The sequence below is a fragment of the Astatotilapia calliptera genome, chromosome 11 (genome assembly GCF_900246225.1).
Source record: "Astatotilapia calliptera chromosome 11, fAstCal1.2, whole genome shotgun sequence".
Lineage (NCBI taxonomy): Eukaryota > Metazoa > Chordata > Actinopteri > Cichliformes > Cichlidae > Astatotilapia > Astatotilapia calliptera.
This window is the reverse complement of record NC_039312.1, coordinates 13,669,229-13,804,028: the sequence shown is the minus strand read 5'-3', so window position 1 is coordinate 13,804,028 and position 134,800 is coordinate 13,669,229. Positions and strand designations below refer to the sequence as shown.

Genomic DNA, 134,800 nt, shown 5'->3' with positions numbered 1-134,800 from the left:
TACTTCTATATTGGCCAACTTCCAAAGTATGCAAACCCACTGCATAGGATTATAAAGAAGAGGGGGAAATAAATGAGCGTGAAACTGCTAAATTATCCAATTTTTTGAGCTGTTTATGAGCATTACAAGTCTCTCTACACTAATCCCTTGAAATACATAAAAAGCTCATCAAAGTGTCGCTACTTTGATATGCTCCATTCATTCAAGTGTAACTGAGAAGCCTCTTGCTCACTTGAACAGCAGATAAATTTTCAAAGAACAAAAAAAAAAGAAGAAAAAAAAGGAAAAGCAGAGATGCCAGCTAATCCTTGGCCTTAAGCTGTTAAAATATCCTCAAAAGCATTGCTGTAATGTCTGTATTTACATATTTACAAGACTCCCGCCATCTCTTTTAATACAAAGACGTGAAACAGAGATATCACAAACCCAATCTGTCGGTTCAAGGACAGCTTTTGTGGTTTTTATTTGAATACCATTATAATCTGCACTCAGTGACGGGAGTGTTTTATTACAAGTAAAATGAAGAGGGGCTCAATAAAAGTAATTAAATGTAAATGTTTCTGCTTTACACTGTTGTAGGACCTGACTCCAGTTACAGAAAATCCCGATGACCTCATGGCCCATAATAAATCTATCTGATCACATTCAATAGTGAAACTTGCGAAGCATTCACGGGCGCTGTAATGTACTCGGCGAACAAAATGAGAGGGCTTTGGGTGCCAGAGATATGACTGCAGAACAGGAAACTCTAGCTTGCTTTGCTTGCCTTTGGCCTGGGCTGTCATTAAACGACTCGCTGAAATTTTAATTCTCTGATCACATTAAGTGCTTGGGGAAGACAACAAACTCTGCGACACAGATCTTGGTGGTGTCATCTGTTCGCAAAGTGGAATATAAAGGTCCTTTGGTATAAGGGCAGTCATTCTGGGTTTTTTTCTTTTCTTTTTTTAGTGCTGGTGTACTATGAAGGTTTTGGTTACACCTTTGCATAAGATGACAGCTTATTTCACCACCCAGACATCCTCACTGTCCTTGCCATCTTTCAGCAGCATGAAATCAAACAGACGACAGGTTGCACACACACACACACACACACACACACACACACACACACACACACACACACACACACACACACACACACACACACACACACACACCCTTTTAGACACACGTTATATATAATAAATGTAAGTAATCTGTAGACTAATTCAAAGACATCTTCATGTTTGCATTGTAATTATAGGCTCTATTGTGCCACGTCATAAAACTTTGATGCTAACTCAGCTCTCAAGATGCAGCAATTTGTGATTGTAATAAACATATAAGCACAAAAAATATGAAGATCTTTCCCAAATGTAAGATTTATGAAGCACTTCGGTGATTTCTTTTTTGTTTGTTTGTTTGTTTTTGCTTAGTGTTTTAGTTTTACAACCCTCAACCGTCTCACCTTTCCCATCAAATCAGCTTGCAGCTGCTTCAGGTACCAACAAGTGCTTTTAAACCCACTTCAGTGAACTAGAAAAAACTGGATCCACACTCACCAGGTGGCTAGAAACCAGAAGCTGTTAGTGAGCGGCAGTGTTGTTGTAACTGGCTTTTATTTGCTTACATATTTGGCATACAACTTTAGGAAATTATGTTAAGAGGTGTTGTTTTTTTTAATAGCTTGTCCGAGTGTCCCCAAAAAGTCAAACACATTAGTTCACATTGTTGTTATTCTTTGCGATACACTGAATTACTGGTCAGGCCACACTTTCCTTTTGCCATCTGCACTGACCTCATCAGTAATTACAGGTCAAGCATTATTGAAACTGGCTTTGTGTGTTTTAAAAAAGGTCAATTTATCTGTCCATATTTTCTACGTTTTATCATTCAAGGTCTTTCAGTAGCTCTCCATCCTCATTCCAGCAAACTAGTTTAATAAATAGGGAAGATAACTCGTCATTGTCCCCATATTCTCCTCACAACAAATGATGCTTGGCAACTGCTGCCAATTCAAACATAAACAAAGCAGAGACCTCTGCACCCTCTGGCAACCTGATGAAAGCGAGACCCACTGAGGTCTCAAGGTTTTTGGATACATTGCTTGTAGGGGGAGTTTTTTTTTCTTGACCTAATTGATACTAGTTTTATCCTGTTTCAACCCACTGGGAAGCCAAAGGTGATGTTTCCATAAGAAGATCATGTAAATAAAGCCTACACAAGGAGAGGACCCCTACCAGCAGAGCATCATGGGAAGGGGCTACAAGCAGAGCCCACACAAGATGCTGATCGTGCCACTAAAAGGTTAAATATGGACATTGTGTTTCTGCTTGACTTCCCCCTGACCATCTTACTAATTGTTAATTATGGAAAGCATGGTGCTCTAATCTCTTCTGACAAGCAATCAAATGAGTTTGATATTACAGTATAAATGTTCTATATGCAATATTTTTGAATTTTCTTTGGTTACTCTTGTATAGTGAGATAAAGATGATTACGTATCTTCAAAGCAGATGGAGAAAGGCAGTCAGATGCAGGAATGGCATCGAGAATCCAATCAGTTTCCAATAAAAGACCTATTTCTGAAATAATCCAATTGTGATCTGAAGCTGTGTAATGGACAAAACAAAACTGCATCAGAGACACATGTGCAGTATTCCTGGGGTTACACACAACAGTGATTTAGGCTATAGGTTGTGTTCACCAAATTGAGTTTGCCAGTAGGTAACGTATTACAAATTAATAGATAAATAAATAAAAACAGGCTGATGGGAGTGTGAAATCGGTGAAATACAAATGATATCCATTCATCCTTTCCAGCTGTCGTGATTCCTTAGAGAAGTCAACATCACGAGCAAACTAACTGAGAAAAACAGCCTTTCTGTCCAATCATCAATGCTTGTATTTAGAAGAAGAGATAATAATAAGAAAAAGCATCTTCCAAGATTATAACACTCTATAAATATGTGACTATGCGCAATTTAAAACAAACGTTCTATTTTCAAAGTTGGAAAAGAAAATTTCAAAGTACACTTATGACTCTTGTGGTTGTTTTTTTGTAAAAGGTGACAGAAATCTGAAGCTAAAGCTTGCAGTGCTTTTGACCTCTCAGTGGTATTATCTGATTACATTGCTGGCAGCCGAACAATACTACACCACAGAGGAGCCAGGACAGAAGCTAGACATACTGTACACACATTCACTAAGTTCAGCTGGCGAATGCCTCTCAGCTCAGTGGAAAACAGTATGGGTGGTAGAATACAAACTGGAAAACCCTGTGTGCAGAAACTGGTATAGAAGTACTGTATGAAGAAACAATATGTGCTCTTAATTTATAATTACTTTCAAGGAGTGCAGTACATGACACTCTAAATACATTTGCATGTTTACTTTGCTAGTTATTTCATCAGTTCTTGGCAAGTCTGGCAGGTCTCATTGATTTGGAATGCAATGGCCCTCAGCACCTGGCTTCTGTTGTTTGAACTGTGACAAAATAGATTTGTTCATATATGAGGACATAATTAGCTTTTTTTTTTTTTACAATTAATTTATTTCCTTCCAGGTCAAGTTTACTTTCAAGTTTATTCATTTATGTAGCACTTTTAAAAACAACAGTTGTTGACCAAAGTACTTTACAATAACACAGTCAAAGCAGAGGACATACCAATTCAAATAGAATATAGATTAAGAGAAAATAGAATCATGGAAAGAACAATCGAAACAGACTCATCTCGATTTAAAAGCTGAGTCAGAGCTGAGTCATCTTCAAATGGGACTCGGTTAATGAGCAACATAGAAAACTGAGCTTTAATCTCTTAGGCTGTAGTCGTTTGACTTCTACCACATTATTGCCTCTTGATGTAGACCGTGTTGGTCTTTCAAAGTGAAAGCATTACAATTTGTGTCCATATAACTAAGCAAAAATATAAAGTTTTGTAACCGTTTCATGACCTGCTGTCAGATGCTTACTGCTTCTTTTGTATGGCTGTACTAACCAATAGTACAAAAATGAATGTCCATGAACTGAGACATGGACATTCAACTACATAAAAGCGGTGGCTTTGGTTAACTTGACAAATATATAAACTACTATCAGATGTTTTCTGAAATAACAAATTTCTGATGACTAAACGATGCACTCATAAATTTGATATGTGGGATTAGCTCAGCTTTTTTTCTAATTTATTTGCACACTGGACTGTACACACACGTAACTTTGTAGAAACAACTGAGTAATAGTTTTGAACTTTTTAACATGCAGTTACATTTGTGCAGTCACATGACTGATTCTCTTTTCAGTCATTAATAATTTAAATATACCTTATAGGACAAAAAAAAAATGTATTTCCCTCCATGTATTTCACTTTTTTTCCCAAATCCCCCTTCATTCAAACATATAGTTTGGCTGGAATATTTGGTCACTTGAAAATAAGTAAATTTACATGCAAAACGCATATTCTTCTTCAGTCTTAACAACTCTGTATTACATTATTCTTAGAGATTTTAGCACAGTCCCTGAACTGTGCTTGTTCAGTATTACCAAAGCAACATATGATATTTAATGAACAATAAAAAACTGTTTTTGGAAATATAATTACTCATGTCTCCTAGATTATTTTTGATTTATAGTTGTTGTTGAGCGTCAACCTCAGTATGATATGTGCCTGCATCACCTGTCATAACTGCAATAATGACATGCCCCTGAAAAGAATACTGCTTTTGTCTCTCCTTTTCATCTTGCGAATAAGCTAATTATCTCTGTTGGCAGCTGAATAACATTGCTGAGTTCAATCGGACCACAGCGAGATGTTAGATTTGTCAGAACTCCGCTGGGTGGGGGATAGCCTTCTCTTGTGGCATTGGAGAACAAACATAAATCTTCTTCAACAATCTATTTTCCATCATACTTATTCACAGGGGACATCTCAAAGTGGTCTTTACCCTTTCTGTCAATTGCTGCCCTCATCCATCAATTTCATAGAGAATTATACCTCAGATCGATGTAGTTCATGACCGCTGAGCATTTGTCGAGGGGTAGTGGGGGCGGCTGGGGCGGGGGGTGGCCGTGTGCAGAGGGCCGGGCGTTTGCGCTGCAGCTTGCTCTCAGAGCTCTGATGGCTACTTCATGTCGGACGCACGCTCATGCCCAGATAATTCACACGGCGGAGTGCGAACAAAACAGTGTTTAAGCGCCTATTTTTCTCACAATTGAGAATTAGAAGTGATGCAAAGAGACTAAGCAAACACAGAAACACTCTCAAATAAATGGAAATGACTGACTGAATGAATAGAGCCATTCTAGCAAAAATGTTTTAATTTTCGTCACAAGGAATTATGTGCAGGAGTTTATTTTTAATTAGATTAAAAACACTTTGGCTGCCATTATTCCATTATGTGCAAATTAAAACTCTATGTGAAATGGATGCATTCGCACTACAGCTCATACACCAGCAAACAGAAGCCACATCAAACAAGGCTTTTAGTTTGGCAAATGGCTTTTTTTTTCTTAATATGAAACAACAGATCAGAAAAAAATACAAATTCAAGCTTTAAAAAAAAACACCCCAGCTTTGGAGTGGAGACTAACCCCTGAAACTTTAGTCGTGTCCATGTTATCTGCTATTGTCACAAGCTATTATTCAAAAAAGCAGTTAAATTTAGGGAGAAGGACACACTAATAATAGGTGTGAGGGACAAGGCCCCGTCTAGCCACTATGGAATATTTAGCAATACCATTACACACCCTCTGACAAAGATATTGAGGCTGGATAATGGAGCTATGAAGAGCTGTAGCACAATGCATAATTGCTCCTTCTGAAACATTGATGAATGAAATTAGAGGGTGGGTGGGATCAAATTCATAAATCAAATTACAGTACCTTTGCTTCTGCATGCTTAAACAGTTGAGGACTCTTCAGAACTCACTTTCAAATTTCAGGGGGGGGGGGGCTAAAGTAAATCAAGTAGATGTAATTATGTCCATCTTCTCACTCCGGCATTGTCTTCAATTAATTTTTTACAAAGGCAACCATTAGCTACAAACTAATACCAGTTAAGCCTGAACAAAGCTGAATTATTAAATCTGTCAGCCTATATCCTGTTACGGCCTACTTATGAATAGTTGATTTAATTGACAAGGCTTATCGTACAGTGAGGCCTTCTGTGGCAGCTTGGGTTTTGAGATGCAGCGATATGTATAGTCCTGCGGTACAAAAGACCTGCTCACATCAGGTTCATTTAATGCGGGTCGCTGATTTGCTTAAATGAGGGATCTTATGACTGTCATAACTGCTTTATGGAACAGTAGAATATCAGCCATCATGGGGGCATACTCTGCTGCTGACCACGATTGAATGCCCAAAAGAAGAAATTAATCAAAATTCTTATGTGGAAAATATAAAATCAAAGAGAACACAAATGTAGCAGAGCTGGAATATCAAAAACATTTAACTTCAGTTGTTTATGCAGTTTTGGCAGATACAAACTACAAGCTTAGCTAAACGCAATAAAGTAAATAAGTTCACACAAATATGTAGCTCTATTTTAATTCCTTACATTCCTTTCCATTATGCAAATTCCTCTCTCTCTTACACACACACGCACACACACACGCACACACACACTTAAGACATTAAGTCCTCAACCTGGACCAGGCTTGTGAAGGATATTGGCATGTACACGAGATTGATGAAAATTACTTCCAGAGCATTTATTTCTTCTAATACCACTGAAAGAAGAGTGTGCACTCAGGAGATATTTGATCTGAATTAGGGAAACTGATGAAGCAATTGATTAATTGGAATTTAAGCCATCAGTCACTGGAGCCATCAGCAGCATCATTTACATTCCAAACAATCAGCTGATGGCCCAATAGGACACTAAGTATTAATACACAGCAGTCAATGTGATACTGCCACGCTGCCACCGGCCCTTATTGACAAGCACAATGACACTTTTAATCCCCACTTGATCAAGTTGCATACATTTTGGGATTTTCGCTCCAATTCAATATATTGTATAAATTTTTAATCTGGTAGGAGGAGAAGGGGTTTTAGGCAATCTTATCCATTCTCTGTGGCCAAAACCACTGAGACAGGGGAAGAGAGGAAGCATCTGTCTTCCTTTTACTTGATGTCAGATATTTTGCATCATTAACTGTTTTGACTTGCTTATGAAATGCAGCCAGGCCACATGAAGCACAAGTACAGCTTCAGACATTCTGACTTGAACTGAGCTGAAATGCACTAAAGCGACAATATTTAGTCAGTTTGTACATGGCAGTTAAATTCTTTTTCACTACAATACATACAATATATCTGTAATGGCAGAAACTGGACATTTGAACCACATACTGTGTCTTTAGCTACGTGAAATCACTACCATTTTCCATCACCTCTCTAACGGTTCACCTAAACAATTTTACTGTTTTGTGTGTTTCTATTTCAAATATTATCTGTTACTTTTGGTCACAACTCCAACTGGTTAGTATGGCTGGCTATTTATGCTATTGCTAATCTCAAGAGTTTCACTTCCTGGTTAAATAAATGCTGTACCCCTGAGAGGTCAAACGCACTGCAAAACACCAGCAAATAGGAAAATACTCCAAAAGCAGGTGAAACAATAAGGTGACGGAGCAGCTGCAAAAGTGACAAGCTAACAGTAAACAGCTATAACAAGCATGTATCTACAGTATTATGTGGACCATGTGATTTAAAGCGCACACCTGCATCTTTCTCTGCCTTATAACACTGATGAATCCTCCGCTTCCTTTAAGCGTGCAATCCTTTGCATGTTTTTGTTTCTGTCACTTCCGCAGCTGTTCTGTCAGATTAGCATCTCATTAAAATGCTTCCGTTGTGTTTTGTGATATTTGTGTTTTATTCAGTTTCCCTTGTGTTTTGCATTCCTTTGCAGCATTTTCCTATTTGCTGGCGTTTTCTTAAGTTGCATTGCAATTGACCTCTCAGGGCGACCATAAAGAAAGGATTAAAAGAAATAAATCAATCAATAAACACCTACAATCTACCAACAGCTGAAGCAGCTTTGTTGTTTATTTCCAAAATATGAACTTTTACCACAGAAAGAGTAAGATTAACACTTCTATTGTTAGATCAGCACTGACCTATCATTATTTCCAGGCAAGCCTACAGGTAGTGGTTATTTTTAATAGCCACCAGGACAGGCTCATAATGTTCCCAATATAATATATTACATTACTGTAAATACACATGAAGTGCTTCCCAGGGTGGGCCTGCAACAACATATTTGACAGTAAAACAACAAAGTCATGTAACAGGAAATTCTTTGCATAAAAATAGAGAGTCTGAAAGGAAGCCAAAAAAAATGAAACATTAGTACCACAATACATGGAGATCTGCCGTGAGTCATGCTATGAGCCACGATGCTGCGGCTCATAAAAGGACGTGCATAACCTTTAGCTTAGTTTCCTCAGACTACAAATAGTTTTTGTTCTCATGCTTTGGCACAAATTCACAGACGCAAACATGAATTACATGCCGGGCTATATGATTCACAGAAGGCACTGATTGTTCTTTCAAAGTGCCCATTACAGAGGCCTATCATTGCAACATCAAGCCCTCCTTCCCATTGACAGTGCTGACGTTTTCCCACTTGGCCTGAGCCCCCTACTGACAGCAACACCAGCAATGCTCCCTCCCTCCCTCCCTCCCTCCCTCACTTCTTTCTCCTTCCCTCTCTCCTTCCCTCTCTCTGCTGCTTCCACATCGTTAGATTTTGCTGAAGAAGTTAGTCATTAGTTGAAACAGCAGAGTGTTGTAATGAAATCTGCCGGCCACATCAATAGTGTTTACTGTTGCCAGTTTGCTTTGCTCCATGCTTTTTTTTTAAATTAATGTATTTGTTTGCTGTGCAGCAGTACAGCATCACTGTAATGACATCTACCCCCGTGGACGTGTGGAGCTGAGCGCGCTGCAATATCTGGCTGCACGTGGATCACATGTAGGTAATATTTAATAAGGTACTTATCATCTACCCTTTTGGTTAATCATTTATCATCACTTCATCAGATCTCACTGATAGATTGTTTTCAATAAAAGCACCTCTCTGTGGTTGGTTAGCCACATGGCTGACTGACTAGCTGAAACACTCTTCTCTGACTGGATACTCTTTTTTTTTTCTCCCCCTAACCTAAAGCGCTAATTAAGTAGCCAGGGTGCTAAGTTACAGGGAAACAGCCAGCGGGAACCACAGTAGACAGACTGCACTGCTACAGCAGCGGCAGCAGCAGGCCCACTCACTGCAATCGTTTCCTCAGACGGGTGTCAAAACACCCCCAGTCTGCCTCCCGTCAAGTCCCCTGCGCAGAAATAGGAAGTGAGCTTCTGAAAGGAGAGATTAAAGTTTTCTGGAAGCACTGCTGGCAGCTGCACATGCCCTAAAGATAAACTTTATCCGACCACATGTGCAAAACTTTGCCGGAGCCATTTGTCATCTTCCAAAGTAATACATTTCCAAGTGGCTTGGATTTTAGACAAGAACATGAGACTGGCCACCGCAAAGTGGTCTGCTAGTGGTCCACTGTTTTGATGCGGAGGGGAGAAATCTAAATTCTACCACATGTTTTCAAGAAATGAAATTGCCCTCGTGCACCTTGTTATGCTTTTCTGATTTTTAAGCTTTCTATCCCATCATTTCATTTTTAAATCGTAAACACGTCTTTTAATAAGAATCTTGTCAATAAGAGTGCTCCACGATGGATTTATGAAACACGTTTTCACTCAGTAAACACCACAGGCACATAAGTTGGTGTGTGTTATAGCAAGTAGCTATTTAATGTTTCTCAATGTAAAAAAAAAAAGAGTAAAAAGACTTTAACTGCCATTTTGGTCAGTGTATGTAGTTGTATTAGTGAAGCTGAAATAACTGCCTTAATAAATATTAAGGCAATGAAAATAATGACTGTAAGAGAGCATCAGTATTCAGCATGTCCATAACAACTTTAATGAAAATGTAAAAAAAATATACTGATGACAATTTTTTAATTTTTTTAAGTAAATAAAAAGTAAACTTTACATAACAATCTATCTAGAACTGATAGCTTGATTTGAGAACATAAATTGGGCCTGTTGTACCACTGCATAGCAGAGATCTATGGTTGTTCTCCGAAATGACAACTGCCATTTGAAAATGCTTAGGAGACAGAGAAATAAAAAACTCACAAAAGTTCACTAATTCACTAATGAAATGCAGACTTACAGTTTGAAGTTTGCAAAAGAAATAGCTTATTTTATTGAACTATAATAAAGTTTTATTTTCAAGTATTTTCTGTACACGAATGACAGATGCTGGTCCTGATTTTGGTTCCAGTAAATCTGCATTAGCAGAGAAATAAGCCTTGTTGATCCACCAGCTGTGGAAATCTGTCCAGTTTTAAAAGAGTGGCAGTGCCTACATTAGAGGCTGGATGGGTGACACTAGCATCACTCACAAGTTTTCAGCCAGGACATCGTGACAGTGTCCTCTTTAGAAGCTTTGTGTTTGTATATTCACTTGATTCTTTTTTTCATTTCAATTATTTTCCTTTTTCGCTCCCTTTTTATTTTTACTTGCCAGATGGGCTTGGGCACCAAAAACTACTTGGTTAAGAGAAAGAAAAATTGTGGCTTGGGATAAAATGTACTGCTGCAAACATTAAACCCGCATGTTAAAAAATGATGCCTACAGCACCCTACTGTGTTTACTTATACACCAAGAGGTCCTTAAGAAGTGCCCATATGTGTTGAGTTGGAGGTTTTACTAATTTCATAAACTGGTACTCTACAGCATTAATGCCAAAGGACAGTCTGTCAGATTTCTTGCGTCAAATACTGACAGCGTGGCAGCTTTTGACGCAAAAACAGGCCGGTTCAGACTGAAAACTAAATTCTAGCTCAGAAAAACTGATGTAGTCGCCAGAAACTAAGAATCTGTTTGTAGGTGTTGCTTAAAAAAAAAAAAAAAATCTTCATCCGACCTACTCTTGTGAGGCCTTGTGTGTGTGGCTTTATATAAGTAAAATTTAAAGATATGTATCAAAATGAGCAAATGCAATGATTTGCTGTTTTCACCCACTAAACCTTCCCTGGCACACACACACAAATGAACGTACATATACACATCCTTCCAGTCTAAGCCCTTGTGCCAGCTAGCCATCTGGTCAGAACATGATCATCATATGCAATCTGCCCACCCAGGCTGGCACTGATTCACCAGACCAACACTCCAATTACCCTCATCATGCCAACAGTACAGCAGAAAACCAAACAGCACACACATGCCACAATGGGACCCACCTGTGCAGGGGTGGAGCGGTTGCCAGATAGACTTGTAAAGGAAGGTCAGTGTCAGAGAAATCGAAACGCTAAACTCTACAATTATATAGTGTAATATATTATATGGTACATGGCGCAATTAGCATTTGTATTGTGAAACTGAAAACTCAAATTATACTGTATGTCTTAAAGATGGATTCACCTTGCTTTAAATCATTTGTCTGTATCATCACAATGAATTAGGGCTGTAAGGTCATGACCTTTGAGCGATCAATAGCAAAACATAGCCTGTGCCCACCCATGATGCATATGTGGTTGCTGATGCAAACATAAATGAAGAGAAAGCTCATTCATGCATCCAAGCATAAGAAGCTGAGGAAGCTTTTAGTGCGAAATTGAGAGCAGAAGTTTCTAAACGATGGATTTTGCCTCATCGGTGAAGCCTGACCATTACCTCTGTGGCCGACATCAGCTGATAAGCCCAGTGGCTCAACAGTGATCCATCTCTCGGAGCGTCTCCCTTTTCTTAATTTTAATTTTCCCATTTCTAACCAATGCTAATTCACCCCCTCTGCTGTATGATCCATAGACCAGGGGCCTCAGCAGTGCAGAGTGCCAGGAAGGGTCACTGTCAATTATATCCATTTAATACCCACTTATGTCTCCAACGACGTCTTCTTCCCGAGGTCATGCAGACTTCGCCCTGCACTTTATCCAATAATCTCACAGAATATAGGCTTGGATATTCCAAAAGATCAATGTCATTAACAAGGAGCCACAGCACGCATTTGATTATGGATGTAATTAGTACAGGCTTGAGGGGGCTTGCTCCCATGCACAAAGAGGCAAAATCCATTTAGTATCAAAATTGCCTTAAAAATGGACACCACTCTGAGATCATTTTTGCAACTGATGACCACTATGATGCAATTAGTATCACTAATGACAGGGAATTAGGGCTCATATACATAATACTGAAATCTAACTTTGACAGATAGAAAAGAGTATTAAGAGTGGCTGGGCGCAAGTCGTGTTCCTAGTTGCAGTGAGAGGCTTCAGTTTACAATCACTAGTCTCTGCCGGTAATGCTGAATTGGGTGCTTGTTTATTCAGTGCCATTTTACATGTGGGGAAAAAAAGGGCAGTCCTGTTGTGCAAGTGTCTCAGACCTGTGAAAGGTGACACTGTGGATGCTGCATTAAGAGGATGAGCTTTTAATAATTCTGTCACAGGGCCGGGAAATATCAGACCTGGATCACTTTACAGCCCTGCTGAAGAGAACATGTAGCCTTTTCTCCATTGAGAGGCAGGCTTCATTAAAACTCTGTGCCCTGCTGACTTTATCTCTGCACATCAGATCACTCTCCACTCCTTTTCTTTTTTTCTTTCTTTTTTTTTGGCTCCAGCACGATCTCAGTCAGCTTTTTGACATCACAGACACACCTAGAGGTGTTGCTGTCCATCGGTAATGCACTGGTGTCAAGCAACTAGGTCAGCTGCAAACAAACCATCACTTATTGGTACCATGTCACTTATAAAACATCCTTATTCTGTTTTTGAATTAACTGCAATACACGGGTTTCCCTTTAAAATACATGTCAAGTTTACTATTTGAGTTCCTTTCAGTAACAATAATGGCTGCAGCTTTCTGCTAATGTAGGTAAAGCAGCAACACATACCTCTTTACTGAGAGCAATCTTGGCCTTCGGTGGAAACCTGTTGCAAGGGATGTGAAAGGGAACAGACAAAATGACAGCACTGAGGAGAGTTACCGTGGCATGTATAGGATTGCATTGCCCTGAAACTCAAGCCTGTGTGGTAACAGGGTCAGCCACTTAAGATGGCAAGATAACCATGATGATGGACAGTTTAATTTTTTATATAATATCATCAACGGGTCATACTTCTCAGAGGCAGAGAGGGGAGCGAGAGGAGAGACAGAGTTTGCGCTCTTATGTGTCAAACAGTCTATAAAATGGAAAATAAATATACTCGCGGAACGATGTATTTTCTTTTTCTAGTTGAATTTAATGTCAGTCGCTAGGTAACTAACGATCTCTCCAGCACGCCGGGTATAAATGATGTAGTAACACACTGTAAAATGTTAATTATAGGCATTAACAACCGATAACATGTGTAAATGCCATGCACACGTGTGCTTTGTATGTTAACAAAACCTCCCATACTTCATCAAACATTTCATGATGCTCAATTATAGGTCTGTATATTTCTTTCTGGATTAGAGGAGCTCTTCAAACAATGGTAAAAGCAGGAGGAAGACAGCTGTATAATGTCTAGCTGAATTTTCTTTATAGCCGACTACCGAACCACCGTAAACGCACACATGCTAAAACCCTTCTCTGTTTTCCATCAAGTTACTGTGTAGTGGTTATGTTAAATGTAGGTGGTAAGCTCATATATCTAATTATACAATAGCCAAACATTTTTTGTTAATGAAATGGAAGGAGTGTAATTGAAAACTTCAGCATAATTATTGCTTGGCAAGTGGCTGGCTTCGGAAAATTGCACGTGTAGGAAGAGGTCTCAGCAGGGGTACTTATGAATCAAGCCATTTCAAAAATCCTTACAGAAGGCCACATGCACACTCGCATGCACACAGCCTCACACTTTATTATCATTATTATAACTGTAAAAATTGCAGCCAAAAACAGCAACGTTACTTACAGAGTACAAGAAAGAAAGAGACTATACAAACATTCATGCTTTCTGTTCTTTATAATATGTTAGTTGCACCTTACTTCCTTAAAAAGACAAAGCAAATTCTCACAATTATATTTAAATGGTCCTTAAAACTGTAACTATTGCGGGTTAAAGAGTGTAAGGATGTGAGCAGCTCAGGACATCACCTCATAGGTCCAGAGGAGCCAAGACATATATAGCCAGGTCTGGATGGTTTGGCAGTCGTGCTAACAATGTTTGTCACAACTGCCCTCTTTCCAGCTCAACCTCAAATGAGAGAAGTCAGAGAAATATGGGATTACCATGAGTTATTTATGATGCTGAAACCCAAGAGCCCTCTTTATGAAATCATCTCCGTTGATTGGGCTGCTCTGTCGGAGGGCAGCATCTGATATGATTTCAAATGGTTTAACATCAAAGTGGCTTGTGTAAAGTATGAGTAGTTTTGCACACGTTCAATCAAAATACAGATCTTTATCGGCATCACGCTGATTGACACGAGCGGACTGTTGTGAAACAGATACCGCGGCTGTCATAGTCATTATGGATTTTTCTGTCTAAAGATACAGCTAGTGGGGAAAAAAAGCATGCGGCCTCCAAACTAAAACGCTCGTCAGCCAGCCAACATGCGCTGGACTCAGAAACCTCAAACTTTTGTGAAGTCGTATCCTAGATCAAGGTCTAACTGCTGCAGTTTAATTTCAAGAAGGTATTTTAAATTTACATGTTATAGTAAAGTTAAAATTTGACATTATATATATATATATATATATATATATATATATATATATATATATATATGTGTGTGTGTGTGTGTGTGTGTGTGTGTGTGTGTGTGTGTGTGTTAGAAGTAACCCATATGGAAAAGAAATAGTAAAAACTTATATGTGATTACTCATGAAAGTGGCCACTTTCTCATTACTTTCATACATTGTTTTAGTAAGTATCCAAAACATACAAGTTTCATTATATAATTTTTCAAGGGATCTTATATCTGTTTTCACTCTTATATGCTTTTCCTACAAGTTTCACACAAGACAGATACAAACTTTATAAGATTTATATTTATCTTTTCCATATGGGAACAGGCTATAGATGAGGAGAGTGGAAGTCTGTCCTTAAGTTGTGCCTACTCAATGAAGGGGATAGAAAACCAAGAAGAGAAACACACAATGATACAATCAATGGCAGTCCATAGTTAATGAACTTTGTGACCTTTAGGAAAATGTACACTGCTCAACCAGATTCTGAGTATTTAATAATTCAGTTAGAGAGTAAGAGAGCCAAACAGAGGAGCATCTCTCACCCCATATAGTCAAGAATATCACTTTGTCCTGAGACAAAGCTTGACGTTTTATTGCTCTGACCAAGAAAACAAAAAGAAAAAAAAATCATTATGGAGACATTTGTGGTGGTTTTAATAAAAAGGCAGAATGAATGGACTAATGGGATAATCTATGCTAAAAACTAAACCCCCAAATGAGAGTCTATGACATTTGAAGCCATTAGTGTGGAGATTGTGGTCAGCGGCATGAATTTACATGTATGGGCATTAAAGAAAGTATGTGCTAGAAGTGGAGAGTGAGGAGGAGGAGATACAAGAGTAGCTTGATCTGCCATTGAGATCTTCTGAATGGGAGATCATAGGTGCATTATTGATGAGTCTCAGTTTGAGTTTCAGCTCCAGAGGAAATGATAAGATGTAATGCAATGGTCTACTGTGATCATGGACGCCATTGTCCTGCAGACTCCATTGCAGGCTGCTAAGTTTCCAACCTGCTGCCAAAGCATATCTCGTTTTACTCAACACAGCCTAGCTTTATTTATATAGCTTTTATCATGCACATGCGCTGCTCAAAGTGCTCCACGGGGGAAAAAAAAGAAGATATTCATGCATGTAATTTTGCAAAACATACCTCTTTTAAATTACTTTTAAAGTACTTGCTTAGGCCGCTATATCTTTTACTACCTGGGTCTCGGCTGTGTGGATCTTTCACAAAAAGAGAAGAGTTGTCTCTTCACTTAATTTGAGATACAGTAAACTAAAGGGGAACGTAAAGGATTAAAATTGCTATTTAGTCTACTAATCCTCTTCTCCAGGAGTTAAAAGTTTCTAAATAACTCTAGTCAATGGTTTACATTCAACACATAGGCTAACTTTTAGAATTAAATTGTCAGAACTACATGATTTTTGGAGACAATGAACTCATGTTAATTTGACATCAAATTTTCATTTAGTTTTAGTCACAGTCTTTTGACTAAAAAGTCATTTAGTTATCATTTAGGCATCTAAATTCTTTTATTTTAAGTTGACTAACTATCAAAAGGTTTTACTAGACTAAATCTATAGGTTGACTAAAATATAAAGTGTATAAGTTTGATGTGATTTTATTGATGAGAGTTGCTCCACATGGTTTACTAAGAGTCTTATTTTTGTTGACATCAAATGTGAAATGTGTCCATATGTCTGCTCCACTCTTCCTCCCAAGCGTTGACATTTTGTTGTGTTTTCATGAGTAACACGGAGCTAGTTGTACCGTTTCCTGGTGCAGATCAAAAGTGTGTGTCTAATGTTACAGCACAAGGAGATTACTTCTAATTGGATAATCTGTTGGAAAATCAAGTTTCATCATACTTTTTGTCCGTGGGTGTTAGTTTTTATTTAGTTATTGTCATGTTTTTGTCAGAAAAAAATGTTGTTGACAAAAACTATGATAAAAAAATTATTGGTCAACTAATTTAACACTGCATTGAACACCATCTGTAAACATGACCACGGTAACACATAAGTACTTATTTAAAATAATCTTGGATGCAAGCAAAAAGCTATGAAAATATTATAGCCTGAACCTGATTTATTGAAAACATGAAGGGCATCTATGTAACACAGATTTTTTTTAATGATAACACATGGTTAGCACTGTCACCTCACACCAAGTATGTCCTGAGTTCGTATCCACTGGCCACCTGGGGTCTTTCTGTGTGGTGTTTGCAAGTTTTCCCATGCATGCATGGAAAAACATGCAACCTATGCATGCAAGGGCTTTCACCAAGTGTTTCGGCTTCCTCCCACAATCCAAAGACAGGTATGCTGGCCACTTGCAGATTGCTACAGTTTGCATAGTAAACACTGACTTGCCTGCAAACACCCTCCAACTACTCTGGTTTTTCACTTACAAGTTTTGCATCTTCCATTAAAGAGTACAACCTGCTAGCAACCAAAATAATCTCACCAATGTTACCGAGCCACTGTCAGCAATCTCCTGGAATACTACCAATAATAATACCAACTGGTTGCCGCACACATTTTTTCCTTCATCACCTGTGGCTGTGTGACGGAGAACTAAAATAGTGTGAATGTGAGGGTGAATAGGTATCTCTTTCTATTCTTTAGCCCTTTGATAGACCTACAACCTGTGAGAGCTGAGACTGTGTTCAACCTCCCATTGACCTTGAAATGGATAAGTGTGAGAAAAGTGTGAGAAAATAGATGGACGGATTGCTATAAAAATAGAAAATGAACTATGTTTTTGAGCAGAGCTTAGGTTTTTCTTATACTTCTTAGTGCACCATCGATTTCTTTTGCAACTGTCCTTACAATAACGCTAGATTACATTTTTTTCAAATTCCACTACAACTTACTGCTATGGTTTCATAAGGTTGGAAAGTTCTTCAAATTTAAAAGCATTCTGGATTCTAAAGTGGTACCAATTTGGTCAAGTGACTAACTAACTATGGAGTGTAAATGCAATGGAAATTTAAAACAAATACCAAAGACAAAAACAAGGGGAAGAAATCTGACCCCTCAGCTAACTTGATTATTATTGCAGTGCTTACAGTGTTTTCTGTGCCTGCACATATAATCAATACCACTAGGCAATTTTAAGCGTGATCAGTTTGGATGGATTATTGCTTGGCAGGAAGGCTTTAACATTGATCCTCTCATCATGTCAATCACCAACAGAGACAACTCTGAAATCTTCAAGTTCCATACATCAGCAAGAACTGTTCACGATCAGGACACATCAAAAACATTCTGAGTCATGACAGTTTTAAAGGATCTGCTGAGGCCGGGGTTTTTATTACCCATATTGTAAGGTTTTTTTAGGGACTTGTGCAGTTTCTATGCTCTGCATCTATTTGTTTTCAGTATAGATCCGCTATCACTCTTTTAGGAGACAATTTCCAGCAACAGTGTGAAAAGACAGACTATGCAGCAATGTACTACCAAGAGAAAATACAGTTAAATTGTAATAATAATAATAATAATAATAAATTTTATTTATGAGCGCCTTTCAAGTCACCCAAGGACACTTTACAATAGGATAAAACACTTAGTAAAACAATGGCAGAATAAGAACAATAAAATAAAGCACAAGATAAAATGAACAAACAGTGGATTCACAGTGAATATGCAGATTTGAACAGATGAGTTTTGAGTTGGGATTTAAACTGGGGGAGAGAACCAATATTTCTTATTTCAGGGGGCAGAGAGTTCCACAGCCTGGGAGCAGAGCAGCTGAAAGCTCTGCTTCCCATGGTGGTGAGGCGGAAGGAAGGTACAGTAAGCTGGACAGAAGAAGAAGAACGAAGTGAACGGGCAGAACAAGTGGTGGTTAACAGGTCAGAAAGGTAAGAAGGAGCGAGGTTATGAATGGCCTTGAAGGTGAGCAGAAGAAGTTTGAAAATTATCCGGAATTTCACATATGTAAATGGTCGAGAAACCTGTAAAGAGAATGTTCTGTAATTCTGTGAAGTCAGAATTTGTTTATTGTATTCTTAAAGGGTTAACAGTGTCATGAGCTGTTAAACTAACATGCATGTCCCCCTTTTGGTAGTGAGAGTAATTACACAAAGGATGTTGACTGGTACTTAGTATAGCCTTGCAATGAAAACAAGTGCTATCATTTATTTATTTTTATCTCTATTCTCAATATGTCCCAGAAACATGTTTTGGCTACATTGTTGTTGCTGTTGCTTCCTTAGTCTGAGCAGATTTAGCTTTCGGTTGCTCTCTTTAGCTCTAGCCAACCAATTGAGCCTGGTTGACCTAGAACACATCACTACAGGTGGGCCGGCCTGGAAATGTTGGAACAGACATCAGATTTATAACAGAGATTTACCCAGCGCTGATAGTTGTAAGGGCTAGAATGTGATTGTTGTTTGATTTCAGTTGGAATCAAACAAGTGCCCTCTCTGCTATATTTGTCCAACTGCTGGAGCTAGTTCCTTCATTCATTCCTGCTGCTACGGGGGCTGAAATCCCATCTAATGAACAGCAGATAGCAGAGACTGGCTCAAATCAGTGTTGGGAAACTGGGACTGGCTGGTGAAACGCAGAGTGAGTTGTAATATCCTACTTTTCTCCCAGCTGGAGCAGGCTTGAAGCATGTAACTGATAGTGTCCGCATGCATATTTTACACTACAGCTCAGGTGTAGTGTTTCAGCACTTGCAAAGAACTGAACAGATTTGATAAATATAGACTACACGACCCATAAGAAAATAAACATATATGGACCAAGCTTGCTACTGTTTTTGCTTCATCATTTAAGGAAACAGTATGATCGCATTACACTGTACTTGCTAGTTATTCTTTCAATGGATCATACTTTTACCATTCATAACCCTAATGCTACATGTCCTGCAGGTATCACAGGTCGCCCTATAAAAGCCCTTATTTCCACAAATTTACTTTTTCTTACTTTCTGTTTGATTCCCTTTTACATCTTTAGTGGGTTTTTTGCAGGTAAAACGCTGAAACACTCAGTACTACACTTTTGCAAGTGGGATTGTCAGCTGTGTATATACTGCATAACAGGCAATAAACATAAGATGTCAACTCTATATACACACTACATCAAAATCTTACCCAACATTTTCTGTCTTAAAAAGCAATAATTCATAAGTCAAACATTACATCAGAGTATGTGTATGCCTCATTTGGCTTCACAAAAGAATGAGAGATTAGGTCGGAGGAGTGGATCACGATGCACATACTAACAACACTACTGTGGCGGGGTGTGGCTTGTGGCTCAGCTGCGGGGGAGGTGAGAAGCAGTGGGTTCAGGATGTGGTGTCAGGGGAGGCTGACCCACTCAGCTGTTCTCCATCACCTGGTCATGCCTTCCCTGTTTCAGCAGGATGAGCGGGAGAGCGGTGTTCTGTAAGGGGACAAGGCAACTGGAAAGCTGCACAAGAAAAGAAAATATTGTAAATGGAAGCATCCACATGCCTACAGCGCTGTGGGTCCTTCATACCACAACTACAATTACTGGCAACTCTACAGGCCCCATACACCAATAACACAGTTAAACCAGCCGATTAAAACCGAAATAAGTCAATATTTATCATTGCATAACTCAATTGCAAAACTCCATTTTCTCATAATGGCCTCTGATAATGAGGAAGCTCTTCTTTGTCATGTGACTGAAATGGAGCCGAATCATTGGATTGTTACAGTAAGTCATGACAGTTTATTGGCATGGAATTCCATAATGGCACAAATCAATAGGAACCCTGGAGGCTTTCCCCTCAGCCGGATTTGACACATTTGAATAAGTGCCGCTGAGGGGGCGCAGGCTTGTATTGAGAGGATTCAATCGCTCAGCAAACAGTGTCATGTTAACCAGAGTGATCTTCATCTTCCAAGGAATAATCCCCAGATGAGGCAAACTGCGGCAGCAGGTACAAAAACAAAAACCATCAAAACTTTCCTGCTGGAGGACAAAGCTGGTCATCAAAAGCCATGAAAATCGTTTGAACAAATAATGCTTATGCGTTCTGAGAATAAAAGATACAATCAGGCCCGTGCCCTTCTCACCCCTCCTCCTCCTTTGAGATCTCTGTGTTGGGAATAATATAAGGCTTGAGGGAGCGGGTTGTGAGATAAAAGGCCACATCACGATGATGATCTCTATCGATCGGCAACCTTGGGCACACAGAGGAGCTCCGGCATTTGTCACGTCGAAGCTGAACCCAATAGCTGATCCACACCGCTCTCTGATGAATTGACCCTGTTCACCAAGTTTGTTTAATTGATGACGTGTTCACTTTCAGGTGCACCACCACTATGTTCCACGCACTCATTGATTTTCCAAAAAACACCCCCACCGTTCCTCGTACTTCTTTTCCTTGTTTTCTGTAGGCACCTTACTGCACACTATAATCGCACCTTGGCTAGCCCTCAGTAGCATTACAAGGGGGATATCCTTTAGCCTGCATTTCACCGCTCACGTAGTTTTTAAGAAATGGATATGTAAAAGTGAAGGCGAGTTTGCCCACTCTGGAGGCGTTTTGCAAAATTACACCCACACAAAAATCCACAAAACCGTTTTTTTTTTTGTTTGTTTTTTTTTTGTTTGTTTTTTTTTGTTAACACACTTGACCGTGAATGTCGAGCCTATTAGTGCAATAATTCCCATTAAAAGTCATTTTTTAAAACTGAAATTAATTGTGATGTTTCTCACTTTTCTGAAACTTTCTGTTGCACTCTGTGGTAGGTGGTGCTAAATGGAGGGTATAATAACCACTGACTACAGTCAGTAGAGTGCATTAAAAATAATTCTGATGTTAATTTAGGACTACAAGCATCTATGTTGGTGAAATAGCCAATTCTTCATTGCAGCAAACTGTTAATGCCCACCAGGCTAAAGTGCACCATGCTTCATCAGCTCTTAACAATCCATACAGGAAAGAATTTGAGGTAACCACACAGTCCTATTCCAGGGGATCTGGGCTGCGTAACTTTGTCATCTTGAGAGCCTGCATGAAAACTAACACTTGCTGGAGCAGCCAAGCAACCAGTCAAGCGCTAGGTAGGCAGCTTTTGGCCATCACAGGGAAATTCCAGCCTAATGGGGGTTTCTGAGTTTCCAGTGTGTCCCTCTGCCATCCACAGAAAACACTGATTACCTGAGGTGTGCTATCACACACACACACACACTCACACAGGCGCGCACACACACACACACACACAGCTTTCACACTCTCTTAACTTTGGAGTTTTTACTTCAGGTGGATGCACATGCTTTAGACGAGCAAAAACAGGAGAAGTGTGGGCGTGAATTTGACACTGAAATGAGCACAAAGCTAAATTTGTGGCATCATTATAGGACTTGGAATTTAAGCAAATATAAAGGATAGGAGATGAAGCACCTCAGCAGGCCACCGACCGACTCTCGAGCTGAGATATGGAAGTTTTAAAAAAACCCCACAAAAGACACAGCATCAACACAGGCAGAGAAATTGTGCAAAAAGGCACACTTTTGGATTTAAAGCACCTATCTCAGATCCCAGAGCCTTGAGAATGGGATTGGATTACTGTCGGCTAGATTTACTCCTGTGGCTCTTCGCCACTACATCATCGTAGGGCCCCCTGCCTCTGGATCAATGGGGATATTTACTGCGCCTGTTTCAGGGAGACTTTCACAGTAGGCAGGGCATTAAACAAACAGCCGACAGCCCCGTCCCAATGATGGCCTGTCTGTTCACACTGTGCCATGCCCAAATGTCACACATTTTCACTTCAAACAGGTAGCACACAAACATGAGTCAAGTGTAGATGAAACAAAAGGGGGCAGGCAATTTGCTCTGTGTGCTGAACAAAGAGGGGAAAGTGCCACATTTCACAAAAAGAAAACAAACTAAAGAAACAGAAAGGCAAGTCATGTTTACTTAGATAATTAGCCTTGTAACCCGCTCTAAGATTATACTTGTTAAAAATCTCTTAAATGGACACACCTCAAATAATGCCTTGTCTGCATTCCCCTGGTTTCTCATAAATGTTCTCTTTTTAACAGTAAAATAAAATTGCACTTCACATGTTGAGCATTCCATTGTATTGTATTGCTTAATGGAAAAAAAAAAAGGACAGAACTGCAACAAAATATCTAATTCTCAGAGGGGGTGGGAAAGCAACCCTACAGTGTGGTAATTTATAACCTCATATAACCCTCTAACTGCCCTCCTTTACAGCGCATCACTGTGAGCAGCAGCAGCCTGTTGAGCTATACACTTGAGAAGAAGAATCCCCGTTCAGGGCCTGAAACAAGCGTCTTTACATGCATCTATTCTGGTTCTTTGCAAAACGCGAGCGCATGATTGCAGGCACGAGCGGAATGTCATTCGTTTTCCTTCAAATATGGGCGAAATGAGCGCGTTCACAGAGGGAAACAGTCAGTATGAAATTTCTTCATTACTCCACAATTCCACTGACTAAGCCTGTGCGATCAGCTGACAGTGAAATGTCAAACAATGGGCTCGCAAACGGCAGTACGCATTACTGAAACGAAGAGAGAGAGCCCCCGAGGTCAGCCTCGGCTCACGTCCGTCAACGTGAAAAGTAATATGCGTGTAAAAGTCAAGGAGGAAAAAATAACAGAAAAATAAACATCTATGGCTCAGCGGTGAAAGCTCACCAGATGAGTTGTCACTTAGATGCATTGGATAACGTGTTGGCTCCCTTACTGATTTCGCTAAAGAACCAAAATAATACATTTCTCCGCATATCTATTATTAAATATTAACTGTTTTGAGTTTCCAGGCATAATAATTATATCTATGAGATCTATGGTTGTAACTTAAATGTATTTGCTGCTCATTTGGTAGAAACTTTTCATGTAGCCTTTTAGTCTAAATGAATGTGTCCACACAGCAAATTGTAAAGTTACATCTTTAGATTTGCTGATTTTGAGTGACTTCATTTGTTTTTTGTTTTGTTTTTTTCCCTTAGAGAATGATTTATTGTCCAGCTCTCCAAACCGATATGAGAGTGCCTTTAAAGCTATGGTTATCTTACTTTATATAGGGAGGAATTCAAGATCAAGGTTATAGTCACATCTGCCAGCCAAGTTGCCAAAGATAAGCATTAAGAAAAAAGTCTTTTGTTCCAAGTGATTAAAGTTAGCCTTAACTTTCATCTTGCACCTGATGCGGCTTAATGTTGTTCACAGCAGGAATATTTTCTTTTCTCCCCCATCGCTAAGAATATTTGGTGTAATTCAGTCTTGTCTTTTTTATGTTGGAGAAAGTGAGAACACAGGTTTTTATGTGGGAGTGTGAAGCTGTGTGAAGCGTATGTGTGTGTGTGTTCGCACACATGTGGACCATGTGTCAAATGTCCTGCAGCAAGAAGGCTGCCATCGTTTTACGGCTCTCACACAAACACACACGCACGCACACACACACATAATAAGTTCGCTGATTCCCTCTCAGATGCAGCGCTGTCTCCTGGCAGACTGCAGCAGGAAGAGAAGAGGCTTTTAGGTATAAAGTGAACATTGTTTTACACATTAACACGTGATTCTTTCATTTAAATTACACAACAGTTATGGTTTGTTTATTTCTGTTATGTTATTATGTTATGGTTCATCATGGGTTTTGCATGTGCTTAGCTAAAGTCTTGACCCGCAGTCACAAATTATTTGTAGTGTTCTGATATAACAATTCAAACTGAGATGATCTAAAATATACAAATACAAGGACATTTGCTTAACTGTGTGTGCGTGTGTGTGTGCGTGTGTGTGTGTGTGTGTGTGTACGTGTGCATGTTTACCTTCAAATGACAAAGGAAAACAAGGATTGCAGCTTTAACAACCTTCTCTTTGCATTACAGACAATGAGATCATTTTAAAATTGTGTGCATTATTACAAATTGCTGCATCTTTTTTCCTTTTTTTATTTATAAATAATTATAAATGTGCCTTTTTCTGCACGTGCAGAATAGTGGATCTCCAGCAGCCGCATGCGTGTGTGTGGACAGAAGAGCACACACATACACACACATAAGTAAAATAAGTAAAATTATGCAGACAATTCAGTAATATTTTTTCTTGTAAATTGAAAAGCTCATTGCTAAGTAAAAACATAAACAAAATATTAATGAATGAATTTTTTTCTTGAAGAGCCTCTTTGAAGAAAACGCTTCCCAGACCATTATAAAGCATCTGGAAATGATTCCTTGTTTCCACCCATTTTTTATGACCCAAAAGAGGAAACATATCTTTGCTGAAAATCATTTTAGGCTCATCCAAAAAGCACCAGTTTGTTTTGGCAGATAAGATAATAAGCAATTTCTTACTAACATATCTGCTATATGTGTGGTGGAATTTCAAAAGCAAAGTTGTTGTTTTTGCAGATGTTTAAATAGCAATGGATTTAAAAGCTGTTTTCCACACTCACATGGTGGCTCACACTGCAAGACCAAATTTCAATGGTAATAATTAGGATGACTAAAAAACAAAAAAAAAAACAAAGAGAAGGAGAAAGCGTATTAAAGATAAGGAGACCACTGCAACACACACACCTGTTTTCGTTTTATTTTATTTAAGAAGGTTGATTGAGTGATGAGTTTGTACTCTGACGAGTAGCACAGATGCAATGACAGAGAACTGACTCTGCCAATTGTAGGAGTGGTATGCTGAAAACAATGAAAACAGCACGTGATAGATAGCTCAGTCAAAAGGTTAACGGTAACTCACAGACAAAACGTCTTGTTTTTAAAAAGTGCATTCACAAACATGACAAATACTCTCAACTCATGATGTCTATTTTTTTAAGTGATACAAAATATGCATACCTGTTTCAGATTTGTCTTTATTTCTATACATAGATATTTATTCAAAAGGGTCACTTTTTTTTCTTTTTTACAAAGGTTAAAAGCAGGGTTGTGGTCATAGCAGCTTCGGATATCTCTAGCTTCTTCACTGTGTAATGAGATAATCATAGTCTCAACCGATATCCAAATAAAACCTACTGTTTTTCTCTGTTGTTCAACTCAAATGACATATTGTCTTCATTGAAAGAGATTTTCATGAGTGAAGCCTGCAGTTTAGAAAAAAAGATCAATAAAATGCTTGGGCCATTAAATATATTTTTGTATACCCGCTTTTTTTTGTCAATATCATAAATACTAAAGACACACGACAATAATATAAGACAATGCTGGGAGACTAAATGTAAAGATTAAAATAGTTCAAACATTATTTTTTTCAAGTTTTCTAGATCATGAAAAAAAAAAATCAGGCGAACACAGAACGTTATACTTCAGTCTTTTCTTCAGTCTATCCATGGCCCTTTATATTTAAAATAGCAACCATAAACGAGGTTGGCAGACATTGTTCAGACTGACTTTGAGCTAAAACTCTGTCCTTTTTGTGTTTTAGTCCTGTCCAGATAAGATGCTTGCTAATCATAACTGAGGCAGGATCCTGGTTTTCAAAGGAATTCATAAAAGCAGTCAAACGTACTGATAAAAACCAATAAGTACCATGCAAATCTTGCAAGACGACATATTCTCAAACAAGAGACAAAGTATTCTTCGTATAGGCGAAATATCAAGTGAGCAGGGAATGGGTGAAAGGCAAAAACCTCTAATCAATACTAAATACTATGTTTCCAAAAACAAACAAAAAATATTTAATCTGTACATAATATAGTACGCATGAGTTCAGACTGGATCAGCAGTTTCTTTCCTCATAAACAGCCTTGTAGTCTTTGCCTACCTGGAATTATACAGAAAAGTCTCTTTAATTGATCCCAATTTCTTTGTTCTCCTCCATAAATCTGGAGAAGGGACGGTTAGCTGTGACATCCAGACCAGTCTTTTCCATACCCGTCATGGGAGGGCTGCTGCCTGTGTGAACGCGGTCCATCCCTCCAGGCATTGCTCCCAATGAAGTGATTCCTGCGCCACCAAGGCTGACGGGCAGCTGGGGGATGCCTCCATTCTGGATCACAGAGATTTCATTGTTCTTCATGGCCAGGCCATTGGTGATGGCGGCTGCGTACTGGTTCCAAAAGCCCGGGTCAACGTTCATGGCCCGAGCAGCAAGATCTTTCTGAAACATCTCGCTGAACTTCATGGCGTCCCCACCCAGCAGGGCCATGGGATTCTCCACAGACAGTCGTCGACCCCTTCGGGCTGGGGCATTGTTCCACATGTGCGTTCCCATGTGAACCTAAAATTATCGACAAAATGACAAACAAATGAAAAAAATAATGACTCTGTAATTGTAAATGGAAAATACTTGAAATAGAAATTGTGTGGGATGTGCTGGAAAGGAAAACTAAATGTAAAAACATATAAGGCCACATTTTTGGAAGGCTCTCTGTTTTGTGCTTCTTTTTTCTTTTTTTTAATTGATACATAATTTTAAGCAAATAAAATGTATTAATGTAGTACTTTTCAAGAGCAAAAAACTGTTTGTTGGCAAAATCTGTAAATATTACAGAGCTTTGAACCTATGTAAAACTCAACTGATGCAATGTACTTTAAGCTGGGTCATACCTTGAGATTGCCCTTTGTGGTGAAAGCCCTTCCACAAATAGAGCAGGCGAAAGGTTTCTCCCCAGTGTGTGTACGCTCATGGATTTGCAGAGCACTGGCTGAGGAAAAATTTTTCCCACACGACTGGCAGTTGTGCTGCTTAGGAGTGCGTCGTGGAGGCGGGGGAGCCAACATGGGGTTGATGCTAGGGCTCATGGTGGTTGGGGGCGCTGCAGCTGGAACCTGAATGCCCACGGGCAGGTGAGGGTTGTCGCTCAGAGACATTGACTTCCCATGGCCGTTCATTTCCATTTTAATCATGTTTGATGCAGTGCTGGCCAAATTGGGAGTGCTCAGCCCTGAACAAACAAAAGTAAAAAAACAGAACAATTCGATTTATATTCTATTAGTAAAACACCAAAAGCTTTTGAACGGTCAGAATTTGACTTGAAAATCTAAAAAGTCCCTGCTGAAATCTTATAGTTATTTGGTCAAGGTCCTTATTATTCATAAACAACTCTTTTCTATTTTTTCATTCTCTTACTGTCAACAATTTTTCATCTTTAAATTATTATGCTATTGAGATGTTGTTATTAATTCATTATTATGAACTCCCAAATGTGCCCAGATAATGAATTCACTTTAGATTTGTGTTTTTGCACATACACACCTCGATCTCTGTTTAGAAACAGCACGTTGAAGTGGCTCTCCTCTTTGATAAAGTGCCTGCCTGGCTGAGTGGCAGTCAGGTCAAGGGCCCCAGTGCCTTCAGTTGCAGGAAGCGGAGATGGCGTCTCGGATTTTTCCGACTTTACTGTTGCCAGGCCAGCTGTATTGTTGTCTTGGACCTCCTCTGCTGTCATGGCACTGCTGATGTTATTATTGTTGAGTGCAGCAGGGGATTTGGATCGCTGGCTCTCAGAATGACTGTGGGCTGGGGACAAATGCTGGATAGAGCCAGAGGACTCAGACAAAGCGGGGCTCCCCAAGCTTTGACCCTCAGCATCCCCAACTGCAGACAGAGAATCAGTGGTAAAGCAGTCAGTCTCCCCTCCAAAGCTACTGCCATTCTGCAAAGGCTTCAGACCAAATGTACGAGTCATGTTGACGGTAGAGTCAATCATCTTCATCTGGTTCTCCATTGCAGCAATGCTGGAGATTACAGAAGTTGGTGGAGAGCTCCCAGGTGAAAAAGGTTTGGATGAGTCCATATCTCCCTCTTTTAAATCAGCTTCATCATCTATGGCCTGCTCCATTTCATCCAGAAGGTCATCATCATAATTGCTCATGGCATCTAAGCTCTTCTCATCAAAGGAGGGGTCAGTATCCATTTCTTGCAGGCTTTCGGGGATGGGTGTGTTGGGAATTTGCCCGCCCATGTGCATACGGATGTGCTGCTGTAGTACAACTGCATTGGTGAATTTCTTTTGACATATAGGACAAGAGTGCTGAACCCGAAGTGGAGGTTTGGACCTGTGGACACCAAAGTGTGTTTTCAGATTTCCCTTGGTTGTAAATGCCCGCCCACATATCTTACATTTAAAAGGCCTTTCACCAGTGTGGATGCGATAGTGCATCTTCAGAGCACTCTGGCAACTCAGAACACGGTGACAGATAACACACTGGTTGGGGTCAGTCATCTTCTTGTCAATATTCTCAACAAGCTGCTGCAACTTGGATGTCTCTGATGTTTGCATAGAGTCTAAGAGGCCTCCAAAGGGAAACTTGGCCTTAAAATGGTCTGAGAGCATGGGAAGGACAGGATGGGAGACAGAATTAGAGGCCGAGTTGGGGCTACAGATGGGTTCAGAGACCTGTCCACTGCTGGACGATGATGTGGAGGTGACAGTAGTGGAAAGAAGCACTTGAGTTATGGTCGTTGTGCTAGTCGTGTTCTCTCCCGGTCTAGTAGAGCAGCTTGCGGGCAAAAGAATGCCTTCGGGTTTCAGTAAAGGAGGTGCCTCACACCCTAGGCTTGGTTTTGGGGATGGTGAAGTAGTGGTCATGCATGAGTCAGTGATGATATTTGGGGACAAAGATGCACAGTCACTTGAGGGTGGGGATGGCCTCTGAGGAGACCTGTTGAGCGGAGTGAGGCTTGGAGACTCACCAAATCCTCCCATCATACTCGGTAATGTTGGAGGCAGCTGGAGTCCGACAGAGGTGGGAACTGTGGGAAGAACTGGCTTACTGTCTAGCCATGTGGTAACAGGTTTTTCTGGGGGCAATGACATGCCATATGGGATGCCTGAGCTTGTGGGAACATTGTCCAGGTACTCTGGCACAGGGTAGGGGTTCATCTGTATATGTGGGTATTTCTCTTTGTGCCTCTGGAAGTGGACTTTCAGATTCCCCTTGGTGGAGAAGCGGTTGCCACATATGTTGCATTTGTAGGGCCTTTCTCCAGTGTGGGAACGCAGGTGGATCTGTAGGGCACTGTCACTGCCAAACACCTTGGCACAGAACCGACACTTATGCTTGAAGAAGGGGTCCTCAGAGCTGGGCTTAGTGTCAAATACAGACACATTTGGGGGCTTCCCCTTGCGGTGCTTCATTAGAGCAGAGAGAGGATCGAGTGCATTGGCTGTGGCTGCTATACTGGCCAGTGGATTAGGGAAGATAACACTGCTCGAAGAGCTGTGAGGTATCAGCGGTAGACTGGAAGAAGAGCTCAGGAGGGTGCTGTGAGTGAGGGAAGGAGGGGTGCTAGAGTTCCTGGAAAGAGTTGAGCTGCTGCTAATGCCACTGCCTCCTGTTATACTACTACTAGTGCTAATGCTGTTGTTTGTGACAGAGGATGAGCAGGGGGGAAGTAGAGATGACAATCCAGTACCACTTGGTGGAGGAAAAGCTGAGTTAGTTGAGGATGTGATCGGAGCTGAAGAGTTAGATTGCTGACTGCTGCTTTGTGGTGTTTGAGAGAGAGGCCCTTCTATTGTTGAGGTCAGAGGTGAAGGTCCTTGACCATTGAGAGTGGCCGGCAGTCTAACAGGCAGCTGATGGACTGGGGGAGTGATAAAATTATGTAGCTGAAGCTGACTTGCAACAGGAGGGACACAGGAGGAGACGGGCCCCTGGCTTCCAGTAGCGTTGCTGTGATGGTGGTTAAGAGCAGGCTGTGGGGCAGACTGTCTGTTCATGAGAGCCACTTGACTGCGAATTTGTTCTATTAGCTGCAGCTGATGAATTTGCTGCTGTTGGAGGGCCATCAGCTGGTCCAAGATCATGGGAATAGCCATGGTGGAAACCCCACTGCCCGCTGCTGCCCTTACACTCTGTGAAAACTGGGCAACTGCAACACGGGTGCCATGAAGAGTCTCTAAGGTAACATTGGTGCTTGGCATGGCGTAACTGGTAACAGCAGAGGGAACGACATCATTGAGCTGAGGTAGGGAGCCATCTGGCTCAGGGGATGTCACATCTCTTTCTTCAGGATCCACATTTTTTTCGGGAGAAAGCTCCAGCTCCATCTGCTCGTCCTCCTTTTCCAGGACACTGACCCCATTTAAGGTTGCTGTCTCTGGGATGTCATCCCCCTCACCAGCAGGGCTGTGGCTCCCCTCCCTGGGGTCCTCACTGTCAGCCTGCTCACTAGGGCAGCTGGGTACAGGGGAGGGCTCTGTAGGGTACTCCTGTGAGGGGTTAGGTGTGTCCTCATTGTCATTCACTATAAGCACCAGGGGGTTCTTAGTGCAGCTCTTTAAATGTTCACAGAAGTCTGACCATTTGAAGAACTCAGCACAACACTTCTCACATACATGGGTCTCCTCACTGCCACTGCGGCTCTCATTCCCGCTGTCGGCATCATCCAGCACATCACCTCGGGCTACAAAAAGCAATGGGAGGGGGGTCAGAGGAGTGAAAAGGGACAAAAAGAAACCAAAGGGAGGAGGGAGGGAAGAAAGAAGAATTAATGAATAAATAATCAATAAAGAATCCACACATATTTTCCAGTGCAGTGCTGCAAAGATTTAACCTTTGATTTTTTTTCTCTCTTTTAACATAACCAAAATCAATATTCTTTTTTTTCACTCTGAACAAATTGCCCTAGTTCACCAATTCTCAAGACCCAGATTTGTGCATTCACACACTCTCCATAGGGCCAGGTAATAATTTTCTTTGTGCAATCCATCAAATTATGAGGGCCTATCAGTTGTGGATACTGCCACTTAATGAAATTCCATAGAACATATTGATTTCCAATATTTCATACAATTCACAGCTGCCTCATCTGTTGGGTACAAATCAGGACCTTTGATGGCCCTATTAGGATTCCCCTCTGCTATCAAGCTCAGTCATTTCCACTTGAATTTCAAATGCCTGGCTTTCCATTTAGCATCGCAAAGGTAATGCTAGAGCCCTGAATCTAAGCAAATAACTATACTGAACTTTTGCCACATTGTCACAAAAATGCATTATCATATGTAAGTAATGATATCTGTTGACTTTCAACTTTTTTTTGTACACTATCTACAAATAGAAAAAACCCATAAATCTTGACCTTTTAAAATGTGCGCTTTAAATCACTATAATTTAAAAGTTTTCACAATTTCATTCTTTTTCAAAATGTTCCAAATAGAAAACATTCCCTTTAAGTTAAGCAAACACTCAGTGTGTTACTCCTCTCTCTCCACTGGCCATGCTCTCTGACATAAGACTCAACAAATTACATGCTAGTGCCATGGCAGCAAAGTCACTGATTAGTTACACATGTTTAATCACAGTTGTAGGAAGCCACTTCCTCTTTGACATGCAACCATCAAGAGTCAAACAGACCCGTGCGAGCTCCGAGCGTGGACCAAATTCACACCTGATATAAACCATGTAAAAATGGCCTCCTCTTATTAACCCCCCCCCCCCCCCCCCCCCCTTAGTTATAGCGTGCGGGTCTCTCTGTCGGGGATGTCTGCATAAATAAAAATGTCTGAGTAGGAAGCACACTCAGTCACCACAAGACATCTAGCACGTACTTTATTTCGTAGTCGTCTCCTGTTCAGTTTACATTTGACGACCAGCGAATACCTGGTAAACTATTTATCCACAAATTAAACCACTGTGTATACACATTTAAAATGTTAAGACAATTTCATGGGCAATTGCTGGAAATAGAAAAAGATTTACTTCATGCAAAGGCTGCTATAAAACAAGGTTATGTTCTTCAGTGATCCTATATTGTTTAAAAGTAGTTAATAACTAAGAAAAAAGTTAAATTCGGGTTAATTATTACTGTATGTGTATGACAAAAAAATCCCAAAGCATAAAAGTTGCATGTCTGAATTTAGCTGCTTTCACTTGTGTATATTTTCCTTTTTCCTCTAAGCAGCTCACCCAGTGGGCTAAACCTGCTTGTTCACTAAATTTTAAAAAAAGAAATCAGAATCAGAAAATTCCTTGGAACATATAGTGCACATTTCCTTATCATTAAAAGACCCGTTATGCTTTTCAAGTGAGCAATCGAGATTCATACATTGCTTGTGCTAACTTCAAAGGTTAAAGTGGAGTAAACCATAGCAAAGCAGAAATGAAGCATTTTTGCCAATTACAGTGACTCATTAGGAAAGAAATTCATCACTCCTCCTGTAATTTGTGGCCAAAGGGGCCATGCGCCATCGTGGTCTGGTGTCTGTGACTTAATTAATTATCAGCAGAACAGTTTTGGACAGACTCCGTGCTCTCATCCTCATTGGGGTTAGAGCTGACAAAGTAAGATATTATTTTACTAAATCGTGGGTGCTGCCAGTTAAAAAGAAAATCAATTAAGGAATTAAAGGAAAAGAAAATGTAAAATTCTTATGGTTTTATCCCAAGACATACATTGTACGTTGAGACCTCGGTATTAAAAAAAAATCCATTGAAAAACAAATTAGTCATTTAAGCTCAAATACAAAACAGAAATTGACAAGTGAAAAGGAGCAAGTGACTGGAAACGTCAGCGACACGTGACGGCAGGCTAAAAAGCTCCTTAGCCCAGCAGCGGACAGCAGAACTCATTTCCATAATTGAGGGTTGAAAGGTCAACACAAATGAGTAGGCATTGTGTTGAGCTGATTAGTTATTAGAATGGTATTACTGTCAATCTCTTTTATTCATTCATACAATTACAAGTGGGGGTCTTTGTATGCCTCTGACCTCTCGCTCTCGCGCACACACACAAACACACACACACACACACACACTGACACGTTTCCTAAGACGGACAAAGAGAATTCACAGATTATGTGCATATGTACGAGGACAAACACCTAAAAAATTACGACACGTAGACCTGCAAAAGCATGCTTTTTTTGCCATTAGTAGAGTGTACCAGTCACCTCTACACATACACAGGCCTCTGCTCCTAAATTGACTTATTTTCAAAAAAACAAAAACAAAAAAGGAAAGAAAAGAAAAGACTCTTATAAATTACATTTTGTCCATTAAAAAAAATCCTTCCTGTCTGATAACTTTAGTAACTTTAGAGCGCTAATTATTATTATAAAATAAAAAAAATCTTATGTCCGATGCTTTTTTTAAAATTCAAATCTGAACGCTGTGTAGTTGTATAAAATACACTGCCTCTTTAAAAATGTGCACGCCGCTAAAAAACAAGGAAAACACACGAAATTGCCGTTTTCAGGTTTACTTTGACTAATGCTACAGTTAGTCAGCATTAATCATAGAAACACAAATTACAGCTGCGTGCATTGCAGATTATTGTCATACTTCCCGAGGAAAAAACAAACAAACAAACAAACAAACGAGCATTAGGAAAGCTCATAATCTTAAAACAACTGTGTTGCTTTAACCTGTACAGTGCTTTTGTGCTGTGGAGCTAAGAGGCGACATTTTGTGGTTGCTTTGGGTTTGCAATGCAACACAGTGGAAAGGGATGCATGCATACGTGTGTGTGTTTCTATATGATTTTATATGTGTTTGTGTTGGGGAAGGGGCTAATATTGATTTTCCTATAGTATGAAAAAGAAGGGGACGGAAAAAAAATCCCATCCATTTTTCATTGCTTTAAGAGTCTTCATTTACGAATATTAAGTTGAAGGTAGTCAATAGGGGGATTGTAGACATTGAATCTGTGTGTCCGCTATCTTGCTCAGCAATCTCTGGCATGCCAACTGAAACTGCTAATCTGACATATTATATCAGATGAGGTATTCATGCTTACCACAGATTCTGTGAAAGTCACAGAGCCGGGCATTGAGAGAAGCACCGAAGCCTTGGCCAATTACAAATTTTCCCATTCTTAACAATTTCCAGATTCACATAATGAAAACAAACAGCAATGACAGTGGGAGCATTTACCCTACGTCGAGGTATTTCAATCGCAGTAAGTGCAGGGTATTGTAATTTAAATGCGCAATTAAAAAGTCTTCATCATACCCCGAGAACTTACATGTCATTTACACCAACAGCAGTCTGTGAGAGCAGTATATCGTGACCAGCCTCTGTGATTGCGCTCTTCCTAAAAAAAGGCCCCTCCTTCTGCCCCCTTAAAATGCATTCTTCTCAAGAATGTGAGGATAGCTTAGGACCCTTAAAGAGAGATGCATCCCTGTTGGTCCTGCTCAAGCTGGAAGTTGAGGGGGGAAAAAAAGAAAAAAAAGAGGCCTGCTGCGTCCAACAATGTTGGAATTTGTGGCCTGATTAAATTTTTCCATTACACTTTTTGACACACTTCCGCAACTCTAATCGTGAGTACAAAAAAATAAATAAATAAATAAAAAATAAAGACGTTTCAAGTTATTTTAAGTTGTTTGATGAGACATTTTAACTGAGACACAGCGTGCACTCTGCTTCGTTCTAACTGGGACATAATCTGCACCGGAAGAAGACAAATGTCACTTAAATTCTGAACATTTGTAGTTAGTTCATTTTTGTTTAAAAGAATGACTCTTTAGCATACTGGTTAAGCGTCCTAGCAAAGTTAAGATTAACTGCATGTTTGCATGATTTAAAAAATAATAATAATCAAGATTCAATAAAAAAAGGAAATCTAAATAATTATGCTGTCCTGCTGTACCCATGAAGCATATCCACGAATGACCCAGTGCATCCTCGGACTTGCAGAGGCTCAGTCGTCCTCAGCACAGCGCTGTGAGTGTGTGTCATCGGCCTGGTCAGCCCTACTGCAGAGTGGTACAGTCATATCTGTCCCAACAGAGAGGCCTTTGTCATGGCCTGCAGATGTGGAGCAGCCAAAACATTAACGATTTGTTTGTGTAAGCATTTGCAATACAGTATTCAATGACGACACTCTGTCCAGATGACACTCGCCAAGATGCCTCTCTGCCTCCGGATTTACAAAAAGAGTCCGAGACGAGGCGCTCTCGTTCTCTAACGTCAAAGGAGATTTTTTATTAATCTTTGCTTGGGGTTTGTTTAAATCAAATTGAACTCAAAGCTATATGTTTCCTGTTTTACACAGAAGGCAGAGCTGCACATCTTCGCTCACACGTTGCTCCTCCGCGTCCCCACTTTCTGGACAAACTGGTGTTTAAAATCATCTGAATAAGCCAAAACCAAACCATCGAAACCAAACCATTTAAAGGAGAAATTTACCCCTTCTGCTGACTACATGTTAGCTTTTTACCTAAATCCTCCAAATCTGCTGTCTTGTCTAACATTAAATAGTTCTTCCCTTCCCCGTCTAGTCCTTCCTCTCAATCAGGATCTCACTTGTTCGTGTGCTGAGTGGTAATTAAGACACAGCCATATTTGAGTGCCTTCTTGAAGACATCTTTGGCACAACTATGTGGGTGGTCCACAGGCCTGCACCCAATGGTGAGAGTGGATTAAAACAAAAGGCAAACAAAGCCCCGCTGCAGGGGAAGTGGTAACAACCATGTTGTCACTACCAGCAGGGATTTTCTCACTTTATTACATTTTTTTGGATTCATAACCATACACGCCCGTGCCTCTGCTGCTATGACGAAAAGAAAGGAAAAGGGCTCAGCCCAGAATGAACTCTGAGAAGATTTCGACTTCAAACAATTGCGACTGTGACCTGAGCCTTGTTGTTACCTGTTCCTCAAGTGTCTCATGTTTTTCCAGAGTAATAATTTTAGAAAAAGAAATCTGCCTTTCTTGCTTGAACGATGCTGTGCATGTCCACTGACAACTGAGGAAATTTACCTTTGAAAATTCTTCTAAATCTTCGTGTGACAGCGCAGAGTTTGGCCACCATTGCTCCCCTGCACATTCACACCTTGAACGACACTGGATGCCGAGAAAGCGGTGGCGTGGTGAAAAGCCTGCTGCTGCTAACGCTTTCTAGGACACGAGGAAACTGCGCTGCCAAGGTCAACGGCACACATGTTCTAATTGTACAAGGAGCTTGACATCTAGCGGCAGGATCTGGCTGCCCGGGGCTACACAAAGGTTAAGACAGCAAGCTTTATAAAAGCACTTCCAAGCAGACCACCCCCTCCTCTTCCCTTTCCCCATCCTAGCACACACACACACACAAACACACACACACTCACGCACACACACAAAAACCCTCCCATGCCCCCAGGAGGAAAGTGTCCGGAAAGCCTGAGGGGACATGATATGCCAGACAAGGGCTTGTTGGCACTTGATTTTAGTTTTTCATGTTTTCATGGATGCGGCACATTAAAGAGTACTCAGTAAGCTGCAGAGGGACAGCAGTCATAAATGCCACATACAAAGGAGACAAAATAATATTGGGAATATTTAGGGAAAATGAAGGTGTAAGCTGAAGCTTTGCAGGCACAGGGTTCGATTTGGCTGATTCTTTCCTTGTTTTCTTATTTGTAAGAAATGGTGAAGATCCCTGAGCACAATTTGAACACCACATTCTTCTTGACGTTCTCTTCAGCACTAAACTGAGCAAAAATGGATTTTAAGTCTCAGTCGAGCAGCGGCTGACGACTGGAACTTTTGAATCCCATCGACGTTAATACGCGGTGGTTATGTCAAGGCCAACAATCGATAGTGTTCGTCGCAAGCTGCACCACACAGCAACAGAGAGCGGAGAATCCGATCATGCTGCAACGACACACTGACAGGGTGACATTCGTAGCTCATCATGTAAGGTAGTGTTGGTTGAGGCATGGTATTATTAGGTTTATTTAAGTATGTATGGGCTCACTGTGCTCTGCCAAAGGCTTGAGATTGTTTCACTGCTACGTCTTTCCTGAAAACAAGCGAGCCAGTATAGTTGCTTCAGCAAGGAAAGAACATTCCACGGACACTTCCAGTCTCGAGCACAATGGCACTGACAGCATACAGTATGTTACCGATAACGCTGTCTGAGTCTGTGTGTATTTTAATTATGCCAGGAGGTGTGTGTTAATCTGTGGAATAAAATTCAGAATAAGTGTGTAGAGATTTTTTTCTTTTTAAATTCCTCTCTTCTTTTTTCCCTCTCTCTGTGGATCTGACTGTTTTCTGTTTTATAAATTGCAATCAACATTTCAAATCAAATATTTGTAACCTAAACTCGAAATCATCCAAACGTGAGATTTGACAGGAGCAAAAACAAGTTTGATTTTCAATCCACAATCCTACAGGAGTGCAACCTGATGGATGATTATCTCTGTACAGAATCTGAGCAGGGTCATCTGAAACACCGAATCAGGAAAAGTGTCTGTGTTTGTCAATTAGTCAGAAATTATATTTAAAAAAAAAGGAGAGATCCAAAGAGTAAACTGAACAAAAGAGTCGGGAATCATCAGTGTGATCCCCCACCCACCCACCCCTCACACCAGCATTTCCCCATGCAAAGAGAGCTTCTCCCCAGAGATTACATCACACATTTCTATTCTAAAGAAACCCTGGAAAATGTGTGTGTGCGTGTTCGCGTGTAAGTGTGTGTGTGCATGTGTGGGTGTCTGCGTCTGGGTGTGAGTGTTGACCAACATGGGCCAAGATAGAAAGGTATAAATAATAGCAGTGATTTGTTGAGAGCTCTGAGCTTCACTGATACCCAAAACACACACAAACATAAACACGCACACACACAGCTTTCTAAGTTTAAATAAGAGAAATGAAATTGACAAATTGTGATTTTTTTTTTAAGTTTTCAAGTAAATTACAGTATTGTTGTTAAGATATGCTGCAGTAAATTGACATATTTTGTCTTATCCTCATATTTCCAATACATAAAATGATTTTTTTAAATGTTAGATTTGCCACAATTTCAATAATAATCTGCCAAATAATGTGGGACTTGTGCTCTGTACGTTTTTTTGTTTTATAGAAATCCAGTCATATTATTCCTGCAGCACTTCATCTGCCTTCGGACCTGACTTTAGCCCTATAATGATAGTGTTGCTGCGCAAAAGCGCAGTATAAAGGACAAATAATCCTTTTCCCCCCCACATGGCGAAGACGAGCTTTGTCAACCGATCTTGTCGATACTGTGCGCAAAAAGGAACAAATCAAGTGTGCTAAATTTATGTGGGGTGGGGAGGTGGGGGTAAACAAAAAGCATTTCCATAACAAAACAAGTCTTCGACCTGCAACAGATTCCGCAGGCGCTCAGGGACAAGAGACACACATGCAAAAAAAAAAAAAAACTAAACAAAAAAAAAAAAAAACAAGATAAAAAATAAAAAATAGAAACGTATAAATTAAACGGCTTTTTAAATGAAGTGTTTTTTTAAAAAAAAAAAAAAACTATTACGACCCATTGCTTTCACATCTGCGGAATAAATAATTCTAAACCTCTGGGAGAAAAAAAAGCCAAATAATTTTCCAACTTCTTTCGTGTGTTTGTTACAGTTGTGCTTGCATTTCGGCGCGTGCGCGTGCACGTCCGAAACCAACTGCAAAAGTGTTGAAATACACTATTTTGCAGTGTACAGAGCTCCGAGATTTTTGTTTTTTAGACAGGCCTTTAAAATGGGCCTCCGGCACCTAATGTAGACGCTGTAACCAAAATGTAAACTCTTAACTATTATTAAAATTAACCTGCCTGACAAAAGACGATCATATGATGCAGGTTTAACAGTTTTTTGGGGGAGGGAGGGAGAGGGGACAAAACAGACACAAAACTTCTAAATCGTCAGACTTCTTCTTCGACTAAGGTGACACTTTTGACTTAATATTCGCATCGTTTTTTGATTTATTGCAAATGATTCCGCCTATGCCTATGAAATAAATCCAGTATCCCCACTACAAAAAAACAAAATAATAATAATAATGATGATAATAATCCAAATGAATGTGTTAAAACGTTTGTCAAACAAAGTAAAGAAACAAACGTAAATTGAAGAGCAGAGCTGCGAGGGGAAGCTCTGAAAGCAGATCAGGCTAAAGGAACTTCAGCTGATCAAATCCACTCACCGTGCTCGGAAATCACCCCGGCTAGTGCGGGATCCTCGTCCGACTTGAGGTGCTGCGGTTTGGCTTGCTTGCGTCGGGACATGCTGCTGGCTTTAGTGGTGGCGATGCTGCTGCGTTTGCGCTCCGAGATGTGTCTGCGTTTTGCAGATACATCAGCGAAGAGCGAATCAACACACAAAAAGTTCGCAAACAGTCTGGTGGCGGAGAGAGAGAGGAGGAGAGAAAAAATATAAATCTGAAATTAGCCGGTGTTGCTGCTGCCGCTGCTGTTGCTGTGCGTTGGATTGCGCATGTCGGTATAATAATTATGATAGTGAATAATGCCTCGCGATTAATGGCAGTGTGTGAAGGTGGGGAGGATTGGCTGGAGGCCAATGGACGCGCATTGGATATGGTAATGAGGGACGGACTAAGCAATTAGCCGCTTCACTCTCAGACTTTATCCGTCTCTTTTGTCTTTACTATCCAACCTCCACCTCCCCAACAACACAAAACAACACAACACACCAAAATCTCTTGTTATACCCAGTTCACATGGGGTCTCCAACGAGGGGAACGCCGGGCTCCTTTGCCCCCTACTCCTTTGAGTAAGCGCACTGACTCACAAGTGCTAAGGATTCACCAGCGCTTTCTTCTTTTTTCTTTCTTTTCTTTGACGAAGTGTCTCTCCCTGGCCTCAACGATCCATCGTTTACCGCAAAACTTCAGAAAACGTTTTCTCGTTAAGTCAGTCCCGAGATACTGGCTCAGTTCTCGCAGCGCCTCTCTCTCTAACTTCTTTTATTTATTTATTTTTCTTGTTCTGTGCGTGTGGCGAGGTGAACACGCAACTCCTTGAATCGGACTCAAAGGAAGCGACGTCTAAAGTCGAGATGTGTCAGATTTCTGTCGGTGGACATCTTCCCAGTGAAGCAGCCGCTGTTTGAGTTGCTACACGGGCACCGGCAGCAAGGAGAAGTGGACGGGACGAGTTAAGTTCTTTGCAATAGAGCGATAAACTGCCACCAGCTTTTGCTTTTCTAAAGGCGCAGCTCCGCTCTCCAAACTTTGACGCGCGTCTTCCGAGAGAGCGGCGCCAAGATTAGCAACAGTGCTCCTCTCAGTAACAACAAGAACGTCTGTGTGATCAAACACTCGTGTGTCCGACAAAGAGAAGTCGCTTCGGTGCGTGTCTGACCGCGACGAAGTTCCTCCCGTGTACCTCCTCTCGCCGTGTATGCGCCCTCGGCTCGGTGCGCTCTCCAAAAGCGTCTTTTCTGGATATTTGCTGATCAAAAAAGCCCTAAGCACCACTTGATTTCCGAAAAAATCCAAACCAAAACAAACAAACAAAAAGAAAAAAAACTAAAGCTTTACTCGATGTCTTTCCTTCGCTCGGCTCTCGGGCTCATATCGAAACCAACTTTGAAGTTATCTTCTGGCAGCCCTCTAGCAGCGTCGGTCGGTCTGTCGCTGTTGGGCATGGCTCTGTGTGTGGGGGACTGCGCTGTGTGTGAGAGTCAACCCCCAAGCAGGGGTTCAGCCCATTGCTTTCAGCCACCACTAGGATGTACCACCACGTTACTGTTCAATGGATCGTCCTCAGACTTCTGTGTGAACACCCAGATTTGACCTCCCATCATATAATATCTCACCCGTCACCGCCCGTATCCGCCAGAAGGCTGGGTCATCATATTAATGCGGCAGAGTATTTTTATTTCGTGACATCGGCGATTTTCTGATTACACGGTAGGCTTTCAATCACAACACCCCGGCTTTATTCTAACTTTGATTCTGGAATGTGGACATTTTACGCACGGTGGCGGTTTTTGAACATGTGGGCTGCTTTTTGATTTATGTACCGACACTAATATTGGGGAATTATTGCAAAACAACACAATAATAATAATAATAATATGAATAAGTAAAGTGTGTCAGAGTACACATCATACAGCATATAATTAAAACCTCTTTCCCTCAACACACAGTTAAAATAAATACAGAAATTAATTATAATTTTGCACTAAAATGTACGCATGCACGGTGGGGAGAAAGGAACCAAATAAGCTCGTGCTTGAGTGCCATGCGAACACTGCGTTTTATTTATTTAACAGAAGTAACGGTTTCATGTTTATTTCCGTATTGCTAACTTAAGGAAAATGCATTTTCATATTGCATCGTTAAAAGTGGATGTGGAAAATGGGCACATCATAATCGCGCTTGTTTCCGACTTCAGGCGCACAAATGCTGCCAATTCCTGACTAAATTAGAAACCTTTTTACTGTAATGATAGATCTTCAGCTTTTTTCAGTTCATGGGTGAGCTCAGTTAGAGCTTCCCCGCTCTCCCCCCTCCCTCGCCCTCCCTCTTGTCTGTTTGACTTGTCTATTCCCCCGCGTCCACCTCATATGAGAGACAAATCTGTTGACAACAAGGTCGTCCTGTGAGCAAACTTTCGGTGCCCCCCCCTTTTCTTCTTCCTCTCCATCTCTTTCCATCATCCCCTTTGAAGTTATGTCCAAAAGGCTGTTATTATCTGGTATTAATAGATGCAGCCCCAGGAAGACAAAATCAGCTATTGATAATTGCAAGGAGTATACGGCAGCTACTGTATCGATCGGCGTGTCCTCCACTCCCCTGGTACTGAGAGATAAGGAGACACACTCTTTAGAGCAATATAATTTCTTTTGACCTATCTGCTTGCTACAGACTTATGATGAATAGCCAGAGTGGCTGAAGTCCTTTATCACCAAAGTTACCCCCTTGATATAATATTGATTCTTTATAACTAGCTCGCCACACAAAAATCAAACTGTCCACTTGGCCATCATCATCATCAATATCATCACAAAGGCGGAGGAATGAAGATCCCCCGCGCGTCTAAAGGCGAGCCGTTACAATCTCCTCTGTAGGCCTAATCTTTATTTTGCTGATGATGAAAGGAGAGGGGAAACGAGGCAAGGTGCCATTTAAGACGCGGTGCCATTTAATCCGGTATAGACTACACATACACACACGGCACACACTTATAGAGAGAGAGGGAAAGAGAGGGGGTGTCCAGACCGGGCTGCCGAACAGCTTTGGAATTCACGTCGCTTGAAAAGTTTGATTTCCACTAAGCTTTACGTAACCCTAAGAGCCCCTGTGATTTTATATAGTTTGATCTGACTTCAAAAATAAATAAATTACCAAGTCAAATATTACTGTTCTCCAATTTACTGCGTTGGACGAGCAAATAAATACATAAATACGTTTTTTTTTTTAAAAAAAAAAAGCACTTTTTTGTTTCATGGCACTGCGGATGCCAGAGGTATCCTTTAACCTTAGAGGCTGCTTCGCTGCAGAGCTGGAGCCCCACCGAGGCTATTACAACGGGGGCCACTCTCTCTATTCTCCGAGAGAGGAGTGAGAGTGCTGCTGGTGCTGCTGGTGGAAGAGGAGGAGGAGGAGGAGGAGGGGGGCATGGTGGCGGAGGAGGGTGGGAGAGGAGGGAGAGCAGAAACGTGTAATCACCCAAACAACCGTTTTTACCCGTTTCACCCCCTCTGGATCTGTGTCGCAAGGTGAGAAAAGGGCTGCTTGGGCTTCCACGCTGGCCCTCGCTGCATCACAAAGTGCACAGGCAGACTTCGGTAACAACTCCTCTCCTCTATTCTTACACCCCGCAGTCCGCTGTGAGCCTGTCTGCCTTTCACTGCGGATATCGTGGAGGGAGGCCGGAGCGTGAAGAAGACACCAGAGAGGTAAAAAAAAAAAAAAAAAAAAAGACTCCCAGAGTTTGAATTTACTGCTTCGCTTTGGCCGCTGTGCATCACTGTATAATAATAGCTTTACAGTTATCCGTTACATATCTTTAAATAGAAGGATCTAAGAAATTGAATTTTTATATGTGTGGCTCAGGTTGTAAAGCATGTGATTAGACCGCTAAAGTGGCGCAGTATGAAAAAAAAAAATATGCGTGCGTTGCGTCGGTGTCCAATCAGACGTCTTTGCGCCGCCGCAACTGGTGCCAAGACGCATTTACACACACCGCAGGCTACTGTAGCAGCCTATAGCAGCCTATGGCATAATCCCAGGGCTTCATCTGCACCAATCAGAGATGAGATGGAACTTTTTCTGCCACTGAATGAGCCCAATTACAGCGTCTCTGAAGGCAAACCCAAACAATATTTATGTTGTTTCATTGTCTGCGTACGCTTTTGAAGCAATCTATACTTACATTCTGTCTGTTGCTAAACATGTACTTTATTCCTTGTAATTAGTCCACGAATAATTTACAATTTAGCAATGATTTTTTTCCCAGTCTTAGAGCTAATAAATACAATTATTACGTTTTGGCAAATGCATTATTAATAGTAGAATTTAGCGTATTTGAAGTATAATAATACTACACATATACAGAATCATTATGATGATTGTAATTATTGGAGCATGGTCACTATAGAGGTTTTAATAATCTTGTGTCCTAGAGCTAATTTCTGCATATATACTTGTAAATGTATAAAGTAAACACATTGTTATCCCCCACCAGCCTTTATCCTTATACTACTGTGTGTCTTAATACTTCGAAATTTGCATTTAAAATTTAATTATTTTAAAATGAAAAAAATAGGAGCACAAGTTGTGTTCTAAAGTTTATTGCGGCATGCAGAACTGTTTGTATGTTCTTTTTTAATTAAGTTTTGTTGAGGGGGGGTTCAGAGAAAGTCACTTCATGTGCAGCTTTAGCAGACACTGCATAGTTTTTGCTATGTGCTACACATCTTTTAGTTGGATATCTAAACGCACACATACTTGCACACGATTTGATACATAATTGTGGACATCATGCATAAGTAATGGCTGTTGTAGCTGGGACTCTAACTAAGTGGTAACTGTCTGTGATCCTGCTCTGAAAATTGAGTGTTGTGCTCTCACACTGATCGCACAATCAGAGATCAGGCGGCACATGAGTCTGCTTGATAGAACCCAACCATATATTTCCAGTTATCATCAGGACCTGCTCATCGTGCTTCATTTGAGCCAAGCTGAGATCAAATGTGACAGGCAGCTTGTACCTGAGATGAGTAAAATTTGATTTGACTGGTCCCATCAGGTTTAATTGAAATGAATTGAATCAGCCCATTTCTTCTGCTACTGTAATTAAATTAGTAGCTGGGCCGCAATTGGACGTCGAGTTGGCACTTGAGAGGAGATGACAAAATGCTCATTGCTGCCGCCAAAGGACTATGTGTCAAATTTGATGTGAAAATGCTGTTTGACACACTGGCATAAGCTGTCGCTTTGCTCGAAGTGTGTACAAACAAACACGCTGGGATTATCTCCTGGACTGAGCCACTTCCTCATGTGAATGAAAAAGTGTGGAGATATGCATGCAAGTCATCAGAACAAATTAAGTGTGAAAGCACATTTGCTGCATATAGAGTGCAGCAACATTTCTGTTATTGCTTTATAGCCCCCAAAACACCTAAATGAATGCCAAAAACACTGACGCTGGCTTGCCACTGCAGCTCTTACAAGGTCTGAAATAAAAAGGAGTCACAGACTCAGAGTCTGTAACCTATGGATCTTTTGAAAATTCAAAATTAAGAATTAACATGAGAAAAAGTTGAATAAAATTCTGCAGCATGCAGAAATAATAACACTGTCGACGTGTGATAAAACTGCAGTGCTCGTAGATTGGTTTATATTGGTGTAAGCTTCCTCGATAAAGATACACGTGAGAACATTATTGCACTTTGATGTTTGAATTGGAGGCCTTGTGTCAAATATCTCCTGTATCAACCAGGCCCACCACTCAGGAAGGGAAGAGGTTTTACTGCTCCAAGGCCTTGGTCATCTGTGGCTCTAATGCCATTTCCAAGAACGATGAGCAGAAAAGGGCTAAAGCCGCACTGATGACACTTAATCTCATTGGAATTCCTTGTCAGGTTTGACCTTGGAAAGATATTAGCCACTCGACAAGTGACTGTGGGCGAGGGGAGGGGCTGTGTGTCTGTCTGCAGTTACTGTGCAATTGTAAGTTTCTATTTAAGTATACAAATATGCTTCCCTGTGCTTTATCGCATATCATAGTGGCAAAATGATTTCCACTGAACTTGAAAGCCATTTCAGGTTTACAAGTGCAGCGTGAGCTTTTCTACCGAGTGTGTCTGCGCAGCGGTGTAGCAGTCGTGATGCGACTGTGGGGTTGTTTAGAAAGAGATTATCCATATGCATGTGAGCAGCCAGAAACCAGACCATTGGGCTGCAGGGATCTGTGGTCCAGTGATGTGTGTGCCACATTGTCTGTTCAATACAGGCATCTAAATTTTTAAACAGCATCAGTTACTTCATACTGCCATTGTTTTGGCACCATTTGCCTTGCTTAATCCTGTCACATATCTGTGCTATCTTACAGTGCAGAGGTATGTGTCTGTGAGTGTGTGTGTGTCGGTGTGGGACGCTGAGAGATTTTGTGTCATTATGAGTAGTTTGCGATTAGAAGTTTGTGTGTGTGTGTGTCAATATCTTTACAAATTTGTGGAGAGAGATAAAACTTAAACGCACTCATTTTTACACTGTGCCTCTGATTTTCGACATTCTCACAAGTGTGTTTCTGTATTTTACTCCCAAAGTGACTGCCTTCATTCAGTCCACAGTGTTGCATCAGTTTGTTTCAGCTGTTCCCACTACAAAAATGCATACAAGGTGACATTGCTTGCAAACAGCCTGCAAGCATTAAAAGCAGCATTTAGAATCAAAACGATATCCATCCAAGTAAAGCTGAAGAGATCCCGTGTTGCCACTTTTTGCAAAAAAAACCAACAATTCCTGACTTTTTCCTTTTAAGTACTGGTATCTAAATAGATGCGCATTTGTGCACGAATGTGTTTCACAGACTGTTTTCAACTTAAGAAGTAGAATAAATTGGAAGTAAATATGACGCAGCGTTTGTCTCAGTGATATCAGACTTCAACACCCGCACGTCCCAGAGACATAAAAAAAAAGCAAAGTGCTGTTAGAACATTACTGCTGTAAAGGAGTTGCATCTTGTGGGGAAGATTCCTCAGTTTACCATTCTGGATGCACCGTTATGTCAACAAACCCTCAGTCTTTCTCTTTCTGTCTCCAGGGAGAAATATTTGCACAGGGAACCCTTCTCTGTATAGTTTCTATAGTATTCACTTATTTGTCCCCAACGCTGACTTATTTATGGCAACCCGCTAATGAGCTATACGGTCTTTTGTAGTGACAGACAGCATGTGTAAACATTTAGATTTTTTTTCTCCCTCTTCAAGTACAAGGCGAGATCCACCAAATTAAAAGGCACAAAGTGAAATGAAATCGCGCAGCAACCTAACACCTGATCAAATACAAGGTTACCCATGCAGTGTTTTGTGTTTTGCCATGTTAATGCCCTATGTTGCTATCAGTCTGGCGTGTGTTTTGGAGGACTGCCAGCCAGAGGAGGAAGAGCACCTATTTTGTGGAGAGGTAATTGCTACACAGTAGCCTCTGATTGCCAGGAACTTTCACTGGGAACGGCCCCGGCTCCCTTTTCACTCGCACCGACAGCCTGATTACAAATCATCTTATTGATTTGATGAGTGCAAGATGTTTGCTAATAACTGTTCTCATACCATCTGTTAATCTTTGTTGTGATTAAAGAGGTAATCCCAATACCCATTATTCCCAATGACAAGAGCGGGGGGATCGTTCTCTTACACAAGCTTTAGTCTCTCGCAGGCCAGGCTGGGCTGAAAGGGAAGCTCGGGAGAGGGGGATGGGGGTGCAGTACCTAGGATATCAGCGATCTCCGAATGCAACTGAGAAGTCTGCGCCACCTTCCACATAACAAACGCGATACGAAAATAAAAGGGGGGGAGAATTACATCCTTGCTAAAAATCCATTACCTCGTGTAATCACGCAAAATGATTTTTCTTAAATATGATAATAAATCACAGGCTGGATCAATAGCCTGCGGACCAACTGCTATGCCCTGATAACGTATCAATCAATATTTAGTATTTAGTATTTAGATTTTAATTAATACCTTGGCGGGGCTCGGAGCCCGTTAGCACACGAAAGAAATATAATCTGTGATAAAAATAGACCAGAATAAATACATTTTTAAAAGCAAATGAGCTCCTGTTAGCATTTGCACAGTAGCCCCTCGTATCTGTCATTGATCAGTCAGTTTCTCGGTTGTGATTAAGGACCCTTCAAAATCAAGCTTTGTGTGTGTGGAGGTGTGCGTGTGTGCATGCATTGCATAGAGGAGGGATGGACGTGTGCGTCGGTTCACGTGGAAACATTTTCATCGATCATTCTCGGTAAGGCTGAGCTTCTGAAGCACCTGATCCAAACTGTTCATACACAGAAGATCAAGTGTGAAGGATGTGTTGTATTTCAAGTGAAAACATAAGCAAAAATATGAATATGAATATGCTACCAGAAGATTTCTGGTTTATCAGTAGTCTGAGATATATTATATATTGACAAATCATGTTTCTGTATGCTATGTTTACATTGTTTGGATTTGCTAACATGCATATCTCAAAGAGTTTGGTATTGCTTGATGATTCAAAAATATATATATTTGTTTGCTTTCTCCTCTTTTAAAAAAAAATCACAAAAAATGACTAGCAGACAGAGAAGTAGGTATACAGCTAATTGGTTAAGGCCAAATACTTGCGTTAAAAAAAAAGTTATCGTTGTTGGAAAAGACTCCAAAGATAATTGCAATTTCATTGGGAGCCTGAGCTGTTAAAACGTGTCTGTGTGGGAACGAAGTCTGCAAAGTTCCTCAAAAACTTCTGCTAGAAAAACAGCGGTTAGTATGTGTAACTCACAATCTATTAGTATGTGTGAAGTTCCCGTTAGAGTTCACGAGTGTTGTTGTGGGGTGCAGTGATGAACAAACTTTCGTTTGTGATGGCTATGGGTTTGCTTACCCATACCCTGGCTCTGTCCATTCCCAAACTGTGATCTTTTCCTGAACTCTACAAAGGAATTTTGTTGCATAAAGCTAACACAACAGCCAATGATTAGGAAAGAAGTTAACAATAAGAAAGAAACACTGATTTAAAACAAAGCAGCGCTAAGAGAGACAGAAAAAAACTCACATTTCCCACAGAACATGAGACACAAACTAATTTATTCTACTTCCACTCATCCGGCCTCCTTGTGTGGCCTTTGGCACTCTTTAGGGAGATCTTTGTTTCTCTTTTAGCAGAGTTTGCACTGGATGTTTAGTGTCGCCATGCTAGTGAATCACAGCACCTAAAGACACTTTGGTGTGTACAGCACTGACACACCAGCAGCTTCAGCAGAATGGCAGAATTTAAATAGGAATAAGAACAGGTGGAAATACCATGCAGACTATTTGTTTTCCCAGCACTAAAACTAGTAATCCTAATCTTAATACTCCTGCATGCTTACAGATATCCTGCATGCAGTAGCTTTAAACAATTTAAGTGATGCTTCCTTGAATTACTCTGGAGCATACAGTAAGGAAGTGCAATTAATCAAACGATGTCCTGTTCTTACAGAAACACTTAAGCAAATAGTTTCAAACTGATGCATTTAAGTCATTGCTTCTTGAATTTACACGCAGGGGCCCTTTTATAATCTTTCCTTAAGGTTTTAAGTGTTGAACACAGGACTGCCAACCGCTTTTCAATTGGATTGAGTCCTGTGGCATTTGTAATTGGAATCCTTTTGCTTTATAAAGAGATTAAAATAGTTAAATATAGAAGCAGAAGGGCAGAGTTTGACCATCAGGATGTGCATGGCTAACACAAGATTAATAAGACATAGTTAAACAGGATTCAGCGCTAATCCTCCTTCGAACTAGTGCATCTGACTTGACTGGTTTGACTTGTAATCTGATGACACGTGTCTTTCCTTACTATGTATTTTCTTAGTTAAAAATGCACGAATTATGATTCATGTATCAGGTATGTATTTACAACTAACTAACTATATGATGTCAAGTTGAGTTTATCAACACGACATTTTGTCTTATTCTGTTTGAAGATCAGCATTTAGTTGTACCTTACAGAGCATATGAAGAGGAGACTGAAGGGCTCTACAGATTTTTGGCTGGAGGCTGTGGTAGTTCTAAGGTTCCTGGAAAGTCAGTCGGTGAGCTAACAGGACATGTGCATGTTGCTCTGGGCTACGGCTGGATTTAAGTGTCTCACGGCTGTCTGATGTCTAACCCAGGTTAACAGGATATTAGGCCACAGCAAGTGGCTGGTCTCTCATTTAAGCTGATCCCTGACACACACGTCCAGTGTCACTTTGGCACATACTGTAGGACACGCGCATAAGTCAAGGTCACACCTTTGCCTGAATCTTTTTCATGTTTTAATATCTATTCAATGATCATTTCTTATCAAAGTGATGAACCCTCAGACACAGACAAGTTCCTCTGACGTGATAAGTCTGATTCAATATTTTCCCACATCCACAGCCATCAAACTGCAGTTATCACTGTTGAGCTTGAATATCAGATTAGCTCCGTGTTAAAGCTCACACACCATGAGACTGGACTGCATGGGCCAATCCCCATTAATCCCGTCTTACTGTTAGGTGGACAAGGTGCCAAGGAGGCCCTGTGTGGGCTGGCAGTGGGTGTATGTTAGCAGAGTGAGTCAGCTGCTGCCGGAATTACTGTAATTGAATTAGTGTATGTGTGGTAGTACACAGCAGTTAAAGTGATATCATGTAAAAACAATGTAAAATTCACAAGTTACACACTGTGTATCATCAAACTATATATTTAAGACTTTCTCAGCATCACCAGCATGAGGATTTACACGGACCAATCATTAGTAATACTGTGAGAGTTTGTTGACTCATTATGACGACTGTAAGGATATAGTTTCCCTTCTTTACATGCAGCCTGATTAAAGATGAGGTTATTAATGTTTACTTAAAAATAAATGAAGAAGTATTAGTATAAATATTTTTACCCTTATACATAAAAAATCGTAGGTTTACCATAAACTCTGCATAGTGATATTATTTTTTTTTTCTTTTTGAATTTTAAGCTGGCTGTGACTTTACAGTTTACTGAAGGGTCACTGCTATCATCAGCCCCATTTTCAACCATTTAAACAAATAAATATATGCTTAATCACCCAGTAAAGTAAGTTAGAGTCTAGTCCTAAAAAATAAGATTTAGCTGTTCACGAACTTCATATCCGTGTTGTTGCAGACCAAAGAAAAATATACTGAATTTATACAAAGTGGAAAATAAAATGTGTCGTAACTTTTTGTTTGTGTGGAAACCTGTATATCATTAGGATGTATTTGTGCGAATGTAAATACACAGATTCACTGCTACACAAATGAAAGTTTAGAGTCCTGGTCTGCAGGATTTGTCTTGATCAGGTGCCTCTGGCATCACATTTCGGCACTGGATATGCTTATGGGTTTGCTTTTTCAGCATGCAGGATTAATGTTGGGAAAAAAATATATTTCAACTCAAACCCAAAAGGAAAAGCGACTCCCAGAGTAGCTTTGTTTAAGTCTTGTGTATGGGAATCTAGGATAGCATTAGCGCACGTTAGCAGATGCCTTCAGCTGATGGGAAAAAAAATTGTTTAAGGAGAGTTTTGCTTGAGCTTAGTACTTTTGCAAAGACATCATGGCAATAGAAAATATATACAGAAAATTGCGAGAACAGTATTTTGCTTCTGATTGTTGAGTCGGTGTTTTGTTCGAGAATAGCTCACAAGCCTAAGCAGAAAGGTCCTAGTTTAATTCAAACTCATTTCTCTCTTCCCCATTTGCTTTTTTTTTTTTTTTTTTACATATTTATTAGAAAACAAGAATAAAAAATTATGTTTCATTGATTCACATGTGGAATTTCTGAAAAAAAAAAGGTCTACAGCTGAAAACTAAATTAAGAGAAAAGAAAAGCAGAGCAAACCAGAGAAACTGAAAAATTGAAATAATGCTGAAGCAGAGGATGAAGATGGTGGAGGGGGATGACGGACAGTTGTGGAGACAGGGTTGTTAGTTTATGTAGGCTGCGGGCTGACTCGACTGGAAAATTTTGATCACTTTAATTTACTATATCCAGGGTTGCCTCTCTCCCTGTCCAGCACTTTTATCAAGCCCTGTGAGCCCGTATTGATTTTTTTATTTTCTGCCCAGGATAAGAAGACAGAGAGTTAGGGAGCTCTGGTGAATGGAGAACTTTCCTCAGATTGCTGCTATTCTCCAGCTTATTGCATCCTGTCGTTTGTAGTTTCAGATGATGTCCAGTACGCCACGGCTGCTCCAGCCAATAAACAAGGTGACTAACAATGGAAGAGGGCCAGGAATGAAGAGAGGGAGACAAGCTAACCACCACACCACACACAGCTAGAATGCAAGGGCGGAAGAGGACATTTTATAGCTAGAATTTGCCTTTTTTTTCTTTGTTTTTACGGCTATGTTGAGAGGCTGTTTTTAAAACGTATCATTATGACTATACTGCAGTATAGAAAGCTCATGTCATGTGTTTTATTTTTATTTCAGTCTTTTTAAAATCATTTTTTTGGGCATAAAATTTTGTCATCATATTAAGCGAAGCTCTGTGAGGCAGGGGCATGATTTCTTAGGGATTTCTTTGCTAGGACTACAGCTGTAAAACATTCAGCTTAAATGTAGTTTCTCTAAATCGTGGTCATTTAGGATCTAAAATAGCAAACCTTTTTTTCCTTGGACAGCAGAGTATTATAATCCTCCCCGACCCCTGAAGACAAGATACAATTTAACATTTTTTAATATATTTGTATATATCTGTATTCTTGTTACTGTGTTTCTCCCAGAGCCAAATTAATTATCACCTTTGCCCCAAAGAAAAGGCAATTAAACAGGAGAGCTAATGGTTTTTCCTCTAAAAATGAAACGGGACAAAGGTTTTGTTCCCATTTTATTTTTTTAATAACGTGTGTATCAGACAAATTGTTGCATAAAATCTTCTGATTTTCTTTTACATTTTTTTGCTTCTTTCTTTCTAGTGGCTCTATTTTTGCATTTTCATATGTTAGCCTGTGTGTGTGTGTGTGTGTGTGTGTGTGTGTGTGTGTGTGTGTGTGTGTGTGTGTGTGTGTGTGTGTGTGTGTGAGTGTGTCTGAGAGAAGAGAAAGTGGGTGGGAGAGAGAGTAAGAGAGAGAGAGAGATTAGTGACAGTCTGATAAAAGATGTCTCCAAAACCCTAATTAAAATTGAATACCCCTGCGAATGCAAAGCAACATGCAATCTGCAGGTATTTCATTTAGAGCAACTATCTCAGCGTAAAGCTGCTTTTTTATGTCTTTCTTCATTGCACACAAATAGCTATACCCAGTTCATTTTATTTTTCACACTTCCACATCTGCCGCCGTCTTTGTCAGACCACACAAGCTTGCCCTTCTGTCCCTCTCTTGATGTAAGACAACACTGATAAAACAAAATCAAGCTGAGGAACCTGCAGTTTGTCCCCCCCCCCCCCCCCCCCTCCCCCGAAAAGGCTTTCAAGGTTCAGCTCATTAAGATACTTAAAAAACAGAGAGCTCTCTAATGAAACTGTGAGCAGTGATATTTTGATAACGCAGGCAGCCCTTATAAAAAGGATCTTCCTCGCCTTTATTTCTTAACAAATAGCTACGCTGATAATACTTTGATAGCTATGGCGCATCTATTTGTCAGCAGCAGTTTTTAGAAACGGATTGGAAAGAAAGTCAAAGCAGTAACTCATTAAACTTTGATCCGACTCGTTTTGGAAATAAAAAATATGTAGACAGTTACAGTGAGTTTGATTGGTTGGTGGAGATGTGCACTTATGGTAACCGTGTGAAATAACGAGCGAGACTGATTTAATTTACAGATCATATCTGGTCATTTCTCCTGTTCTGTCTTCAATAAAAAGTGCGTGTTCACAGTTCCTAAATCTTCACATTGCCTGCTTGTTGCATCATTTAAACTGAGCCTCTTGCTCTGTCTTTTTTGTGTAAGTTTTGTGTGTAAAACGAGAAGACCTATTGCACTGTACAACTGAAAACCGTCTTTGAGATATGACCTGTGTTGTGGCTGCAGTAGCACTTTCACTTCCTACTGTCTGGACTCAGACTGCCGGCCATGTGATCTCAGTTTAGAGGAATCCACACACACTTGCCAGTGTCATCAGCAACTGGTGGCATATGGTTTACCCAGCGGTCAGACTCTTCAACTAGTTATTAGCTAGTTATTCATATTATTATTATTATTATCCGTTAGCTATTTCATTTGTTTGTTTTGGTTTTTTGACAGGACATTTTTTATTTTGGGGTTTATTTGTATGTTTTCTCCAGGTTCTTGGGAAACCACCTTCACATATGAAATAATTCTAATGTTATAGTAGCAAAAAAGAAAGAACTAATCAAAAAGAGAGTTCAGTCTCAATAACTAGAAGCAACGCAAATATAGGTTATAAAAAAGTAAATATTTGCCTGAAAATAGGGGAAAACGTTGAATGGGAAATGAAAAATGATCTTTAAAGAGTAAAGGAGAGGCTGACTGAATATTAACCAGGCCACATTTTGTATGTTTTGTCGTGAAAAAGCATGAGCTGCACAAACAAACTAGGCTGCAACAGCCTTAGTGCAAAAATATACCAGTATCCAGGACCTCTGGTTTTGAAAAACCAGGAGTGCTTAAACATTGCTCAAAGCTCGCACCTATAATCATTTTTACTTGGCCGTCTGCCCATAATGCAGAGGAAATTGCTCTGGCTTGAGCCGCCGTTTAGTCACAAGGATATGGTCAATTTGGTACTCTGCCAAAGCCATACCCCTGAGTCATTTTACTGTATGTATTTTTTGTTATCCATTCCCAGAACAGCAGTTGAATCATACAGCACATAAATAATCCCCAGCACAGAGCTGAAAGTGGTGAACAATAAATGTGTCTTCAACAAGTGCTTGTTTTCCCCTAACCCCACAGAGCAGGCTTTTTTAACCTCCTCATTTTCCATGTAGACAGTTATTAACTTCTCAGATGATATCTTGTCATTGTTAACTATCGATTCCCTTCATCATTAGAGCGTCTAATAACGAGGCTCTTGCCTTGACAATTTTTGTATATCTGCCAGGAGTGACAGTCCCGCGTGTTAAAGACATGTTTACTTCACTCCGGGATCAATAAATGCTGTGAGCCAGCATGAGACAGTATAGGCCCTTACCAGTGTTATCGATGCACAGTGTATCACATTATGAAATATACGTAGGTGGAAGCTGCCCACAAGATTAAGGAGTCCTCATAGATCAATGAAGAGTATGAGCATTAATATGTGCTGCTACTTCCATCCCCTGGACACCATAGGTTATTTTTGCTCTCAGGCTGAACACCGATGCACGTGCTTTTGCGTGAACTGGGAGAATTAGATTTGCTTACCGGTGTTACAATCCAATATCTATCATTGAAAGGATTCTTTTCACACACGGCCAAAGGTCTCTCATTTTAGGCCCGGGCAGCGGCGCTGCAACTGAGTTCTTATGTAAGATTTTAAACTTATTAAGATGGGAGAAAATCTACTTTTGCAATGTGTTTGCATGACCGTGTGTGCGTGTCTGTGTGCGTGTGAGACAGCAGTGCTGAACTTGAGAATGAGGGTGGGAAAGCTTCACGATGTCAGGAAATGCTCTTTCTTCAAGCGATTTCACTGTTTAATTCCATGCTGAAATTTCGTCACCTTATATTAACCCTTTCATGATCTCGCTTTATTTTTTTCCCTTTAATCTGTGAAAGAAACCTCTTTGTTATTTGCATGTACCCTGAAAATGACTATATTACCCAGCACCATAAATATGACGTTTTCCCCTAGTAATCATCTTGACCACAACCAGTGGTCCTCATATAGAAAATGAACTCATAAAACTCACTTCCTATGATGCACGTCAGCCCTAAGAGCTTCTCATCTGAATATATCCCCACTGTGGAGGACAACAGAGGCGTGTTGTCATCCAGCTGACCCTTGAAGTGGCTAGATGAAGGGCATTGAGGAGGAGGGGTGAAGGGTGGAAGGGAAACTTGGGCCAAGGTCAAGAAAGCTAATTTGTTTCCTGTGTCCCCCTGCCGTCCCTGAGAGGCAGACCACACACTGCCCATTCAAAGGGGGGGGCTTTAATGTGGTCAAGGGTGCATAACATGGGGTTGAGCTCATCAGCTGCTGGGTCCTGTATCATGTAAGAAAGAAATCATTTGTATTTTTTTTCTTATTAAGAAAACTATTGTATAAAAGATATAATATTAGTGCTGTACAAGACTATATTTTGGGGCATTGGATAGAATGACAACTTGTGCACAAAAAAGTACACAGACACGGTTAACATGGTTATTCTATGTTGGGGTTGAATGAGATTTCACTAAATGTGGCCAAATATTTTACTAATTATCTTCAAATGACACTAATTAATGATTATATCACCTTTCTCTAACTGTGTCAGCTGGTCAGGGGAGCATAAGGAATGTGAAATAACAGAAACTACAATTGACAATCACTACAGTCATCAGCTGTGTCACCACGAAAATATATTTCACACACACACACACACACACACACACACACACACACACACACACACACACACACACACACACACACACATGATTATCATTAATTTATCATTATCTGCTTCTCAAGTAAAGTTTTGTGTTAGTTATTACTCTTTGTTAAAGAAAAAAAGTATCAAACAAAGAATTTACAAGTACTTTAGGAACTAGTGACTCCTCTGGCATCATTAATATGTTATTAACAGTAGAATCCTGAGTTGCCTTATAAGTAGCTGCTATTTGCACCACCTTAAAAACTGTGATATCCATCAGTAAGCACTGTAAACTGCAGTGGAAGTACAGGTTAACAGCACTGCTCGTTATAGGAATTTGAAAACAAACTTTTCTTTTTAACTGATAAAGCTGCGGTGGGATTTGGTGAGTGTAGTCATGTATGAAGCTTCTCCTTTATAAACTGAAAGGTAGCTGTGGTGTGTGTAGACTCACAGAGAGCTTTGATGTAAAGCTGTAAATATTAATTATAATTTTTACGTTTGCTCTTGCTATTTTAGTTATAATAAAGCTGGCACCCTCCGAGTGGTCCGTTGAACACAAACGGGTTGTCTAAGCGGAGCAGCCCAGCGTTGTGTTATTTTAACAGACAAAGTCAAAGAGGAAGCGAATACATTTGCCACCTCGGGGGCACACATGGTACCTCTGTCGATCCTGTAAAGCAGTATTTAATCAGTGCCTGCATAAGGATGCAGCCTTCAGTAGGGGGAAAGCCGTCAGCCATACAGAGAAAAGGCTTCAATTACTCAGCTACCGCATTTGACAAAGGCCAGACCCTGTAATTCACGGCGCATAGGTGTGTATATGTTTGAGGAACAAACGCTGATTCATTTACTGCACTCAAAAAACAGATTCAGGTCCTTCTTTCAAAGAACACATACAAATTTTGTTAGTTGTTCATAAATGTAATTAAAAACTACCAAATTAATTTGATTTTCTTTGTATAAACCTAAAATTATTCTAAACCAGCAGAGGCTGATTCTGAACACAAAATGAATGAGTTTGTTGGGGCACTGGGGGTAGGAGGAGTACATTTTTGCACTTAAGTATTTGTAAACTCAAAGAAATAAATTCAAGCCCCGCTTTAAGCTTAAACATTTTTTTTAATCTCACTCAACGCAAATGTAGCACTCCAGCGTTACTGCAATTATTATTCGTGTGGTGAACCTAAATTATTTTCTCTCAAAGCAGTCTTTGTTACAAGAACACAAAGTTATTGAGTTACACAACGGTCCGCCTTCTTTGAAAAATTTGCGCTCTTTCAGGATCACCTAAATGAATGCAGCTGCTCTTGGCCTCTCTGTACTTTTTGGATAAAACTACACCTTCAGGTAAGGTAACATATTATTTTTTCATATATCCAATTGTGTATTTCTTTATCAGCTAAATCTATGGCAATGCTATTTATCATAGAAGCTTGTAACAGTTGTTTTTTGAACTTTTGGTGGTGCTACCATTCTCTTCTCTGCTTGAATACTATTTTTTTTGACAATATAGCCAGGTCTTTTCAAAAGTGCCTTGTTTTAGAGGAGAAATTGTGTAGCTGCCAACTTTTAAGTACTCGGAGCGTGTGCTAGCTTATTAGCAGCTAGCCAGCCATTGTGCTCAATGAAAGATGATGTCCTATAGCTAACTTCTTTCTTACTGTTTTCTTTTTTATAATCTAATAATGTGGTATTCTGTGTTTATTATTATATAATGCCATTTTCTAGTAGAAAGTATCATTTTGAGGTGTCTTTAAAAGCACTACATAGTTTACTGAGGGTGCTACCAAAAGCGAACCATGTGGCCGGAAGAGTAACTGCAGGCAGCACAATGCGCACTCCTGTGACGTTCAAACCTATTTATTATTATAAAAGATTTCGGCTACGTCCACACTTACACAGGTATTTTTGAAAACGGAGATTTTCCGTTATCGTTTTAAAAAATAATCCCGTCCACAGGTAAACGCAAAAATGAAGGAAAATGCTGCTAGGAACATGCCAAAGCAACAGGTGGCGATATATTCCTAAACTCAGCTACAAACAGTTTAGGTCTTGACAAACTTCACTGATGGTTCAAATGTTTAGCAACTTTCAGTGTGTTGATTCAGCAGTCTGTATTTAAACTTCTAGTTTACTATATTTATGTATGTTTTATTTCCAGGTGAATGCAGAGTTCCTGCAGATCACTACAAAACCCCTGCAGGCGAAGTTCTTGGCTCAGCTGGACAATTTAACAGACAAGCTGATGCAAATTTTTGAGGGGAGCAAAGGGCCAAAAGATCAAGGATATCATGGCAATCAGTAGTTTGGTCAGTACTAATGATAAACCCATCAATTAAATGCAATCAATCAATTACATTTTTTTCACCTTTTTTTTTTCCACCCTTGCATTAGTGTGATGACATCGACATAAAGAGGGAGCATACTCTTAAAAGCCTGGTGATCTACTTTAATGAAGATCCAGACCTACTGTTCAAGGAGTATCTGGTACGCTTATCACACTTTATTTTCTAGCTTCAATTTGAGTTAGGTTCATCGCACACAAAATGCTCATATATTCAAATAAGACAATATAATTGTGAAATATGTATTATTCTTAATAGTCATTGTTGAAACTTGTACTGGAGAGCACCTTTTAAGGGGACAGATTCAGTAAAAATTCAATTGTTCATTTTTTTGGGGCTGCCATGAAAGTATCAACTGCCTCTATAAACATGGTAAATGTGAAGAAAACATTCATCCACTTTCTGTCAGTGTTTAAATTCAGTTTATTTATATAGCGGTATATCACAACAACAGTCATCTCAAGGCACTTCATAAAGTAAACACTCCAATGAAGTTCAGTTAATTATGCCAATTAGTAAAAAGTCTTCTATATAAGGAACCCAGCAGACTGCATCGAGTCACTGACTAGTGTCACTGGCGTTACAGCGATCTTCTGGTTTCTGGAATAATGTGCCTAAAACAAGCTGTTTCAAAAGGTCCCCAATTGTCATGAAATAAGGGAAATTGACCCAGCCAACACACACACACACACACACACCTACACCTATAGACACTTGAGGAGCTGCTCCTCTATTTCAAGCCCCTCCCAAAGGGAGGTACATAATACCTAAACCCAAACTATTGATAGGAAACAGATTGACGGGTTTTATTCATGTTTGGAGTGTTTATAGAGGCAGTAGAGACCCATGTTTCAGCACAAAAGGATACAAAGCTGAGTTTTGCATAATATTTCCCCTTCCAAGTGACAGAGCCCTTAAACCTGAAACATCCTGTTTTTCAGACCTCCACTGAGGATGAATGGTTGAGATCCACTGCAGCAACTGTCATGGGTATTTACACCATCAGAAGAGAAGGCGTTCAGGAGCCAGAGGATGTTGCAGTTGTCATTGAAGGTACTACAGTTATGAACAACCTCGGTAGTGTCATCATGGCATTCATCGTTCTCTTTGGACTGATTTATGCACTTGATCTGAGCTATCCAAATGACCTCAAGTACACTTTCGAGTTTTGTCAGAAGATTTTAATGAATCTGGATGGACAAAGGCTCAGTACAAATGCAACAAATGAAATTGAAGATGTTTGCTTAGGCAAACAAGACCCCAGCGCAAAATTAGATTTTGGCCTTTTTATCTCTTTTGTTCAAACTGTGACCTTTTTTTTTCCTTTTTTTTGAAAAATAGAAGTTGTCTATTTTTGTCTGCTGTTCTGTTGTGAGTGATGTAACCTTTAATCTATACTACTATAGATGGATAAAAGGACTGTGGGAATTTAGCTCAAAAAAAGTTTAATGGTTGTAACTTGAATTGCAATGTTTAGTAGGTTATCATTGTGAATTTGCTGAAAACCTACCTGCAAGTGTCACTATAAATATATATACAATGATTCTTACGTGAAATTGGATTTTACAAATTCCAGTTTGTTTTCAGTCTTGCCTAGTAATACAAAGGTGTGTGCTTTTCAGATTTGATATTCATTTCAAATGTAAGGCACTTTTTTGTGAGCACTTTGATTTTGTTAAGGTTAATTTGACCATGTGAAATGTATGTTTATTCACAAAATATTCTGTTTCTGCTTTTAATTCAAGTGAATAAAACTGAGTTGAAAAAACAAATTTATTTTGTCATTATTTTAATAATTAAATTAGTTTTCTGGTAATTAAAATTATGATTTAGTTGAACTTGAAATAATCATTTCAATTCGAAAGAAAATCTAGCTCAAATGAATGACATTGTATTGAGTTGAACCAACCAAAACCTTTCACATCTTATTAATGTAATTTTTTTCCTTTTAAATGTGTTTAAGAAATTGTGTTCTACTGACTCAATTTAATTAAATTGTCATGATGTATGTAGATTTGGTTGAACCAAAATAAATGTATTACGTGGAAAACCTGCCATCAATCAAATTGAGTTCATCCAATGACTAATTTTTATGAGTGTGTACAAATACTGGGATATAATAACAGTGAACATCTAATCGCAGATAAGTTGGCTAAGTTTTTAATGGATGAACATATAGATTGATGGACTCAAAGTTACCAAAGAGATCAGTATTTTTTTTCTTTTTAATTAGCACCTGTGAGCTGTTTCCCATTAACACTGTGCACATTAAAAATCCCTCTGCTTTTTCTAATTAAGTAAAGTGGAAACAGATTAGATGGCTTCTTTGAACAAAGGTCAGTGATTGCACTTTGTCTCGCCCCACTGTTTGTTTGTTTGGCCGGCACCAAGAGAGAGTCTGCCACTTCTTCGCAGAATGTCACTTCACAATCACTGTTTGTTTTAGGGAACAGCCTTTTCTTACCCTTTCTGTTCATCTCCTCGCAGTGTTTTTTTGTGTCTTCTTCAAAATGTGATCAATAGATAAAGACGTGCCTCTCGCTCCTTTTTTTTTTTCCCTTGGTTCCATAGAGGCGAACGTATATTCTGCTCTACAGGTGGGAAAGAACGGCTGATGCGATATAGATTTTTTTGCTGATATGATTATGAAGCACGTGGAATGTCAGATTAAAGCCAAACTGATGAAAGATAGGCATCAATCGGGGACATCTCCGGAGAGGCTGCGAGGCATGACGTGCTTGTCAAGAAGGAGGAATATAGTGACTCATCCCTCCCTAATCTCCCCTTTCCTGGACAATTGATCTGCCTTTCATATCCATTAGCGTGGCTTTCATAGGCGCTGTAATGAATGGCCAGACAACAGACATACCGGTACTTCAAGATCAAACTCGTCTCTTAGACGGAGAGGAAAAAAATAGCTGAAAAAACCCACAGATAGCAGCTGTGATTCACACAGGTATCTCAAACTTCTCTAAGTAGGACCTTCATCTTAGTGTTACTAAGAATAATGGTGTAACTTACAACCGTGGTGTTATTCAGTTGTTAGTACTTAGAGCTGTGTTTCCCATTCATAATGTACTTTTTCTGGTAAAAGATGGAAAGAAGAAACAAAGTAGTAGTGTTATACTGGTATAAAGTTATTCCATCTGTTATTTTAGGGATTTTTCTAATAAACTAGTGGTTAATGTCACATCAATAACTAGTACTTTTTAGGCTGGCAGCTGACAGCGGATGTCACTTTAATTTGCAAATGTTTAAAATGCACTGCAGTCAATGTCTGAATTCACTGCGATTATGATGACGCAATAAAAATGATTTAGGCTTTAAGCAATCTCTTGTAAACTATGAGCAGCTACTCACAACCACCCAGTGAGCACAGCCCCAATCAGACCACTGAAAAAGTGATTAGGTGGACATTTTCTCTCGCAATAAGCGGTCAGCACGCATTCCAGACGTTTTGATTCATCTCGGTGTGATTTTTTTAGGTGGTGCTATGATTACCACCATCACATTCTTTCAGTCTGAATGTCCTCAACAACACTTCTGCGAAAAGTAAAAAAAATAAATAAATAAAAGGAAAAAAAAAATCCGAGTTACGCATGAGAGGAAGCTGACAATGGGAGTCAGACAGGAAGGAGAGAATGACAGAATTTAATAAAGTTCAACAAGGCAGAAAGGATTGCAGAAGCTTTCTTTTTTTCCCCCACCTCCTTCTTTACAACTTCTGGCTACTTAAACACTTTTACACCCTGTCCTTTTATCTGTGTCTGCATTCGCTGACAGAGGAATAGCCGGACACAGAGGGAGACGCTCATTCCATTTTTATTTGAATGTTGACCGAGGATGGCCACCATCTGTGCAAACTGTCTGACTCTATGACTCTCCTGCATTTCCAGCCATAAATATCAGACGGGGCTTCGCTCCTCAGATAATCCGCACATGGCAATTTGTCCTCCCCGCTCTGATTTGCCACTATTTAGGCTTCGATCACTATTCTCTTAAGTTGACACAAACAGAAGCACTATATCATTTTCAGCAAACAGCAATTTCTGTCTAACATCATCTCACACCCTTTTGTCAAATTTACTGTGGCATCTGGTGCCTTTGTTTTTCTTATTCCTCATCATAAAGAAACCTCTTCAGTCTTCCCAGAAACCCAGCCTACACTTATGTCTTGCTGGGTGCGTTTTTTTTCTTTTCCCCCCAGTCACCGAGAAGCCTTCCACTAAGCTCAAACACACAAGGGGGAGTGGTGAAAATGGGGTAGATGACATTGTTTTCAGTGATATGGATGCACGGCTTAAAGACAAAAGTGTTGGTTGAATGTTGTCATGTCAATAAGCCATCAGTCGCGCCGCTAACAATAAGTTAATGATTCCCCAGCAGTAATACATTTATGAATAGAGAAGTGTCTTCTTCAGCCCAGCGGGTGTGCCCATTAAAACAGAGCATGAACAAAATAATTGTGATTTGCAGATAAAATCCACTTTAGAATGGGATTCCGACTGAGGAATTGTTGAAAGAGCTGTAATTTTCCACTAAAACGTGACACACACTCACAGGAGCCCTGCTAATCAACTGTGTGTGTTTGTGTGTGTACATGTATGTGTGTGCCTGTTTTGAAGTTTGCATCTTTGCACTATATTCAAATTAAATGACAAATGCATTTAGTGGGAAAAGGTTTCCTTATTTTTTCCCCAATCTGAATGTTTTTTTGCACGTCCTTCGCTGTAACTCGTTTGATTTAGCTCATAGGTAGTAAAATATGTTTCCCTGCTGTAAGTACTGGTGGAAAAAAAGAAAAAGAATCTATTCTCAAAGTGTGAAATCCATGTAAATGGAAACACATTAGACTAAGAGTACTCTTAAATAACAAAGGAATAGAAAGTTATAAAGTAATGATACTTTTTGAATAACGAATTAAAATAATCTTGATCTATACAATTTCCTTTCACTTCAAAAGCAATTTGGAGATGGACTTTTTGAATTAATTGTGGTTTGCAAAATGAATCTAAGATCACAATTTAAGCACTGGGAAAAATGCAATTTATAAACCTGCTGTATGGAAATATGTTGAGGTTTTATCCCCTTTGCTCTCTGAAAACAAACATCTCTCTTTCTCTTTTTAGGGTTTAAAATTGCCGTTCTTTAACTGAATTGATTGCGAGTCATGTAAAATGTGTGGCAATTATTTTTACATTAATGAAAATTAGAAAAGAAGAAAAACAAAAGATTCATGCACATTTATTTTGCGTTTAAGAAATCTGAAAATGTTTCAAAAAGTGTTCCAATTCTTTTGGCTCTGGTGGAAAAAGTGAAATGTAAAATTTGACATTTAATAAAATAAAACAATAGATAGTAAATATTCCCGGGCGTGCTCAAGATTACGATTCACTCACAAGATTAAAGCTTGCAGCTGATGAAAATATCAGAGGTGTGTGTGTGTTTATGGAGACTGTATGTTTCTGTTAAATATTCTGTTTCTGCCCCGTGCCCTCTTCTTCAGCAGCGCTTTAACGCCACCTGACTGGAGAATTACTTCCTCTATTTCCCATTTATTTCACGTTTTAATACTCGGATAAAAGTGGTAAAAACATGAGAAATAAACACCAGTTTGTTTGTTAATTAACAACAAATTCACAACTAAGGAACAGTTTTTGTCATAAAACTTAAAAAATGCTAATAAATACTGTGTAGTGTATCTATAATCATTATTTTGAAGGTGAACACAACGTTGCAACTGATTTTTAAAGCACACAATGAGCAGGTTGGGTTGTGTGACAGTTGTGTGACTAACAGGAGTGTGAACTTGGAGCACGCAGGTTGTCTTGTGTTTAACAGTCACTGCTTAGTTTTGTCTTCATTTTTTTCAAAATATTTGGTTATGATTGACCAGCAAACCTGCTTATTTAGATCAAAATTTTGGCTAAACCCTGACCTGTGTCACTCTGATGTAAGCGACTGACTGTTTTTGACTGGTTTAATATTTGCTTAGTGTAGTGTTAGATATTTTGGTGGCAGCCCCCTTTTTTCCGCCCTGCTTTTCTCTTTGATTTTTTGAGTTTGTGTAATGACACACTCAAAAAAGTGAGAAAGGTTGACTGAGAAATGTGACTGCTGTTGGTGTTGTTGGCTTTGTAGCAGACTCAAAGAATTGCCCTCAGCTTTAGCTCAGACAAGTTCACTGTGCAAAGTCACAAACTGAGCGATCGGAAGGTAAGTCCACAGGCCGGCTTGTTAGCTAATAATTAATGTACAGTAGCATTAATTATAGCATGCTGTTAACAAATACCTGTGATTATTAGTAAACTAATAAACTGAACTTCACATCTTGAAGTGTCACTGAAAATGATGTGTTTATGTGAACTTTTTTGCTCATAAACATACTTAGTTGAGTCTTGAAAATGAGAAGCTAGCTGTCCTTTGGTGCCCTGGTCAAGTAATAAAACGTCTAGACACCAACTAACATGAATTTCCCTTAAGAATTAGTGTCATCGGTGTGAGAGACCTGCCCTGCACTCTGGGGTGCAGTTTGAAATACTGTCTTTAAATCAATGCTCACCTCTCCACTCTCCCTTTAATTGAACTTTGTTGCCTCTTGTTAAGGTCTTTAGTCTAAGAAAACAGTCCTTAACTGTAATGAAAGCAAATCAAACTTTCTTCAAACAAGTGTTTGGCTACATGTTGCTATGTTACTACAAGAAAAACAAAGAAAGAAATACGGCTCGTCTATAGCTTCTCCACCAAAATTCACTAAGCAAGGAAACTTAGAAGATTAAACAGTTAAGTAGGTAAAGCGGAAACTAAACAGCGTTTACATCCACTGGTGACTAGGGGACATTAAAGAAGGGAAAAAAAGGCAGTAGCTACAAAGAGCAAAGGCGTGTGCGAGGTGGTTTAGATAATGGCACTTTTCCTTTTTATTTTATACTGTCAACAATTGGCACTTTGGAGGGAAGTCCACGCAAACCGTCTCCATGTATCATGCTGCTCATGTTTCCAGAGCAGTGTTATTGACACAGTAAATTAAAGGAGGCACACATCAGGTAGCTGACAGATCCGAGGCATCAACAGCAAACTTATAATCGCAGCTCTATCACAGTGGGTGAGTTTCTCTCCCTTTCTCCTCTTCTTTAATGTTCACACTTCGCATTTGCCCGTGCCTCTATAAGTCCATTCAGCATTTTATTTTATGGACATCTAAAAAAGAATGCTCTGCTTTATTGCGAGCATATAAAAGCTCCTCTTACCTGAAAGCATGTTTTTTCTCCTATTTATTATTTTGTGCAGTTTGTACACAAGACAACAATGTAACTCTTCTTAATCTTTTTAAAATTAAATGTGTTTATTTATGCTTTTTATAGCGTGAAAATCAATTATAAGGTATTTTACACAATTGTTGTTCCTTTATAGTTACCAGAAAAATGACTGATCATGTTCGGGAATTTCCTTCAGCTGTTTTTTTAACACAAGCTTGTATGTATTTATTATTGAGTCCTGTGGTTGGAAAACAAACAAACAAAAAAAACAAAAACTGTCCTTCTTTATGACTAGTTGACTTTCCCAGGTCTTACAATAGCATTTTCCTACAGTGAAAAGCCTCTTTAGTCTTTCCACTTCTATAAATTCCCCTGAAAACCTCAGCTTGGGAACGCCACGTGAAGACATCTGTTTCGGTCGTGTCTGTTTCCGTACGTGATTATTAAGTGAAATTACTGCTGTTTAATCCAATATCCCTGTACTTCTCTTATGATTTACGTGTCGTGACTGTAGCATGACACGAGGGCCTTTCATCTCACATATTCTATATAACATTTTCAAAAGCATCTGAGGGAAGAGAGACAAGTAAAGTGGAATCACTGTAAGCATGTTTGCTGTTTATTGTGTTAGCATGTTATGTAACAACATTTAGCAGAAGCAGAATATTCTGTGAGGTTTTTTTTTCCAGTTTCAAAAATCTAGTATGTAAAGTGTTTGGCGATGAGGAGATACCAGTGAGAGACTTGGGGGAAAAAACACAACTTTTACTCTCTAAACGGCGTGGCATACTGCCCTGGTTACCATGGCTATGAGAAGGGTTTGAGAGCACATTAATCATGAGGATGTAGGTTTGGTTCTCTTATTCATAATAGAAGCACAGAAACTCCAGCCGTTCTTTCTGAAGCTAATTTATGATGTTTTGGGACATTGGTTTGTAGATCATGTGGGATAACTCTGAGAAGTAGGAGAAGAAGGAGAGATTCCAGCAATTAGTCTATAGCAACAGACTTTTTTGTAAGGAAAAAGTGTTAAGATAAAGACACTTCTAAATGTTTTCCTATCAAGTTAACTTCTGACCAATTTTTTTTCATATTTAAAAGTTGTGTTGAGTTATTAGCGGATGTCAATGTGTTCCTGTGCTGGAGGTTTTATAGCTTAATGAAGATTAAATGTCTTGAAAAAGTTTGGCATGAGAAGACGTGTTCATTTGCCACAAAGGCACATTTGGCACTCAACCAGCCAGTTCTTAATTGCTCAATCTGGAAATAGTAGATGATGCCTCATGTCATTGCACCTATACATGTCTTGATTAAATGGAGCTCTTTGTGCCCACGCATTTTACCTAGGACAGAGAGGGAGCTGATAAAAATTAGATAATGCATAAAGAAGTATCGCTCACGCTGTTGTGCCACTTTTCTGAGCTGCTATTTTTTCCCGCTTTGTCTTTGGTCAGAGACAGCAGATTGATGACGGCGTGACAGAGTGACATTGCATTCTGGGAACTCAGGACTATGGCCATAAATCCATGGCGATTCAGCTTTACAATGGCCCACTGTCTAGCCATCAGAGGGGTAGGAGGTTGTTACTGCAACACCCTAGTGAGCTGCTAGGGGACGACTATTGTGCTTCCTCGAGGAGGAAAAAAGGGGTAAAATGAAGACACCAGGGGGAAATAGGCAGGATGGTAATGAATTATGAAAAACTAATAGAATTGAAAAAAGAGGAAGGGGAGACAGAAAAACCTCTATGGTGAGTGGAAATTTCCCACACTCTTTAGACACTGTGATTCTTTTCAAGTAGATCTTTCAAATCTGAACCTCTGCTGTATTAGAAAGCAAATAAAACACATGGACAAATAAACACTCCGAGTTCTTTATTGACCTTGGACAACCAGCTGTGTTGTGAGTGCAGCTCAACTTGGCTCTCTACACCCTCCCTCAATTGTGTGTGTGCGAGCAGAACACAACTCTTGAGTATGAGTGCGTGTTTTGTTCAAACTGCATAAATGTGGTACCGTGTTCATTGAACAGCTGCCATTTTACAGTTTGTTTGGTTTTTAAAAAGTTGGAATCCTACTAATTATACCTATTAAAAAATATTTCATGCATGCTATAGTTGCAGTAACACATTCTATTAATTGGCCTTGTAATATTGAGGACTTCACACAATTATATTTACACACAGTGGAGAGGATATGATTTAAATACTAAAGTTTACCTGTGGCAATCCTACGTAACAGTATTTTAAGGCTACAACCCATAAACAGCGTCCCAGCAAGAGTGACAAAAGACTGAAGCAGATCCAATAAAAGCTGGAAGGGAATGTGTTGCATTATCCAAAGTAGGTGGGACACATCTGTGACTACAGCCAGAAAACATCTGAACTGCGTCTGTATCTGTCTGCTGCTGTGATCCGGGTTAACCCCCTCCCTCAAATAACACAACTGAAACTAACGCACTGTAAAGCAGTGAATTCCAAGCAAGCTGATAGCTAACCAACATCTTTTTTTCTCTTCCTGAATAAATGGGCACAATCACTGAGTGGAAAATATTTCACTCCTCTATTTGATCACCACAAAGACTCTTGGTGATTTTGGCTCAGTAATGGGAGCCATACCTCAGCTACTAGCATTCCTGGAGCGCTTTCCTTCTTCTTCAGCGGCTTTACTGTATGTCCTTCCTCCTTCTGCGTGATCGGGCCTGCACCACTTGTCATCTCCCTGGTGGCAGCTTAGATTCTCCAATTTTTAGGTTAATTAATCAAAAATGATTTCTTTTCTCATTAGCCATGCAGTTGGTTTGCAATCTGCAAAATCGATGTTTTACAGATGTTTCCCTGGGTTTTGTTTTTCGAGACGGTGCTGATTTTTATTGGGTATAGATTTAAGAGGGTGCTGAGGGATTGTGAGTTAACTGAGCTGCACACAATCACACACACACACGCAGCCACAGACTCACTAAATGCATATTATAAACAGTCACAAGCCCAAACAAACACCTGCATGAATACAGGACAAAAAAACAATCGCATTCAAACTCAGCTCGGCTCGCGCTTACTTCCTTTCAGTTGCCCCAAATCTTAAGAAAATACAGTGTTGAATGTAATCTGCTCATCTAACTGATAGAAAAACAGCAGCTCTCTCTTTCTCCATTTTGGTTCGCCTGTATTGAGTCGATTGTTGCCAAACCCAGGGGGTTGAGCCACACACACTCTCTCGCTGGGAAGCACTCTTTAATCACGTAACAGCTTCTGGTTCTAGTTCCTGTTGGTTGTAAACAAATGTAATGTTGCATTTCCTGCAGTCTAGACATAACAACAAACCTGGCAAAACCAGAGAGAGGACTGATGGCGGTTGCTAAGGAGTGGCTGGCACAAGTCGCCAATCCAGGGTCTGTGGTCTGATGGAAGGAACACAGGGGTGAAGACAGCTGAGGTGTTGGGCATCGTCTTTGGTGTTATTTTGAGCTGTGCATCTCTGAGGAATGTCACAAGTCTTGGGTGAAAGCTTGTTCAGCGTGCTATTTGGTTTAACATGATTTTTTCCAGGTTTTAAAGACGTGTACAGTACTGTACTTTGTAAACATTTACCCTTTTTTTTTTTACCATGTTTCCACTTATATATTTCTGCGTATAGTAGTTATAGAAACTTTCTGAGTCTTCTGTGTGCCCATTGTGCCATCTGCTATGCAGTTGTTCTGCCGTGCCTGTGTGTTTGTGCCTACATTTGTACTTGTGTACACCAGTCCCCACCCACCGTTCCACTCAACTACACAGGAAAAAGAAGATGAAGCAGAGGAGCAAAGGAGCCCAAAGAGAAATTATTATTGATTTAATCACATAATCAGCCGCAAACACTTCAGGCCAAGATAGCAAATCCATAATAGCCTCCCCACATAACCACCTTTACAAATTTACCATCAAAGCCCTCCACGCACACACCGCAAACACAGGAACCAGGGGTCACCTTCAGTCGCTGGCAAAATATTGACTTTCCTAATGCTTCTATATGTTTTTGAGTTAAGCGTTATCAATCACCGATAAGGGCTTGATGTCTCTGAAACATAACTCCTGGTTGAGGGATTACAGCATCGCTTCTCTCGTCATAATCTAAGCATATCTTTTCAGACAAAAGGCGAGGACGGTAAAATCAATTTCGTCAGAAGCAGACATTTCCCACTGTGCCTGGTCTGGCCTGTCTTTAGATAAAGTACACCAACTCTGCGGTAACCTTTGAGACATCATGAGTTGTTTTTGTAAAAGCTTTGCTGTTAGCGCCTCAAGGAAAAAGAGTTTTAATTAACACTGGGGGAAAAAAACACGTATTTTCTTTTATTTCTAATCTGATTTCCCGGTTTTACTGAAATTATCTTAAAACTCTAATGATGCATATCCTTTAAAGTACTGTAATAAATTATAAATTAGTTTTGTTGAATGAATGAATTTCACTCCTAAAGTCAAAAACAAAAGCACAAATACAAAAGCTGTTGTGTCTTTTTTGTTTCTATTAATTGTGCATAAGGCAAAAAAAAGTTCTTCTAAAAAAAGTTTTGTTTGAGTGAATAAAGACCCAACAAATGATAATTTGACGTCAATAGGCTGAGCTCTGTCTTCATGAAATAAACATAAAAACACTTCCAAATTCTCTCCCTGTTTTCAGTTTGTTGCCAAAAAGTAATTTAAAGCACCCAATGAGAGTGGGTTTTGTTACCTTGAGAGCAGCTGCAAGGCTGCTGTGAGGAGCTCGGGAAATCTCTCGCAGTCTTTCGACAGTCTGTGCTTATGGCGATATTTGTTTTCCAGAGTATGTTTTTCAGAGCATGTACAATAGATGGACAGCCTTGCATTGATATGGTCCAGGTCCAGGGCTGTTTATGAAACTACCTCTGAAGGTTTTGGTGCTTAATATTTCAATGAAATCTCACTGTCATTTGAAATCATGCTGCCTGCTTTAGGACACAATCGAGGTACAGGAGTCAAAAAGTAGATGTAAGATACAGTAGACAAGTATTTGCTCGGATTATCGACAGTTCTACATTTATAATAACTGCGGTCTGCCTTTTTATTATTAGTATTAGTATTATTATAGTAACCAAATAGCTGGATTTGAACTAAAAGCAGGAAGAAAAAGTTTAACTCCAACTGCTAATACTTTACTTCTGTATGACTTAGAAAGCTATTACAGTCTATACAATAGTTTAGACTGTTTGAAATCTATTGTTAATTTCACCCATAGCAGCTGCTCACTGTTCAGCAATCTAACTGTTTAATAATAAGACCCAAACGCTAAATTTTCCACAATTACACATATGAAGGGAGGGGAGAAAAATAATCTAAACCGCAATCTTAACGTGTATTATGTATATATGTGTTACTTCAGATGGAAATGAACATTTAAAACCCTGAAATATCTGCCCCACTCTGTTGTTCGGTACACTAAGGCACACAATTTGTCTGATTTTGTGTGGAAAGCTAACAATGAATCTGATTCAGATTTCAACACTCCATCAACATCCATCTCTCCAGTGATCTATCCATTCAGTCGCCTATCCCTGTCCATCTAGCCCAGGGCTATGGAAGCCTAATTGTTTACCAAAGGGTTGCGGCTCATTTGCTCCTGGAGATTGGGCCTAATTAACACTAACTTATCTGAACACCGAGGAGCGCTGTCCACTCCACTTTAATCTAATCTGTACTCTTTCAAAAAATAATGAGATCATTTACACCTCATTAACGAGCAATGTAATGTCTGGGCATTAATCATAATGATTGCTTATCATTTCACTTTGCAATATTATCTCCTCTAATGAAACTGTTCACACAACTGCCAAGAGGGCCTTAATTGGTCGTGTGAAATCACAGAGCACCCAGCAGCTTGCCGCACCGTGTGTGAAGTTCTAATTTGCATGGGTGGGTGGGGTGTGGGGATTTGAGGGGTGGGCACGAGGGGATGGCATCACTTAAGAACACACAGAGAAATGCACACACAGGCACGGACGTGATGGAGTAAATGGAAACGTGGTGGGATCGTTTAATAAAGTGTTATTATTGCGTGGTGCTGTATGCAGACAACAATGCAAGGAAATTTGCAAACAGTCCGATGAGGTCAAATAAAAACCTTAAACTTGATATTGTTTAGACTTTTTCCTATTTTTTAATGTTAGGTCTCAAAACTAAATATATGCTTCTGATGTTTGCTGTTCCTCTCTCTGGCATAAGATCCATGCCAGTGGTGGGTGTGATTATCCAGGCGACATGGCATCCTGACTGATCCCAGCTTTGTGCCACCACCATGAAGCCCAAACAAGAAAAACACCCATCCAATATCCCCGTTTTTGCATTGTAGCCTCTTACTGTATATCCACCCAGCTGGCCATCCCCGGCAGCCCGGCCTCCTGGAGGATATTTTAATACCAGTTAGAATATATCATCCCCTCCAGTGTGTGTGCGGACCACCTAAAGAGGCCACGCTTGACTGGAAGGAGGAGAGCACTGAGGCTCCTCGGTGCCCCGGCTCCCTAGGCTTAGGAGGGCTTAGGTGCGGATGTCATTAACTCTTTCTCCCTGGTCAGAATGGCTAGCTGCTAATTGTGGCCCCTGGTCTGTGAGCTGAGCTTGTGTAGCTAAGGAGAAAAGGCTTGCCGTAAATTGAAATCTGAGCAGCGTGTCTGAGAATTGGGGTGACTTCCATCCCGTGCAGTTTTAAGACACAGTCATAATTCCTTCTGGGCTAATTTTATCATCCATAGAAACATTATTTTTTCTGTTCACTGCACCAAAATCTGTCACCCTTTTCATATTTTATTACACTGGATCACAATTCCAAGTAGCCAGTGACCACAGTCATTGAGTTCAAGTCTGCCAGTCTTACTAAAAAGCCTAGACTTGAGTCAGGTTGGACATTTCTTATGTTAGATTTGGTAACTAAAACTTTTTTCTTACTTTAAAAAGCAGCTTTACTTTTTTTTTAAAAACCAGTAGGCATTTTTATTTTAACTTTGTTAGAACTGGTACTTGTTGATACATGCAGCATTCATGGTTTGCACTATCATGACAGGCTGACTCTCCTCAGTAAATCCAGCCACAATTTCTGATTGTTAGGATAGAACTGTGCACGCTGTGTGTCTGCTGTTCACTGAGCTTTACAGAAACTAGCTTAAATGACAACTTTACCACGAGCAAATTAACACAACAAAACACCTTTAAGCACAATTCACTGGGCTACACACTGAACTTAGAAGATAGTATCAAAGTATCGATCCTATTGTGATAGTATTTTGATAGTATTAGCATTTGTATCGGTACTATCAATATCTGGATCAATCCACCCACCTCTACTGGGCAGGTGAGAGTACTCTTTTTCAGATGCCAAGTGATGAATCCAGATGAAGCTTCAGTAGTTTGTTTAGTCATTTGCTCGTCTTTGATAAAAACACTAATGCTAATTCTGTCTTTTTAAATATATATAAATGGTACCTTTTGTTTCATTTCACTTATATTTTTTGTAATGAAATAAGGCCTCTGGTATCTTAGTCCCAACATGTAATTGGTAATCATGCAGAACTTTAAGGTTCATTGTAAGATTAATTGTAATGCTGAGGACATAATGGACCCAGTTAACATGCAGCTGGCATGCAGATTCAAAAGTGTCCAGGATGAAGTCAGGTCCAAACACTCAGGAGGCCAGCACAAGTGTAAGGTGTCAGAAAAGTGGTCCAGAGATTAGTTTCATGTACCACAGTTCTGCCTCTCAGTGTACTTCCCTCCTACTATCAATCCTCCCTATCGTTGCCCCTCGTCTCCTCCGCTGTTCATCAGTCTGAAGCTAACTGTCAGCTCTTCTCCAGCTTATTAAAGGCTCTGGTTAACATCCGCTGTATGGCGGAGTCAAACGCCTGGGCTGGTATAACCACGTGCTGATATGATTTATTCTCTCCCCGAGGAGCCTTCTAATGAACAGAGATGTATGCTCAGCAGCCCCGTACATGTAACCTCCGTGTGCTCAGAGGACGGCTGCGCTGTAATATGATAAGTACCATGTCGATAGCCTGTATGATATGCTAATCATACTAAAACACGGTGCCTCGGGCTCTCCCCGTGTTTATTTATGAAGGCTTGACCTGAGGGAGAGCAATAATCGGCTTTTCTCTGAACTCTCTAACCCTGGGAGCCAAGGGAACCGCCAATCACACACATCTGAGTCCTATAATTCCCTCACCTCTCTCTCGCGCACTCTCTCGCTTTCTCTCACTCTCTCCTGTCCTTCTGTTTCCCCCTCAGCTCGAGCTGAAACGGTAGATTTATGCAAACGGCACAGAGTGTGCATTTTCCTGCCCACATTTGTCGAGGGCCACATGTCAAGGGCTCAAATCATTAAACTAATTATTAATTGGGACTGACGTAAACATGCTGTCAGCAGCCTCACCGACTTGACCGTGTTCTCAGCTCAAATATAACCCATTGATTTGATGTGGCAAACATTTAGTCAAGACATCGCCACTCCTCTGATGCAGAATACATTGCAAGTATTGCACAAATATACAATTTCTTTTTGTAAACAACATTTGGTGAAAGTAGAAGAAATACAGCCAAACTGATATTTTACGATGACATGTGATATAAGTGTTTGCACGGCCTTATTACATTTGCTGTAGTAAAACCCAAACATGAATATTCACATCGAATCAGTGTCAAACTTTTCAACACTTCGGTACCCCTTCGCTTCAGCTTTCCGTGCCTTTGACTTTGACTGCCTGCGTCTCGCTATGGATTGTCTTCTCATGAGTACAGCTCTCCCGTCACTGCAAACATGAGGCTGTGCAAATATTTTGAGGGAGAAGACAGGCTGGTTTGAATGGCTAGTGGATACACAGCGTGGAGTGGATATTGCTAACAGTGTGATTTCCTCATGCATTACCATTTTATTTATTTATTTATTTATTTTTTGAGGGGTGACCACAAATGACGTTGAGTGTTCAATAAGCCTATTTTTCATAAAGTCTTAGTCACAACGTATTAAAAATAAGTAGAAATGTGTCTTGGGGTAGGGTGTAAATCAGAGCTCGGGCCTTGCATCTGTGAGCTAGGAAACAAAGGTTTGTTTGTGTGCCTCAATCACTCTTGCTCATGAAAGCAGACACTTACTTGAAAAAAAAAATCCTTCTCCTTTTCTTTTTTTCAGGGAAACACTCTAAACCAACATCCTGGGTATAAATTTGCAAAACGCAATACAGGCTTGATTGTGTGTTGAGTGGATGTGGGGTGCATACGAATAGACCCTGTACCCCTGCCTCTCTCCTCCTCCAAACAGTCCCCCCCCCACCACCACCACCACCACCTTCCCCCTCACCTCTTTCTGTTCTCATGCAGCCAAGTAATGTACAACAAAAAAAGCACAGCTGAAAGTTTTTTTTAAATTTCCCCTTTGTTTTCTCGTAACAGTTTTGAATTCAGAGTTCTTGTTTGTGTTTTAACCAATCGGCATAAACCAGAAGCAGCAGGTGTTTGCAAAAGTAAAATAATAATGATGATTTTCAAAGGTTCATAAGCAAAAATGTAGTTAATATATAGTTGTACGACAGATCGCGGCACTGAAAACACTACTTCAGAAATAAAAGAAATTCTCAGCTGCTGCGTGGCAATATTGGATAATTCCACTTTAAGAGTTTCCAACTTTTTGAGCTCACACTGTTCACGCCTCCAACTTCAAATGTAGCAGCCGTCATCGCGCCATGTCTTTGGCATTTATAAGACAGGAGAATAACTTTAAATGTGCACTCTACAGTATCATAGCGATGACCGAGTCTGGGAGAATCTGAATGCAAACTCTGGGAACAAGTGAAGCTTTGGCACTGTCACCAGGTCAGCTCAAAACCCCCTCCAAGCCCAGCCCCTCAGCACCAGGTGTTCCCTTGCATTCAAATGATACTCTTATTCATAGACTGTCCCAACTGGAGTATTAAAAACTAAAAATTTGCAACTGAATGCTGATATAATCCTGGAAATATATGTCTCCATTAAAAAGTAGCCCATTTGAAGGAACAAGGCGGTCTTTGTGTGGGGCTTTATGTATATTTATCAAGGCGCTAAAAGGGAACCAGAGGTGGGGGTTAAGGAGAAGGGGATAAGGAGTAGCAGGGCAGACTTTCCAACTGTTTACATGTTAATTTCAAACTTAACAGCCCTTGTCCTGGAACTATTTATACACTGAATGCAAATTAATTTCGTCTCCCTCTGTTATCGTCCTTTTTCCCCCTTTTTTTTTTAGCAAACACTTGACTGTTGATGGAAAAATGCTAATTAATGGGTGCTTGGAAAGTTGGACTAACTGTGCCCCTGGATTTGAACGACAGGTTGCATTTTGTTAATATGAATGCGACTCAGTTCCATTTTCGGGTTTAGCTACATCAGGTGTCAATAATGACCTTCGTCCTGAAGGATTTTTGCATAGTGTTACGCTTTTATTGGTGGCACTTTTTTTGATTCAGGATGTTGACTCACCAAAATATGCAAATGTTGAGAAAGAAAGCTGCCTGCCTGGATGTTGTGTTAAAGCAAAGTTTAATAGAAAAGTGCTACCTACAAGATATTTTTTCAAACCACTTGTTTCATTTTCAGTATTATTTTTCACTGTAATGTAACATAAAGCTGTCTTTATTATTACTTTCTTATTATTAAATTGTGAATATTATGCTCCAAAATAAAGTTTCCATTTTGCTTTACCCCACAGGTGTGTGGCATGTGGAAAAGTGTGCAGACACGATCAACATGTGACTTATCCTATAAACGCTCTTGAACAATTGCCTTGCTAATCACATTATGGATGCAGTAAGCTCAACAAATTGGTAAGTACACTTGCCTACATCTTTGGGGTGCTCTCAAGCAGATGAAGCTACAGCAGATTTGAAACTGCTGAATCAGTGTAGCACCATTGTCATAGCAGTTTACTGGTTCTGCTGTTCATTTTTGGTTGATTCTTTGAAAGTAGCTGCCGAATAACCGAGAGTGTCATCTCTCTGCCGATGACGCTTAACTATAGGTAACTAAAGGTTTTCACCTACCTGTAAGCAGAATGTCATAATATATCATTTTGGCTGTTTGCTGAATACTGGAGATATAAATATTCCCACAGATCTGCGAATCTTATTTGCATTTAAGCAGAACCACAAATATTTCAGGCGTTCATCTTGAATCAAAATGGCTTAGTCCCTAGAGTAGAAACCGACAAGCAACCTCCTGGCAAGCTCAGTTCACTGACTGGTTGGCAAATGGTGTCTGGACTTTGCTAGCCTTTACTGGACTTTGCTAGCTCTTACAAGGTGAAATTGGTCACAAAGAGCGTAGCTACCCCAAAAAACCTCCAAAAATCTATGATTTATTTGGTTGCAGATTGGCATGATCATTCGCAATTTGCATGTAAGACAGTGAATTTCCTCTAAACCTTAACCATCTAATCTCCAAGCTGTACAGAAATTTGAAGAAGGGTAATGCCAAGTGGAAGTGGAGAACATTCACTTTCAAAGTAAAAGTTGTGCCTTATTGATGCAATATTTTATCGCAACGGTAAGGTGCAACATTTATTTTTAAAGCAAATATTCTCCATTTCCTCTCTGCCTAGCACTTTTCACTACCCCTTGGCAAATCGTTTATTAGTGTTTGCAGACAAGTTGGCCTCCTCCATGCAAACTGGTGGCAACCACAGCAACCTGCTAGTGACCAAAACAATCCCAAGGAGGTTTTAATGCTGCACCATTTATCTCTTTGCAACCAATTTCAATTCACACTGGCAACTGCCAGCCACCTCCAGCAACCACTCATCAACTAGTTGTAAAACTCTTTTCCTTCAAGACCAGTAACCCAACTGGTAACTACAGGTCACCTGAATGGGGCTTTAGCAATTGATTTCATAGCGACTGCCAACAACCTCCAGCAGCCACCCACACCTGGTTGGGGAAGACATATTTTCCCCCCACAAACAGTGTTTGCCACATTTGCTGACTGGACTCTAGGCCTGTGTGACTGGCCCTTAACGACTTAACGAGTCAAACCTTATTGGCATTTTAATATTTATTGAATTGAAGTTTTTCTAGATGCTAGTTACAACCCGTTATGCCTCAAAAACAAAGTTTTAAAAGCTTTTTCGATTTCATGGAAGTTATATTTCTACCATTATCTTTGCTGTTGCAATGGAGTCTTGAGTGCCAAATCTATCTCTTATAATGTCTTGAATATACTGTTGTATTGAAGAGAGCAGTGTCATTAAAATCACTTGGTTTAAAACCGAAATAAAACAAAGAACAAAGGAAGAAAGACTTAGAGACCGAGAGAAAGAGAAGTTGATATGAAATGTGGTCAGCTGAACTGCCATGGCAACTGGTCAAGAGTCCACAGAGAAGGAATGTGTCTAATGAAATGTAACAATACCATCCCCCCCGCTCCCCCTCCTCGCTGCCCTCCCTCTCTCACTTTGAGTGAATGACTGAGTATGTTTTATGGTTGGAGTGCACAGGCTCGACTGCCGCTTTGTTTAGACGGGTTTCAGATGTTTGGCTCATTGTGTTTAGGTTGTGCTGATTGTTTTTTAGGCACATTTGAGTGAATAAACAAATGTCATCACTTCAGCGCCATCCTTCAAGAGCTTTTTATGTCAGTGTCAGTAAGTGATAAAACATCTTTTCACGAGCGCATATTTTCGTCCTTCGTCCTCACTTGATATATTTTTTTTGTTTGCTTGATACGAGGGAAATGGTCTCTTAGAGTGAATAGGATATCAATTAATTATACAGTCGTCAGAGTCACAAACCAAAGTGCAATACTTTAAGGGTATAGAAATTTGGATGAAGTGAAAAAGTTGTAAGAGCAGTTTGAGTGCTTCTTGTAATTACAATATAAACAGTAAAAAAAAGGCCTATTACTGAAAGCACCCAAGTTTGAAAATAAACCAATGAAAAGAGATCAGTTACTAAAGTACTATATGTTGAAATCACTCAGTTATAACATGAATGTCTAAACCTAAACATGTTGGAAAATTCATAGCAGATGCTGACTGGTTTAGCTGGTCTCTCCTCATAAACCATGCATAAATCAACCATCACTGCCGCCTCTTTCTTTCTGTCTGATTATGATGCTAATATCACCACTCTAAACAAAGAAACAAGCCCAGTGACAGAAATGAGAGACATAACGCTTTTGTTTACAAAAGAGGGAAAGTATAGAGGTATTATGCGGACTACAAGACTGTGGGGCAGAGGGTGATGTCTACAGAGAGGTTGGATCGGCCTGCTAACGTGATCACCTGAATTATGCACAAACCATTGTGTCCAAATATCATAAACCGAAGCACGAACATCCCACCCCTCCCTCAAACATGGGTCGAAATTATTATTTATGTGGCTTCAGAGCTGCAGAGAGACAATTAGTCATATTCGTATGCTGAAATTAATTGAGAGAGATGCGGGAGATAAAGACAGAGAACAAAGACAGCTTTTTGTCACTTCTTTCTATCTGACAGGGATAATTAGATATATGAAATTGAAATTCCTCACTGGGGGGTCCTATTGACAACACTGTTTTCTGTTTCGCTCTTATCCCCTGTTTCTTTTGTGCTCCTGTTTATGCTAATTTGGACCCAGTGTTTTTCCCTGACCGCTAAAAGCTGCATCCTCCCCAGCCTTCAGATTCAATTCATGTAGAGCAGAGAGTAGCCTGTCAGCTATTCACAGCCCTTTACCTGTAACACAAGGACTCGGGGAATCAGTTTCTAATCAGCAGAATTTAAATAGCTGATATATACATGTGTATGTGTCACACTGTGTGGAGCTGCAACAGTATTAATTAAATGAATTAAATATTTAAAAAAAAGATTTTATTTTATTGGATATGTGTTATTATAATATTTCAATTCATCTTTTTTAAATTCAACTTTAATTTTATGTCTCATTTTATTTTATATTATTGTTTCCTTGGTTTGGAGATGTCACCACCCGATAAATTACAAGTCGCAGGCTTTGTGACACCAGAGATATTTAACTCCAAGTTCTATAACTTCCAGTTTTCTAGGGGGCGCCCATGAGATATAAGTGAATGGAGCTTGTTTTGTTGTAATTAGGGGTGGGGGTCTCAAAACTATATTACAAAGTTTCAATAAAATTTGCAATAATATTATTTCTGGTGAAACAGGAAAAAAAAATACTGAATAAGGTTTTATTGATGCGTGTGGGCAGCAGCATTTATAAGGGTGAGTAAATGCAGGGCATTTCCATCCTTCTTTTCCAATGAGCTGCTGTCAGTGATGACACACAACCTAATTCAAAGTGTGATTCTATTGCAACAAGGTGCCAACAGCAGAAGCAGCAGCATTATAATGCAATTGTAGTGACACAGCAATATATCCAGTGACACCGCTTAAGTCAGATGTAAGCACAAACGTAGCCTAGGTAATCTTTTTGGGGGGGGGGGGTTTAAATAAAAGTAGATGATAACACTTTAAATTTGTAGTTTCACGGTATAAAGTAGCTTAACCTTGTGAGGAGCCTGCACAGCATGTTTTGTCTGGGATGTTGCATCTTGGGTCAAGCCCCTGCTTGTCTCTACCTTGTCTGATAACCAGCTGCTTCTTTTACACTGATGTAAGCTACTGCCCTGTTATAACAAGGCTTCTCATATTTTTTGTAGTTATCTTTTGATAATGGATGCCATTGAGGGAGGCTGTCCTTTCGTGTATACGTAAATGGATATTCAGTATAAAAGTGCTAGCACAATGTTAGCATTTATGAGACTAAATAGATTAAATCAGTTTTACTGTAAGATAACAGATAACACAATGATTTAAAAATGACACTAACACACTTACATTCACTCCTTTTGTAAAAAAATAGTGTAATATAAAATATTTTTGTTTAGAGGGAGCTAAACAAGTTACCTTTGACTGCTAGCTGTGTCAGTAGCTAGCCATTGTTAGCAGGCACCAGTGTGTGCTTTTGAACTTCAGCATTATCTTTTATTCTGTTAAACCATTTGCAAAAAAACCCCAGATAAATCTAATATAACAAATTAACTGCTGCCTTTACACAGTAAGTTAATAATTCACACTCACAAACTGTATTAGTTACACTGGCCAACCACTTAAAGATTGAGAAGTAGAGCGAACAAGCTTCTTGAATAACTTGCTTAAAATTTTATAATTTCATCTATATTATACTTTACCTGCTACGTTGCCTATTTTCTAATGCCCCACATAATGACTTGAACATAAGTACCTTTGTGCATTTTCTGAAGTTCAGTCCTTTGGTTAGCATCATGTGAACCACCCTCACAGTATCAGAGAGGAACATCTGATAAAAGAACATTGTGGTTTTAGTGGAATTATGGGTTATGTCACCTTTCACCGCAAAACTAGAAGGGGCCTCTCAATAGTTTTCCTCTCACATGAGAAACAACCACTGTCATGTTTCTCACAAGTGAAGGAAACTGCTAAATGCCACAAAAAAGACCAACATAAAAATGGATTAAGCTGACAGCGTGAATTAAAAGTGTTCTTGAAATGAAAGAAATTGTATGATGTACTGTATGTATGTATCTACCCTTTTTTAAAATTTGTTGACTGGTTTTGTGCTTATTTACTTATTTATTCTTTTATTGAGAATGTTTTTTTTTGAGAAGGTTGGTACTTCAGCTACACTTCTGCTTTTATTATTGCACATGTCTGCCCTGGTTTCATTTTTAAGCATAAAGATCTCATTCCCAGAAAGGACCTAAGAAGCGCACAGACACTTAAGATTTTTCATGATAGATTCTCCATGTAATTCAAATATTTTGTAGTGTTTAAGCAATTAAAACTCAAAATTCAAGTGACGTTAGACTATTGCTTTTAATTTCCCCACTGCCCCACATGTCCCTTTCTTTTCAAAATGATTGTCTTAGAGATTTATATAAAAATTATATACTTACCTGACACTGATCACTTGCTGACCTCTTGCTGATCTTTTTTTCCTGCTCTAACATACATTAAAATACTGGCCTGCCATTATGGATTGTTTAAGACCGGAAAAAGAAAAAAAAAAGAGGATGGTGCATGGTTGTTAGAAGGGAAAGGAAGGCAGGATGGAGATATGAATTGAACCGGAAAGAGCCTTGTGTCTAATGCTTGCCACATTCGCTCTCGAATGAAGGTCTAATTACCCATCGGTATTTGGTGCCAGCGTTCCCAGGTCCCAGCAGCCCCTGGCCCTATGCAGGCACTGAGTGTCCAAAGCCAGCTGCCTTCCAAACACTTGCAGGTAAACAGGCCGGGCTAATAGTCCTACCACAAGGGAGCCAGATGAAAGAGCAGGAAACTGCTGCCAGAAGCCCTGAAAGGATTTATGTAAAGACGTAAAGACAGGAGATGCAGGGATGTAGTAGCAGCTAACCCTATCTAAACTTACCTATCTGTTTGCTTAGATGATTCTTTATGACTCAAATCGCAGGCCTAGCGTAGAGGTAAAATTATTATAAAGATAACATAAACATTATAAAGGCATGTTCAGACAAACATATGTAAATGCTTTGTGTATACAGTGTATCTATCATGCTGGCAGTTATTGCTTTGTGAAGGTCACAGTGTAGACTTGCTGTAGTGTGGAAATAGAGTGCAATTTTGATGAGCTTTACTGAAAGAGGATTTTTGAAGGGGTGAAGGTAAAGAATTACTTGAGGATGTGGAATTATAGATCTGTAGAAGAAAGTAAAAGGCAAAAGCAGCAGAGACTTTTGCTGACTCTAAGTCTTGCTGGTTCACTTGCATGCAAAGCTACGACAGTTTGATGTGTCACATATGTTCACTCTGAATAACCGCATGTCCAGATGTGAATGTGTTTGTCAGGGATCATATCCATTTTCTTTTGTAGTGTAAACTCAGTAGCAATATCTCCTGCTGCCAGTTTAAAAGTGTAATATCTGTGAGCTGAGGAAAAGTGAGCAGTCTTCTGTGTTGGATACGGTTTTCATGAAAGGGCCAGCCAGGGTGGGACGGGAACATCGCCAATCATGACTACTCCAGATCCATCCTGAGGAACAGGAATTCCCACAAGCTGGATAAACATGCACTTTGGTCGAGAGAGCTGGGTGCTTGATAGTCGCTCTCTCATCTTTGAACACGGACATTCTCTAGATATTGATTTATTTTCAGAGCCAAAATAAAATACGGTGAGTTTTTCTGGGTTTTTTTTTTTGTTTTTTTTTTCAAGTGAGAGAGGAAAAGAGATGATTAATGGAGTCCAAAATTTTACAGCCTTTAGCATTACTTGAGGTTTTGTTTCCTAGATGGCATGTGCCACTATCTGATGGCTTGGGAAGGACAGAAGTAATATGGCTGCCACATGTGAGAGGACAACATGCTACTGCGGTTGTCCAGAGAATGTAAACTGTGTTTATCCTAATGGATTCCGACAGAAGCAATAATGGACACCGGGGCTAACTCGACTGACCACACATTTGAATTTTGTTTCCCTTCTGGGAATTTGTGTGTTTTTGTTCGACTTGAGGGTGTAATTTTTTGTGTCTGGCACAAATGGCGCTGACTATATTTCTCTCAGTATTTGAATATATAGTGTGTGTACTTTTGCGGTTGTCGCTTACATACACACACGGGCATTTGTGTTTTCATAAGTGATTACTGTGAATCAACTCTTTGTGCGTGGCTCAAGTCATAAAACAAGAGAGAAAGAACATCGTTATGGTAGTGGGGCACCTCACTAAAACGCTCCAGTGACAGAAAATGAAAAGCTGTAATTCCTCCTGTGAAGTGAAGTCTGACTTGTCAGAGTAAAGCACTTCCTATCCTTTTGTTCAGATCTCAAAGGGAATTATAGAGGAGAGCGTTAGATATGGCTGTTAATAAGACCAGCGAGCCCTGACCAGATGAATGTCTGAGTGATTTAGACCATGACAGTTGTATTAAACTAATGAAACTAGATTAGTTTAACCTGGAGACTCATATGTTCACAGAAAACATGAGAGAAAATAACATATATTGAACCTTTTATGGACAAGTCAATCAATTAAGCACTTACAGAGAGTAAGTACAATCACCAAAAAAAAAAACCTCACACAAATCTACATATTTGTTTCCGTCATCATCATGATGAAGGAAGCACTTTTTTTTCCCAGAAGTGATGCAATCAGCTCTCATATTGATAAGTAAAGAAGAAGCAGAGGGTTGGGGCTGGGTTAGGTGGGGAGGAGGTGCTTGGAGATCAATGGGCTAATAAAACAAATCGATGGAATGAAACCACAGAAAAAAGTGAAGTCATTAATTTGCAGAGACAGGATGATCCCACCAACCACATGCATTGATTAGAAATGAGGTCTGTGGAGAACCTTCAGGGGGTATCATATTAGGGAAGGGAAACAATGGCCCAGGTGGAGTGGTGGTGGTGGAGGTGGTGGCAAGGGGGGGGGATGCTTTCCTCCTAGGTTTTGCTGCTGAACTACTGCAGGAGAATAGGTTAACTGGCAGATCAATGGCGTCTTCAGGGTAACTCCAAGAAAACAGTGGTTCTGTATATGCTCTCCAATGTACTGTCAACACATTATCGTGACACCTCCTTTTTTAAAAGCAAAGTGTACTCAAGCATGATTTTGAAATTCAATACATCATATAGTACAAAGAGGTCCGCAAATAAGGTCAGAGGTGAGAGCTAATGTACCATTTTTATCAATATTGTTATTGTTAATCATGATTTGTCATCAATAATATTGGACTGAGTTATATACACTGCAGCCTCTTCCACGGCACTGTGAGAGCAGTGGAGCTTGCATGATCTGCAGTGTAGAAAAGGACTGCTTCAATACTGGGAGTGGTACTCTCTCCATATTGTGACTGTGTGAGTGCATAGGTTGCAACAAATGTTACAGTCAGCCCAGTCTCTTTGCGAACTATTAAGTTTGTCCAAATTTTGGCCTCACCACCAGTCCTTTTTTGGGTTGTTTTTTTTGTTGGTTTTTTTTTTGAAATTCAAAGAAACCCTTGACGCAGGGTTCATGCAGACACAGCATAGCTTTTCTGAAGCCGTTTGGCTGAACGAGAGAAAAGAAAAGCAGGTGATGTGAGATTGACGACTTAAATACTTCATCAATCAATGCTGCAGCCAATGTGTTGTTTGGTGATTGGTGGAGAATTCAGGCAATCCATCTTTCCTACCAGCAACTGACATTCAAGATTCTCCTCAGGTTCTCCATGTATTGCCTTTATTTCTTTATTTCCAGGGTTAACCTAGGCTGCAGAATATGTGTGTTTGTGCGTGTTGAGGTGGAGGGGGTCCACGCTCTCCTTTCATCTGTTATTAGAGTCTGTTAGACATGTATGCTGCAGCAAAATCTGGCACCCACACACACGCAGGAGTACAACACTCAAGTCAGCTCATGAGCAGCCCTCCCATGCTAACGAGATCGTTTCACAGAAATTTGAAGGCATTAGTGTAATTACTGTAATTATATTTAAATGAGATTATACGCAAGACGACGGGCAACATCATCTTTGAAAATGTGTTTTAAATCGCGTGTCGTCTGGTCGATTTTTTCTTGCAGGAAATTAGCTGAATCGCTTCATATTTGAGTTTTGAACAGTTCACAAAATTCAGAGCGCAAATGCTAATCTGGTGCAAAAAACGGCACCGGAATTTTCACGTGTGGAAAAGAAAGAGAAGATATACTGTCTCACAAAAATTGCAGGTTTATATTTTTTTATAAACCATTTTCTAAAACGAGTGTTTTAGACTCAAAACGTGTCAAATCAAAGCTGATAATGTAAGAATTTCTCCTGCCACCCACCCCCTGGATTTCTGCACCTTTAAACCTTGCAGTTTATTTCCTGACACATTATTCTTTCTTTTTTTCATCTCACTGTCTTCCCCCAGTGTGGCCAGAGTAATACTGAAGCCCCTGGGTTTTGCTTAATTAAAATACATCCTTTTTCTTTTCCCCTCGGAGTCCAGGGATAGAATAACTATGCAACAGGGTTAGCTGTATTTAGCTCCTTGAGGAGTTACCCAGTGTTGTGTCAGGCAGCCACTCACAGCTAAATCAACAACAGAGAGCAAGGGAAAGAGAGAGAGAGGGTATAGTATAGGAGGAAAAAACAGGGGGGTACTGGAGGGCTCCCACATCGTGTAAACGCCTAGCTTTTCACACTGAGCGGAATTTTCATGCTAAGCTCCCAGCTTGAACTGAAATCCTCTCACTTATCCTCAAATCCGAGATGAAATACTGTCAGATGTACTGTGATCCAGGGAATTTAGTAGGAGACTGACAGGCCGGGTGGAGAGACATATGAGTGACTGATACCGAGAGGCACAAGTGCGCTTGTCCGTGTGGAGGAGGAGCAGGGAGAGAGGGGCGACGACTGTGAGGGGAGGAGATTTTTATCCGATGATTTGTCAGAGGCACAAAGAGTGACTCGTCTCAGTTAGGTGATGAGTAACAAAAAAAGTAGCACATTGTCACATGATCCAATCATTTTGTGCTACATACTTTGTTAATGTATAATGTATTATTTTATACTGAAATTTAAATGATTTCTTTTCTTTTTTTTCTCCCAAAAAATGTCTGTATTTGATTTGTGAAAGTGTGCTGTACACGGAAACACTTTCCTCACGCTAGTATTGCTCTCATTCGTCAGTCGGATGCTTTATGTGGGGTACTGGGGCTGATATTTGGAGGGTGTGTACATCCCTCATCTCTGAATAGCTCTAAGGCACAAGCAGGAAATGGAGTCCTGGCATTTTGTTTTGCATCAGTGCTCCTCTTTATTAGAGAGGAACAGAATCGACATAGAATTATAATTGGAAAATTGTAAGCTTGCTTTCATTACAATTAGCCAGATCACAGGATGCAATAAACCAATTATTTTACTTAAAAGCAAGTTTCCTCATCACTCTGCAGTGCGTCGCAGGATGTGTAACCTCATCCCACATGGACGTGCCAGTGAAACAGCAAACTCTCTGTCTCCTACTCTGTCGCTCCCCGCTTACATGTAAACACCAGCATGCTTGAGTGTGTTCAGACAGCTGAACATACACTGACATATGAACGCCATTTAGCGGCACCACACGGGCGCGCAAACACACACACACACCTCAACAACATACAAATAATTGAGTAAGATTTGCTGGTACATTAAGTTTAATGTGTTTGACATTTGGCAGGAGGAAATGGTGGGCCCAAAGTGGAGTAGCCGGGTCTTTCTTCAATCAGGGCACTGCAGGGCTTCATTTTACAACCCCGACGCAAACCCAGACCCGTCAAAGCTAATTAGCGCCGTTGCAAATGGATACAGGTCATGGCTCTCAGCGGATTGGTCCACAGAAGGGTCGCCAAAGGTCAAACCTCCAGTATGGAATGATATAAACAATCATCTATAGACCACAAACCAATCAATTCCTTTTAACACTATCCACTTCCTGGTCGGCTGCTCTCAGATGTCAGAGGTCAGTGTACAAAAAGACAACTGAGCCAGTGGGTTTGGGAGTGGGAAGCATATCCAACTTATTATCTATTTATTTGTATTTTACCAGCAAAATATCAAATGCATTTAAATCTGTTCTCTGATAGCTTCTGTTATGTTTGTATATGTACATGCCCATTCATTTATTATTTTCCAGAGGTGTGGACTCGAGTCACATGACTTGGACTCGAGTCAGACTCGAGTCATTAATTTTATGACTTTAGACTTGACTTGAAAAAATGTTCTAAGACTTGTGACTTGACTTGGACTTTTACACCAATGACTTGGGACTTGAATTGGACTTGAACCGGTTTACTTGAAAAGACTTGATATTTTACCCCAAATATAAAATTTAACATGCATATTATATAGAGATTGAAAATGTGACGTCATTCACGGGTAGAACCGCAAAGGATTCTGGGAACTTGTGGCAAGCGGTACTAGCGCACGCAGGCTTTCAATTAAAATCAGTTACACAGCGATAAAAAGAAACACAAAAATGGCAAGAAGCTGTTGTATCATTAACTGCAATAGCCGGTCGCATGACAGCCACGGGAAGCCGACGGGTAAAGAGGTCGGTTGTTATTGGATTACGTCGTTGAAGAGAAATTGTTCAGCCATGTTTCCGAAGTAACAAAGAGGCGACGGATGGCCTGGATTGCAGCCATTCTAAGACCAAATATAACGTCCCAGAACACTCCAGCTCACAGGTTAGTCTGCTCCAAGCATTTACACAAAGGTCAGTGTTTTTTGGTAGTTAATACGTCATTTTCATAACATAATTAGTGATATAGGTTACAAGCAAGTCTGGCGCTGAACAGAAATTGTCGCGCTATGCTCCTTTATTTATTGTGCATAAATAGTGAATTGTCCTGACACAATATTGCGTTTCGCTTCTGTTATTATGGTACATTGACAAAAACATATACTTTTATTCACAGGATAAAACAGGTTTGTATCACTAATTGCCCAGTACGATTACAGCATACAATATTATTGTCACTGCTACATTTCTGTGATTGGACTTTTACACCAGAAATTATTTCCACTGCTAATTAATTACCGTTGAGCTCAAAGGTCCTATTAATAAACGGTTAATGAATGTGTATTTATGACGACAATTTGTGAGACTGGTAAACTTATGATACGTACGATGGTCTTTCGTTCTACACGGTGCATTTCAAGGTCCTGTACCCATCCGTCGGTAAACTGTACCTGGGCTTGTTGCAGTGACCTGAAGTTACTAAACTTCATGAGTGTATGCACTCACTCCAAGAACCATATGATTATAAATATGCATATAAATATGCTACAATGAGATAGCTGACTTCATCTAACTAGCAAATGTTGTCCAGGCTACGTTGGTGATGCAGTTTTTTTTAAATGTGTATGATATTTTTGTCATGCGATTTTAAAGCCGGTCCTACAACCGCATCCAAGAATAACATGCAGCTTATCTCAGAAATGTCGGTGAAAATTATTCTTGGAGCTAGGTTTAATTGAGCTGCATTTTAAAGAGGTGCAATTTCACAATTTGTGTATATTTTCTAAGTTCACTATTTTGTCATGTGTTGAGAAAAACACAGATTTAAAAATTACATGGTCTAATATTTACATTTAGCATAACTGCAACATTATTTTTTCGTTGTTTTTTTTTTAAAGACTCGAAAGGACTTGAAATTCAAAGTTTCAGACTTGTGACTTGACTCGGACTTTTACACCAGTGACTTGAGACTCGACTCTGACTTGCCTGACATTACTTGAGACTTGACTTGAGACTTGAGGATAAAGACTTGAGACTTACTTGAGACTTGCAAAACAATGACTTGGTCCCACCTCTGTTATTTTCCACTGTTTGCATGACAAAGCTTTAGATCTTGGAGAGGCAAATCCTGTATATTTAGTTAGTCTTTCATGAACTCTATACTACATAAAAATCAATAAGAGTGGAGTGAATAAAAAAATGATCTAAAACCATCTTCTTTCTTTGCAGCTAAAGCACACTGTGTGCGTGTTTTCATGCACACTGAATAAAGCCACTTCAACATCAACATGAAGTTCCGCAATTAGCCGGGCAGAGAAAAAAAGGACAGAAAGACAGCGAGAAAGGAAGAGAGGAGGGGTGGGGGAGGAAAAAGGATGGAAACCAACGCTTGAGGAATTGAATTACCAGAGCCTTTTCTCATTATCATTTAGCCGTCTTTTATGGCCCACCAGTAAGAGATGATGTTCCCATGACCCCGCACAATACACAGACATATTATTCAATCCTGCCTCGATGAAATTCCTGCAAATAAAACCTTTGTGCCGGGCAACAGCTAATTATTTGACAGATTGGCCCCCTTCTGGCTCAGGTTACAGTGTGGAGTGGCCATGTTTTAGCCCCCCACTCCCCACCTCCCACCCAAGCAAGAACACCACCAGCACTCCCTCCCCGCTCTCTTCCAATCCTGGTGCAGAGAGGGGCCACTTTGACAAAATCCCAGAGGGCCTCATTCTTTTCAGGAGATTATATATTTCTGCCCCCCCTCCCTTCCCAACCATCTATCCATCCAAAATCAGGGGAGCGTGATGTGTGTGTACAGATGGGGGTTCTGTGTGTCAGTGACAGCAGTCATTTCATAGTTTAAAGGGTTTTCTCAAGCAGAAATATTTAATCTTCCCACGAAAACAAAGTTTGGTGGTGAACGACCATGATGGAAAGACAGAAAGAGAGATGTAAAAAAAACGAAGAAAAAAAACACCAAACCATGTCAAATATGTGTTTTGTTACACTCTATTTATACTTACTTTGAAGAAATGCTGTACCTATGAATTGAGCATAATTTTTTGTAATACCAAATTAGAGAGTGGGGAACATTAAGGGATTAAAGTTTTGGGTGGGCATGCCTTTGGCTTTGATTCAGTCCACTAATAACAAGAGCTTGTCATTAGTGTTCGGACATGGACCACCAAGATAAATGCCAACACATGTTTAAATTATCTGGAGAGTAATGGCATTTTCCTTCAGCCCTTTCCCTTCCCATAAAGGTCCCTTGTTGACTCAACTATGCCGACATTTTGAGTTATCAGCTCAGGTTTAATCTGTTGCTTACTTTGCACCCATGCAGATGGAATAATTCAAGAGGTTGTACGTGTTAAAGAGGTTAAAACGAAGCAATGTGTAGAAATGATGTAAGGGAAGGCCACTGGGGAACAATGACATTTAATTACTGTGGATTTTAAGCATACATGAAATGTATAAACATGTTATATATAGAAGGATGACAAACTGTGATAAACACTTTTTCAGTTACACATATAATAATAAATAAATATATATATTGTTCTGACATTTGTTATTAAAATCAATTGAACTAGATACAGTCATTTAAAAACTGCCATTTAATTGTAATAGTGAAAATGCCGCGACTGAAAGAAAAAGTCACAGATTATTTTTAGAATCTTGACGCAGTGCTTGTAAAACCACAACACTTTTGCCTGTCACCCAAGAGAACTAAAACAGGGAACTACTGCTACTGTGTGAGGCATTTCTGCCACAGCGTTTCTGGAAATTGCCAGAGCTGAATATTTCTAAACGGGGAATTGATATCAAATAATGAAACAACCTGAAAAATGGAAGTTGGAGTTGGACTTAGAGGAAATCAAAAGGATTGTTGAAATGCCAAATTCTGAGGCCATGCCAAGCAAATGCTGCACTATGACCAGTTTGTCTGCAGTTTCCGTGCTAAGATTGGTGTTGTGACATATCAGGACAGGATGTCCTCTGAATTTGGTAAAGTCTTAACAATCCAACCCTTTATATATGAACTAACTATATGCAAACATCTTTAAAAAGACAAAACAATTTAGCCTTTTTTTAATGTACATCACCCCGTAAACACCACTTTGAGCTTCTGCTCCTAACAGTTCCCAACAGTTACACCCTTTTGTTTTTCCACCTCTTGTACGGTGAAATTCTTGCTGGGATCCAGTTGCATGTCTGGGATGCTCGACTACTGTGTTCACCTGGCATGAACCCAAGTGAGCAGAGCCTAGAGTATTCATTGCTCAACCTGGATGAAGGTCATACAGTCCAGCTCTTCCCCACTTCGCTCCCCAGTGAGCAAACATATGGCCATGGAGCACCTTGAACATGTTTGGGTGACCAGAGCTACTTGGCCTGGGTTGCCACGGCAAAGAGAAAAAGTGGCACTAAGGGAGGTTTAGGCCTAACTTGCTAAAGCAGATCAAGGATAAGGAGGGAATCGGAGGCTGCCAACAACTGAGATCATCAATAACTAGTTGCTTGCAAACACCATGTAAAGTCACCCAGCCGTGCATGCACATGGAAATCTACAGAGTTTCTCGCCTGTCTTGTTTCTCCTCCCCTGTTTCTGTTGATATAAATGCTTGTAATCATAAGGTACAATATCATCACCCCATTGTTCAAACAGCCAAGCCTCATCTAATCGCTTCCACGTTTCCTCAGTGTTAAGCTCATTAGTGGGTGACCTAAAGGCATGTAGGGAAAAAAAAGAAAAGACAAGCAAGAGAGACAAAAAAAAATCTTTGGATAATGGATGCTTGCTGTTTTGAGACAGTAAAAATAAACAGGTCTGCAGCCTTGATAATGAATATGCTGCAAATGCTGGCCTACAGTGTGAGTTTATCACAAAAGTCCAACTAATAAGCCTGACTAGTGCGTATGTGCATGCATTTTTTTAATATATAGTTGGAGCAGTGTGTATGAGCATGCCAAAATTGAGTCCTTCATTCTATGTGTTGCTGCATGTGCGTGTATTTACCTTCCGGCTGGCTGAGGGTTGGGGGTAGGGGTGGAGAGGGTGTCGGAGATGACGATTCGCCGCTAGACTTTGTGAATGGGGATGTGAAACTGTCTCTAGTGTCTGAACGTCCGGCCCAGGTGGCGACTGGAAGGCTGACTTCATTAGCCTTAAAGAGGAAACAAAGGAAGATGCATCGTAAAAAAGTGCCATCCCTCATCTGCAAGGCCACCGCCTGACACATTAGGAATCTGTATGCTCAATTAACCACTGGCAGGCTCATTTTTCCTCTCTCTCTCTCGCTCTCTATACCACTTTCTCTCTTCCCCCTGCTCTTGATCAAACAGCGAGCGGGCGCAATCACACTAGATAGAAGCGAAACTCAGTACGTAGCGTGTTTGTGAAGTTTGATGTATTTTACTTGCACGCTAACTGCAGTAGGTTAAAGGGAAAAAAAAATACTTTTTTGTCAAAGTTTTAAAAAAAGAGTCAATTTTTTGTAAGCTTAATGATTGCAGTTGAACACATTCAAAACCCCTCCCTATGAATTCTACAGCTGTGTAATTTTATTCTTATTATCATTTATTTATGTATTTTTTGTTACAGGAGAAGAAATGTGATCCCTCGGAATAGAAGAAATCAGCTTTAAGTGGTATGTAGTTTATTTGGGACTTTTTTTTACTTGAAAAGTGCACAAAAATATGATCCCCACTTATATATTCTTATATGTTCTATCAGAACTCATAAGCATAATTATACGCACAGGTGACAAATGAAAGGGAAAGACGACATCAAGTGTCGAACATGCTGTTGAACAATGGGTTGTAATGAAGTTGTAATGAAGGGTTTTCTAAATCGATATATTAACGTCACACAAGAATGTAAAAGAGCTATGTCCATCAATATTGAAATAATGTTTTTATTAAGCCTTTTCAACTTCTTAACTTTTTTGTTCAAACCCATGTTACTTGGTGTTCTTCATGTGTTCTGCATATCATATAACCTTGAGCCGCCAGCCTTAAGAGATGAGAAATGGGCCACAGAGTTTTCAGTTTGTTCTAACTATGCACCTCCTAGATTTTCTGATCCATGCACACTTGCAGCCCCAACCAGTGCTCACACAAGTGAGGAAATTTATCAGACTTTGTACAGCTCCCTCTGGAGGGAGTAGTATATGTAGTAATAAACAGAGTTTAATGTGTCCAATCATATAAGATAAACACAGGGGCGGCAAAGGTTCCTCCTCATGTTTTGTTGATGGAAACGCATACATGATCACGCAAACACACACACACACACACACACACACACACACACACACACGCACACGCACACACACACACACACACATAAATCAGACTTAAATCATATCAACAGTTCTCTTGAGCTGGGTGTCAACCTGAGGATCTTTATCTCACTGAGTTTGAAAAATGACACCTGGCTAAGGTGGGGCTTTGCTGTGTGTGTGTGTGTGGAGGAGGTCACCCTGATACGCATCAACCTTTGATTAACGCTCTTTAAAAAGCACAGGCATCATAGCTCAGGAGGCCTCCATCAAACCCTTCGCTGCACTTCACAAGCCCAACTTCTTTTTATGATCTGACCCGCCCATTTTCTTTCTCCCGCTCTCATGCCACCTCACTCCCACCCACGTCCCCTTCGCTATCACCTTTCTTTTGAGGCCTATCCAGAGAGATGAATAATAGCAAGCAGCTGGCCGAGCACTTCCTTCCCCGTGTCAGGGTCAACAGTTCAGCATGCTGATAGAGACCCTTACACCTTTTTTTTTTTAATAAGAGCTCCCCTACACTCACACAGGTCACTTTGCTGCATCGCTGGACAGCCGTACTCCTGCCATCGTCTGCGCTCCCTTTCATTATATTTCTTTTTTCATCGCTTTGTGAGTCGCTGATTGATTGATAGCTGCTGCTTTTAGGTTAGTAAAACACCCCAAATGTACTTCGATTGATACAAAATAAATATTTACATATTAATAATTAATGCAAGCTATCTATTGACTGGGGTTTGGGTATAAAGAACAGCCTCAGCCTGTCAGAATTTGGCTTCTCTGTGTGAGTAATATTTACATTGATATATCATGAGGCTAAGCTAATAAACTTTTTGATGCTTGCTGCAGTTCCAATGTAGCTCCGTGTGGATTGACAGCAGAGGCCACCCTGGTCAGATTTTGAGTGGGCTCAGAAAGAAGTGCTAATCATAATGCTGAGCTAGCCTTGTTGAGCAGCTAATTACCTCCATTATGAAGATGCAGAGGCCTGATCAGAGGCGCCTCTGTGTGTACATGTGTGTGTTTTATATATGTGTATGTGCGTACTTTCCTGTGCCGATTAAAAAGGAGGATTAGCCGTCCGTCCAAGACAGAGGAAGCCGGGGTGGGGGGGGGGGGGGGGGGGGCTGGTGGTGATGGTGGTGGGAGGAGGGTGTCCCCCCCTCCTGGAGACGAGCCCTGACCTTCTCATTTCATCCTCATTAGTATCTCATGTCAACAGAGCAGCCACTCCTTAATCATCTGCTATCATCCCAGGCCTACACACACACACACACACACACACACACACACACACACACACACACACATAAAGACACAGAAAAACACAAATGGGCAAACAGGGCTACTGTTACAGACAGGGACCAGCACATCCTGAATACCCATTTATACTGAATATGAATGTATAAAGATCATTTTACAAGAAGAGTATGTATTGCATGTATGTATGTATGTAATGCATAATTTGTTACTTCAGTTTTCTGTGAAAAGTATTCAAACTTCTGGGAACTCTGATTACAGTAACACTGCATTCTCAGGGTAGAGTGTTAAATATTATTTGTGATCATGTAAAATGCCCTCTCAGCCACAATTAGGGAAGTAGCACCAAATGTCAAACTGTTTTTACTTTTTTCCCCTTATTCATCTGCTTCTATTTTCTTTTTTTCAACAAATCCAAATTGTATTTGTTGGATTCGGTGTATGGGATGTGTTGTTGGACAGCAGCATAGCTGTGTGGTACAGGGTGGGCTCGTCTGTCTGTGTCGGCCTCGGTGCCACGGAGGCCCCAGCAGGGTCGAGGGGAGCTGGGGCTCAGGGTGCCAGCACAAATGAGCTCCATTCATTTCCCCACTTCGGCATATGGTGGCCCATTGTCCTCGGCCACAGAGGCAGAAGTGATGCAATTTGTTGGCATGTCCTGTCATTTTCACAAACTGTCCATCCCACTGAGGCCCCGACCAGCAGAAGACAAGCAAGGGCAGCTTGTTGTTTTACCAGATAACATGTGTAGTTGTGCGTATGTGTTTACTGTATTCAATCCAGAGCTGATGGCGACACTCCAAAACAGAATAGAGACATATGTTGTCATCTGAGCAAATATTTTGATGAAGCACAAGGCAGAAACAACAGGATCAATCAGAGGAAATTACTCAGATTAAATCTCCCTGAAGATTATGATATGCAGTATGTATGTCAATCCCTGTATTGTTGTTTTCCAATACTGTTGTCTTACAATACTTTATCCTTATTTAGAGAATAAGATCTAATCTGATCTGGGCTTTAAGACATGAAGCTTCCTTATTTGCTTAATGGTAGATTTTAAAAAAACAAACCCAGCAGCATTAAAAGGAAATCAAAACCAACGTAAAAAGAATACACACTGAAACCTCAGATTCATGAGTGAGAGTGAACTGAGCAGCTCACCCTTGCCTGTTCCTGGTTTCACTATGCCAACCATGAAGTTGCTGTCTGCGAGGAGAGGGGAAGGAGTCTTGTTTAACTTCCTGAAAAAGCAAACTTTTGACATGAGGTGCACAATATTAGCAATGCAGCAGCAGAAAGAAAGAAGTGTCTAGACATAACTACATTTAGGTCAGACAGAGGAAAACATATGATCGCACAGTCATGCACAAAACGATGGGAGTACATGGTGTTGACAGGCAATTGAATGACCAGGGTCAAATGTCACTGAACCCATTCCATGCTAACATTTGTGAGTGTGCATGTGTGTGCACCACATCCCTGCTTCATGCTGTGGTGTCACTCGCCCTTGGCTGCGATTTGGTCAGAGGTTTTCTTGGGTGCAACCGCACCCGACTCTCCCACGCATGCACACTCTCACATGTAATGGGAACGTGGGCTTTCCACTGAGCTCACGTGAAGAAATCAGCGGGAGCACCTTCAGACAGAAGTTGACTTCACTTTAGCCTCTTTGAAGATTGATGACATTGGTGCTTGTTTCACTGGATGTAAGGAACAAGTGGCCCCTCAGAGACTCATTACACCTCAGCAAGATTTGGAGAATAGAGTGACACTGCTCCCGATTACCAGATTCATCATTTGTATTGGACTGAGTTCCTGCTTCACAAATGCTGGATGGCGAACTAAACCAAAACTACTGACGTGGTTTTATGCCCTTTGCTGCAAAAGAGCTAAAGAAAGAAAAAATAGTGGCAAATGTGATGTGAGCTGCGTTTGTTTATTTTCCCTCACATGAGACATGCATAAACAGTCAGATAATCCATCTTTGTCCCCCCACGCAAACATTTAACCAGGCTCATCTTATACCCCAATCATACATCCCTGACCTCAATCCTGGCCACACTTCTCTCCATTTGCTCCCCCCTTCAACCCCGCCCTCGTTCTTCCAGCCACCATGCTTTGGTAGCACGGATCCTTCTCCGGCCCTATCCTTAACCCCATTTTCACCCTCCACCCCCACCTATCCTCCAAACCTGTCAGGGACTGGCTTCACATGTCCATCAGCGAGTGATGGATGAGGTGGAAGGTCGTCACCCCACTCTCCAGAGTTCACTGATCCTATCAGCCATGCAGACACCTCCAAATCAAAGCGGGAGAGACGTTACTGAAATCATGCAATTAGGGTAACAAACTTGGCTTTGCAGAATTTGCTTTTAGACGGATGTGCAATTGGCCATGAGTCATAACTCGTATATTCAGTGTCATTTTTGATGCTTTGTGGAAAGAAAACTGCAACAAGGAAAATTAAAAGTATCAGTTCAACCGTGTTTTATGTGTTTACTTTTAAAGCGCGCTCAATCTCTTGCATTGCATCTTGCTTCCACGGGGGAAGATTGAGTGGAAGAAGAGAGTATATATAGTGTTATTTCAACAGGCTACACAAGAAAAAGATTGCTTGTTGTGTTAGGCAAAGTGCGAAGATTTATTGGATTTTCTTACAATAACAAGACTGCTTCTCATTAAATAGATATCCAACATTCCCTTGAAAAATAGGAATTATTTGCCCAAAGTGATTTCCCATAAAATGCAACGAAATTTGATTGCACCCTGGTATAAACTAGAGAAGAGTATCACCCCTGACTGACCTTAAATTGCCTCTTGATGCCTATGGCGCTGTAGGAAAAACAGTAGCCCTATTGGTTCATTTCACATATGTCGTGGTAAACAAAGCTACAGGATATGATTGGTGATTCAATTGCTGAGGAAATCAAAGAAGGCAACCTCAGAACCTGGATAAGTCTGCCCCCAGTTTTCCAGCAGCAGAGAACAAGGCGGCCAAAGGATGCAGGATATTCTCTCACTGATATCATTCTGTCGGAGGGAGATTGATAAACTATAAACACACGGGAAGAATAGACAATGCACAATGGTGTCAAGCGTCTTTGCTGACAGGAGCGTAGATCAATGTTATTTCCCGCTTTTGCAAAAATACCTAATTCCCCTTATTTAATCAAGCGTCTCCTTTCTCTGGCCCTCCTGGCTGATTTATTACACCCACTGCCTTTATGAGTACCTGTTTCATTTTCTTGTCTCTGCTCTGACATCTAAAGTGATAGGAATTTTATGCTTTTGATAACAATATGAGTTTCACTTTGCCCCAGAATTCATAGGCTTGTCAGCAGCCAATAAATAACAACTGCGTGGCACAAAAAAAAAATCGCTTCCATGACAAAACATCCACCTAATGGGATTTACCTTGGGATGAAGAGGATGAAGCTTTGAATAGAAGAAACAGAGAGAAACAGAGGGCTGCACAGGGGGGATGTTGATGGGAAAAACGCACGATCTCGGTAAAAAGGTCATGTCAGCAAGAGCGCGAGTGCAAGATGTTTTCCGGTGTCTTCTCGTCGGGATTCATAATTGGTGGGCTGTCATATGAGCATTTTGATAATGTCACATGAACATAAATGCCACGTTGTGACACACTGTTCTTCAGTTTGTACAGCAGGGGAGCTCGAACAGTGTCACGGCATGGATCTTCAATAAAAGACATTAGAGGTCACAGACATCTGTCTGACTTTATCCCAAAGCCCAAGAAGTGTGAAGATGTTGACAGTTATGCTTCTTATGTCACAACTTGTTTCAAGATATAATCTTCACCATTATTGTCAAAAGTGTGTATGTGTATAACATAAAATTAATGCACTCTGTTACTTAAAGACTCCCTAGAGAATTAAATTTGTCGCACTACCGCTATTCATTACAGTACTTTTGTGTTACTGTGTCACATGGCCTGAGAGCCACTCTTATATATAAACTTTAGGCTACAGTTTCACACACTGACACAAATCCTAACCCTTATGAGGACACAGGATCTTTCTTTTAGTGTTTAAGTATAAACACAAAGCTGACAGCAACATTGAAAACCAGCCAAGCACTACAGACCAATCGCCGCAGAAAGAAACGGGTACAGGTAGAACTGGAGGTTGTACTGACTTCTCTTCTCAGTTTTTGTTACCTGTTGAAGATCAGATTCTATCTTCTTGGCTGGTGCCAGGAAGCAACCGGCTTTAACATGGCTCTGGGTTTTTTGCTGCTAGTTTAGTGTTTGCACGGTGCCCTTATTGTCCTTTTGTTTGTCCTTGCATGCAATGAAAATAAAATTTAATTCCAAATATCCACATCTCAAAAGGTCTATACCACTCCATCATTTTCTCCTCCCCGCACATGAATTGAAGGCAGCTGATGGTACTCGAGGGGCACAAGACAAAAAAAAAGAAAAAGAAAAATAAAGACATGTTAGTTGAGCTATTGTAGAGATAACTGAGGGTGCCGTATAACACAATGTCAGTATTGAATTTAATAGTAACACTATGAGTAACAGTACTGCGTAACAGAGAAATGCAATTTGATTACAGTAACACGCAATGCTAAAAATGAGACAAGCATGACTCAAATCCTTCATCAACAGTAATATATTTGACAAGAGCAGTGTCAGCACTGTTTAGCGGGAACAAAGTCTGCAAAGGGAGGAGGTTGGGGTGCATGGATAGGTCAACAAAACACGAACTAATATATATATATATATATATATATATATATATATACACACATACATATATATATGAACCTGAAACATACGTAATATTGCTGAATTAGCTCTAAATAATGACTAGCAGTCAATCATAGCTGCATTAAGTTACTGCCTGTCTGATTTTCTTTGACTGTGTTAGTACATTTCACCACAGTCCACATTAAAAGTTCACTAAAGTTCAGTTGATGTTTAACAGTGAAAGTCAGAATTATTTTCTGAAAGGTCTAATCAGCACCCTACACTCTACTGTAAATATGTATGCTGTGAATGAAGAACTGCGGTCTCCATTAAAAAAGCTCTCTGCCCTCACTTCTTTATTCTTCTCCCCCTCTGTTGGACCAATCACTTCCATCTGCGGTCAGCTGTAAAAAAAAAGAAAGAAGTGTGTAATACAAAAAATATTCTCATATGCATATGAAAAATCATGTCCTGGATGTAGCCCTGAGAGATTAAATAGATTTATATTGACACTTCCTCACATTCCACTGACAAATTGGCCGTTTCTGCGTCGTTGCCAAAAACCTGCTGGTTACCTAGGCAATGACATTAAACGGCTCTTTACGTGTGATAAAGTCAAACAAAGATGACGCACTGTATCCAGCAACTATAGCTAAGGAATAGGAAGTAAAATGTCAAGCATTTCAAAAGGAAGCTGCTGTAAACTGTGGTTATGGAGACTATAACAAATCATTGCCCAGACCTAAAAGTCTCTTTGTTCCAGCCAGTCCTGCTCCTCGCTAAGTGAATATTATGGCTCTGAGTGAAGGAGGGAGGAGAGTTCGATGTTTTTTGTATATCCCTACTTGAGCCTTGTGTGTGCTTGGCACAGGGGCCTCGAAAGAGCGCAAAGAATAGAAGAGGCAGGGTCACAACAAGTATTCGGTGCTATAAGGGCTTGAACTGGCACAGGCTCTTGGCATGTGCACAATGCATGTTGGGATGGCAGTGTCCAAGAGCCTCCTGACAGAGACACAAGCAGCTTGGGGTGGAACCAGCATCTCAGTGGGGACACAGAAAACGAAGGGAGGGAGACAAGATCAGAAGCAGAGGGGAAAATTGAGACAGATTTTCTTGCAGGTGTTGAGATAATAGACGAACAAATGATCTAATTGTTGGAGCACGAATCAAGGATTGGAGTCCCTCAGATGGTTCGGGGGGGGTTCAGAGATCACAGAGAAAGCAGGATTTGAATTACAAAGACAGTCTAGATGACATATGCTAACCTAAAAACCATGACTCAGATGTTCTTTCATATTCACAACTGTGAAATAGTTTAAAGCGCACATATTTCACATCAACAGGCCAAAGTTTTCATTTATCCAGCTTTTTTCTGCATTTATGGTTTATGGACAACCGGTCCCACTCACTTCATCAGGTTGACATTTATTCTCTGAATAAATTACTGTAATGTCAGCAAAGAAATGTATGCACTTATCAATTAATTTCCTTAGTAGGATACAGTTAGTAGTACTGTAACTTGCCATCATTTGTCCAAAATTTGTTATTTTCCCAGCTTTTTGATTTTTTGTGAGCATGTTAGCCCAGTGACGTCAAAGCATCATTGCGCTCTTTTTATGTGGTCAGGCTGGGAATATTAGGGGAACTATCTGAGGGACTTTTATGGTTAGATGACTGAGCGCCACAGCTGGCCTTCTTGAGTGTTCAGTGCTTATTACCTACCCAAACTGGTCCAGGGAAGGAGAACCAATAAAGCAGGATCCAAGAGGCTCAATGATGCACATGCAAAACCAAGTCTGCGCAATGTGGTGTTACACCACAGAAGAGCTACTGTAGCACAATGCTTGATATAGGAAAGGTATCAGGATACATTTCATTGTTGCTTGGTGTGCACAGGGCAGTGCTGACCTGTGTCCACAATGCAACAATCAAAAAGGGTCCACTACCTCGTTTAGTCATGATCTTTTTTAAATTCACATGCACACTTGAACTTTTGATGATGCCAAGGTTTGCAGTCCTGTTTTTCTACTGTAATTCTTTCTTTATTGTGTTTTATTAATTTCTCATCCTGTCAGATGGTTTCTCTGTCCCCTCCTGGAGGTTGAGCCGTACCACTACATCACTGACTATTTACAAAATGCTTGTTCGGTGCAGCATATTAGCACGTACGGTTTTACATTAAAGTTACAGTCCCAAAACATAGAAACACATTTATGCACAATCTAATCAACAAGCTCCTGCTTTAAATTATTCAGAAACACTCCTCACCTCTATCCATATTCTCCGGTGAGAGAAGCAACGATATATTTGGAACATCACACTTTTAAGAGCGTGAGCTTCAACTCCCCTGGGTCATTTTCTGCTCTGGTCTTAATTGAGAGTGTTCTGGAAAAATCATTACTATATTAATGATTTAACACAAAGTAACTACCTGCTTTTTTCCAGGAGGAAAGGGAGATTTGCTTCGAATCAATACCCATGCACGCTCATTATAAGGGGGGTAAAGTTATAGTAATTAGGCAGACACCAATAACTTTTTAATGATCTTTGTTTTTAATTGCATATTATCGGGTTGCACAGTCTGTGTGTTTATACCCAAATATAAGATAATGGTGAAAGGAGAAGTAGATTAAAGAGAGGAGGCACCTGCAATTTTTTTTCTTTTTTTTTCTTTTTACTTCAGCAGCAAGAACAGATAGTCTGCAGAAAAAAAAAGGAGGATAAATGTGACCATCCCTTTGTGTCTTTTCTTTTGTGCATCAGTTAACAAGTAATGTGCCCATACTGGCAGTCTGGGGTTTTGAAATATTTGTGAAATAACACTTCCCTTTCTGCTGTCTATTAGGCTGAGGAAGTGAAAGGACTGTAGATAAAAAAAAAAAAAAGGGGCACAAGGACCTTTAAGAGAAATCATTAATATTGCACTTATATCATAGAGTGTTTCAATTAAACACTTACTGGTTAAGTAAAAAAATATTAATACAGTAACTGTTTATTCAGTCTGTTTTCAGCTGACTGCAGGCAGTCGTGTGTCCCGCCGTTGATTAAAGGTATCATTTCGCCACTACAAAATAAAAGGCAATGAAAATATAAATTAAAATGAGGATAAAATGCAACTGCAATGGGCAGCCATCTGTTAGCTCTTAAAGGGGAAGTGGTATACTCGAAGCAGCGGAGGGCTGTGTGTCTCAGGAAGAATAAGAGAGGGAGTGGGATAAATGTGGTGATAGAAAGAGCCCAGGAATGCCAGGCCGGCAATCCAGGACTGCTCTGAATAAGCGAGCAAGCCAAGAGACGTTTTTCTTCTTCTTCTTTTTCCGCCTTTTGCCCCACTCTGCCTCCCTTCTCCCTCCCTTCCTTGGCCTGTTCGCTCTGGCCGGTTCCCCCGAAACACCGCAGCAGATTGTCGATCCAACGACTCCCTTGTCAAGTGATTATCTAGGAGCTTTAATGTAATCTTCCGCTCTCACGTACCATATTTCAATTACGAGTGCCATTGCGAAACAAGCTGCATATTCACTTCACCAATCGCCCCGCTGCTGCCTCAACAATGTCAACTGTAAAAGAACGCCAGCTGAAGGCAATTACGCATGTTTTCAGAGCCAATTATGATCGCTCTCACGGCGGCGGTTATGCCACAAGCAAGGGAGTGTTAGGAAATTTTTAATTTAATGACAATATGCTCATGGTAGGATTCAGCATGCGGCCCCCACTCCCAGGCCTGCCATTTCAGAATCCACAGAGGGAACCATTAGGCAGATAGGAAAAGATTATGGCCTCTCTCAAGGGCCACACTGGGAGCACAGGGATGGCCTCAGTAGTGCCGGGTAGATGGCATCCACTCATCCTCTCTGCAAGATCACAGCTGGCAGGGCCGAGTCCAAAGCGGAGAGGCAGGCTGGTTAGCTCGTCATCCAGTTTGGACTATGCCTGCAGAGGGAGCATAAACTCACACATTCTCACAGCAGATCGGAGGCTGAGAGATGCTGCGGAGAGAGATCAAAGTCTGCTCTGCGGGGCTTCCTTCTTCGACATTGCTGAGACACGGGCTTGACACCATTGAGTCTGAAAGCTTCTGGTAAATGGTCTTGAATTTGACATGCGAGGTTTTGGGGTTGTTTTTTTTTCCAAAATTGTGGAAACAAGTTTTCAGCTTTGTTCCAGAAAAAGAGCTTGGAGGAGGAAAAAGTTGTAAAATGACACATGTCACAGTAAAATATATATTTTTTAAAATGAATCTGTCAGTTACTGGTTATGAAGTAAATGACAATGTCATAATACATGTTTTAAAAGATCTATATTTTACGAAAGCTGTTTTACGTGCATGATCGCATGACCACTACAAGCAAGAGGTTACAGAACAGTCAGGTTTGTATTCACCGTCACAGCAGCAAAATAGGTTTTACAGAAAGAAAGCATATTGTTCGTAAATTTGGGTTTTAACGGTTTTAAAGGCTCAATTGTTCAAAAAACAAAATGCAGGTTAGAGCTGAGCCTCCCCTCCCTCTCCCAGTGGGATGTTTGTATAAAACCCAGTCAGTTCTCGGGGGTAGGGGTTGACAGGAGAAGACATCGCCCCAGTCCCTGGGAGATTGGTGAACACAACACATATATTAATGCATTAAATGTGTTGACTGTGTTCAGCCCAGAGATGCAGGAGTGAGAGAGAGCGAGAGAAAGGTTTGGGGGAAGAGGAGAAAAAAAAGCTGTTGTTATGTATGGTGTTGTCTTGTATACCGCACCTGGCAGTGTGTGTAAGTGTGTGTGTGTGAGGTGGGGGTGTTGGAGAAGTGTTGGCCAGATTATAAGGCCTGTGTTGAGAGATGAGGGATGGCCAACTTGTAAACAAGTGACAAGCGTCCTGGATGACAATTCCTAATCCATCATAGTGCTGTCAGCGGTGACCGGCGAGGTGACGGACAGCACCCAGGAGAGGGGGCAGCTGGTGCACGTCAGTCCACATCATAATTCGATTTTGCACATGAGCCGAAACAGAAGAAGAGTCAGAAAGAAGAAAGAACTTTCTGTCAGTTGCCTTCTTCTCAGTCAGTCGTCTCCATTTTCTCACCTCTGTCTCATTCTTCATCGTTTTAAGGCTCTGAAATGATGTAATGTTCAATTATGGGGAGGAAAAAAGGGATGCCATCAATTTTGTAAAAGTTCCTTGTGAGTTCAGTTGAAAATGTAATCTTCTTACATATTTGTCAGCATTTACTAAGTGGCAAAAAACATTACTAAACTGACAATAAAGAATACATAAGTTTATATAAGAATATAATATGCGTGAGGTTTTTTTTTAAGTCAATAGAGACTGAAATGTTATCCTACTTAGTGACATTATCTTGCAATGCAACTCCAGTGAACTGTTTTGTTTGTTTGTTTTTCAGTGATAACAGGAATCTGTATAAAGAGGTTGGCTTTACTCCCAACTCATGACATGATAACACAGAGCCAGCCTAGCAAGTGGACTAGGCATCTGCCCCTACCCTCCACACACACACACACACACACACACACACACGCACGCACGCACGCACGCACGCACGCAGGCACGCACACACACACACACAAACCAGCAGGGGGACCCAAGAGTGTTCAAACATCTCAAAATAAAGACTGATTAAAAAAAAATCTGCAGTAATCACACATAACAAAATCAAAACATCTTGATGAATCTGTTCAGCTTGCATCAGAGCTGGTGTCATGTAACTACTTACAAGTAGATTACAACAAATATGTCCCCATAAAGTGTTTATTCATCTGAGGTTGCAAAGTGAAAGATATGATGAAGCTATGTTTCCACAACTAATTACAGCATTACATTAAGTGTCAAATGAGCCCTGAGTTCAGTCAAGGTTTGGTGAACTAATGTCAGCTGGCAGGTAGTTAGCGTTAATTTAATGTTAGCTAGCATTAATATGAAAATAGCTACATTTCGCCCCTTTAAGATAGACAACTCTATTAGTTTTACAGAGCTACACAGATTTAAGTTTTTAACAATATACAAACTTTCCTGCATGTTAGCTAGATTATGTTGTATGTAAACCATAGCAACCAAGTATAATGGCAAAGTATAGCAGCAAAATTTTATTTATGTCATTTTCTCTTGTCAACTACTTTATTGGTAAATATGGTAAATGGCCTGTATTTATATAGCGCTTTACTAGTCCCTAAGGACCCCAAAGCGCTTTACATATCCAGTCATCCACCCATTCACACACACATTCACACACTGGTGATGGCAAGTTACATTGTAGCCACAGCCACCCTGGGGCACACTGACAGAGGCGAGGCTGCCGGACACTGGCGCCACCGGGCCCCTTATTCAGAACAAAAACAATATTAGGAATCTATGTGTAATAAAATTACCAACCAACTTATAAAAAGAGGCACATGGTAAGATCTTAAATAGACTGTAAGTGTTAAAAAATAAATCTGCACATCATACTCATTTTAAAATAATCCATAAATGAATTTATAGCTGAACATAGGACAGTATGTTCCCCAATTTTTTTTTTGGAATTCTCATGTCTTTTAAGAGAAAATTAGAGTTTTATTTTTTACATTTTGAAAACTTGTAAAGATCAGGTGTAAACCAAACCTAGACTAAATATGAGAGATATTTGGGCACAGGTGTAAAGAGGCCTATGAGTATTAATCTTTCTTTTTGGCTGCTGGTGCGTTGATTTAGTTGCCCATGTTATGTCAAGGCCGTCATTCTTTTCTTAAAGACCTTGCTTCCCTGCCAAACCAGGATTTCCGATTGAGGGGTCTCAATAACAACTTTGATGTGGACGGCGTTCTGGAGGGTGAAGTGAAAGGCGCTAGGGAGGGGGGCCACACAATGGCCTGACCTTCCTACTGCATCTGCACAGATCGCACTCTAAATGGTCACATTGATGCTGCTTCTTAGGCCTTTTCTGGGAGCCCTGATGGAGCCAACACTGGTGGACTGGGACACAGCAAAGCCTGGGCACCTGCCAAAAGACAGGGACAAATTGATTGAGACCAAGCTAGCTCCTCCTGCATTTAACCCCTGCTCCAGCACCAGTTGGTCCTTCTAAATCACCACATAAGAAAACAGAAAAAAATAAAGCCTAAATGGAGCTGTTGCTGCTAAAACATATCTCTCTATTTACTTTTCATTATTTTCCATTTCATTTTTTCTTTGTTATTATTGTTGCCTGCTGATTGTATTCACTTCTGTTTTTACTCTATTTGTTAATTTCTATTTGGTTACATTTTCACTCAATTACTGAAAAAGTTGGCCTTCAGTCTTTTTGGCTCAGTTTGCAGGGGCACTTGTGAATAAATACAAAGTTGGAAGAGACTGCTTGCATTGTGCCAGAGGCATTGTCACTTGTAATGATGAAGGTGAAATTAAAAATCCCTATAAACCATGCTGTCTTTTACTTGAAAAACCAATTAAAACAACTGAGTTGATTTGCCATCCACTAAAACTACAAAAGCCTCCATCCTGTTAGTGTAGTGGGGTAATGCAACAAAGTCTGCTGCATGCTTTACCGCTATTTTCAGTAATGCTACACTGGAGAACAAAAGGGGGCGGTTATGTGTTTAAATTCTTAAATGCAAGCAAAGTTCTAGTTATATCCTTTTGTTTTATATCAGTATCAATAAATGCACTGCTTTCTTTCCACAGAGGGACACAGTTTTCCACCCTCAGATGTCTTGCGAGTACACATAAGGTCACCACAGAACAAGAGTGGGAAGAATCTGGGAGCAAAAGGCAAAATGGTTTGTGTCGATTTAAGCAAGAGGGTAATAGGAGGAGTGGGAAAAAAATCAATAACAACATAAAATTGATTTAGTGCGTGTCATAAAACATAAGTAAGTGCTCTGAGATGGAGAAAACTGGAGTCTCAATTTAATCTGTGCAAAAGCTGCACTGTACAGATGAAGCGATGTCAAGAGGGAGAAAGATAGGAAGCGGCTAAAGGAGAGTGGGTGGGAAGAAAGAAGAAAAGCAGGAGGGAGGACAGAGTAGCTCACAAGATAGAGAGAGGAAGATACAATAAAATCTAAAAGACAGACACTTAATTGTCATATTAAAGACTCTTTCCAGTGCTCGGCAGAGTGGAAGGTTAGCTCCCATTCATCATCTCGCTAACAGCCGCCTGAATGAAATCACAATTAAAATCTGCTCAGTATTGTCCCTGGGACGTTTCGCGAGCATTAATTTTTTCCCATTGATTCTCTACCCCCCATAAATCAGAAATGTTGCAGCGCATGCAATGGTTTATGGAGAAGGGATTATGGTGTTATGAAGCTAATGTAGCAGAACCGTCTCATTTACACACAGCCTCCCTGGCCAGCTTACAGGGGACGGAGTTATTACACTATTACACAGCCTATCACAAACACAACACACTGACACTGTTTAAACGATACGTTTAATTGGACAGTACTGTAGATTTATGATCATAACAGCATTGTGTTTTGAGGATTCTGTTCATTTGCAGCACAAAAGTGCAGTAGGAGAAGATTACAGCATTTGTCGCAGAAACCAGTGATTCTCTAAACATCTCAGAAGGATTATCCAAAGCCCTGATCAGTTCCTATATATAATTTTCCAGTATATGGTTCTAAGGTGTAGACTTTTACATCCTTAAAAGACAAATCCAAGCACTGAAGTTTAGTTTAGTCTGAAAAAGTTTTGCTCTGCCATTCCTAAGTTGCTATTAAAAAAATAATAAAGTAAAGGAGAATATTAAATGCCGTAATATAAAATAAAAGGTAGAAGAGGACACAATAAAATAAACAGATAGTTTTAAAGTAAGTAAATAATAATAATTAAGAGCCAGTGAGGCTGCTAGCTAGCTAGCTGCCCGCTAGGCGTTATCTCAGCTTCTTTTAAACATTCAGCATGACCTCGCTACCTTGTTTGCAGTGGGTTTTTGTTTTAAACTTCAATAATGTGATTTGTAATTAAACTGTCTCCATTCTTGGTTAGTGGTACTCTGGTATTGTTTTTATGAACATGTTAGACAGTGCTTTTGCACTCCCTGCTAACCATGCTTGCTGGTTAGCTAATAACATAGCACACCGCCTTCTGTGTAAATGCAATCAATTCAGCCTAAATGCTAAAATAAAGGCTTCAACACAAGGTGACAAGATGACTGGTGAAAGCACAGTGGCTACATCCATCTTTTAGATATAGTTTAAGACAGAGCGCAGTCGTTAGTGGGAATAATGCACAGCATTATTATTATTTGCAAGCATCTGGTCTTTGTCTGAAATCATTTTCTTGTCCAGTCATTTGCTGCCTTACCTATTTTGCATAATAATTTAATCTGCTGTGAGCAGCAAACTGTCATTATGAAGGTGTATGTGATTTTTTTGTCATTACTGACAGGTGTCATGTCATGCAAAGCTAATTTGGTTCTACAAATTACACAGCATTGTATCGCAGAACTTTTAGTTTGTGTTAATTGCATGCATAAATTTCCCACTCATTTTGGACACTCAATAAATACTATACCATCTTTATTGTTTACAGCTGTGTCTTCCTAAGTAATATGAGCCTTGTAAAAGAACATGGGTAAATGCAACAGATTTGTCACTGTGTTCTCATAGCACATTGTTATATTGTTGTTTTTTTAATGGCTTGAGCCCATCAGCAATCCAAAATCCATAACTATCATAGTTCATTCTGAGGGAGTAAGATCAGAATGAACTACCCAAACATCACATCATCGTCACATAAACTGGTCCTGACACCAGCTAAAAAGGGAGATGGATCATGTGCTGTAGCTTTTTGATGCTGGAAAAGTTTTTATTTTGATGAAGCCCTTAACTCATAGCTAGAACACCATCACCACCAGACATCTCTATACAATGAACACACATATACACACACACGCACACATAGAAACACACGCACTGCTTTTCCAACAGTGATAATTGTATCTTCAGCGTCAACGGCTTAACAGGACCAAATCATAGAAAGTACCTCTTGGCTAAAGCAAACCACTTCTACTAGATGAAGTGCATATGTCTGCCTTTGTGCAAAGATGGCCTAACTGCAGTTTAACTTTATCCTATAACAACAGAAATGATATATACAAGCAGAAGTACAATGACCTTTGGAATTTCAATATGAAGATGAAAAGCAGCAAGTCTCTTTGACAGGTTGCCTCACAGCCAGTGTCTACATGTAAAAATGATGTATGTAAAGAGAAATATCCATAAGTGCCATGGCCTGCAGTCTTTCCCATACATGGCTTTTACTGAGCCTGGCGACATGTTGAAGGCACTGTATGCAACAACATGAATGACAGCTTTACAGTGTGCATAAAACTTCTCTGTAGACAGAGGCACACGGTTATACTGCCTGGTGTCTCCAGCTCTTAAGAAAACAGCATCAGGAAGCTTCTGGTATTAATGTGCAGACTGGAGTTGGACACTTAAACAGGGAATCAGTGCCATCTCTGCACAGCTCACGCATTCGTTCATTTACAAATTAGTGCTTTTACCGAGGTTTTTAATGACTGAAATGATGTTTATTTTACTTGTTTTTTCACTTATTAATGTAAACAGCCCTTAGTATAACACGATTTCCTCAGTATTTATGTAATCACAAGAACAATAGATCTTCATCCGGAATTTAGCACTCTTAAACTTGTGCAGAGTTAGTTGAACCGGCCAGAAAGTCCAGCAGGTGGGGAACTAGTTCCTGCACCAACATGGTAAGTTCTGCAAGGCTGTAGAGAAGAACGGGGACTACTGTTGCATTTAGGCTACAGTTCTTGGACTCACTGGAGAAGCAACTGTAAGACGAGGTCTGCCACAGGATATGATAACACAAATTCAACAAAAGAATAGAGCACAAAATTCCAAACCATACAAAAATTATTTATAAGATGGCACAAAACACAATATGTGTAGTCGTAGTGCTTCTTTCATCACTGCAATTAAGTTAAAGGACTTTTTCTACACAGAATGAATGTTGTTTAGATTGAAACATCAGCTCTAACAATATCTAATGTAATGATGTAAATGATTAAAAAAATCTTGCTTGGTAAATGTAAAAGGGCAATGGTAAGTGGAATATAATTAAAGCCCTCAAATTAACTCAATCACATATGGTGACTTTTAAGTCTGTCGGATTTATAAAAAGATGATTGAATTGCCTTCTAAAGAGGGGAAATAAAGATGTCACACTTTGAAAGACACTACGTGCGTAATTACTAATCAAAGCTGTCGATCAAAGGAACAGAGAATTCGATTGCCTCGAACTTTAACGGAATCAAACTGGTTCAAAATCATAAGCCTATAATTCTTCACATCTAACAAGGTATTCATTTCATAAATGGCACTGAAAAGTAACATGTTGTGCCCGAATAGACCCGTCAAACATCCACATTTTCACTTTGTACTGACTGATCCCAGGACTACAGAATAATGAGGAGCCTAGAGAAATCTCAGGAGTAATGTAGAACTTGTACAGCAGATAAACAAATCATTTGCTCTAATGCGTACGTTATCTAAGTAATGATACAGCCGTGAATAATGTTATTTGACAACAATAAATGGCTACTTGATAAGAGGAAGGGGGATTTACAGTGTCTGTGGGGACAAACATGATAGCAGTGAAATAAATGCATTCTAAAGCGCAACGCTGTAATTCAATCTTTAGTGAAGATCTTTACGGTGCAGCCGGGGCTTCCACCATCAGCTGCAGTCTGCCATAGAGCATCACATCTCCTAGATAAATTCTCAAGACAGTCTGTGAAATGCTCCCATAACCAGTGACACGAGATGATTTCCCGCCTCTGACAAGCCCCAGTATTGAGTATGATAACACTTACTTTGTCTTCATCCTTGGCTGGAGTATAATATCAATCCGTTTGATGATCCAGCAAACCGAGTCGAGCACTTGTGTATCAATCTTCATACATCGCTGCCTAGTGTCTAACAAAAAGGCCAGAATGGGATCATTCAATCACTCCTGGGTTGCGCTCTGTTTGGTACACTTGGCCTTCTTTACAGCTCAAGTTTTTCACTCTCTGTGAGCATCTGTCCTATTTTTCTATTTCAGTTTCCCTCAATTTCCCTTTCCTTGTCGGGGATAAAGACACTTATATGTCTGCACACTTGTCATAACTAAGCACACTGTTCTTCCTATCGTCCAGTTGTTGCCATGCCTTCCAATAAACTGTTTGTCTTACCTTTGATTTCAACAACCGTAAAGCATCACTCCATAATCTTAACCACTTACCCCTACAGCAGGTTGAATCCATCCTCATTACCCTTCTCTTTCGATATCAAAAGGAATCCGTGTACGATGTTTTTTTTAGATTTTGACTTTACTTTTGTATTTGACTTTTTATTTTTAGTTGCTCTTTATGCACCAACACGACTTGGTTAGGTTTAACATACACCCGTCCAGGTTTTCCACATTAAGAGAAACATTGATGAGTCCTGCAATAGTCTAAAACCCATTTTTCCTGTCTTACTGAGTCTCTTTTAGACATTGTTGGAGTTTGACAGAAGTCTGTCAAACCATTCATCCACTGATCCATCCATACATCTATATATTTGCTTGACCAAAACAAAACTGGGTTCAATTCAGGATTGCAGAGACGCTGAAGCCTATCGAAGCTGTCAAAGGGCGAAAGACGGGGTACATCGTGTCTCAACACGTGCAGGGGCCTTTGAGGGACAGCAATTTTGGGTCCAAAGACAAATTTTCATGGAATCTTAAAGGTTTACTTCTGACAATTGTGGATGCCATACGATGCCAACAATTCTCTGTATCCCCCCAAAAAAGAAATAAAAAATGTTATAGCTGCAAATAATATTTAACAGCTACAGCATACTGACTATTTCCTATTCTCTGGTCAATAAAGGGGGTTTTGCAGCCAATGTTTGGTAGCAGGATTTGGTTCATTGTGAAGACAACCACGAGGCTTCCACTGAAATATAGCTCAATCAATAGACACGCAGCAATCAACTTTTACTTGTCAGTTTTGATATATCCAGTCATAGCTTAGGGTTGTTTTGCGATGTCTAATGTTCTGTGAAGATGGGCTTTTCATATTCTTTATCGTTTCTCACTCCTTTTTTCACCCCATCAACAAAAAAATGTGTTCACACTTTTGTGAAATAAAACCTCTAAGGGAGAGAAGGAGGGGAGAAATGAGGAGAAGAGAGGGGGGGGGGGGGGACAATGAAATTTAACCCGTTTAAAACTGTATCATTTTCCGACCGTACCTCAGGGCTCTGGGTGTTTATCGGTGGGACTGGAGAAGCAGAGATCACCGGACTGGTAATTGTTTCCTCTAAATCTGCTGAGCTCTGAGGAACACCAAGTGCAGTTTTTCATCAGACAGAGAATGAGAGGGTAAAAGGACAATACTAGGAAAAGCAAAAATGCTTTAGTCCATCATGTTGGTTTTTATCACTTCATCTAGCAAGTTAGGAAGGCCACTAGCCTTCCACACAAAATAATTATGAACACAGCTTTTGCCACTGACGGGGAGTTGGCGTTGCTTTCTGCAGTCAGTAGATCACATACAGTGTTTTCTTAGAATAAAGTTATTAAAAAGAAATAAATTACTTCTGTTTTAATTGATAAAAAAAAGAGAATATTTTCAAATATTACTTAATGCTAACTCAATTTGACATTTTGCTACAGAGTCAAAGCTCAGCAATAGGCCTGATATCTCATTTAGCTGTAAAGTGATGTGCTCTGCACGCAGCCACAAAAAGACATCAGAAAAGCAAAGTACTGCCACACTCCACTCGGACCAATTTGTCTCCATCACTCCATTTATATAAACACTGAATGATTTAGCTAAAATTGTGCCGAGAATCTTATGGGGATTTTTTTTTTCCCTTCTGCTTTATTTTCATTATACTTTGAGTATGTTAGAGGTTTCGATTCTGCGTGTGCATTTGGCTTTGAAAGTCTCAGATTTAGAGCGGTGGTATTGGCTCATTTTTCATATCCATTGTTGGCTTGTCAGGGTGTCATAGCTGTTCCACAGAGCTGTTAGATCAGTCCAAATGTATAAATCATCCAGGATCTGACACACTCATTTAATTTGGGGGGCCCTGGTGCAACAGCGGGACTATTAATGAAAAATCCCTGCCCTGTTTGCTGAGTGGGAACATTCAGTCTATTTTATTTTATTTTTTACATGGATATTCCGCATTATTTCGCCGAGTAGGCTGTTGGCGACCAACCTGGCACTTTGTCATTTATCATCATATGCTGTGTTTGTCAATCTGCTGAATTCTTTTGGTCGGCAGTCCCATGCAAAGATCACTCTGCATATTAAGAAAACGGGGACACCTCCGAGGGCGCTAGGTGAGCCAAACCTCTCACATTCCACAGTGGTTCCAACCCTAGAGCCTGTGTTATTGTTTTCCATCTGTGAAATAAAGTAACAGGTACTTAATGTACCAAAAACAATTTGTACAGCAGTTCTTTTTCCCCATTGAAGGCGTGCATGGCTCGCTGAGGGCTCCCCTTATCTCAGCGAGGCTAATCCATTTTCACACTGCGCTCCGGCGCTCTCATTTTACAGCTGAGGAGCTCTCCGGCTCCACGCTGGGCCTGAAATGGGACCCCAGTCACTGTGGCCCCTTGGAGTTTGCGTAGGTAAGTGTGCAGAACAAATGCTGAAAAGTCTTTAGAAAGTTAAAGGGACTAGTTTGGCTTTTCTCTCTCCCTCGCTCTCTCCCTCCCTGGGCTCCAGCACCTGCATTTTTTTGTGCATTTCACAGTGTGAGCTGCCGTGCTTGAGCGCTGTCGAAGGAGAGTTTTTAATTGGAGAAGCATTAAAAAAAGTGAGAAATGGTGTATTCTGCGCTGGCGTGTACCTGTTCAAACTGTTTTATTTTGTTTTATTTTGTTTATGCTATTCTATCTGATGAAAATGCTTTTGACAGGTGAGTATGAGCCATCAAACATTTATGTCACAGCATAAAACTAATGGAGCAGGTCATTGTCAAGGTGCCTCACTGGTGTAGACTCACACAAAGGTCCTGTTTACAAAGCATGTATTGATACCACATGTGCAAGCTGCAGTACGAGCTGAATAGTAGCAAGTGGGACTGATTGTGGTTTAAAATGATTACCGCAAAACTTGATGGATCACTGTTACACATCAAAAAAGCCATGATTAGGATGTTAGGGATCAGGAAAATAAATTACTCCTAAAATTGCTTAAGCTGGTTGGTTTAGTGTGTGTGTGTGTGTGTTTTTTCTTTTTCATCTTTTATACACTGCAACCATATTTAATGTTAGTGGGATATTTCACTGTTTTTGAACTTATAGAAATGAAAAACACGTTTATCTTTTCCTCAAAGTGGAAGTATGTGCATTAAAGCAGGCTGTGGCACAGGAAAAAGCTGGCAGCTCTGTTACTTGATAATGATATTTGGGTCCCACAGCTTCCACATGAATTACTATCTAATGGCGGCCCTTCTGTCGGTCTCGTGTCACGAGTGTTTTAAGTGCAGGTTGGAAGGAAAGGGTTGTCTTTGTTTGGGACAGTCAGCCAAGATTAACTGGGATCATCCTGGTTCACAGATACAAGGTAAGAAAGTCCCCCAGAATAAAATAACAACAATCCAAATGCTTAAATTAAAGGAGGAAACAAAGCAAAGTTACAAATGTAACAAAAGTCAATACGTGTGACTTTGACAAATTGTCTGTGTTTATATGATTGTTTCTTTTTTTCTATTGTTTTTCTAGATCCTGACAACGTTCAGACTTTCGCTCACATATCACTGAAAAACTGTTTTGTTTCACTTGCGAGTCGTGCTCCTAACCCTTCGCCATCCCATCATGCCAAGTCATTTAAGGCATCTGTGGCCTCTCTGGCCCAGCCTCTGCAGCCCCATCAACCCCCTGCCGCGGCTCATAACAGCGCATGCCCACTTGGCTGGGCCAGCCGGGAGGGCAGCCGGGCCAGGACTCCCAGGACTCCCAAGCATCCAGAGCAGCTGGAAGCCCCATCTTCCCATCCTGCTTCTCAGCAAAACAATCAAAACAGAAAATCTATAATAAATCAGTCTCAGGCTCTATATGGGAAAAGGAAAAAAAAGAGGAGAAATTCAGTCAAGGAAATCGCTGTTTGAAAACTGAAAGCAATGAATTTTCTTCAGCTATCTAAAAAAAAAAAGTTGCCAGGTCCAACCTGGAGTGTGTGAATGTAATAGAGTGCCGCGACTCCATTAGCAGGAGCTGTCATGTTTCCCTTTTCGACCAATAAGATATAATGATGACAATTATTTAAAAGAAGAAGAAAAAAACACACAAAAACAAAAGGTGTAAGGAATCTTCTAATGTGACTAACTCTGGGTTGTGCGTTAGCAGTTACACTATATACATATAAGTGTATGTACAAGCCTGATGATTTCAAACTAACTTAGACTCATTGAGTTAATACCTCTAACCTAAACAACTGTAATGGAGAGCATGAAAAATCTTCCCTCCCCCTTACTTCTCACACCCTCCAAGAGGACACAAATACACACACACAGAGTCTGACCACCCCAAAGCTAATGCAGTTGACTCAGAGGGTCATCTGTAGTTCACCACAGGGCGATTAAAAAAAACAAATCAAACATATCCCCTTTTAGGTTGTATCTTCATGGGATGATATGAGGGAAAATAAAAGTAGGAGAGGAAAAATAAGGTGTTGTCATTTTACATATATATATATATATATATATATATATATATATATATATATATATGTGTGTGTGTGTGTGTGTGCGTGTATGTATACAATTAATATTTTAAAAAAATTGATGCTTTAATTTATGTTGTATGGGCATCTACAGGTAAAATCAGATGACAAGATTTTTCCAATGAAAAAAGAAACAGTGGCTTCTATCTTGGTGGGCTCGCCACTCGGCCCGATTGTTTACATTAAGATGAGCTGGATTCTTTTCTCTCTCCCTCGAGTGGAGTGATTTGAAGTTTGCTCTCTCATCCATGTAACTAATGCTGAGCGAGGCTAAGCTAGAATGCATCTGAATGGGCCTCCGAGCTGCAGGAGGAAGAGATTCATAATCACAGGCGAGATGACAGGTGGATCAAATTTCTAAACTTTTTTTGTGCGCGCGGTGACAGGCTATCAGTCAGCAGGCAAAGACGATGTTTTCTTAACCTTAGAGTTGCATTAAGTTGACATCCTGCTGTAGCGGAACTAGGTGACATATTGATGTGGAGGAAATATAACAGGCGGGAAGCTTTAAGGCTTTAGGACAGAGAGGAGGGAAAAATTACAAGCAAGAGAGGTTTGGGGAGGGGGTTTATGGGTAACAGTCAAACAAAGTGACCATCTTTATGACCTGTCTGTGAATATGCCTGCTTCAGCTCTGCAGAAGCAATGATTTAAAAAAAAAAAAAAGAGGTTTAATACACTAGAGTAAAAGAGCAACACAATAACAGAAGGATTAGTTAAAAAAAAAAAGATCAGCAACAGCCGTTTAGTTATACGGGTTTTAAAATAAATACATAACTAAATAAACATCACTTTTATTGATTAATACACAGCAAACAGCAAAATGGACACCCTACAGCAATTTTTCAATTTAGGACTCGAATGGCGATGCCCCCTTCGCCATTACCCGAGAGAGCGTATTGGTGAGGCGGACTAAAGCCCGTGCATCAAATCAAAAGTGCAGAGTGTTACCATAAGCATGAAGACAAACTGCTCTCACGTTTCTAAGTACAGAAGTCTATGTTCAGTTACTTTGTCACAAATCACTGCAAGGCTTCCCTCCCAATCCGTCATTTCGGGATTACCGGGAGTTCGCGTAGGCGCTGCCATCGTCACACAAGCCTGTCACCTGCTCAGTGGGGGTAATAATTGGTATGAAATAGCGTTATGGACAGCTGAAAAGTAAGTGCTCTGATTGACTGGGAAGCCACTCTGAGGATTCCTGTTTTACACTTTGTTAAGGTTCTCAGTTCTCCTTAACTCTTTGCTCTTTTTATTCCTTCTCTTTCCCTCTCCTTTCATTTTAGCCTCATGGATTTGTTATCACAGAGGTTTAACAATTTTGCTGGCACCTCTGTCAGAAAATAATTTTTTTTAATTTAATGACATTTTTTTCAACCAGATCTTGACTGACTCCATTTGTGGGGGTGTAACTCTATCAGAAAGCGCCTACCTGCTCTTTCGGTCATCCTTTTTCTGACTAGTCGAGCGGAGAAACAGAGGGACTAGACAGAGATGGGAAAGGCGAGATGGGAAAAACGACAAGGCTCACAGGTGGATGTGGTTTTAGCCTCCATATTCATTTTTATAACTTTCTGACAAGTACCCTTTTTGTAATTTATGCCAAGAATTATCTGCGGTGACAAGTGGACAGTCATGTCAGAGGCAGAGATTGAGCAGCGGTGCAGCGCAGAGACTTGCTGCACGCCTGTACAGAACAAACAGCCGTGGAAATCTGTACAAGGTAGTTGGGGGGGGTGTATAGCAAATCACACATTACACGACATACACTTGACAGTGAACAAGAAGAATTTGTTTCGCTCTAACACTTGAGACAAGGTGGGAAAGAAATGGGAGGAGATCAAAAGACTGTCACTTACAACAAATAAAACACATCTAAAAGAAAAATGACTCTGCCTTTACTGTGAGATGTCTATGCAGGTTGACTTGGAAATGAGTAAAGTAATAAAAGAATTAATGCTCTTTTAGAAACCTTCTAGTGAGAATGTATGGGCAGAGCTCCAAAAGCCACCATTTGAATTTGTCAAACTGTGAGAGGCAAAAACGAAGGAAAAAAAACCATCACAACCCTTCTTCAGATCACCCAGTTGTTATTTGTGCCTTAATTCAGCTGCTGGTATTAGTCTCTGAAAAGGCAGAAGCGGCTGCTGTGATGCTCCAAGCCTCACATATTCTTTTCTATGGCTTATCAGTCGGAAAGCCAGAGGAGCTGTCCGGTCTCATTCTCTCATTGGAGAGCACATGTCAGGACCTATTTGCCACTGGTTACTTTGAGAGTGACATCAGTGATGACCCCTTGACCCGCGCTGACGGAGAAATGCTTCTGCAATAGTTTTCCATTACAGAGGCGAGAGAGCGCGGACACCAGACAGATATGTTGAAATGGGAAAATAGGAAAACTGGAAAAGGCATTTAGACCTGTATTTGACCTATCATGTTTCAGTTTTCTGCAGGAGCCTTTTATGAAATGACTATTTGACCCGTGAACAAAGCCCTTGTCATCACCCGCTTGTTTTCTATGCACTAACTGGCCACCAAAGAATATTACAGCTGAGGAAACGGGGTCTTTACACCAACACACGAGCTTCTTTTCTTTTCCTTTCAGTTTTTCCTCATTCTTTTCGTGTTGCTCTGTGTCTCCTTGTCAGTCTCATTATGTGTGAATCAACCTGGAATGTATCTGTAGATTTCTGAAATAGAGTACAAATTGCTATCACGGAGCTTTTGACATGCTTCTCAACAGGTTGGAAGCCAGTGTTTCATAAAGATTTGAGCCGTGCTTTGTTCACCCGAAAGCACTCTGGTTGAGACTGCGCTTGGATTTCTTCCAACACGATAAAAAAGAAGAACAATTAAAAACGATTGCTTTAATGTTGGTTATTATAATGCACAAGTTAAATTTCATTGAAAGGAAATTTGAATTGACATTTTAACTAAGAAAGCGTAAAAAAACCCTAATATTAATATGTAATACATATGTTTTTTTTATATTTAGTTACATCAGATGTCAAATGAACAGTGTTGTTTTTCTTCAAATGTGACGAGACATGTTGAGTTTCACCTGCTAAATTTAGTGTGAAATTTTGGAATATGCATATATTTGTTCTCTTTACAAAACTTTGATGTGAAGATTTAAATGCTCTAGCTACACTGAGCACCTACTGGCAGACTTTTCCTTCAACTGTGAAAGGATCAACAGCTGGCTTGGCTCAGTCCACGGAAGAAGAAAAAAGTACAAAGAGTAGAACCTCTAAAGCACACTACTTTAATTACTTCATTGTAGTACATGTTGCCATATACTGCAATTGCCAGGCAGCCAGCTGAGACTTCAGAAAGTTACTGAGCTTAATTGAGATAGCCATAGAAGCAAAGCAAAACAACGGAAAGTATTCATTAGTGTATTTGAGTACAGTAATGGACTTATGTATGTTTTCTAGGCATCTAATATTAAGTGGTTATTTCTATTTTATTCCATTTGACTTTTTCCACATCAATAAATTTCAAAGGCAAATGTCAAGATTTGTCTGAAAAATTTGGTTAAATTAAATTTAAGGAAATATACTTCTGACAAGTTTGTTAAATACTTGGAAAAGTTTGAGTGAGCCTTTCACATTTATTTTGTTGACTTAAAAAAAAACAAAAAAATCAATGAGGAGTTTAAACTAGGGATGCGTGCGACTAAATGATACTTGGTGCTTATATAATGTTTTTCTACTCATAAACAAGTATACCATAAGCCTCATTTACTCACATAGCACTTTTTTGTTATTTACAGACCAATAGATGCTTGAAACTTAAGAGCAACTACCTTGTCCAAAGGCATTTTGATATGTTGACTGGAGGAGCCAAGGACTGATTCACTGACTTTCTGATTGGTAGACAACCTGCTCTTCCACCTGTGCCACAGCCACCCCAGTCAACTAGCTTTGTAAAAGTTGCTGGTCTTGCTAGTCGACCCCAGAAATACTAGCTGGTTAAACTTATATTAATTTTTTTAAAGTACCAGTTTAAAGATGACAAAGAGCTGCATTTCCCAGGGGGGTGAACAGACGACAGTCATGCTAATAGGTGTGTTTCTGTATCATCCCAATGTAAAATATATATAAATAAATAATGTTTGCTGTTTGCTGGCTCTTTTACAACAAACTTGAATATGATCATGTAAATGAAACCAGGGTGAGCACCTTCTGCAGCAGAAGTTAACACTAGCATGACAGAAAACAATGGTCGTGTCCAAATTCATGGGCTGCATCCTCCTGAGGTCGCATTTGTCACAGCGACGCGCCGAAGGCTGTCCAAATTCGTAGACTCCTCCGAATGCAGCCGACAAATGCGTCCTCCTTTTCCCCGAATTTGAAGGATGGGTCGGGTGTGTCCTTCGTGGCCCACCATATCCCAGAATTCATATGGCCCAGCCAAACTCCAGTTTCTAATAATGGCGGCCGCTACTAAGTTTTAAAATTACTCTTACTAATCTTTCTGGGTCACAAAATAAACTTTTAACATATTTTCAGGCGAGAAAGTAGCTGTGTAAACATCAAATATCTGCTCGGTTTATCAAGATATTGCATATTTGCAAAAGTGCTTCGACGTTTTCGGAGCATCTGCTACCCACCAGCTCGATAGCAAGCCGGGAGCTCGAGGGTCACTGAAACCGCCGAGAACGGCACAACTCCCGGCACATCATTTTCAGATCACCGCGGAGTTTCGCTACTCAGGTTAAACATAATATATAAGTCACTTAGACAACCTAAAAATGTTATATGTTCGTGAGTAAATCAGTTTGGCTGAGATTAAAGTTATTAGATTAGATTAGATAAAATAAAACTTTATTAATCCCCCAAGTGGGTTCCTCCGGGATTTTCACACAGCTGAATAAACGTCAAACAGAAAACTGATTAAACAGAAGTGTGAGACGGTCGAGAATTTACGCCAGTGTCCTGTTATATTTTAGATAGCAAGGAGCAGACGGCCGAGTTTATTAAACTCCACCGAGACAGCGGTGACGCTAATCAGAAGGCTAGACCGTCCAATTTCCCCAACCGTTTACTTCCGGCCTACCCGACCTTCTGAGGACCCGGCCCACATAGACCGCAAAGGCCGGGTCCTCAGGAGGATGCAGCCCATGAATTTGGACACGACCAATGTTACTGAAGCTAGCGCTGTTAAGGCTAGCTAAACCAGCAAGCTAATCTGACACATTTGTTTGCAAGGTCAACGATTTTAAAACATGACTTGATTAAAAAGAAATGCAACTTATGGTTTCATATATCTTCTAAAATATGCAGAAACTCTGGCTAACTTTTAACTACATCCATTCGATTATGCTATATATATATATATATATTCGATTAGATTACAATTACATTTTAAATGGTTTTAGTGTTTAGTGTTCTGTTATCTATACTCTACTGGTCTAATTTTTTTTCAGTAGTTCAGTATTTAAGAGTTCAGTATTTAAAATACTGCTTAAATAACAACAATGACAATATCAAAATATCACAAATCCATATTAGCAGAACAAATACTTTTGGTGGTGTTTCATATGACCAGATCCTTTAACAAAATCTGTTGCTCATTCAAACACTTTAACCTCAGTTACATTTTATATAACAAACCAACTCATCCATCAGAGTCCCATTTGTGACACTACAATATGGTCTTTGACTCTTGTAAATCTGTTATGTGAATATCATTAACAGAGATGGGCAGTAACGCTTTACTTGTAACGCGTTACTGTAATCTGATTACTTTTTCAAGTAAGGGATTACTATTGCAAAAACGGTAATTAGATTACCGTTACTTTCCCGTAGGAACGCTGCGTTACTGCGTTACTAAAACCGTGATTTTTTTGCGAGAATGTCTCACGACAGTGACGTAAGCGGGTGCACCGTTTGTGACAACAGCTGTGTGCAGATCAACAATGGATCACATATCTATTGTGGGAGAGAGTATGAGCGTGCAGCGTTTAAAGTGTGGAAGTACTGACCTTACTTTGAGTTTGATTCCATAAAAAGTGACAAAAACATTAGCGTCCATCGTGCGTGGGAAGAAAACTTCTTTTTACAGCGAAAAAAACCCCTAAACTTCCGAGCAAGCACCGAGTGTGCAACGACGTAATGGGAAACTCACAGAGAAACTCGCGGATTCTTCAACTGACCGCGCCACACCTGCACCAGGGTAAACCTCCGCCTACCGCAGTCCTGCTTTACAGGTGAAAATAGAGCAACAGGACTGCTGAGTCTTTGACTTTATTTATTTTCTGCTGCGTTTTACTTGCATCTATTTGAAAGAGTGAGTGTAAACACAAAAAGTATTTTATTTTATGTGCTGGAATGTGTAGAAAATAGGTTTAAATGTTAAACTAATTTATTCAAGTCAGAGAATGTTGCATATAATTAAATTTTTGCTTGATGCATAAAGTTAAAAGATTAAAACTGATAAAACAAGTTAAAAAAAAGAGACTTTTCCATTTGATTACATTTTGTATGATGGATTATGCAGAAAAAGTAGAATTGGGCTGAAAGATCTATCGCTTTATCACCTCTTCAGGTTGTAAATCGTGTTTTTAAAAAGTAACTAAGTAATTAATTACTTTTGAAAATAAGTAATCAGTAAAGTAACGGGATTACTTTTTTGGGGAAGTAATCAGTAATTAGTTACTGATTACTTTTTTCAAGTAACTTGACCAACACTGATCATTAATAGCAACTGTGATCTTCCATCAAAGTATGATTGACAAATTACCCACAGTAAACCATGAGGAGGAAGGCAAACTGTATAGGAAGATGTCCACTTAGAGCACTGATTTATGTAATATGACAGGGATGCTTTTCTACTTTATCACCCATTACCCTTCCCTACAGCTCATAAAGACATATGTCACCACATGAAAGCTTGGCAGGTCATTCTGTAGAGACAGCGAGTGCGCTAGCTAGTCAGCTATCACTGCTGGCCTTCGCCTTCCTGATGAATTACATTTATGAAAGCTGCAATTACCTGATTGCCTCGTCGCTTTGGCTCCCACTCACGAGCAGGATTCATCACAGCCCTATAATTTCTTTCAAATTAGCCATGAACCTTAGTCCACAGTGTCAACAGTAAATGCCATGGTGACCCTACTGAGTGTAAGTAATGTCCTCTTTGGTCAGCACAATAGTAAATGAAATAAGCGGCTCCTAGAAATGAACATCAGAAGATATGAAGTAGCAAGAAGGTGACATCACAATCACTACAGACCCAGTGGAAGATATGAAAGGTGCTGGTTAGATGCTAGTCTATCCTGAGATCGGCATGCAGTAGCTGACAACATGGCATAGCCCCCGGGATCATCACCATAAGCCCCACAGGAAGCTAGTAGCAGATTGTTATTTTCTATACCTCCCTTTCCCCAAGCAAACTGACCTTCTCAGACCTCCCAACACAGAAGCTTCTCTATCCTCAGACCAGCTACACCCTGAGGATTCACAAAACAAACTAACTGCTGGGCTGGTATGGGCCCTCCCACAGACCACCATCTCTCTCTCGGCATGGAGGCAACACTTCTGATTCTGTTTTTCACACACAGAATCAAACAGAGCTATGAAATTTATATAGCGCTAAACTCTCACTCGCACAATGAAGGTGATCAAGTTTGAGTGCAGGAGCAAAGTTTTTTGTTTTTTTTTTATCTCCAGGAGGTGCCGCGCAACGTGAAAGTTGGAACAAGCATTTCCTCACACATTCATAAATTCATTAGTCTAAACTTTTCAGTGTATCAGTTACATTAAGCCTCATTAACTTCTTTTTTCCTGCTTTATATCAGCTAATTAGCTCAGGGGTGGCCACAAATTAATTACCATCTTCTACACCCTCATGCAATTGCATTGTGTTTATTTAGTCTCTCCTATTAACTTTTAATCTTTTCCTTCTCGTAAAAACAGGCAATTAACATTTTTTGATAAACAAAAATGATGCTAGCTCAGGGATAATCAGCAGCTCTGCATGTCGCCCTTGCAAAATTATCCTGTCAGCTAATTTGACCCTCAAACCACCCTTAGTCCAGGGCTCTTTGGTCTGTTAGACTGGCTCGGTGTGTAGCAGAAGAAAAGTGTGTGACAGCAGCGTGACCCTTGTTGCTTTTTCATTTGTTGTCGGGGTTTTTTTTGCCTGCACCTAAGGCAGTAAGTTTGTGTGACTCTACAACTGACTATGTTTTTTTTAATATCCTTTTTCTTTTCTTTGCTGTAGCCGAGTTTGGCAATCAGGCAATATGACAGCAAAGCTTTGAGCATTAAGCAAAGAGATGCTGGAGAAGTCTTCAATTTTCCAGTGTATTTCAATAAGCCAACACAATGGCTGCTTCATTAGCTCATTGATTCATTAATGTAGCCATCATTCTTCCTCATATTCACCGAGCACAAACACCGATGATACAAAACGTAACAGTAATGATAACTCCGGCTCCGGTCGAATTCCTGTTAAGGCACCAGGCAGCAATCCGCTTTGATAAAGAGGCCCATTTATTCGCTGTCTCCCAGCACAGGGTCATCCTTCTCCATATTCGGTGTATTGACCCAGGTTGTTCCTTTTATTACAAGCAGGTTTTTTATTGAAGGATGATTACATTGAATGATGTCAAGTGAGGGGCGAAAGAATCGACCAGAATAATGACGTTCCGGTGAGGGAGAAAGTGATGGGAAGAGGGTTGGAGGGGGTCGATGGCTGCACTTGCCCTGTCTTTCTGCGCAGCCTCACAAATTGAGACGCATCCGTGCTCATCCATTATTTAAGGCCGATCGGAATCTCTTGGCAACTATGGATTTGATCATCATTGCCGTGTCCATATTAAATATGTGACATAAATATCACAGTAGGGGCTTGCCAATAAGAGAGCAGCTTGGGACATGAAAGAGAAAAAAATATATGGATACGAGGCAGAGCCACGATTAGAAACTCGTGCAGACGTCTCGCTGCTTCTCTGACTAGGAGCTGTTAAAGATATTAGAATGGACCTTGAATAAACAAGGAGTGGACTGCACCGTTCCTTAAGTTTTCACATGGATATATTGCTACAGCACGTCAGCAGCTTCGCTTGTGACATGTCTTAGGTTTATAACCAAGCACACAGATCGATTTTTACAGTGAGTTGACCGTTTTAAAAACAGGACATTTTCTAGCAGACCTTTTTCTATAATTTTACACATTTATCTCATAGTTTCACTGGTCCTACCCACAAGATCAAAGTGGGCTGTATGTGTGCCCACGATGTAAAATGACTTTAGCATCCCTGATCTAAAAGAATGCCAGTATCCAAGGCTCCCCAGCGGATCATGTCACCTGTCAGTGGTTTTAATGTTGTTACTGATTGGTGTAACTGTGTGTTTACTTCAAATTAAGCTAGACCTGGATAGTAATGGCAGACTTTATCCATTTAAATCATCAGCATGTAAACATTTACAGTGTGAGCATGTTAGTGTGCTGATGTTAACATTTCACTCAGTGTGAGTGTTACTGAAGCTGTATGCTTTCCTTTCGTTTTCTATAAAAATTGCTTGTTATCTTCCCTCGCTGAAAGTGCGGCTAAGCCCCTTAGCTTAACTCTTCCAAAATACCTGTTTAAATTTTCTCAAATAACCTTAACAGAGGCGGGATTGTATCTTGTCTTTATTTTTAGCAACAAGCCCACATGCTTTCTCATTTTGCAACAGGTCTTTAGTACTACCGTTGCTTATTATAGGGATTTTGCTCCTCTATTTAAGGATGACCAAAATTGCCTGAAAGTCTCAGTCCAAGGTTGTTTATGTTAAAGCGCCAGAATGTGTTATATCTTTGGTAAACGAAACCAGCAACAAAAAACAGGCATTCATTCCTATGAAAATGTGTCTGTGTGGGCAAAGTAGCAGTGCGCAAAAGGAAAAAAGAGGGTGTCGAGTTGTAAGTCACCACATAAATAAGGTGGAAAGAGAGTTGATAACAAGAACCAGCATCTGCCAGGCAGGCAGGCAGGCAGTATGTCTCCTCTCTCCACGGTGGACTCTTCGTCTCCTGTGATTTTCTCCAGCTGCTGGCCATGAATACTGGCCTATGCACTCTAGATTAAAGCAGAACACATGTTTCTCTGCAGGCTAGACTATATATCATCCCCTGATAGCCAACGACACACGCTTCTACAAATTGTCTCAGAGAAAAGACAGAGCATGGAAAAATACGGATATGAGATATGTGTTACTCAGTGGTTTGACTGTTGTTCCATGTATGTTTGTATTAATCTAAATGTGATTTTTCACCAAATATTGAAATCATTAGCAGCAGCATAACTCTATTCAGTTTTCCCTGAGCTTCTGCTCTTCAATGGAAATATCCATATCATCGTTCACCCAGCAATGGTAAACAAGCTTTTATAGACTCTGAAGTCTGCTTACAACGACTCTTGCTCTTGGTGTCTTGGTTGAGCCACGTAAACAGTGGTTTATGTCTCTGGGCACTGAACATGTTGCTTTGCCCATGCACAACCCGACTGCGTTTGCTGATCGAGTTGTGCTTTTAACTGTGAGCACCACAGGTGGGTTTCAAAAGCATCCACTAGATATAATCTCAGTAAAGCTGAGCAATTGAATTGGACCTCTTAATTAGCTTGTGATGTTGGTGCCTTTTGGATTACCACATTTTTTTCTTCAAATAATTCATGTGGTGACTAGTAATTGTAGCCCATACCAGTATTTTTACAGTGATGTTTATATGTTTTTTCTAGTTAGCGGGTATCTCTGACTGTGTGATGTATCTATACAGACTATAGATGTGCATTGCTACCTAAGGCAGCTAGTCACACAGGCATAGAGAACAAATGGCAACCATCTGGCAGCCACTTATTACTAAGTAAAGACTGGTATGTTTTGACTGGCTAACGAGTGATTGCTGGAGGTTTCTAGTCATTCTGAAACTAATAGCTAAAGCCTCATTCAATCAGGCCTAAAGTCCAGTCAGTGTCCCCCTGGCAACCACCAACCAATGGGAAAAAGCATTTTGCAACCAGCTGGTGAGCGTTGCAGGATGTTTCTAGTGCAAAATTGTAAGCAAAGAGTTATAGAGTGCTGCACTGATTTGCAGATTATCGCTTTCTTGATCGCTTGATTGCATGTAGTGTTTGTGGAAAATGCTGAATTATCTGTAAATATTTGCAAGCTAGTCATAGAGCAGCAGTGCAACTGTAAAAAGTGTGATGCAAACTGGAAATGCATCCAACATATTTCAACATGTTCTCTGTTTCCGGTTTGTGTTGCTTTTTTCCCATTTTTACTGCAGCTCAGTGAATAAATGGCGACTTGTTACAGACAAGTCAGTGTCGTCCATGCAAACCACAGGCACGAAACAGCAATCTGCTAGTGACCAAGGAAATGGGGTCCATCCTTTTTATACAGTTAATGCATATTACTGAGCTGTGCCAACTTTACCATTACTGGGGGAGGTGGAGGGTTATTTCACAGCTATATTTTAAAGATATTATGATTATAATAAATTAATTAAAAATCATACTATCAAAAATATTACAATGATATTCACACACACATAAGTTTCAAAATCCTGCAATTTTCACTGATTGGTTACAGGAATTTTCGCATGTGAGATAAAAGTGTATTCAGATGAAATTTTCTTTTCTCGCAAAACAAAACAGTTGTTCCACTTAAACAGTCAATGCATGTGATGCCTTGTGTTTTATCTGTTTTTCATTAAATCATAACAGCAGACGTTTATTTCTCTTTGATTAAGATTTATGCCATGTCTCTTTTGTAGACAGAACTGAAAGAAAGTATGCCCCTAAACCTTAAAGCAATTATGCTATAATACATGTCTTAGCGTCTAATTTGAAGATTATGTATTTGATTGGAGTAAATTGTTTTGATTTTCACTCGTTCATTATATCCCGCTTGGTTATCCTGCTTGTTAATTTACAAGCACTTATAAAATAAAAATAGATGTTGTGTTATTCATACAATGACTAATTTGACTGTTTCACTTTGAAGAATTTCCATGAACAATATTAAGATTTTTCATTGTGTAAATGACGTGACAATTTATAAAGAATTTGACGCTAGCCACAACAGAAAACGACATTTAACAGACACTGATAGCAGAAAAAATATTCCTTCCTTCCTGACAAGCTTCTTTCCTTGCTTTAATAAAAGTACCCACTGTCACTATTGCATCAGCGTAGAGGTAAGTATCAGTGGAGCAGGGAAAACAAATTCAGTAATAATTAACTTGGGTCATCTACTCATCTGCTATGGCTCATAAACCTTAGAGAAAATTTCTCCCAGAACTTTTCCAAAGCTTTTAAGTCTCCCACATGAGAGATGTTTTACACAAACCAAATCCGCTCTTGCTTCAGTTCATCACCCACGTTGGCAAAGCCAGATCTCTGTCCCTTTCCCTGATACGTGACTTCTTATGTGCTGTAGTGAAGATCCTGGAAAAAACATTACAAATCATCTGCTGTCAGTACTTTTTTATGAGCTATTACACTTTCTGTTCTCTCATTTTATAACAGATAAAACCAACCGTTCTATGACGGTTAAAAAGGAAGCAAAAGGTGACATGAAGCCATGAAGTCTATATTTACATGGACAATAAGAGTGTGAAAAGAGACATCAAGAGATAGAAATTTAACAATTATGCCTGTTATGGAGTTTTGACCTGGTCTCAAACTGCTGTGCATTATTTTGAATAGACATTCAGTGTTTTCCCTCGTTTTCAAATATGAAAGTTGGAAGAAACTTAGAAGCACATTTCAGTATAATCAAGTCCAATATAAAAACATCTCTTTTCTAGACTTAACTCATTAAAGCGCTCAGATTACTGTTGAGGTTTTGTTTTTTTTAATAGGTAAAATGAGTGTCGGTTTTGCAATATAATTAATCTTTATTCTTTTCAGTGTAGGTTTTTTTTGTTGCTACAAACTTAAAATAAAAAAGTAAATTAAAGAGTATTTTCTGCTGTTTCTGTTTCACTCCAGCAGAGCTACCTTCTATGTAAAAGTAGTCCATAGTTTTGTGCATTGTTAAGCTTAACTGGAGAGCTAGTAGACAGGACAGCCTTTAAGTCTTCAAGATTTTTAGTGTTATTTTGTCCCAGGTTGATACGTGTCAGTTTCAAAAAGTTTTCATTCAAATTCTGAAAAGGCACCTGCGAATTTGCATTACAATGCACCAACTACGTGCAGTTCCAAGCAACAGACTTCAGTATAAGTATAACAGGAATGACTGCTCGGCTCTCAGGTCTTCATCCGTTTTTGTCAGAAACTGAATATTATTTTGGGGTCTAATAGCCACAGCTTTCTAAAAGCTAGTATAATCAAGAGTAATAAACAAGTATATATAAAGTTTCACCACCTGGGAAGCTTGCATAGTTGGTGCATGGTAATGTAAATTATTTGTGGATAAGTCACAGAAAACAGCCGGACATGAGAATGTCAGCAGAGACCTTCATGCTAACAGTCTAATGACACAATTGACATCACCGGGCCCCTTGCAGATTCCCAGAAAGCATCATCTCTGCTTAACATGCTTGCTGCTGGCGATGTGGTGGAGAAGAAGCTGCCCTATATAACCAAGATGTGAAAGCTAATTCCAACATAATCTAGAAATCTCATAATGTAAGACGTTACTTTTGAAAGTAGCAATAGCCATCACAGCACAGCACATTTTTTGTGAGTTATACTGATGTATGTGGATTGTGTCTACACATTACGGCTGTTTGGAGTGAAGACAGTGAATAGCTTGCTAAATGTTTTTCTCTGGTCGGTCTTTCTCTCCTAAAACCCCTTTCTCCTGTTTTACATTTCTTCTGCTATCTTTTACACTCGCCCAGACAAAGTGTGGCCCTCGAGTGCGCCAGCTTTGTTGTTATGTGTCGTATAAGCTGCCCTCTATGCTGGCTGTCAGCTGGCTGTGGAGCTAATATCAGGGCTACTTCTCTGGCTGGCAGACCCAATCAGACTCTGGAAGCTGGGCTGATTGGGCTGACATACTCCATCAAACCCAGCATCAAACCTCCTCTGACCATACACTGGGGTCTGACTGCTTCGGACATCAAAGAGTAGGCCAGTGCAGGCCTTTTTAAACAATCCTAATATAGACCACCTTCTTCTTTCCTTCTCACTGCTTCTCTGAGTAGAAGTTTGGGATGTTTCGATGCATTTGCTCTTGTCATACTTGCAGTTTCAGAGGAAACATCGTGAAGGTGTGAATGATTTAATTTAACAAGTATTTTAGATGCATTTTTATGTGTCTTTGCCTCTGTCTCTAATGTGCCTGCTGTTCGTGCTTTTTATGTAATATTTCTATTTCTTGTGTGTAGTAAATGAGCTTCAAAGGATCCAGTCAAATGTTCCAGACTTCTGTACTGTGTTGTATTTAATATCAAAACATGTGGCATCAAGACTCGCACGCTTTGAACTGCTTTTAATCCGAGCATCTCAACTAACCATACCGCACTTCCCAAATAAAACTGTTACTAGTTTGACATAATTAAGTATTTCATATAATTGCGTTGACTTTAATCATCTTTAATCACCCAAATATATTCTAAAATTGAAATGTTTATGAGAACATGGGATTTTGCGGGAATGATCACAACCCCGAAAGCCTTTGGACAAACATGTCGAACCTTCTAATTATCTAGTATAGTTAAGGAAGTACACTCGGCATATGTGCGTGTGTGTTTTAGTCATTTCCGCCTGGAGGGGAAAATAAAATGTTGTGAAAATTTGTCAGCCTCCGTTTGAGGAGCTTTACAATGTCAACAACATTGTGAGCGTCCTTAGAAAAGAAACTTAAAAGGAACTATTAGAGGCCTTGCTGCTTGTTTGTAAATTCCTAATAAGAATTGATTGCTTTTTAGACAGAGAAGGGGGAAAAATACAATTTTCATGCTCATTGCTGGTTATTACAGAAACCTTAATGGAGCATTTGTAAATTATTTAATTGACTGCTTCCACTAAAGGATCTCTAGAGCCACTCACACACCATTCTCTCCAAGGCTGAAGAGGTGTGCCAATCACAGCGCCATTGTTTCCAAAATGACAGCAATATAGATTGAGTGCCGCCTCGAAAACATTTAGCCCTCCGCTCGGCATCAGTTCTGTAGGAATTTAAAACGCAGGGTCTGACTGGGAAACTCTAGCGAGAAATGATGGCCCGTCTTTGCAAAACTGGAACCAAAGAAGCATCGGGCTGTCTTCTGCCACCACAGGGGGGGATGTCTGCATCAACAGGCCCCCACAACGCGATGTCTAAGTAGTTTTTATGGACTCAAATTGTCTAGCGGAGCAGAGGCAGATGGGAGAAAGTCAAACACAATTTTTAATACAATAATAATAATGAAAGTGGTACAAGATGCATTTCCAGTGTACTTTAAGCAAAGCAAATACACAAAGAGTAAGTTCTAAGGCTCGAAGGGGTAATTACACAAATGCTAAGTGAATGCAAGTGACATACAGTGTCCCTGACCGCACAGAAACAGCCATCTCTTGTTTGACATTCTTCTAACAACCTGCTGTATCGCCTTTTGTCATTCCCAGCGAAACCAAAAAAGGGTAGAGGACACAATCATTGCTTTCATTCCTCCTCGTGGCGATGCGCAATGAATCCAGGAAAGGCAGGCTTGTGATACATTTATTCATTATCATTTTAATATAGCCACAATGCATAATCAGCTGCAATACAACGAGCCTGAGCTGAGAAAACAAATTAGTGGAAAGCCTAAGGAATTTTTTTTATTTTTTTTTCCGTTAGCCTCCGTTCTGCATGCTCGTGGCATATGGCTACCTATTTGCAACAAGAGTTCATTTGCAGATATATAAAGAAATCAGTGCAGGGACAAATAAAATTATGTAATAAAACTCAACCAAGAAGAAATATTGCTTGCGAAACATATGGCACTGTCAAAAATTATCACTTGAGACGCTAAACACAAATACTGGCAAGTACAATTGCAACACGTTCCAGCCTAAATGAATTAATTCACTTCATTATAGAGTAGAAAGGTAGGAGTTATAATCGCCTCAATTAGAGTGAAGCTATAAAGCGAAAGATAATGTATATGTAATTTCTTTTAATTTAGCTACCATCTGTTTGTTGCAATTGAACGCACTGTAATATTTAGCTTTTCATTAGTTTGTTTTTCTCTCGGCGAGACAGATTATCGTGTATGAGCGTGGGACTTTTTTGAGTTCAATAAACCCAGGATGATTGATTTCATTTTAATAGCTTCTTTTTTTTGTATATCACTCTGTACAAAACCTTGAGTGATATAAAAAAGAAGAAGAAGAAAGAAGATCTGAGCCCGATAACGGTAAAGAGAGGTAAAAGACACAGTTACTGTATGCGGCTACAGACCTCCTTTCATCTGGTTCGACTACTAAAACTCTCTCAATAGTTCTCCAGAAGCCTCTCAAGCATATGTCTCCTCATCTGCTTATCTTAGCAAACACTTGGCTCGGTAGATGAGGAGCGAATGGAGGAAAGTAAGAGTTGAGTCGACTCCTTTCCCTGATGGCCTCGCAGGCCCCACTGCCTGGCTCAGCTGCTTCACACAGAGTGAGCTCTCTCCCCAACCTGCCATATGGGAGCCATAGCGCTTTTCTTTATCATCTATTCTTTTATGCCTACTGGTTGTGTGGCTGCCTTTGTTGTTCAGGAATAATCAAATGTTGATAGCATAGTTCAAATGGACCATTAAGTATGTGAGAATGCTCTATGGAGATGGAGCAGATAAGAGAGCAGGAGCCAGGCAGTCTGCCACGTTCAATAGCCAGCCTAGTGGTGGTGCTAATTTGATTATAATATAGTCATCTCCGAAGATTAGAGCTATTCAATTAAATATTCTAATTAACCTGAAGTATTAGGCAAATGATGCTAATTACAAATATCCTCAAGAGAGCCGGCTGGATGAAAGGCTCGGCTCGCGACTGATACTTCAGACCACTGTCTCGTAACAAGATGTCCTATATCATAGACTCGGTGAATATTAAATTCCTGGCTAATTTGCCTCAATCCCATTTGTTTAATGGCATTTGCATTTTGTTTGAAATTGTAATAAACATGTGTACCCAGCTCTTAACTTCACAGAGAAAGTGCACTCTTGGGGTAGCTTAGTATTTGTGTTTACACAGCTCCCCAGAACAATCTCTCTCTCTCTCTGTCTGTCTCTCTCTCGCTTTCTCTCACTCACATACAGACACACACACACTACACACACACACTCAAAGCCTGGCCCATTAAACTCAATGTGCTTGTACTGACTGCAATATAGCAGAATTATTTTCAGGCCCCTGTGCACATCGCGAGATCAATTTTATGAAAGTGAGTGTTAATCCTAATAATTAGGAATATATTTATTTATTTATTAGGGATTGCTTTGGATAATCTTTACACATTTTTGTTAATTCTACACAGATGAAACCATAAACCGAGCAAGTACGAAAAAGCATGGAGGGAGAAAGGCTGAAACATGCAGAGGGCTCGGGTCCAAACGCTTTGTCTAAAATCATGAAATCATCATATTTGACAAAGGTGTGAGGAAAAGCAAAGCTATCATGCTTGAGAAACATGTAGGTGCCCTCAGTGATTACTTTATATTCATAGTTTTTCCACTCCGAGGTCTTGAATATGTCATGTGCATAATGCCGGCCCTCAGTGTGGCATTCTAGTCACTCCAAGCAACGTGTTTCAATAAGGCAATTTTCTCTCTGCCTAAGAACATCAGCGGGGCGCCATTCTCAACAAAGACAGAGTATGACATGTTATCCAAGCATACATCTGCAAGACAGAACTATACTTTATTAAAGGAAAATAGGATTTCACATATGTTTTGACAAGCCAGGGAGGGGTGGTGGGGTTTTTTGCAGGGGTTGGGGCTGGTGGTGTGTTAAAGGGAGGCTTGATTCATGGTTTGTGAGTAAGGTTTGTATAAAAAGGGTTAGGTGAATGAACAGCAGGAAACTCACGGAGATCAAATACGTGGAGGATGTGAAAAAAAGAAACAACAGCTTTGAATGTACGTGATTCTCATTTTTTTTTTCTGAAATAAATCACAGCATGACAGGATTTGCCAAGTGGTGAAGACGGGGCTAAGATGAGCCCTTTCTTGTATCTAAGCAACCATACACAAATCAGTCATGTGATCACAGATTAATTACTCTGATTTCTTTTCATTTACTTTCCTTTTTTTGGAGCACTCTAACATATGCCACACACATCATTTTTTTTGGAAGATGACAGTTAAAAAAAGTAGTGACGCCAAGATTTGGAAACACAAGGCTACCTATACATCATAGCAGTTATTCACAATAATACAACAATTAGTCCATTATTGATACTTTGAGTAAATTTTGCAGAAAGTATTTAGATGTTTACTCAAGTAAGACTTTTAATGCAGGACTGCAGCATATTTGAGACCCATGTGCGCCTAACAATGTACCTGCAGCTGTGGCTCTTGGAATGCTTCTATCTGGCCTTGAAAAGGGAAGCACAGACAAAAGCATCCTCCTAAATCCTCCTAAAATGTTTTATTTCTCATTTGAAAAATGGACACCGGCATCACAATCGCCCAGCATGCAGCACATTCCCGGGATCGCCTCTGAGCTTGTCGGATGTCTGCATTAAGGTTGATACAGCGACTGTATTTACTACTGGGGGATATCATATGAGTCGGATAAGCCTGGAGGGATGATATCAGCTTTTGTTTGAGCCTCTGCTATGTGGAGAGACAGTCGTAAGAACTGTACACCTGTCTCATTAGGAGAACCATGCTGTTGACCCAGTGTATTAGCCTGGGCCTAATCCTGGCGGATCTGAACAGGCTTCCCTAAGCCTCTCATATGGATAAATCTTCCCTTGAGCCACCATGACAAGACTACA

General features: G+C 40.1%; 1 protein-coding gene and 1 long non-coding RNA gene across 3 annotated transcripts; one reads left to right on the top strand and one right to left on the bottom strand.

Annotated features, from left to right (window-relative positions):
- Positions 1-25,279: 25,279 nt before the first annotated feature.
- On the bottom strand, positions 25,280-43,115 carry sall3a (spalt-like transcription factor 3a). 2 transcript variants are annotated; one of them, XM_026183755.1, is made up of 5 exons: positions 43,053-43,115; positions 39,543-39,736; positions 27,913-31,068; positions 27,264-27,601; positions 25,280-26,934 (listed from the first exon to the last, which is right to left on the bottom strand). In XM_026183755.1, exons 2-5 carry the CDS (start codon positions 39,622-39,624, stop codon positions 26,503-26,505), a joined length of 4,008 nt encoding a protein of 1,335 aa, XP_026039540.1. In that variant the 5' UTR covers positions 39,625-39,736; positions 43,053-43,115; the 3' UTR covers positions 25,280-26,502. The 2 variants fall into 2 exon arrangements, with proteins under 2 accessions (XP_026039540.1, XP_026039539.1); XM_026183754.1 differs by lacking the exon at positions 43,053-43,115 and adding an exon at positions 40,068-42,964.
- LOC113031571 (uncharacterized) lies at positions 43,023-107,921 on the top strand. Its single transcript, XR_003273749.1, has 5 exons — positions 43,023-43,084; positions 43,190-43,264; positions 76,401-76,515; positions 92,525-92,570; positions 106,841-107,921. It is a non-coding gene; the product is annotated as an uncharacterized LOC113031571 (long non-coding RNA).
- Positions 107,922-134,800: the final 26,879 nt, after the last annotated feature.

Bases quoted from the DNA above. Each gene is read 5' to 3' on its own strand.
- sall3a (XM_026183755.1), bottom strand. From the start codon at position 39,624: ATGTCCCGACGCAAGCAAGCCAAACCGCAGCACCTCAAGTCGGACGAG. The intron at 31,069-39,542 runs GTGAGTGGATTT...TGCTTTTTGTAG, and splicing joins CGGGGTGATTTCCGAGCACG to CCCGAGGTGATGTGCTGGAT. The intron at 26,935-27,263 runs GTATGACCCAGC...CGATAATTTTAG, and splicing joins CCACAAAGGGCAATCTCAAG to GTTCACATGGGAACGCACAT.